Below are 119,992 nucleotides of genomic sequence, written 5' to 3' on the forward strand. Positions count from 1 at the left end.
CGTGTTGTCTGATTCAATTATTGGCGTATTGTTGTCTGAGGTGAGATGCCTTCTAAGTTGCCAGAATGGTAGAAATGTTAAGTTTGTTGTCAGAACCCAATTCAGAAACATTTAGAATGCAATTTTAGAAAAGGGTGGAGAGTAGAAGTACTTACAAGTAAAGGGAGCTAAGATGGAGGAGATGGGAGTCAGGGGAAAGGAAGAGAAGGGAGAAGGTCAGGGGGTATGAAAAGGGGCAGGCCCTTTCGGGTGGAGAGGAGAAGAGCAGGGGTCTCTATTGGGTTCGGGCAGCTGCCCAGCTGGAGTACCCCTACTCGTGCTCTTCCACTGCTCCATGTCTTCACTGCGAATTTCATGGTTCTATGTTGTTTGGCCAAAGATAAAAGGAGTCGGAAAGAATGAGAAAGAGAGAGAGAATAGCGGTAGAGCGGTTTAGGCAGGGTTTTGATTGGGTTACTTTCTATGGTCTCCCCGAAAAGAAACAAAAAAAAATGAAAAAAAATTACTATAATACTACTTTATTTGGGTGTGTTAATAACAATTTACAAAAAAATGAAGATTGATGTTCGAGTGTTATTAATAATAATTTTTAAAAAACCGGTATCTTGAGATTGAATTTTACTACGGATGCGATTGTGGAAGTCGGTCACCCATTGCAAGCTGGTAGAGTTTGGGATAATGGATTACCATTAACGACTCTACCGGCGTATAATTTCGATTTGTTTGCTTTTAGATGCCCAAGAGGCTTTTATTTTTGGTTTTGTAATAGTCTTTTCTTCTAAAAAAAAATGATAATCTTATATATTTTTTGGTTTGTTACTTGCTAGATTTGTTTTGTAGATAAAGAGTTCGGTTTCAAAATGATGAAAGACTTTTGTAGGACCAACAACAATTTAGAATTTAATTAAATCATCGGTTCTTGCACAGGTTAGTTATAAGTTCATAACCAAAGTTAGATATGAAAAAAATAAAAAAATAATTGTATTGATATAATAACGTCTCGTTTGATTCACGGAAAGGAAATCAATTCTTTAAGAAATCCTATGGCAAAGGAAAATAAACTTCCCACTAACTTTCTTTTCCGCGGTTTGGAAAAGTTGGGAAAGTAAGGAAATCAATTCCTTAAGCACTATATGCATAGATTGATTTTTCTATGAATTGCTAACCTAAATGCGAGTTATTTTGAACCAACAATGAATCAAGTATGTCTAATTATGTGAACAACTTACTTCATTAATTGTCAATAGCATGAAGATTCTCTAAATTTCTATTACTTTACAATAGATTTTATTTTGTTACATGGTCCATAATAGAAGTATATATAGATTACTGTAACTAAGAACTTGTTGTCACAAATTTTTATCAGCCAACAAGAAATTCTAAAGATTGGAAGTTCAAAATCAGGTAATTTGACACGCTTGAGCTTGTAAGACCTAGCCACAAGTTTGCACATCAGCTAGGGTTGGGAAAAACTAAGGTTTCTCTAGTCCTCTTTCGAAATTTTCTATCTACCATCGATGGCTGCAAGATTGTCTACATCGCTGGCTCTAACAAATGAGGCCATCGTGGATCTGGAAGAGATGGGTTCGGCGGCCATTACTGCATCCTCATTTTACTTGGTGGGAAGGGTTTTGACCTGAAAGGCTGGAGATGATAAGGGGCATCCTTGAACGCTAGTGGCGGTTTGGGGGTTGAATGATTAATCATCGTCCATGAAGATGGACATTTTTTGTTCAAGTTCAAACTGAGGAAGGAGTGCAACCGTATTCTTCATGATAGACCTAGGTATTACAATGGTCGAATATTGTTGTTGGGAGAGTTGATGGATTTGGGGAGATGGCGATGATACTGCTGCAGTTCATGGAAACCTAGGTGGTGGTAAGGAGGTTGCTCGCGCGATTGAGGACGGAGGGATCCTTGATGATGTTGGGAGCCTCGATGGGTCGCTATCTATGAGTGGACCAGTTTGCTTTACCGAGAGGGGAGGCTGAGCAGCGGTTTCGGGTCATGGTGGACGTTCGACGGCGGTTGTACGTGGACCACATGGTCTTTCTGCTTTGCCTTTACGATGACGATGGAGGTCGAGTTGCACTGTGAGAAAGTCAAAGGACGATGCAGGGCTTGAGGATGATTCAACCATGGCTCTGATGGTTGTGGTTAATTTCTGATGAAGCAAGCTGCGGTAGTGCAGCATTTAGTAATTCAGCGCTAGTGTTGAGAGCGGGAAATTGTGTGGGACCGGTTAATGGTAAAAATGCTGCAATCTAGTCGTGGATGACAGCTAGGGTTTCTACCTGTAGAGAGGCTAGGTCGGCAGTGATCTATGGAGAGGTGGTGGCAGAGTTGTTTCGGCAACCCAAAACGACTTTGGTATAGACGAGTTTTTCTGTGGCACTACAGTGGGACCAATGTAGGCGGAGGAAACGGTTCTAACAAAAATATGTCTTCTTATTTACAATCACACAACTGTATTAACTAGAATATTTTATCTAAAATTAAAACATAATAATCAAATTTTGAAAAGTGAAGTGTGAGGATAACTCATACAACAGAGAAAATAAAATGATGTTGTCTAATGAGTCTTTCATACAACAGCCCAAAAACGACTTTTGTTGTGTGAATGATGTCAATGTCATGTGCAGCATGACTGCACGGCAGCTGTGCCTGGCATCTGCCGAGGGAAGGCACAACACTGATAACAAAATAACTGTGGACTGTTTGTGTTTCATACAACGGGTTTTCACTGTTGTGCTAGTTTTCATCACACAACGCTCCAATACACAACGGAGATCATCCAAATCACACAACATTTTTTTCCCGTTGTCTGTTAGCTTTTTTGGCCTAATGTACGAGAATTATTGATGAATGCACTATGGCTAAAGACATTAACAATAAGATTGTGCACTATACCTGAAGTTGAATGTGACAATGAAAGTGTGGATAAAGGTGGTGAAGATGAGGGTGGTGAAGAAGATGGCGGTGAAGATGAAAAAAGAGATCAGGATCATTGCCTCAAAGTTAGAAACCCTAGTGTAGATATTCTTTCACGTTTTAAACTCAAATATGAACACTGTGTAGTCAAAGCCAATGTCGGTCTCTATGATCATACTGCAAGTGAGCATCCTAAATTTGTTAACCGTGCATCAGGACTTCTCTGACTCTATGTCCACATTTTTCATCCGGACAAGGTCATAATAATGAATCTTTTATTGATTTTCCTGCACTCGAAGAATTGGTTATAGATGGAACCACAGGACATGAGGTACGAGGATTATTAATGAATGCGCTATGGCTGAAGACATTAGCAATAAGATTGTGCACTATATCTAAAGTTGAAGTGACAAAGAAAGTGTGGATGAAAGTGGTAAGGATGAGGGTGGTGAAGAAGATGGCGGTGAAGATGACAAAAAGAGATCAGGAAAATGATTTCTATATCATTGCCTTAAAGCTGGAAACCCTAGTGTAGATATCCTTTCACGTTTTAAACTCAAATTTGAACACTGTGTAGTCAAAGCCAATATCAGTCTTTATGATCATACTGCAAGTGAGCACCCTAAATTTTCTAACCGTGCATCAAGTCTTCTCAAATCAATTTCATATATGAAGTATCTGTCTCTTTTAGCTCATTATTTGGAAGTTAGTATTACTTGACTTAATCCTTAACTTGTTAGTTCTCTTAATCATTCTTTGTTTGTCACATTTATAATTTTTAATAATGTGAATGTTGAATTTGAGCACTAGTTTTTGTTTGATCATTCAATGTAGTCTTCTTGTTTGCCTTCTTTTAATAAATTGAAAGAATTGAAGCTGGTTTCCCAAGGTTGTTATCGATTGGAATCACTGTTACTAGAGATTCTCTAGATATCACCGAATCTGGAATGGTTTGCCCTAGATCGTGAGGTAATATGAATTTCCAGTTATACACGCTACTAGATTATATACACATTAAGAAATCTATGTTCATTGTTTAAATGACCATCAGGTTGACAGTTGTGGCTGTAATGCGAAATGATGCTTGAACAATCCTCTGAAATCTCCACAAGCTGTGCCTCCTTGTTTGATGTCAAAGCTGAAGATATCTCCATAATGAGTTTTACAGGACCTCCGGAAGAGATGGAAGTCATTAAGTAGTTGTTGAAGACGAGTCAAGTACTGAAGAACATGATCATCTCTATGTCGATGACTAATTGTGGAGATGTAAAGGGATTTGCTCATGTTTCCAAGAGGTTCGAAGGCTTGTGAGGTTAAGTTGATGTAAGTTGCAGTCCTAATATAAAACTTACTGAGACCAAACACTCGTCTCACAATAATTTTACTTTGAATAGTCCAGTTTCTGTTTTCAGAGGGATAATACCCAGGACACCCAAGTGCTGCATAACACTGGAATTTGTTTCTCTTGTCTATTACAGTGTACTTTACCTTGCCAAACCAAAATTCGTACAACTATTGTGCGTTATTGTCAAACAATATGTAAATTAGTTGTTGATTATTTCTATACATGAGTTGTTGCACCATTTATCCCTTTTTGAGTCTTGGACAATAACCCTCACTCTTGTACCGATTTGTTGGGTTTTCTCTCAATTCAGTTACACTAGGTAACGTATCGGTGCAATGTTGCGGGCAAAGAGGTTTTTTTTTATGTAGTTTTTTTTGTTTTTTACAATTCTACTGATGAACCCTAAAATACAAAGACATCATTCCTAGAAAAATAAGGTGGCAAAATACACGAAAAGATGACGAAGAACAAACAATAGTTTATGAAAACTGATGTGTAAAAGAGTATCAGACATTATTTCTGAAATAATAATCCATGCAAATGTCCACTTAGATACTCTTCAACATATACTTTATCAAGCATAAAATTCCAAAATATGAAGAATTGAATATTGTTAACATACAAACATTATCGTAATTATAACAATTTTACATCAATTTTGTGATGCTGTTTGTTATTTGGAACATTGGTGTCTGACCAATGTCTGGTCTTTCCTGATCTTTCTCTACACTTACTAAGACATCGGTCGATTTTTAGTTTTAAATCAGTTCTGGATTGATGTTTGGTGATATAATTCTAGTAGTGCTACAGTTTTTCAGTTTTCAGTTTTCAGTATATTCTGATCCAAGTGCCTTTCTTTCAACACTAGTACTAAACCACTGAGAATTTCGAATCAGTTCCCTCTAGACAAAGTTAGTAGACACAAAAATAAACAGTTCAGAATTAAAATCACCCCAAAAGCATTTTTCTAGAATTAGATATGGATTTTTGAAATTTGTGTACAAAAACTAGTATTTCTAGCACTTTGTTATATTTTAACCTTCAAGTCCTCTATTCTTTCAATGACTTAAACTTGAAATGCATTAACCATTTTAATCTCATTTAATTAGTTATTAAACCATCATTCTTTCTGTTGTAGAGAAACTGAAATTGAGAAGAAATTGTTGTGTGTTCTCATTGATAATAAGAGCTTCTATATATAGAGGATTACAATGCATAGAGTCTGAATCATACAAGGAAAGATAATCTCTAGAATCTTCTAATTAAACCCTATTACCACTAGGTCAAGTAACCTAGAGTTTGGGCCAAACACAAACTAGGGTTTTACTTGAACACTACACTCCCCATTGTGTTGCCCAAACGCGGTGCTTCTCTCGTTGCCTCGCTAAAAACTTTGCCGAGTAACAAAAACTCAGTGGGACAAAAATAACCTCGGTCGAAGGGGAAAAAGAGCACAACACACCATTCACGCTTCGAGACGAACATGTAGACATCTCCCCCTGATGTCTGCACCTCCCCTGATGACTACGATCATGGGAGTTCAGATAATTTCCGCAAGCCAATCCTTGCCACATGTTTCTCGAACGTGGATTTGGGCAATGACTTAGTAAACAAGTCTGCCACATTGTCCTCAGATCGAACCTGGTTCACTTTGATCATGAGGAGCTTCTGTTGTTGCTGATTGTAGAAGAATTTGGGCGATATATGCTTGGTGTTGTCGCCTTTGATGCAGCCTTGCTTCATTTGTTCAATGCAAGCAGCATTATCCTCATAAATGCTTGTTGGCTCATATGTGGTAGACTTCAAACCACAATTGCTTCGAACTGCTTCGTGAAGAGCGATAATCTCTGCATGATTCGAAGAGGTAGCGACTAAGGTCTGCTTTGTAGACCTCCAAGATATCGCGGTCTTTCCCATGGTGAAAACATAACCAGTTTGGGAGCGACCTTTGTGTGGGTCAGAAAGGTACCCAGCATCAGCAAAACCTTCTAAAACACTTATATCGTTTTGGGATGGGGAGAGGGAACGCAGTCCACCATGTGTGGCGTCCCTGACACTTGATGGGTCAAAATCCATCTTCTCTCTGTAGGAATAGAACAAGCCCATATCGATCGTACTACTTAGGTATCGAAAGATATCTTTAACACCAGTCCAATGGCGTCGTGTAGGTGCAGAGCTATATCTAGCTAGCAAGTTCACAGCGAATGAGATGTCCGGTCTTGTGCATTGTGCTAAGTACAATAATGCGCCTATTGCACTTAGGTAGGGCACTTCTGCCTCTAGCACTTCTTCATCGTCATCTTTTGGACGAAATTGATCCTTATTTGGATCAAGACTACGGACGACCATTGGGGTGCTTGAAGGCTTAATCTTGTCAATGTTGAAGCGCCTAAGCATCTTTTGGGTATAAGCTGATTGATGAATCAGGATACCATCTCTACGGTGCTCAAGTTCCAAACCGAGGCAAAACCGTGTTTTCCCAAGATCTTTCATCTCAAATTCGGATTCCAAGTGTTCAGCGGTTTCCCTTAACTCTTTAAGGGTGCCAATTATATTCATGTCATCGACATAAACTGCTATTATTGCAAATCCGGAACTTGTCCTCTTTATGAACACACATGGGCATAGTTCATTATTGACATATCTCTTGCCAATCAAGTAGTCACTTAGACGGTTATACCACATCCGTCTGGGTTGTTTCAATCCATATAGTGAGCGTTTCAATCTAATCGCAAACGCGCTCCGTGGTTTAGAGCCACTTGATTTGGGTAACTGAAGTCCATCTGGGACCTTCATGTATATTTCTGTATCTAGATCCCCATATAGATACGCAGTAACCACATTCATAAGCTGCATGTTCAGTTTTTCGGAAACTACCAAACTGACAAGGTAGCGGAACGTTATGATGTCCATTACGGGAGAATAGGTCTCCTCGTAGTCGATTCTAGGGCGTTGTGAGAAGCCTTGCGCCACAAGGCGAGCTTTGTACCTTACAATCTCGTTTCTCTCATTACGCTTTCTAACGAATACTCATTTGTGACCAACTGGTTTGGTGTTAGGCGGTATTGGTACAACTTTGCCAAATACCTTTCTTTTCGCTAGAGAATCAAGTTCTGCCTGGATCGCATCTTTCCACTTTGGCCAATCAGCTATACGTTGGCATTCATCAACGGAGCGTGGTTCGATGTCATCGGTCTCAATAATCTCACGCGCCACTGAATACGCGAATACATCATCAATGATGATGGAGTTTCTTTCCCACGTCTCATGTACACTAGTGTAATTTACAGAGATCTCTACGTTCTCAGGGATAGGTTCTGACATTGAGGCATCCCCCAATGATGTCTCTTGGACATAACCATAATCCGGAACATTCTCATGGGACGGATTTTGAGTATCGATGATCAAAGGATTTTTTTGTGCCTCATTCGCTTTCTTTCTAGGGCAAGAATCCTTCGAACCAATCGGTCTACCGCGCTTCCTTGTGGGACCTGCGGCCATAGATGCCACATCATTGCCATGCTGGGCAATGGCGCCATCTCCTGGTGTCACAGGAGTGGCGTGATGTCCAGTATTCGGGACATCGATCCTTGCAGACACGTTTGCAGCAGGTATGTGTGATCTCGTCACTTTGGCAACATCAGAAAACGCATCAGGCAGAGTGTCTGCTACGTTCTGGAGCTCAATTATTCGTCGCACTTCAAGTTCGGACTGTGCGGTAGGGGATCGATGTCCAGTATTCGGGACATCGATCCTTGCAGGCACGTTTGCAGCAGGTATGTGTGATCTCGTCACTTTGGCAACATCAGAAAACGCATCAGGCAGAGTGTCTGCTACGTTCTGGAGCTCAATTATTCGTCGCACTTCAAGTTCGGACTGTGCGGTAGGGGATCGAGATGAGACATAGTGGGGACAGACCACGACAATTCATGTCGTTCCTGTTGAACATTTGTGTTCTTATCTCCCCCTAACGATGGGAAGACTGTCTCATCAAAGTGACAATCCGCAAATCTAGCGGTAAAGAGATCGCCTGTCAAGGGTTCAAGGTAGCAGACGATAGTTGGAGATTCATATCCAACATAAATGCCCATTCGTCGTTGTGGACCCATCTTAGTACGTTGTGGCGGCGTAATAGGCACATAAATGACACACCCAAAAATGCGTAAGTGCGAGATATCAGGCTCGTACCCAGTCACTAGCTGTAACGCAGAGTAAGATTGGGTTGCAGTGGGTCTTAGATGAATTAGCGTCGCTGCATGTAATATTGCATATCCCCAAGCAGAAACAGGGAGATTGGTACGCATAACCAATGTCTGAGCTATCATATGTAGTCGTTTGATAACGGCTTCTGCGAGACCATTTTGGGTATGAACATGGGGAACTGGATGCTCTACATCAATCCCCAGTGACATGCAATAGTCATCGAACGTTTTCGATGTAAACTCCCCAGCATTATCAAGTCGAATCGACTTAATTGGATGGTCAGGGTAGTGAGCCCGTAGACGTATAATCTGGGCAATGAGTTTAGCATAAGCAGCATTTCGAGTGGACAACATCGCGACATGTGACCAGCGTGTCAACGCATCAACCAATACCATAAAATCTTTAAACGATCCGCATGATGGTTGAATTGGTCCACAGATATCCCCTTGGATTCTCTGTAAGAACGGAATGAGTATTTTGGGATCCTTTGCGTAGGACGGTCTTGGTCCTAATTTCCCGAATGAACAGGCTTTGCAAAATGAGCGAGGGGCCTTAGAAGCAACCAATGAGGATTTTGGTTGGGCCTGCGCGTCTGTGGCGCTATTAGAAGCAAAATGTGCGACTACATCTCCCATTATGGCGGTGGAGCCATGGGAATTGTGGTTTATGGCGTCATGGCCATTGGGAGGAACAACCATGGCGTCATGCTCATGGTTGGCGTCATCACATGGGACTTGGGCGGCCCTATGGCGCCCCAAGACAGCTGTAGCGCCAGAGGCTGCAATTGTTGCGGTCTTACTAAGTCCAAGAATTAATTTTCGATTCTTGCTTCTTCTCACTCTGAAGAATGGATGTCCGTGTGAAGTCTTTAGTATACGGAGCATCATATCACGACCAGGATGTCCTAGTCGGTCATGCCAAAGCCAATATGTGTCGAAATCCAAGAGATCTTCTCTTATCACATTATTGGATTCAATTGGTCGAATGGTAGTGACATAAAGTCCACTGACACATAAGCTTTTCTAAGATGCGCTTTCGTGCGCAATCATTAGAGGTAATGCAAATGAACTCTTTTCCGTTCTCAGTATGCATTTCCGCATGGAATCCGTTGGCTCTTAGGGTTTCAGGGTTAGGGCTTCGTGCTGATAACGTGTTGTAGAGAAACTGAAATTGAGAGGAAATTGCTGTGTGTTCTCATTGATAATAGGGGCCTCTATATATAGAGGATTACAATGCATAGAGTTTGAATCATACAAGGAAAGATAATCTCTAGATTCTTCTAATTAAACCCTATTACCACTAGGTCAAGTAACTTAGAGTTTGGGCCAAACACAAACTAGAGTTTTACTTGAACACTTTCAAAATTTTCTGAAGACTTTACATATAGTATTTTAAACAATTTGACTAGACATTCTACAGTTCCTTTTATACTCTGTTATAAGTTTTTAGCAACTTGATTTTTTAAAGTGTTCTTACCACTTTTTCTAACAACAAACTCTATTTTTGAACCCAAATAATGGTCTGTTATTAGTTAGTATAATAGAGGAGAGACTCTTCTTCGGAGAGTATTGTAAACAATTTGTTAACCTTGTCTATCGTTGTTTGTGTTGCTTAATTGATTTGGCTTGATGTCTTGATCGAATTTTGAGAGGTTGGTGGTTGCTACAAGGTTGCATATAACAATAATTTCTTCCAGTGCTGCAATAATGATGCTAGCAGAGATGGAATATTACAGCACAAGAAGGTATTCAACTCTATGAATTTTAGTATTGTCAACATATTAGGTTGAAAAACTTAAGTAGATTTAGTATCATCATGATAGGTATACTTGTGCATATAGGATGTTGATTTTGGATATCTATTAATTTGTTTAGGACATGAGAACCACAAAATTTATGCTTTTGCATATGGTGGAAAGCTGTGGTTTCTTGATGCAAAAGAAAGTATGAAGGATCTCATTCACTAAACTTCCTTAGTTTCTCTATAGACAATGTAGATGTTGATTTCTACTCGATGACATATGTCCAATATAATGAATTTTATTAAGAGTTGGGTTACCATAAAAGTAAGAATATCCACCTCTCGTGATGTTACTTGACACTTCGGTTTGTACATTGTTGTAGTTATTTTATAAAGCTTCTTTTGGAGAAACAGTATGCTTTGCCAAATCCTGTAATCAAAGCTCTTGTTGCACATTTTATGAGATTTGTGGAGGAACCAAGGCTAAATCATGTGATATGGCACCAATCCGTTCTATTTTAGCTTAATTATGTCCTCATCTGGTCATCTTCATCTCCTCCTAGTGTTCTCTTTTTTAGAAAATAATATGAATGCCAAGATTAAGCCACTCATGTTAACGGGATTCCAAACCCCAACTTTAAAACATAATTATCAATTCAGTCAAAAATTTGTAACTGAATAAAGAACTTTTAAGTCGTGCATATGTAAGAAACTTATAAATGTTAAACTAACATGGATGACTACAAAAAATTTATAAATAGTTGACATTCTCGAGTATGATACAAACTTCTTTTGGAATGAATTTATTATTAGAAGTAAGACATTATTATACAAAAAGTGTCAATTTTGGTCTATTTATGATTCTAGATGAAATTACTTTGTTTATTTTTATTCAATATTACTTTGTTTTACAGATCCATAATTGTTTCGGAAAAGTTGAATTTTGCATAGAAGAGTAGGATTAGATTGTTTAGTTTTCTGACATCCTTATGACTGGGCAGTGTGAAACACCATTAGAGTATCTACTTAAGTCCAGTGTTTTTGGCTGGTCGGTGTGACTATGGCTGCAAAAAGTATGGGTGACTGCTTAGTTAATGGCCACAGCCTCAGCGTGGGCGCCTCTATGTTGCTGTAAGGTTCATGGTGAAAGATATAGTGGTGCGATGTCGTCTGTGTTGCTATCTAGGCTTTGTCGCACGGTTGCGTTAGTGTTGGTTTAGGTTTTTCTCAGCCATAATGAGCATTTGCAAACCCGCGGGTTATGGCTTGATGCAAAATGATGATGTTGCCGATGATGCAAATCATTCATTATAGTCGACATTGGGTGCCTCAATCTATTTAGGTGCCTAAATCAGTTTGGTTGGCCAACCTTTTGGGTGGTTTTTGGGTCTAGGTCAAAGCTCATATATTGAGTTTTAGTTATTGAAGGATCTATATTTAAGATTTTGGTCAATTTATGGGTGTGTTGCTTTTATTATCTGGTAAATTTTTGGCTGCTATACTGTAAAACGAGTCTCTGTATAAGTGCACTGGTAGTACCAAAATACGTATTTAGGTGAGCATTTTGTGTTAAGGCGAGGCTAGTTTTGATTGGTTTGCCAAATTCTCACATGCCTGTATGTTTGATCCACAAATCTGAAGATTGGGTTGTTGGTATTTATCTTAGGGATCGGAAGCTGAGATGAGTGCCTTGTACTCTGCTTTAGCACTAGACATGGAAAGAGTCGGTTGCTTTTTGGAAACCCCAATCAGTAGGTTTTTTTACCTTTTGTTTCTACTAGTTTTTAAATAGTTGCTTCAGAGCAATGTTCTATTATATTGAGATAAATTATTGGTGTAATACACTAATACACCTTCTAGTTTGTTATCTTTTAGCTCTAGTTGATTTTGACTATTGCATGCTCCCACTTTTAACCGAAATGTCCTCTTAAGTGAATTCTATCGTTGCTGCTATTTCAATGAATTATTTCCCTAATAGAAATGCAAAAAATTAGACAATGTTCAAGTAAATCTAGAATGTGTCTGGCCCAAATTCTAGGTTACTTGACCTAGTTGTAATAGAGTTTTGAATTAGAGATATTCTCGAAGATATTCATAGATATCTGATTAATTATACGATTATCGAAATGTACAACTCTGATTCTATGTCTTGTAATCCTCTATATAAAGAGGCCCCTATTATCAATGAAAGTACGACTCAATTCTCTCCCAATTAAGTTTTCCTTAAACACGTTATCAGCACGAAGCCCTAACCCCGAAACAAATAGCCAAACCCTGATTCAAGAAGCTAAAACCCTAAATTCGAATACAAAACCTTGAAGCCTTTTCTGCCACCACCTGATAGGAGCATTTTAAAGTGGTATTTTAATAGTTAATTCCTCACATTTTGCTTAGTTAATTCCTTAACGAATCGATTTTTAACTCAATTTCTATTTTCTTAGGTACATTGGAGTAAATGATGGTGAAATGAGCATTAGGTCCACACTTACCTATAAATGGTGGAGAAAAATGGAAATGTACTAAAATGTCAATTTTACACATTTTCCTACTCCGGCTAGGAGAAACCAAACCAAGCAAGGAAGAAGGAGCGGCCGCCGGACCAAATGAACTTCAAATGAGCTGAAACTTTCCAGATCCATTCTACACATCCTAAGGATCATTTCTTATGAAGAGTGCTAGAGCTATAATTGAGTGGAAGGCCTTCAAACAGTCAGCCCAATTTCCTGCAGAAGCAAAACTGGAAAACTGGACCTGTAAGAGGTCCAGCAGCATTTCCAGCCCAAAGGCATGGAAATAAATTCTGAAATTTTACCAAAATGATCTACACTCATGGTAGATCATTTCATATGAAGAAGTCACGAGCCAAAACTGAATTCCTGTTGGAGAAATAATTGAAGGAATAAAAGGGCAGAAACTGACCTAAAACAGCTCAACACCACATGTTCAAGTTTCCTACCCACATGAAGAAAGCTAGATGCTTTTCTCTTTTTCCTTGGATATATTTTTCTGCTCCAATAGATCATCATCACTTCCATACTTCTGCACCTTCATGCCTTGCTTTCATTTCATCATTACTCCATCTTTTCCATATTTTACAAACCACTTTCATTATTTTTCTTCCATTTATCATTTCACTCTTCTTTTTCTTCCCTATATAAACACCTTCTCCTCTCACTCTAACCAGATTCCTTCATCCATTCCATCTTCTTTGTCTCTCCATTTCCTTTCCATTTTCCTTTCCAACATCCTCTAGGGCAAACCACGAAGTTCAAGCAAGGCCAAGGAAGAGAAGAACCAAGCCGTGAGCATCATCATCCATCCTCCACCTTTGAAGCTTGCTTTCGAGTCTCAAAGGATTCAACGTTATTCACCCATCTTCATCTTCCATCCACGGTGTAATTCGACCTCTACTTTGTAACCTTTGCTTTGTATTTCGTTGGTTTTGCCTTAGTTGACATATATGTTTGAACAATTGTTAATTTCTGGAATTTTATGATTAATTGAGAATTTTCAGATTCATATATTGTGATTCAAGAGTTGCTTATGTGGGTTTGTTTAATTAAATTTGCATTATGGATAACTTTTGTATTTTAATCTTATGTGGTTGCAAACACTTAGGGTTTCGATATAATTGGTGCTAGGTTTAAGAACATGAAATCGACTTTTCGTTTTGTGTAAACTTGAATCAAAGTAGTAAAGGTTTTGTACAAAGATCGAATTTAATTAAAGAGAATTGCAATTAGGTGGACTTTTCCATACTAAGTTGTACACTTGAGTTGATAGCCTTTCTCTATGTGTAATGCGTTAAACATGACATGATTGACTAGCTTTCTAGGGTTTGATTGCATGTTTGATAGGATTAATCTAGGTGCTTTCGCTTAGGTTAATTAGCATTGAAAAGTAAAAAATGGGAATTCATTTGCTTTCGAATGTTTCACATGATCAACTCCTTTCTCATGACTTAGATGAACAATATTAGGGTTTGAATCAATTTTAATCATAAGTTTCGGTTTTGATCTTTGTTCCTTCATTCCATTCGTATTTTTATGTTTTTGCATTTTTATTTGTTTTCTTAACTTAGTTTATTTTCGAATCCAAAATCCAAAATTCCCCCTTTTTCGTAAATATGTTTATACTTGTGAATATCTTTGTGTTTATATTACTTTGTTTTAATTTTAATTGTTTAATTGTTTGACAATGACAGGTGTAGCCTCAATCCCCGGAATAGAACGATCCCTACTTGCTTATACTACTAATGATATTTATAGGGTTAAATTATGCGCTTGCTTTGAGCGTATCAATTTTTGGCGCCGTTGCCGGGGAATTGAAAAATCACTTGTTTTTGTTTATAATTATTGTATATAAACTGTTTGAAACTTAGTTAATTAATTACTTAGGTTGTTTTTTTTATATTGTTGAACACGAGTTTTAATTGTAAGTTGTAAATTGAATGGAATAGGTGAAGTCGTGTTTATTAATATTGACCTAAACCCCTTATTGGTACCTAGTTCAGGTCCCTTAAGGTTGAGGGCGGCCTTTATTAACATTCATTGAACTGTCTAACACACTTAGGACCTTTTACATCCTAGTAAGAATATCCTATGTGAGATGGTGTCTAGGAAGGGGACAACGTTCATGACTGGTTTTTGAATCCAGAAGTGCTTATAAATGGGCCTAGCTCATGCCAAAATGGATTTTTCCTCTTGTGTTCGCCCTCCCCTATCTGGCCATTTCAGTAAGGTTGCCCAACGGATGTAGGAGGGACTTTGTGTCTAGACGACTATACTTGGGCCGCACGTCCACTTGATTTACCGCTTGGAATTAGATTTGATATCAATAATGTTTATAACAAAAGAAATACTTGTGCATACTCTTTACGTGTAAATTATTTTGTTGTTTCACACTTTATACTTGTAAAAATACTTTTTACGTTTTATACTCACTTGTGTACTTAACTTGTGTCTTATGTACAAAATACTTGTTAATTATACTTGTAGTTTGTAATTCATAGTTACTTGTTTATTTTTTTTTTGTATTTCTTTGTTAATATTAAGTTACTAACTTTATTTAATGTAGGTACCGTCTGGCTGCAAGACGTAAAATACAAGCGCTGCTTGGGAGGCAACCCAATTCAGAATATACTCAGATTTGCTTTCTCTTCCCCTTTTACTCCTCCATTTTCTTTTTGTTTTAGTAGTTATTTTCGTAAATTTCATCCCTATATGCTTACTTATTTCATTGCATGCTTTTAATTGATTACATTGAGGATAATGCAATATTTAAGTGTGGGGGAAGGGATTTATATTTTTGTGTTTCATTTTGAATCCTATAAATATTTTTGTCTTTCATTTTGAGTCCTATAAATATTTTTGAGTCCTATATTTTAAAATAATAATAATAATAATAATAATAAAAAAATAATAATAATAATAATAAAAAAATAATAATAATAATAAATAAAAAATAATAATAAAATAAAATAAAAAAATAATAATAATAAATAAATAAAAAAATGCATTCATTCAGTCTTATTAAATTCAGCTATTTACAAAAAAAAAAAATAATAATAATAATAATAAATAATAATAATAATAATAATAATAATAATAATAATAATACTCTATACTAAGCCATGTCTGCATCTCTGTAGGAGTTGAGGCTGAGCTCAAGGGAAATGTGAGAGCCACCGCCATAACCGCTACCTCTCTCGGAAGTAGTCTTCATGATGCCCAAGATGTCCTCACCATGCATGGGGAATAGTGGAAGGGTTTCAATCTCCTGGTGATCTCCTCCTCGTTGTTGCAGGGATGTTTGTCCTCCTGTTGTGCCAAAAGAGTTGTACTGGTATTAGTGTTGAAGTGTGAGGAAGAATATGAAACAAAATTTAAATCAAGAAATCCTTCATTACCAGTAGAATCGGTGGAACCAAAGTTGAGATTAATGGATCTACCATCATCAGTAGAACTAGTGGACCCAAAATTGATGTCAATGGATCCACCAGCTGGCCCAAAATTGATGTCGATGGATCCACCAGCACCAGTAGAACCAGTGGACCCAAAATTGAGATCAATGGATCCACCTGTAATAACCCGAAAATTAGTGTCAACTATAGAACACTATATTATTAGTTATATTCGAAAAGTCTTACTTTGTTTTGAGTATTTTTCTTTTTAGAAATCAATATCATCACATACCGCACTGAGAAGATATGTAATTTTTTAATACTAGACTTCTAGTAAACTTATCAAAATTCCTTAGTTCGTATTTCTTGTGTACACTCGATATTTATCATTGAGCTCAATACTATTATCTATATTATTTTTGTGATGCATGTCATTTTAGTACTAATTATTGCTATTTTTACCTTAAGAAAGCACTAAAGTTCTTTACTTATTAATTGGGTAAATGTGCATATGGATGTGTGTGTACATATATATATAGATATATATATATATATATATATATAGATATATATATATATATATATCTATATATATATATATATATATATATATCTATATATATATATATATCTATATATATATATATATAATTAGCAAGCTGATTTATGCTTTCTTTCTTTTATTACTTTTTTTTCTTTTACTTTTCCTTTTAATCATTTAACCTATCTAGTGGATTAGCCACTTACCTTATATTATTAGTCACTCATTTTATTTTATTTTTCTTTAAGCCTAATTCTAGCCTATATAAACACATGATCTCTATCATATTTTCCTACAAGCTTAACAATCAAATGCAAAATTTGATCAAAAACTCCCTTAGTTGAAGAGAAAACCCAACTAAAAGTTCCTCACACAAATCCTTCATCCTATTTCCCTTAAGAAGTTTCCTTTTGTGAAAGAAGTCCAAGCTTGATTTCAAGACCAAAATCTTCACCTCACCTTCTGAGTTCCTTAAGTAAGTACATGAATACCTTCCTATATTCTTTTGTCTTTAAGATTTATCAAATTGCATAATCAATGATAAAATGGAAAAGGATCTGCTTTGCTGCAAACTCGTATTTTCGTATATAACAAATTCTGTTTTGTCAAAACTAATTACAGTATTAAATTCCTCATCAAAAGTTCTTCAATTTAGGCTTTTGAATCACTCAAAAAGGTTAAGAAATGAAGAAGTTATGGCTAATCAAAGTTTTCAACTTTTAAACTCGCTGGAAATCTCATACAGCCATCACAACTTCAAAAATTCATATCTCCCTCATTTCTTATCCGTTTTCTACAAACTTTATATCAATTTGAAGCTTAGGACCTCTACTTGTGATTTGGAAAGTTTGAGAATTAATGGTAAAATACACCGTACGTAAAGACTTAAACATCAAAGGTCAGTATCAAAAATATCGGTTTCTGTACTGTTATGGTTCTTCACCCTTTCTGGACTATATCCCTCTGATCTGGACTACATGACTTATTCCATTGAATTCCTTGTGAAAAATCCTTTGAAATGTTGTACTCATTTGACTAATTCGGACTTGTGATGGACAATATAACACATTTTGAAGTTTGATGACTCTAATCGGAGAATCATGAACATGGTTGATGAACTTCAATGGATTTGGACATAAGAACTGAAATACTAACTATAATATAATTTTGTTAAATTGTGTATACTTATTTAATGCTTGCACTTTATTATTTTACTTTATTTCAGTTATTTACAAGCTTATTAATTGTGTATAGTTACTCATTTAATGTTTGTGCTTTATTATTTTACTTGATTTCAATTATGTATAAGCTTATTTATTTTATTATGTTGCTTGCAAGTGAATTTACTTATTTGTGTTATACAATTATGTTACATATGTTTTCATATGAGATTATTGCTAAATATATGTATCTATATGTGTGCGTACATATACATATATATTACGATATATAATTCATAAAGATTGTATTTTGTGAATTTGATTATGTTTGAGAAGTACAATTGTGAAGCCGGGTGATTAGTACTACCCCGTGCTTAAGTGAATTACTGGTAAACGTGTTTTGGTGTTATGTGGAAGTTAGCCTTGGGCCCTAGTCCCTACAGATAGTGCACTATTATACTCTTAGGAAGGGTGCTTACTTTGAGTATACATGCCTTGGTTGTGTCCTTGGTATGCTGCGGCTTACCCGTACTTTGGGAATAGTACGTCGGTCCCTAGTACGTGGATTTATGATTTGATACCAGTCAACCTGGTTTTCCCGTGTTTTGGGTATAGTACGTCGGACCCTAACACGTGGATTTGTGTTTTGTTACCAGTTAATCCGAAAATTCACTAAGAAGAGAAGTGTACTTATATTATTTTGATCAAATATCTATTTGCGATATATTATCAATATGTTATGGTGCTAAGTGAAAAGAGAATCGAGCATGCATTGCTTTGAGGTTATTTCATATTAATGCTGCAATAATTGTTGGTTCAATAACGAGATGTGACTATGTGATTTATTTCTAGTCTCATAAACCATTCACACGGATGAATATATTTGTATATATGTGTGTGTGTATTGTGTGTATACATATACATATTTAAGAATTCGTATGAACATATAAATGGTTCTTGGTACATTTTGAATTGGTTGTCCATATTTGATTTCTTATTAGACACATTAATATAAGAATGTAAGTCGTGTACTTACTGGGCTTGTGTTGCTCATGATGCTACACCTTCTTGTTTTCAGGTATTGAGTAGATGCTTGGGGAAACAGGATGAACCTACTAGATAAAAGAATGTTTTTCTATTACTATCTCAAGAGAAATATTTTGTTCAACTTCAGTATTGTAAAAATAATAATTTCAATTCCTAATAAAAGTACTATTCAGACATGTATATAATTTCTTTTACTTTCTATTGACTTATTCAAGAAGAAAATTTTATTCGTTTTGACTCACGTCACAAATTCACGAGCCATATTTCAGTACAATATTGGCCTTGGATTTGGGGGCGTGACAGATTGGTATCAGAGCTAAAGCTCCTTTTAAGTTTTGGTTTCTACAAATGAAAATATATAAATGGGGTGGGTACTATATATGTAAGCATATACATGCATTTTAGGCTATCGAAAGCTTTGATGAGTATTATGCATCCCTATTCTTTGATTGCAGTTATATTTTATATGCTAACTTTATCAAGTTAGATGATGATATAGTGATTTGTTTGGGTTTTGTTTCATTGAAAAGAAGAGAGTAATTATCAAGAATTATTTGTCTAATGTTCTTCTATTAATCAAACTATTATAGTCTATATGGCTAGTAGCTTTGATCGATCCTTTGTTTGAATTTCTTCTTCTCCCAAACCATTCCCTCAAATTTTTTTGTATTGATCAAGCAGTGATAATGACATGTATACGCTTTAGTCAATATGGTAATTGGCATAAAATTTTGTGGCGCAAGTTTTTGAGACTAAGTTGTTTTGGATAACATTAGGTATACAGTGAGTGGAAGTTATATGCTTTAGTATGAGTAGAGTAAAATGATTCGTTTAGATGTACTCGTGATTATTATGGAAGTATGAGTACTAAAGTCTTAGAAGAATTGTTAAGCGTTCGCAAGACACCCAAATTTCTCTTCCACTAAAAGAGCTTAGCATATAAGGTAGTTGTTGAATTGCTTAACCAGGATCTAGAAACAGTTTAGGGCTAGCTAGATATCCTTATGGTAAATTGATATTGAAGAGATCCTTTTATTTGGAAGTTAAACTTATTTTAGGAAAAATTCGGATCTTTAGAGTAGTCTGGTGAGAGAAAGAAAATGGGGTTCATTATTATAGTAGATTAAGTGGTTCCTAGAATGCTCTAGAATTATTGGTTGAAATAATTGCTGAGTAGGCTACAGATAGAAGAAATTTTGAGGAATATTTAGTGAAAATATTGGTGAATAAGATTAGTTTATAGCAATATTGGTCCTAGTGCATTTGGGAAGATCTTTAAACATTAGTCGATTATGGAAAAAGACTATTACTCAAACAATTGGACGCGCAAGATTTCCTTCCACTCAAATTTATTCTGTGTTGAAGGATATTGATATGAAAGGTGAAAGGTACGACTTGAAACTCTAGCTCTTGTTGAAAGTTTAGAATCATGATTTTATTTGGATTATTAAGAATAGGTTTAACAATAATTGTTCCCTTTCGAAGTTCAAAAATTCTAGCTCTAGCAGTATGTGAGCTATTATTGTCACGCCCCGAATTTTGAATAATAAATTCAAATCCGAAACATGAATAATTACAATTACAAAATCCAAATCTCGAAACTTCGAGTTCATTATTACAATTCACTCTCACAAGCAATATTGTAAAGCTCAAATGAGCATAACACACCTCACAACGTACAATTGCTGTAAAACTCTAACAATTGCTCTAACCGCACGATCACCGTCCTGGTTCTCCTGTCCTGTAGGATTACCCGCTACACAATTTGAATAGTGTACCGGGAGTTGCAACAACACAAAACCCGGTAAGCTTTTTACAGCCAGTATGAGTAAACAAGAAGAACTGTTGATTTAATAAAATACATTTCCTTTAACTCAAGTATAGAAATGTAGAAACATCACAATTACAATGGTCACCACAAAACCACTTCACTTTCTCACTCTCATATATATATAAATATATATATATATATAAATATTATACACTTATGAGTCACTCCCCGTTACCCTCATAAGGTCACTCAACATTTGGCAGACAGACTAGAGCTCTAACTGATCGTTTCCACCTACCCGGCGCGAGGGCGTGGTTCACGATTTAATGCTATTAGTTTCCACCTACCCGGTACAAGGGCGTGGTTCACTAATAGATGCCATGGTCACCCCCGTGACCTATTGATCTCCACAGATCAATATATCTCAACAAATCAACAATTTATTGTTTCTCAACAATAAATTTAATACCTCTCACAATATTGTTGCTTTTCAACAATAAACTCAACACAACCATAACAGTACATAATATCTCACAATTTCAACAATACATATTATTTCACATAAATAATATATATATAGATAGACATTCACACAGGAATGCCCATTAATACCAACTATAGCTCACACAATGACGACAAAAAATAAATTAATTAAAAGTACTCGGTTCGTAATATGAACCACGTGAGGTTTACTCACCTCGATAATCCCGCTGCGTCTTCAATTCCGCTCAAAATACGATCCACAATCGTCCACTAACTCAAACCGTCAATCACCTAGTCAGATACGATCTTAACTTAGCAATCATTCATAAACCACACATATACGGAAATCCAACGGTCGGATTCTAATTTAATGATGATCCAACGGCCAGATCGAATTTATATGATGATCCAACGGTCGGATCCTCACGGATCGCCCTTAGGATCATCCTCCAAAATTATCACGAAGATCCAACGGTCAGATCTTCTTGAATCACTCTAACAAACATCTCCTCAAAATTATACGAAAATCCGACGGTTAGATTCTCACGAATCGCCTTCCGAATCACTATTTCACAATTATACGAAGATCCAACGGTCGGATCTTCGCCCATGACCACACAAAGCCACTGGGTCAGTCATAAGATCAACATAACAAAACTACAAGTCCATCGAACGGTCTGATCTTCACAGATCACAAATCGAACGATCGAAATCGATCGAAACTTAAAAATTCATAACTTAATCATACGATATCCAAAAATTATGAATTATATATGCAAACGATCGTATCGACACGTAGAACACAAAAATGGACAGAAACTGTCCTTGGGGTGGCCGGAGGTCGCCGGAAACCACCATCACAGTGGCGGCACCGCCACCCATCCAAAGTCAAAATTAGACAAAACTCCCAACACGAAAGTTCTTCATCTTAACTCGAATTGAAACTTTCATAACTACACCAAAGTCAGATTATAAGCCAAAAAGTAGAATTTTACCTTATAAGGTTTGAAACCCGAAGAACCCTAGTTTTGAATTCGTTCCAATTCGATCTCCACAGATGAAATCGATGCAATCCACCTTAGGGGAAATGATCTACATCCTCAGAAGTGCAGAATCCTCTCAATAATCACGGCAAAAGGTGGCCGGAGGAGGGAGAACGACGGTGGGGAAAGGAGGTGATTTCCAGCTCGACTGCACCGTGTTCTTCGACTTGTAGCGGCTACCACGTTGGTTATTTCCCCTCGATGTCTTCTACAAAGTTGTAATATAGCTCAGGCCCAGCAAAATCCCTTTTGGAATCAACTCGATTCGAGGTTGGATGAGAGAGATATCGGCCGGTGAAGGAAGAGCAGCATCGGGCGAATTCCAGCTCGAGCTGTGCAGCTTCTCGGCCTCCTAGCACCTTCCATGGTTCTTTTCTCACTTTGATGTCTTCTAGGAAGTTTTAACTGACTTCAAGGCGAATGAAAATACTTTTGGAATCAAGTCGATCGGAGGTCTGTGGAGGGAGATATGGCCGGTGGAAGAGAGAGGAACAAATCTGGGCTCGGGAGAGAATTGGGGAGAAAATATAGGTTTCTGAATTTTCTGTCCTCCAATGCAATTTCCGGAACTTTTTTTTGTATTTATAGAATTTTCCCGATTTTCAATCGCTTATAACTTTCTCATACGAACTCCGATTTTCGCATTCCATATGTCCACGAACTCGTATCGACGCGCTCTACAACTTTCATGAATGAAGTTTTCCCAAATTCCCAATGTATAAAAAGTCACTTTTTGAGACCTCCTAAATAACGTTCGTTTTCGAAAATTAATCGTTCGAACTAATTCCATAACTTCTCCAAGCCTCGTACTCGCTCCCACTATCGTGAAATCATTTCTAAAAATCCACGGAAATTAATTTGGATTTTTCGGGGTATTACAATCTACCCTCCTTAAAGAAATTTCGTCCCGAAATTTGAGCGTAAGTCAATTCCTCTCGATTAAGGTTGACCTAACCATAGAATCTCCATCTTTTCCAAATCTGTAGTAATCTACAGAGCCTCAGCTCTTTGTATAAAAATACATTCCTATGGCCACTAAATCCTTTCATCACAAACGTAAACTCACACAACAACTGCTCAACAACACTCCACATCACATACACAAAATCGTCACATGGATCATCTCATAGATCCTCACATAGATCATCACATAGATCTTCACTTAGATCATCACTCTGTACTGGCATACAAGCACAGTAAACACTCCCACAAAGTGTTTCGCTACTCAATTAGCATCACGGTAAATCTCTATAGTAAAACTCAAGCATGCACCATTCTTCACAACAATAGTGATGCATCACTCAAAACAAATCATCCCCAAAAGCACGCCAATAAAATATGTCACCCAGTGACGATGACTTGGGCTTGCTCAATCCTTGGGCTAAGCATTAGGGCTGGCCAATTGGGCCGAAGAAATCGGACCATCCACATTTCGAACCGGCCCGAACCAAATTGGGTTTAACATTTGGGCCTACCATTCGGGCCGAACAATTGGGCTTACCATTTGGGCCTACCAATCGGGCCGAACAATTGGGCTCACTATTTGGGCTTACTATTTGGGCCTACCAATCGGCCCACCAACTTCCAGCTCGGCTACGGTATGAAATTGTACATACCGTATATACGTATGCATACCGTACAGACCGTATATACGTATGCATAACGTACAACTATATATACGTATGCATACCGTACAGACCGTATATACGTATGTATACCGTACATACCGTATATACGTCCGTATATCAAGCATATACGAGATCCAAAAATATTTGTAAGAGGTAAGGTTCGAACTCCCGACCCTCGAACACGAAGGTTTTGCTCCCAACCACTGAAGCAAGAGCTGCCTTCATTAATATATGCTCACGTGTTAAATTTATTATGTCATAAGCGACATAAATAAAATAACAGGGGAGGCAAGGTTCGAAACCTTAACCTGCTGCACGAAACCTTTGTCCCCAACCACTGGAGCACAAGCTGTGCTTAATATAATGTGTACAAATGTTATACTTATTATGTCATAAGCGAACATAATAAAAATAAACGAGAGGCAAGGTTCGAACCTCTGACCTCTTGTACAAGAGCCTTGCTCTTCAACCACTAGAGCACCAGCTGCTCTCGTTACTATCCATGCAACTTCTTTTATTTATTCTATCATAAGCGATAGAATAACAACAAACTGTCGGTACACTCCACGTGCCACGACACGTCTCTTCCGTGATTTACGGAAAGCAAATCACTTTCGGCTAAAGCTGTCTGCCACAGCGTCTCGAGGTTCGGCCTGTCCCCTTACACGCTCAACACGCGCCAACAGCTTTTCCGGGTTTCGGGGCGACTTTAATCCAACGCGTGGATTCAAATTCTGAGATCGTTCATCCAACGGTGGAGATCTGCTCACCTTGTTCTATAAATAGGTGCATTCTGGAGAAAAACTGTTCACTCCAAAAGAAAAGAAATTTTCTTCCGAGCTCAAGTCTTTCTCTCTCAACTCTTCAGCCTTTCTCTTCTCAAATCCTTTCTTCATCAATTTCGATCCTTCTCTTCTGATCTTCTCTCCCATCTAGTTGATTCAATCCCATCTTTCCTCTGAACTTTCAGATCTTCAATCTTTTCCTCCAAATCTTCAATCCTTCTTTCTCAGATCTTTTCTTCCATTTGAAGATTCGATCTCATCTTTCCTCTGAGAATCTCAGATCTCCAATCACCAGTTCAACAACTCCAATCCTTCTAACAAAATCTCCCTCAAACACTAAACCATGTATTCCTCGATTTTCACATCCTCTCACTCCATGACCCAAGAGCCACGAACTCTGCAACTAATGGAGCTCCAAACCCCGCAACAAATGGAACCACAACAACAGCAACCAACAGAGGAGGGAGGAAACACCCAAGCAGCTGGAAGTAGTGCCAACATGGATTTCTGGCGAAGCCGTACCAGGTGGATTCCTACTCCAGAACAAATAAGAATCCTCAAGGATCTTTACTACGTCAAGGGATTTAAGTGCCCAACTACAGAGCACATTCACGAGATCTGCCTCCAGCTGAACCAGTATGGACATGTTGAGGGTAAGAACATTTACTTTTGGTTCCAGAACGTCAGGGCTCGAGAGAAGCAGATGAATGGGTGTAAACAGGCTGCTCCAGTGCCCATGGAAACTAGTTCTCTTGGTACTGGTGGATCCATTGATCTCAATTTTGGGTCCACTGGTTCTACTGGTGCTGGTGGATCCATCGACATCAATTTTGGGCCAGCTGGTGGATCCATTGACATCAATTTTGGGTCCACTAGTTCTACTGATGATGGTAGATCCATTGATCTCAACTTTGGTTCCACCTATTCTACTGGTAATGAAGGATTTCTTGATTTAAATTTTGTTTCATATTCTTCCTCACACTTCAACACTAATACCAGTACAACTCTTTTGGCACAACAGGAGGACAAACATCCCTGCAACAACGAGGAGGAGATCACCAGGAGGTTCAAACTCTTCCTCTGTTCCCCGTGCACGGCGAGGACGTCTTTGGTAACCTGAAGGCTACTTCCGAGGAAGGTAGCGCTTTTGGTTACTATTCTGGTGGCTCAGGCGGTTACCACAGTGGCTCAAACGTTTCTCTTGAGCTCAGCCTCAATCCATCCGGAGCTGCTGACTAGGCTTAGTATAGCATGGTCCTCGTTTTCCTTTTTTTTTTTTTTTTTTTTTTTTTTTTTTTTTTGTAATGTAAAATCAATAAGATGGTGTGCATGTTTTCTTTTCTTTTTGTTTAACCAACAACAACACCAAGGATCGAACCTTGGTCACCCAATACTATTTTCAAAACCATAAACAACTCTACTGCACACATCTTTCATAATGATGCAATAAAAACAATCACTCAAAAAGAATCCAACAATCAATTAAGTCGCATCGAGGTCTAGCTAGTATCCTCTGAGTCAAACCAAACACAACAATTTCATCGATAGGATTAGGGATTTATAAAGCTAAACACATCCTGAGTTAGCTAGGAAAAACCCACGTCTTTAGAGTTACTCTTACAACTCTTATAGAATCTCGATAATTCCATCTATCAATTGCTTCAACAAAAACTCACCACAATTCAATCCCTAACATTTAGCGATTCAGAATTCGAATCAAACTCCATATCACATAGTAATTCACTTGAACCACCATGGATACCTAACAAAGTCACTAAAATCAATATCCGAAATTGCGTTTAACTATATCACCTAAAATCAATCACCAAAGGCACACACTCTCATCCAACATCATTCACAAGAACTAATTCTAACTCTCCCAATTGATTACACCAAAATCAACTCCCTTGCAAAACTTTAAGTGTCCCGCCTACTTAAACTTAAAACACACAACAACTTCAAATTCACTGCAGTCCATCTCCATACTATGATCCAAAACTTAAGAAAACTAGTTCACCACACAAAGGCCACAAAATTCAATTTCATTCACTTGAACAAAACTATATTCACAAGTCACGGTCAGGTCATCAACCCATGGTGTTCAAATGAATAAATTTCAAATCCAGTTTTCCTTTTGAATCGTAACGTATCGTTCCAAAATGATGCAAGCAACATCAACCACGTATATAAGACACGTCTCGCAAACTCAATTCAAATTCCGAATCATCAAAACTACTACTAATTCCAATTCTACCAACAATCCTGATTCTGAAGGAATTATAGTACTCACGACAACCCAAAACAATGGTCTCTCATCTCTAACCATCGAGCACAAAATAAAAAAAATTCTTGTCTCGCACCTTAAACCCTGCTTAACAACTTACAAGCACAAGGAAGAAGTAACCACAATAATTTCTTTCCTAACCTCAACCCTACTAACAAACTCCACAAGGACATCTCATTACAAAACAAGATATTTAATCCTTGATACGTACATCCCATCCAAACGTCTGTACGTCCAACTTAAGAAGACAAAATTTATAACAATTCATACTCGTATCCACACTAGGTACGTGCATAGGTCAACATCATGCCTTCAACCAACACTTCAACATCCAAAAGGACCTCACTTCCATAAAACAAATCTCACCGACTCATCAGAGTTAAATCTAGAGGTCTCTATTCCTCGAAGATTACAACCTGCGGAAACTAAATTTATTCTAATACGAACTTAGAAGACAACTCTACCGTCCTACAGACATACACGCTGTCTAGACCCCATACTAAGACATACCCAATGATTATACCAGTACCGAAGAGTATATGATGGGGATCCGCTGCAGACGGGCCATCACTCGGGGAGTACTGATTATCACCAAATATGTACCTTACGCTCTGATACCAAACTGTCACGCCCCGAATTTTGAATAATAAATTCAAATCCGAAACATGAATAATTACAATTACAAAATCCAAATCTCGAAACTTCGAGTTCATTATTACAATTCACTCTCACAAGCAATATTGTAAAGCTCAAATGAGCATAACACACCTCACAACGTACAATTGCTGTAAAACTCTAACAATTGCTCTAACCGCACGATCACCGTCCTGGTTCTCCTGTCCTGTAGGATTACCCGCTACACAATTTGAATAGTGTACCGGGAGTTGCAACAACACAAAACCCGGTAAGCTTTTTACAGCCAGTATGAGTAAACAAGAAGAACTGTTGATTTAATAAAATACATTTCCTTTAACTCAAGTATAGAAATGTAGAAACATCACAATTACAATGGTCACCACAAAACCACTTCACTTTCTCACTCTCATATATATATAAATATATATATATATATAAATATTATACACTTATGAGTCACTCCCCGTTACCCTCATAAGGTCACTCAACATTTGGCAGACAGACTAGAGCTCTAACTGATCGTTTCCACCTACCCGGCGCGAGGGCGTGGTTCACGATTTAATGCTATTAGTTTCCACCTACCCGGTACAAGGGCGTGGTTCACTAATAGATGCCATGGTCACCCCCGTGACCTATTGATCTCCACAGATCAATATATCTCAACAAATCAACAATTTATTGTTTCTCAACAATAAATTTAATACCTCTCACAATATTGTTGCTTTTCAACAATAAACTCAACACAACCATAACAGTACATAATATCTCACAATTTCAACAATACATATTATTTCACATAAATAATATATATATAGATAGACATTCACACAGGAATGCCCATTAATACCAACTATAGCTCACACAATGACGACAAAAAATAAATTAATTAAAAGTACTCGGTTCGTAATATGAACCACGTGAGGTTTACTCACCTCGATAATCCCGCTGCGTCTTCAATTCCGCTCAAAATACGATCCACAATCGTCCACTAACTCAAACCGTCAATCACCTAGTCAGATACGATCTTAACTTAGCAATCATTCATAAACCACACATATACGGAAATCCAACGGTCGGATTCTAATTTAATGATGATCCAACGGCCAGATCGAATTTATATGATGATCCAACGGTCGGATCCTCACGGATCGCCCTTAGGATCATCCTCCAAAATTATCACGAAGATCCAACGGTCAGATCTTCTTGAATCACTCTAACAAACATCTCCTCAAAATTATACGAAAATCCGACGGTTAGATTCTCACGAATCGCCTTCCGAATCACTATTTCACAATTATACGAAGATCCAACGGTCGGATCTTCGCCCATGACCACACAAAGCCACTGGGTCAGTCATAAGATCAACATAACAAAACTACAAGTCCATCGAACGGTCTGATCTTCACAGATCACAAATCGAACGATCGAAATCGATCGAAACTTAAAAATTCATAACTTAATCATACGATATCCAAAAATTATGAATTATATATGCAAACGATCGTATCGACACGTAGAACACAAAAATGGACAGAAACTGTCCTTGGGGTGGCCGGAGGTCGCCGGAAACCACCATCACAGTGGCGGCACCGCCACCCATCCAAAGTCAAAATTAGACAAAACTCCCAACACGAAAGTTCTTCATCTTAACTCGAATTGAAACTTTCATAACTACACCAAAGTCAGATTATAAGCCAAAAAGTAGAATTTTACCTTATAAGGTTTGAAACCCGAAGAACCCTAGTTTTGAATTCGTTCCAATTCGATCTCCACAGATGAAATCGATGCAATCCACCTTAGGGGAAATGATCTACATTCTCAGAAGTGCAGAATCCTCTCAAGAATCACGGCAAAAGGTGGCCGGAGGAGGGAGAACGACGGTGGGGAAAGGAGGTGATTTCCAGCTCGACTGCACCGTGTTCTTCGACTTGTAGCGGCTACCACGTTGGTTATTTCCCCTCGATGTCTTCTACAAAGTTGTAATATAGCTCAGGCCCAGCAAAATCCCTTTTGGAATCAACTCGATTCGAGGTTGGATGAGAGAGATATCGGCCGGTGAAGGAAGAGCAGCATCGGGCGAATTCCAGCTCGAGCTGTGCAGCTTCTCGGCCTCCTAGCACCTTCCATGGTTCTTTTCTCACTTTGATGTCTTCTAGGAAGTTTTAACTGACTTCAAGGCGAATGAAAATACTTTTGGAATCAAGTCGATCGGAGGTCTGTGGAGGGAGATATGGCCGGTGGAAGAGAGAGGAACAAATCTGGGCTCGGGAGAGAATTGGGGAGAAAATATAGGTTTCTGAATTTTCTGTCCTCCAATGCAATTTCCGGAACTTTTTTTTGTATTTATAGAATTTTCTCGATTTTCAATCGCTTATAACTTTCTCATACGAACTCCGATTTTCGCATTCCATATGTCCACGAACTCGTATCGACGCGCTCTACAACTTTCATGAATGAAGTTTTCCCAAATTCCCAATGTATAAAAAGTCACTTTTTGAGACCTCCTAAATAACGTTCGTTTTCGAAAATTAATCGTTCGAACTAATTCCATAACTTCTCCAAGCCTCGTACTCGCTCCCACTATCGTGAAATCATTTCTAAAAATCCACGGAAATTAATTTGGATTTTTCGGGGTATTACAATTATCCATAAACTTGTTTGAGGTGTAACTTTTCGTAGCCTTTATAAGTTTAGTGTGACCTAATAAGATATAATCTAAGCTAGGAATGATTTGGAAATTCATGATCCTGTTGTTCTAGGCTACCCTAAGTTTCCTTGAATTAGAATGCTTGATGTACAATTTTGGAAGAATCCTTAGTTTCAAAGTTTCCTACACAGTTGAGAGTAAGAGAGTTAGAGCCATAAATAAGTTAAGCGTCAACATGCTTGTCACTAGAATTTTTGCAATGCCTTACATGCGGTTAATTACCTTGTCCAGATTATTGATGAATATATTTTAGGTCTCAACCATTCCAATAATGTGGTCCTGAAAGTTCAGTATTTGTAGTACTCTCGAACTTGTATACTACCACTATGAAGATAAGCTTAGTATCTACCCATTGCTTAAAGGTCGATTAGTATTCTCTACAACCTAAAGAAATATCGAACCGAGGGATATAATAGGCCTGGTGAAAAGTTCTTAGATATAAGATTTGTTCAGTTGAGTGTTTTTAGTTGGGAACTACTTGATGAAACTTTTATTTGAGATAGATTTGAACAACATTGATAAAGAGAGATAAACCCACTTATGGTGTTGCCACAATATTAGCAAGGAGGAGAGAACTTGCTTGGTTGATATGCAGAATCCAAAACCTAGCTAGCTACATTGCAACATCGTGACCTAATGCTTTAGGAAACTCCCAACCTCTTAGAATATTAAAAAGATGGAAGTTTAGCTTCTTGACTACTATAGGTAGATCATTCAAGATTTAAGTATATAGCCTAACCAATAATTTGAGCTTAAGATGAGAACTCACAAACCATGTATCCTTGAAAGATAGATACCTTGGTAATGACACTTGACTTCTATTTAGAGAAAGAGTTTGCACACCAAACAATATTGGTTTAAGGGGAAGTTTTGCTCACCAGGTGGACTTCACTTTTCATTCGAGGGGAATGAAAATATACAAATACTTTTGGTGATTTCTTTTGTTTGAGAAACCTATGTAAAATTCGAGGACGAATTTTCTTTTAAGGTTGGTAGACTGTAATAACCCGAAAATTAGTGTCAACTATAGAACACTATATTATTAGTTATATTCGAAAAGTCTTACTTTGTTTTGAGTATTTTTCTTTTTAGAAATCAATATCATCACATACCGCACTGAGAAGATATGTAATTTTTTAATACTAGACTTCTAGTAAACTTATCAAAATACCTTAGTTCGTATTTCTTGTGTACACTCGATATTTATCATTGAGCTCAATACTATTATCTATATTATTTTTGTGATGCATGTCATTTTAGTACTAATTATTGCTATTTTTACCTTAAGAAAGCACTAAAGTTCTTTACTTATTAATTGGGTAAATGTGGATATGGAATAATATAAGGTAAGTGGCTAATCCACTAGATAGGTTAAATGATTAAAAGGAAAAGTAAAAGAAAAAAAAGTAATAAAAGAAAGAAAGCATAAATCAGCTTGCTAATTATATATATATATATATAGATATATATATATATATCTATATATATATATATATAGATATATATATATATATCTATATATATATATATATATAATTAGCAAGCTGATTTATGCTTTCTTTCTTTTATTACTTTTTTTTCTTTTACTTTTCCTTTTAATCATTTAACCTATCTAGTGGATTAGCCACTTACCTTATATTATTAGTCACTCATTTTATTTTATTTTTCTTTAAGCCTAATTCTAGCCTATATAAACACATGATCTCTATCATATTTTCCTACAAGCTTAACAATCAAATGCAAAATTTGATCAAAAACTCCCTTAGTTGAAGAGAAAACCCAACTAAAAGTTCCTCACACAAATCCTTCATCCTATTTCCCTTAAGAAGTTTCCTTTTGTGAAAGAAGTCCAAGCTTGATTTCAAGACCAAAATCTTCACCTCACCTTCTGAGTTCCTTAAGTAAGTACATGAATACCTTCCTATATTCTTTTGTCTTTAAGATTTATCAAATTGCATAATCAATGATAAAATGGAAAAGGATCTGCTTTGCTGCAAACTCGTATTTTCGTATATAACAAATTCTGTTTTGTCAAAACTAATTACAGTATTAAATTCCTCATCAAAAGTTCTTCAATTTAGGCTTTTGAATCACTCAAAAAGGTTAAGAAATGAAGAAGTTATGGCTAATCAAAGTTTTCAACTTTTAAACTCGCTGGAAATCTCATACAGCCATCACAACTTCAAAAATTCATATCTCCCTCATTTCTTATCCGTTTTCTACAAACTTTATATCAATTTGAAGCTTAGGACCTCTACTTGTGATTTGGAAAGTTTGAGAATTAATGGTAAAATACACCGTACGTAAAGACTTAAACATCAAAGGTCAGTATCAAAAATATCGGTTTCTGTACTGTTATGGTTCTTCACCCTTTCTGGACTATATCCCTCTGATCTGGACTACATGACTTATTCCATTGAATTCCTTGTGAAAAATCCTTTGAAATGTTGTACTCATTTGACTAATTCGGACTTGTGATGGACAATATAACACATTTTGAAGTTTGATGACTCTAATCGGAGAATCATGAACATGGTTGATGAACTTCAATGGATTTGGACATAAGAACTGAAATACTAACTATAATATAATTTTGTTAAATTGTGTATACTTATTTAATGCTTGCACTTTATTATTTTACTTTATTTCAGTTATTTACAAGCTTATTAATTGTGTATAGTTACTCATTTAATGTTTGTGCTTTATTATTTTACTTGATTTCAATTATGTATAAGCTTATTTATTTTATTATGTTGCTTGCAAGTGAATTTACTTATTTGTGTTATACAATTATGTTACATATGTTTTCATATGAGATTATTGCTAAATATATGTATCTATATGTGTGCGTACATATACATATATATTACGATATATAATTCATAAAGATTGTATTTTGTGAATTTGATTATGTTTGAGAAGTACAATTGTGAAGCCGGGTGATTAGTACTACCCCGTGCTTAAGTGAATTACTGGTAAACGTGTTTTGGTGTTATGTGGAAGTTAGCCTTGGGCCCTAGTCCCTACAGATAGTGCACTATTATACTCTTAGGAAGGGTGCTTACTTTGAGTATACATGCCTTGGTTGTGTCCTTGGTATGCTGCGGCTTACCCGTACTTTGGGAATAGTACGTCGGTCCCTAGTACGTGGATTTATGATTTGATACCAGTCAACCTGGTTTTCCCGTGTTTTGGGTATAGTACGTCGGACCCTAACACGTGGATTTGTGTTTTGTTACCAGTTAATCCGAAAATTCACTAAGAAGAGAAGTGTACTTATATTATTTTGATCAAATATCTATTTGCGATATATTATCAATATGTTATGGTGCTAAGTGAAAAGAGAATCGAGCATGCATTGCTTTGAGGTTATTTCATATTAATGCTGCAATAATTGTTGGTTCAATAACGAGATGTGACTATGTGATTTATTTCTAGTCTCATAAACCATTCACACGGATGAATATATTTGTATATATGTGTGTGTGTATTGTGTGTATACATATACATATTTAAGAATTCGTATGAACATATAAATGGTTCTTGGTACATTTTGAATTGGTTGTCCATATTTGATTTCTTATTAGACACATTAATATAAGAATGTAAGTCGTGTACTTACTGGGCTTGTGTTGCTCATGATGCTACACCTTCTTGTTTTCAGGTATTGAGTAGATGCTTGGGGAAACAGGATGAACCTACTAGATAAAAGAATGTTTTTCTATTACTATCTCAAGAGAAATATTTTGTTCAACTTCAGTATTGTAAAAATAATAATTTCAATTCCTAATAAAAGTACTATTCAGACATGTATATAATTTCTTTTACTTTCTATTGACTTATTCAAGAAGAAAATTTTATTCGTTTTGACTCACGTCACAAATTCACGAGCCATATTTCAGTACAATATTGGCCTTGGATTTGGGGGCGTGACACCACCAGTACCAGGAGAACTAGTTCCCATGGGCACTTGAGCAGCCTGATTGCACCTCTTCATCTGCTTCTCTCGAGCCCTGACATTCTGGAACCAAAAATAAATGTTCTTGCCCTCAACATGTCCATACTGGTTCAGCTGGAGACAGATCTCGTGAATGTGCTCTGTAGTTGGGCACTTAACTCCCTTGTCGTAGTAAAGATCCTTGAGGATCCTTATTTGATCTGGAGTAGGAACCCACCTGGCACGGCTTCGCCAGAAATCTATGTTGGCACTACTCCCGGCTGCTTGGTTGTTTCCTCCATCCTCGATTTGTTGCTGGGTTTGTAGCTCCATCAGTTGCAGAGTTCGTGGTTCCATGATAATGGGTTGAGGGGATGTGAAGATCGAAGAGTAAAGTTGTCGAGTGTTTGAAGGAGTTGTTGTTAAAGGGATTAAGGATGATGATGGTGTGTTGGAGATCTGAAAGTTCAGAGGAAAGATGGGATTGAATCAACTAGATGGGAGAGAAGATCAGAAGAGAAGGATTGAATCGAAGAAGAAATATTTTGAGTTTTGAAAGAAGAGGAAAGCTGAAGAGTTGGGAGAGAGGGGCTGGAACTCAGGAGAGATTTTCGTTCCTTTGGAGTGAACAGTTGCGCCCTCAGAATGCACCTATTTATAGAGCGAGGTGAGCAGATCTCCACCGTTGGATGGACGATTCCTGTGATTCATTCTACGCGTTGGATTAAAGTCGCCCTGAAACCCGGAAAAGTTGTTGGCGCGTGGAGAGCGTGTAAGGGGACCGAGGGAATCTCGAGGCGCTGTGGCAGACAGCTGTAGCCGAAAGCAGATTTGACTGCCGTAAATCACGGAAGGGATAAGCCGTGACACAAGTGGGCCGTACTTGGGCCTGTCTCGGATCAAGGCATCACTGTAGCTGTGGGTGGAGGCCTGATGGGCCGAGTTTCAGAAACAGTTTTGGACCTGATGGGCTGAGTTTCTGAAACAGTTTTGGATGAGTTGGGCCGGATTTCTGTAACAGTTTTGGATACGTTGGGCTGGGTTTCTGCAACAGTCTTGGATGTTTTGTGCCGAATTGTTGAAACAGTTGAAACAGTTGGTTTAAATAAAAGGATTGGTATGGATAATAACGTGAGCAGCCGTGCTCGAGTGGTTGAGTGTAAAGTTCGTGTACAAGAGGTCTGAGGTTCGAACCTCGCCTCTCGTTTATTTTTATTATGTTCGTTTATGACATAATAAGTATAAAATTTGTACACATTATATTAAGCACAGCTTGTGCTCCAGTGGTTGGGGACAAAGGTTTCGTGCAGCAGGTTAAGGTTTCGAACCTTGCCTCCCCCGTTTTTTTTTATTTATGTCACTCCATCAGAACCCTCCTCCGAAGGCTGAAACCAGCAAGAAGGCTGCCACTCGCCCGCATACCGCTCCTCCAAAGGAGTAAATGGAGGTACAAGTCTAGGCTGAAAGACTTTAAACATTAAGCGCTGCATGGGAGGCAACCCATTTCAACCGTAGCTGTGGAGGAGCCATCAACGCAGATTTGCTCTCTTAAACTCTATCTCCTCTATTACTATTTTCTGATTGTATCTTTGTTATTTGCGTTTTTAGTTTTTGTTTTTAGGTTTTTTTGAGTTAATCATTCCATTCACATGATAATTGTTCATTGCATGCTCTAACTTGTTTAACATTGAGGACAATGTATGATTTAAGTGTGGGGGGAAGGATTAATGCTTGTAGTTAGTTTTTTGTCATAAAAAGAAAACAAAATAAAAAATCAGAAAAATCAGAAAATTAAAAAAATTAAATTTGATTCAAAAAAAAAAAAAAAAAAAAAAAAAAATCGTTAACTTTGTTTTAGGTTTTATATTCATGTTTTGGTTTTTGTTTATCTTTGTTCTTTAGTTTGTTTGTTTTGTTTGTTTGTTGTTAGAGTCAAAATGAATTTTGGGTAAATATCTTCTTCATCGTAGGCGCATCCAATGGGATGTGATGTCTAAAGGTCTAGTTTGGATATGAGAAGTGCTGACAAAGGGTCTCGTCCCCTGTAAATCAAGTGAGCTGAGCTCCGCCAAAATCGTTCCTCTCTTCACCTGGTCATGTTCCAAAGGAGTTACCGAAAGGAGAAGAGAAATATCCCTAAGTCCAAAACGTTTTTTTTCTTGTATGTTGCATCACTTTATGTGTTGTTCTTGTTTTTGTTTTGTTTTGAGTCTTAGGATGCCTTTCAACTGTCTGGGATGATTCTATATCTCTGAAATCATGACTAAAAGAGGATCACAACATTGAGATGATTTTAACATGGTATTCTTTGGTTAATTGAGATATATGAAAAATGTATGCACTTGTAGTGGATATGGATTGCATGACCTTGGTACAGAATATGAGCATGTTAAGATGAGTTGTGATTCATAAAATCCATGTGAGATAATTGAACCATGTCCCTTTTTCTTGGAGTGAAATGAAAAATATATTCTTAATTTCTTGGCGATGTTTTGATGATCTCATTATTCTTTCATCTTGATTGACTGCTTGCCATAGATTAAGTTTAATTGACTAGAGAATGCTAGAATTCGCTCTTGTGCTTGTTGAGACGTGATATCAATACATGGCCCTGATTCTGGAAAGGATAGAGGTTCTCTAGGAATTACCACCATTGCTAAATAAACTTGTGTCCCCATTTGTGACCGTCGTGGGACCCCCCTAGATAAACCCCTTTGAGCCTACATTAAGCCTTTTCTTTCATCACCCTAAAAATCCTTAACCCCTGAACCTTAGTATAGTGATAATCCTACCATTTGTTCTAAAAACTTAGTGGAGCTATCTTTTGAGACATACTACATGGGTTTGGTGCTAAGGATGAAGATTGAGAAGAGGTGAAAGTTCAAGTGTGGGGATAGACTTGTCCATAAAGAAAAAGATATGTTGAAGCCGTGAAAAAATGAAAAGAAAAGAGAAAAATTGTGTACGGCTAAAAACAAAAAGAAAGAAAAAAAAATATATATGTTTATGGACTTTCATCCCCCATACTTAGTGATTTTGGAGTTTGCTTTGAATTGAAGGCCCACTACAGAAAAATTTGACCTTTGTCCATTTCACTAGAGTTCAAAGGAAGTTTAGAAGGAAAGTTGGGCCCAACATGAAGACATTAGCCCTTTTATTTTACCTCTATGGGTGTGGCGTTTTGAGTTGGTGGATTTCTAGAAGTCTCTCTACATCTGCATGAGCTCTGCTAGGTTTTTAGGATACTTTGACATTCCATACCTTTCATTTCTGAAAACTTTGAGCCTTAGCCCCATTACAACCCTTTGAGAAGACCTTCTTGATCCTTAAGATGGGACAGCCTTTGATGTGGAGATGAGTTAAAAGAGTTGAACCTATGGCTTGGGTCCATTTGTGCAAGTAGTTGATATCCTTCATGAGATCTTTTGAAAAAAAAATTATATTCACAAAGTGCTTTTCGTTTCTTATATATGTGAGCTATTTGACTGCCTTAAAATATGTTCTCTCACATATAAATGAGTGATTATAAGCTTTTAAGCATTGCCTTGATCTGAGAGAAGAAAGAGTGGATATACCTTGTGAGGATATGAATCATACTTGTCTGAAGCATGCTAAGCTAAACCCCATCACCATTGTTACAACCAAGTCCTACTTGTGTATGTGTGGATCATATGTTTTAATTAACTCTCGAATGCTTAACATTGATTCTTGGTTGAGTGCTAATCTTGGTGTTGTGAAAGTAAGAGATTTCTGAGACAATATGTTAAAGGGCAATAGAGGTCTTTGTGATGTCAACATCTTGGTCTTTGTCTTTGAATTTACTCTTTTATGTGTGACATTTTTTTTCTTTGTGTTTTGCTTTGTGTTTTACGTTTTTGGTTTCTTCGAGTCTTTGTGTTTTTGTTTCCATACTTAGTCATTTTTTTTCGTTGGTTTCTTTGTTTTGTGTCATAGTCTTTTTGGTTTGTTAGTTTTTGATTTTGCTAAGGGACTAGCAAAAGCTAAGTATGGGGGAATTTGATAGGAGCATTTTAAAGTGGTATTTTAATAGTTAATTCCTCACATTTTGCTTAGTTAATTCCTTAACGAATCGATTTTTAACTCAATTTCTATTTTCTTAGGTACATTGGAGTAAATGATGGTGAAATGAGCATTAGGTCCACACTTACCTATAAATGGTGGAGAAAAATGGAAATGTACTAAAATGTCAATTTTACACATTTTCCTACTCCGGCTAGGAGAAACCAAACCAAGCAAGGAAGAAGGAGCGGCCGCCGGACCAAATGAACTTCAAATGAGCTGAAACTTTCCAGATCCATTCTACACATCCTAAGGATCATTTCTTATGAAGAGTGCTAGAGCTATAATTGAGTGGAAGGCCTTCAAACAGTCAGCCCAATTTCCTGCAGAAGCAAAACTGGAAAACTGGACCTGTAAGAGGTCCAGCAGCATTTCCAGCCCAAAGGCATGGAAATAAATTCTGAAATTTTACCAAAATGATCTACACTCATGGTAGATCATTTCATATGAAGAAGTCACGAGCCAAAACTGAATTCCTGTTGGAGAAATAATTGAAGGAATAAAAGGGCAGAAACTGACCTAAAACAGCTCAACACCACATGTTCAAGTTTCCTACCCACATGAAGAAAGCTAGATGCTTTTCTCTTTTTCCTTGGATATATTTTTCTGCTCCAATAGATCATCATCACTTCCATACTTCTGCACCTTCATGCCTTGCTTTCATTTCATCATTACTCCATCTTTTCCATATTTTACAAACCACTTTCATTATTTTTCTTCCATTTATCATTTCACTCTTCTTTTTCTTCCCTATATAAACACCTTCTCCTCTCACTCTAACCAGATTCCTTCATCCATTCCATCTTCTTTGTCTCTCCATTTCCTTTCCATTTTCCTTTCCAACATCCTCTAGGGCAAGCCACGAAGTTCAAGCAAGGCCAAGGAAGAGAAGAACCAAGCCGTGAGCATCATCATCCATCCTCCACCTTTGAAGCTTGCTTTCGAGTCTCAAAGGATTCAACGTTATTCACCCATCTTCATCTTCCATCCACGGTGTAATTCGACCTCTACTTTGTAACCTTTGCTTTGTATTTCGTTGGTTTTGCCTTAGTTGACATATATGTTTGAACAATTGTTAATTTCTGGAATTTTATGATTAATTGAGAATTTTCAGATTCATATATTGTGATTCAAGAGTTGCTTATGTGGGTTTGTTTAATTAAATTTGCATTATGGATAACTTTTGTATTTTAATCTTATGTGGTTGCAAACACTTAGGGTTTCGATATAATTGGTGCTAGGTTTAAGAACATGAAATCGACTTTTCGTTTTGTGTAAACTTGAATCAAAGTAGTAAAGGTTTTGTACAAAGATCGAATTTAATTAAAGAGAATTGCAATTAGGAGGACTTTTCCATACTAAGTTGTACACTTGAGTTGATAGCCTTTCTCTATGTGTAATGCGTTAAACATGACATGATTGACTAGCTTTCTAGGGTTTGATTGCATGTTTGATAGGATTAATCTAGGTGCTTTCGCTTAGGTTAATTAGCATTGAAAAGTAAAAAATGGGAATTCATTTGCTTTCGAATGTTTCACATGATCAACTCCTTTCTCATGACTTAGATGAACAATATTAGGGTTTGAATCAATTTTAATCATAAGTTTCGGTTTTGATCTTTGTTCCTTCATTCCATTCGTATTTTTATGTTTTTGCATTTTTATTTGTTTTCTTAACTTAGTTTATTTTCGAATCCAAAATCCAAAATTCCCCCTTTTTCGTAAATATGTTTATACTTGTGAATATCTTTGTGTTTATATTACTTTGTTTTAATTTTAATTGTTTAATTGTTTGACAATGACAGGTGTACCCTCAATCCCCGGAATAGAACGATCCCTACTTGCTTATACTACTAATGATATTTATAGGGTTAAATTATGCGCTTGCTTTGAGCGTATCACCACCTCACACCTTGAAGCCCTCCACACCAGGAGTCCAAAACCGGCCGGAAACCTATCGAACCGGCCACCGGAAGCTCCAAACTATCCGCAACAAATACTCAACCGGTTCACCATCTTCCGGACCTCCAATTGCTATAAAATTTTTCCAGTGGCAGCGCCTTGATCTCAGGATCTAGGAACCATATTTTTTTTTTCCAGAACCGGCCTTAAAGATTCCGAACCGGCCACTAAAAGCAGCTGCATCGTTGAACCGCCAGAGAGAAGAAAAAAAAGAAAAAAAAAAAGGGAAAGGAAAAGAAGGCAGCCCAGAGGCCCACTGCCCGCTAGGCCCACCTCGGCAGCCACGTCAGCTCCGGCCACCTCCGACGACTTTTCTGGCCACTTTCTGGCCAAATTTTCCAGCGACCTATTTTGAGGTAATTTTTACTAAAAGTTCCCGTTTTTATTCTTTTTCTCGGGGACTTGCAAACTCCCTTCTTCCATCCCCCTTTCTTCATCATAGGGGAGACCTAATTAAGCCAAACTATGGGGGTTTGTGCTCACTCCAAGCTTGGAGCTTGTAGAGTCCTCCAAACTTAGAGTTTGTTGAGAAGTTATGATCGACCACAAAAATCATTATTTCGATCTAATCCAATACCTCTTGGAATCGAATTTCTTAGAAGCGACTACGCTCAGAAATTTCATATATTTTTCATGGTAGCCTCTTAAGCTCCGAAACTAACCCTAATTTCTTGTTCTCTTTCATGATGAGTAACCTGAACAGACTGGACTTAACTCCATTGGGAACAACTGGCTCTGGATATCACAAGTGGGTTCGTGATGTCCGCCAGCATCTCAAGGCCGATGGAATCCTGGGTACGATTCTCGAGCCTAGCCAGGACGTGCTAACTGTTGAGCAAGCTCAAGCTTTGGAAGCAAATAGAGCAGCCTTAGAGGCAAATAAGGTGAAAGCCATCATCCTAATGACTCGTCATATGGATGATTCGCTCCAGTACGAGTAGATGAATGAAGAAGACCCCAGAAGACCCCAAAAAGCTGTGGGTCTCACTCGAAGAAAGATTTGGCAACGTCCGTGACTCCTTGCTTCCTGAACTAGAAGTGAGATGGCATAGCCTCCGCTTATGTGATTTCAAGTCAGTTATTGACTACAACTCGGAAGCACTTCACATTAAATTCTTAATGGAATTCTGTGGAATAGATATCACAGATGCGCTGTTGATTGAGAGGTCTCTCTCTACCTTCCCCGTCTCTGCTTTGATGGTTGCAATGAACTATCAAATCGATGTTACTGCAGGACAGATCACAAGGTTTCATGAGCTAATTGGAGCTATGAATGTCGCTGAAAAGCATGACAACATCCTTGTGAAGAACTATAATTTGAGACCCGTGGACACCGAGCATATTCCGTAGTCCAATTATAGTCGCGCCCCTAAGGGAAGGCACCAAGAGCAAAAGTGCGAAACCCTAAATCTAGGGACAATTCTGGATGTTATGGTCCATATTCTCGCTTTAATGAGGAAGGTAACCGCCAAAATAGGCGAACATTGATAGGAGCATTTTTATGCGACGTTTTAATAGTTAACTCCTCATATTTTGCTTAGTTATTTCCTTAAATAAATCAGTTTTAATGTAGTTTCTATTTTTAGGTGCACTGGAGAAAATGGAGAAGAAATGAGCTGAAAGGAAGACACGTGGCGAAAAGAGAGGAGTCCTGATGGCACTAGGAGACCTTATGGCTTGAAGATGACACATGGAGGCCCAAGAATCTTATGGATTAATTTGGATTTTCGGCAAATGGAGAAGGCCCATTGGATTTAGGGTTTTGTGGACGTCAAAGTGAGATTCTTGGAGAATAAATCTTTAATTGCCGTGAATTATCAAGAGAAGATTATGGAGACAACGTGAAAATCAAGGGAGAGTCATAAGAAGATTACGTTGGAGATATTATTGGGGAATTAAATCTGATTTTGCCATGGGAAATTATGGAGTTAATGTCAAAAATCAAGAGAGGATCAAGGATAATGATGCCATGAAGAGATTTAAGGGAGAAAATGTCCAAAACAAGTCCAGATTCATTCCTACTTTCTCTCAAGAGTATTTTGGCCGAAAATTAAGAGAAAAATCAGATAAAATCTTGGGAAAATTAGCAATAATATATTTGGAAAGATTATGGATTTATTTTGGAGCTTTTTGATTGGTTGAGTGACATCGCAGAGCTGACGTGACATTATTTGATTGGTTAGTGCTGTGTGGATCAATCTTGAAGACTTGGAGACTAAATTGCCATCCTCCTATAAATAGGAGCATCCACCAGACACCACAACACAACAACACCACCACACCACAACACACCTCTCTCACTCAAAATAAACATCAGAAAAATTCTGTCCATTCTCTCGTCTTCAGAAGCTCTGCGTCTCAACCAAGGAGGAGAAGAAGTCATGCAATACATCAAGATCCTAACCGCCATCCACCCTTGTGTCGTCCCTAGAAGATTGCTTGCTTTCAAGGATCTTCAAGTTCTTCGTCTCAAGGCTTGTCATCCATTTTTCACAGTGTATTTCATACTTTCTTTTCTTTTCCTTTGTTTGATTCGTAAAGTTATGAATTCTAGTTAACATGACGTTAATGACAAAGTTTAAAGCCTGTTTATTTGTTTTGAAATAAAGTTGTGATTTCTTTATGTTGATTTATATGTTGCTTATGTGAGATTGCTTGATTGATTTTGGATTATAGAAAACTTTTGCATGTTTATGTTCTTTGGTGGTCAACTTAGGATATATGCATGTAATTGGAGCTAGATTTAAGTAGTGAAGGCTTTGGACAAAAGTCAAAATCAATTAAGGAGGATTGCAAATAGAAGAACTTTTTCATACTATATATGTTGTGCACTTTGGTTGACATCCTTTCTTTGTTCTTCATGCATTGAATGTGTTCTTGAGTAGCTAGCTTTCTAGACTATGATTGCATGTTCAATAGGTTGAATTTAGGTGCTTTCACTTAGAATAAATATTGAAGGAAAGTAAAAAATGGGAAATCGTTTGCTTATTAACGTTTCACATGGTCAACTTATTTCTCATGACATAGAAAATCAACTATAGGAATTGTAATTGGATTTTATTCATATGGATATGGTTTTGATCTTTATTCTTTGCGTTCCACCCTTGTATATATGTTTTTACATTTTCTTTATTTTATTTATTAATTTTATATTCCTAAGTCCCCCTTATTTGTGTTTACTTGTATATATTTCTTTTCTTTGTTTTATTTTTGTAAATAATACTTTTTACTTTTACTAATTAATTAATTGTTTTTGCAATTACAGGTGTACCCTCAATCTCCGGTTAGAACGATCCATATTTATCATATACTAACGATGACATTTTTCAGGGTTAAATTGCGCGCTTGCTTTAAGCGTTATCAAACACGGAGCCGAAGAGGTCAACGTAGAAAGAGAAAGGGAGGCAACGCCTCTGGCCATGTTGGTGGGGCCACCAACACTAAGAGCCATCCTAATGACGCTTTCAAAGCGCCTCAATTAATGGAGTCTGAGCACAGAGATGTATGTTCTCGATGTGAATTATCCAGTCATTGGGCACACATTAGTAGAGCTCATGAAGAAATTGTCACCGCCTACAAAACATATTGTGAAGCAAGAGAAGCTCACTATATGGAACAAGAAGATCAAGAAGATGATCTAGAGTGAAGGGTTGAAGACTTCAAATCTGGCTGGGATCAATAGATCGCCAATTCTGTTTAAGTCTTTATTTTTCCAAGAGATGTAATACGCAATTGCCATATAATTTGTAGTAAATGCCATTGATTTAGTTTTTCTTCACATAGGCTCATCCAAAATGAGCATGATGTCTAAGAAGGTTTTGAAATAAGTGGTACTTAAGCGAGCTTTGCTCCACCGACATCTCTCTACTCACCTGGTCATATTTATTTTGGAATTACCGAAAGAAGTCAAACCATCACCTTTGTTTTGCATTAGCTAGCATTTGGATTAGATTCTCTTAATGGTTAAGAGACAATGATGTACTCCGTTGGCATATAAATAAAATTTCGAGTTCTTTTCATGACTCCATTTTGATTCTGAGCATATGACTTTGTGACTACAATGGCTGGGCCATCAGTATTAATTCAAGAACATGGAATAGCCTAAGTTCCCCTTGCCAAATGTCACCTTGATTATTGTCATAGAAACTCTCTACGCTCCTAAGGTAAATCGCACCTATGAATAGCCAACGGATTCCATGCGAAAACGCATGTAGAGAACGGAAATGAGTTCCTTTGCAATACCTCTAACGATTGCGAACAAAGGCGCATCTTAGAGAAGTTTATGTGTCTCTCTAGTGGACTCTATGTCACTATTCGAGCTATTAAATCCAATAAAGTCATGAGAAAAGATCTCTTGGATTTAGACACATATTGGCTTTGTCACGACATGATAGGTCATCTTGGTCATGATATGATGATCCGTCTACTAAAGACTTCACATCCATTCTCTCGAGTGAAACGAAGCATGAATCAAAAGTTGATTCCTGGACTAAGTGTGACCGTCGCCGCTGCCTCTGGAGCCGTCGCCGTCCACCACCAGCCTAGGGCTGGCATAGTCCCTATCCATGATGTCATGGATGGCGTCCATCATGGTGATGGCGCCCTAGGTGATGTTGCAATCACCAACTTTGCTTCAAATAGCGTTTCAGACACTCAGTCCCAACCAAAATCCTCATTGGTTGCTTTTAAAGCCTCTCGCTTGTTTTACAAAGCCTGTTCCTTAGGGAAATTAGGACTGAGACCGTCCTATGCAAAGGATATGAAAATACTCATTCTGTTCTAGAGTTCGTGGAGATTCTGTAGACTAGTTCAACTAACTTGCGGACGTTTAAATATCTCATGATGTTGGTTAACAAGCAAACCCGCTGGTCACGTGTTGTGCCATTGTCCACTTGTAATGCTGCTTATGCTACACTCCTAGCACATATCATATGACAACGGGCTCCATTCCCGGTTAATCATATTCAGTCAATTGGATTTGACAATGCTAGAGAGTTTACATCGAATACTTTCGATGGTTATTGTAATGGGACTGATGTTTGACATCATATTCCTATGAACACACCCAAATGGTCTCGCGGAAACAACTACGATGGTAGCCCAGATATTGGTAATACGCACCAATCTCTTTATATCCGCTTGAGATGATGCAATATCGCATGCAGCTATGCTAATTCGTCTACGACCCACCCCTACTAAATCTATCTCTGCATTACTACTAGTGACTAGGTACAAGTATTTCGTACTTACGCACATTGGAGTGAGCCATTTATGTGCTAATTGCGCCGCCACAGCGCACTATGATAATTTCTTGCAGACAAATGGGCAACTCAGTTGGATTTGAGACTCCAACAATCGTCCGCCACTTAATGCCCTTGCAAGGCGATCTCTTTACAGCTAGATTTGCGGGTTGTCACTTTGATGAGATAGTCTTCCTGTCGTTCGGGGGAGATAAGATCACGAATGTTCAGCAGGAACGACAGGAATTGTCATGGTTTGTCCCCACTATATCTGTAGAACCCCAGAAATTCGTTATTAATTCCTAAATGCTTCGGGAATTATTAAAGGGTTCGTTGATACGATTTCGTGGTTTGTGGATGGAGCTGAAGTATTTCGGACGATTATTTATTCGAAAAGTATGGGTTTAGGAGGGGTACGAAGGTTGACTTTTTATATGTTAGGATTCTATGAAAACTTCCTTCATGAAAGTCGTAGAGAGCGTCGATACGAGTTCGTGGATATGCGGAACGTGAAAATCGGAGTTCGTATGAAGAAGTTATGACCATCAGAAAAAGTTTCCATTTTGGGATATATAGGAAAAATCCAAAAAAAAAATCAGATTTCCAAAAAGGGAACACCCCTTTCTCTCTCCTCAAACCCGATCGGGTTTCCGCCAGCCATTTTCGCCGGTCCGTTTCTCCCTCCTCCGGCCACCAATCGGAGCGTCGTTTTCCCCTTTCTCTTCGCCTCAGTCCCAACTCCATCTCTGTGAAGTTTCACGGTGTGGGTCGACCCGTGCACGGCGCTGCAAGGCCGAGAAGAGGTGGTGGCACTGCCACAATTCGCCTCGTCAGAACTCTCAACTCCGGCCACCATAGGCGACGATCTTGAGGGATTTTGGAGCCCAGAGGATGTAGATGCTTCCCTCCAAGCGGCTTGCAACGAATCGAAGTGTGGAGATCGAATTTTGGAATTGAAATTCTAGGGTTTCAATCGGTCCTCTTCTTTTTGAGGTAAATTCCGGCCAAATGGCTTTGATTCAGACTTTGTGCTAGTTATGAAAGTTGTAATTGGAGTTAAGATGAAGATCTTTTGTGTTGGAAGTTTTGTCAAATTCCGACTTTGGGCAGGCGGTGGCGCCGCCACTGTGGTGGTGTTTTCCGGCGGCTTCTGGCCACCTCTGGGGCAGTTTCTGCCCCTCATTGTGATCTACTCGTCGAGACGAGCATTTCGATATATAGTTTGTAATTTTTGGAAATCGTATGAGCAAGTTATGAATTTTCAAAGTTTTAGGATTTTCGGTTCAATCAGTTTTCGATCCGTGAGGATTCAGCTGTCCGATCGACTTGTAATTTTGATATAATGATTGTATGAGTATTCCAGAGACCTCGAGTGGTCTCGATTGAAGTTTCGACTCAATTGGCATTACCTTCAAGGTTTTAGAGCAAATGCGAGTTTGAAATATAATAGTTTTCGATTCGTGTACTAAGTTAAGATCGTATTGTACTTAGGTGATTGACGGAGCGTATTCGATCCCTTATCTGCGGTAAGAGAAGACGCAGCAGGAGTTAGAGGTGAGTAAATCTCACGTGGTTCATTTACGAACCGAGTTATTTAATTGTCAGAATTGATAGATAATTGTAAATCGTTTTCGAAAATAAAGATTTGTTTGAAATAATATGAACTCGATCGACTACGGTTCATAGGGCTACGGCTCACAGGTAAAAAAATGAATTTAAGTATAAAATGCATTTCTTAGTTTTAATACGTATGAACTATAGTTGGTATTAGTGGTCATTTCTGCGTGAATGACTACGTATATATATATATATATATATATATATATATATATATATATATATATATATATATATATATATATATATATATATATATATTGGATGGTGTGACATTGGTGGAGTAATGATTGAGAGTTTATTGAATTGTTATTTCGAGCATTTCTCTTACGAGCATACAATTATCATGATGTGTTGATTATTGTGTAAAAGTGTGTTTTGCTTGAGGAAAGTATTTGAGTCAAGTGGACTTTCAAATGTTTGGTTGAGTATTGTTTATCACATTGGTGATCGAGGCAAGTATTATCGTAGGTTTGAACCTCGGCCGAGGTGACAGGCTACGATTCAGTTATAGCTCTAGTCTGTCTGCCAATGAACTTCTTGGGGAATAACTTTGAGTTATTGTGTGCCCTTGAGTATATTTGTTTAAAAGAGAGTGTCGGTGTCTTTGTTTTGTCGTCCATGTGGGACTTGATTTGAATGAATTGTGAAGGTGACGTTGGTTGCTTTAATTTGATTTTGGGTTGAAAATGATTAAACTGAGATTGTTGATTTTAAATGTAATCTGCTGAACTAAACTATACGCAGGGATTACTATGGTTTTGGTTTGAATACTTTTGGTGATTTCCTGAACTAAAATTCTATGCAGGATTACCGGTTTTCATTTAGAATGATTTGAATTGTCACTGTTGTGACATGTGTGTTCCTTAAAAAGAAAATGATTTTGATGTTAGAATTAATCATTGTGTGGATTTGTTGTCCTTGGGTCGGAAGGGTGTTTTTGTGGTTATTTAGGTTTACTCATACGAGCTTGCAAAAGCTTACCGGGTTTGTTGTTTCAACCCGGTGTACTATTCCATGGTGTAGGGGTTATTGTGCAGGTTAGAATATCGAGTGATAGTCATCGAAGCTGAGCTCTACGTTCGGTAGCGTGGACGTCGAAGGGTACTCTTAGTTTTAAGTCTTCGCTGTATATTGAGTTGTGGTGGGTGTATTTACTTATTGAATTGTCATTCAGTTTAATTTGTAAACTATCTGTAATGTAAATATGTGACTCTAAAGAAACGAGTTGATGTTGACATTGTGAGCTCAGTTTGTTTAGTTGCTTAATTTAAATGAAAAATTTTCTATGTGTTTTTTTTGTGCTTGTTAAGTTATCGCGTTTCGGATTTGAATTTATTTATTCAAAATTCGGGGCATGACAATATCTCATCTCGATCCCTATTAAAGTGACGAGATCACACATCTGCTGCAAATATGCCTGCAGGGAGGACGTCCTACGAGAGGACGTAGCGCCACCCTACACGGAGGTAGGCATGGCGCCAACGCCAAAGAGAGTGACACTCTGGCGTTATAGGCCATGACCCCAGCTAGGATGCATGAGAGACCCGTGGGTTCGAAGGATACTTTGGCACAAACCAATCCTTGGATCATCGACACTCAAAATCCGTCTCATGAGAATCTTCCGGATTATGGTTATCGTTGGGGGACGCCTCAACATCATAACCTATTCCTAAGAATATAAAGCTCTTTGAAAATTACACTAGTGTACATGAGACGTGGGATAGAAACTCCATCATAATTGATGATGTAGTCGCGCATGAGTTTGTTGAGTCTGATGATATCGAACCACGCTCCGTTAATGAATGAATGCCAACGAAGAGAAATTTGGCCTAAATGGAAAGATGCGATCCAAGTTAAATTGGATTCTCTAACGAAGAGGAAGGTTTTTTGAGCCAGTGATGCCAACACCTCCTAACATAAAACCTGTTGACTAATGGGTCTTCGTTAGAAAGCGTGTTGAGAAAAAGAGATGGTAATCTCGCCTTATGGCGCAAGGCTTCTCACAAAACGCCCTGAAATCGACTACGATGAGACATATTCTCTCGTAATGGATGTCATTGCACTCCACTACCCTGTCAGTTTGGTAGTTTCCGAATAACTGAACATGCAGCTTACAAATGTGGTCACTACGTATCTCTATGGGATCTAGATACGAAATATACATGCAGGTTCATGGTGAAACTTTATTTACCCAAGTCAAGTGGCTTTACACCACGGAGCACGTTTTACAAAGAGGTTGAAACACTCACTAAAATGACTACTTGATTGGGAAGTGATATGCCCACGCGTTTCCATAACAAGTTTCGGATTTCATCGCGGTTTATGTTGGACATGATCTTCATTGGAAGCCCTTAAAGAGCTAAGGGAAACCGCTGAACACTTGAAATCGGATTTTGAGATGAAGGATTTTGGGAGAACACGATTATGTCTCAGTTTGGAACTTGAGCATCGTGTTGATAGATGCTTAGGCATTTTGACAAGGTCAAACCTTCAAGCAACCCCATGATCGTCCGTAGTCTTGATCCTGAAAAGGATCCTCTTCGTCCAAAGGATGATGATGAAGACGTGCTAAAGGAAAAAGTGTCATGCTTAAGTACAATAGGCGCATTATTGTACTTAGCTCAATGCACAAGACCAGACATCTCATTTGCAACGAACTTATTAGTTAGATATAACTTTGAGCCAATGCGACGCCATTGGATTGATGTAAAAGATATCTTTCGGTACTTGAGGTGTACGATTGATATGGACTTGTTCTATCTCTACAGAGAGATGATGGATTCGGACCTATCACACACTAGAAACGCTGCCAACACTGGCGGACTGGCCTGCGTCCTCTATCCCCATCCCAAAACAACGTGTGTTTTGGAAGGTTTTGCTGATATTGGGTATCTCTCTGACCCACACAAAAGTTTTCCCAAACTAGTTAAGTGTTCACTATGGGTAAAGACTGTGATATCTTGGAGGTCTACAGAACAGACCCTAGTCGCTATATCTTCGAACAATGTAGAGATTATTGTTCTTCACGATGTGGTTCGTGAATGTATATGGATTGGATCCATAATTATGCATGTTCGAACAATTGTGGTTTGAAGTCTATCACAGATGAGCCTACAAGCATTTAGGATAATGTTGCTTGTTTTGAACAAATGAAGTAAGACTACATCAAAAGTGACAACACCAAACATAATCAGCAACAACAGACTCTCCTCAAGATCAAAGTGAATTAGGTTCGATCTGAGGACAGTGTGGCAGACTTGCTCATTAAGTCATTGCCTAAATTCCACTTTCGAGAAACATGTTGGTAGCATCGTTTGCGGAAGTTATCCGAACTCCCATGACCGTTGTCATCAGGGGGAGATGCAGACATCAGGGGGAGATGTCTACATGTGTGGTCTCGAAATGTGAATGGTGTGTTGTGCTCTTTTTCCCCTTTGACCGAGGTTATTTTTGTCCCATTGAGTTTTTATTACTCGGCAAGGTTTTTAATGAGGTAATGAGAGGAGCACCACGTTTGGCGCGACACAAGGGGGGAGTGTTCAAGTAAATCTAGAATATGTGTCTGACATAAACTCTAAGTTACTTGACCTAGTTGTAGTATGATTTTGAATTAGAGATATTCTCGAAAATATTCATAGATATCCAATTAATTGTACGATTATCTTTCCTTATATAATTCTGATTCTATGTCTTGTAATTCTTTATATAAAGAGACCTCTATTATCAATGAAAGTATGACTCAATTATCTCCCAATTAAATTTTCCTTAAACAGAAAAAGAATTTTCAGGATCTTTTGTGTTTTTTTGGGTGTGTGAATGGGAAAACAATCTTGGTTGAAGAAGAATTACCACAAGAAAAAAGGAAAGAATTTAGACTGAAGAATTTACCAATTGGGCCTAATTTGCGCAATTGAGAGGTAGAGAAAGCCCAAGAAATGCAAAAAGGATTTAAAAGTAATAAAAAAAGAAAGCAAATCTGCAATCTGCCATTCGCCCATTTGGTGAGAGAAAAATTAAAAATTGAAGATGCGTTCGGAAGTCGCGACTCTCTCTTTCTGAAGAAGACTTTGTTTTGAGCTTTGAGCGATTGAGAGTAGCAGTGGCCGATCACACCTTCCCTTCAGATCCCCACCCTCGCCGGCGTCCGCCATGTTCCCCACCGTTGGATCTCTCTCACTCTTCGCCTTCGCCTTCGCTTGTCTTCTCCTCTCCCCCGTAGCCTTCGCCTCCGAGGCAGATCACAAGGTAAACCCTAGCCTTCCACACTCCTCCTAGATCTCTCTCTTCTTTTGATTCCCCCGTTCAGATCTGTCAATTCATGATGCGATTGTTTTTCTTAGGGCTAGATCTCAACTCTGTTTTCTGCATTAGTCATGTGCAGCGGCTTCTTTCGCATTTGCTTGTGTTTGGTAATACGCGTGCATTTGAGTAGGTTTAATCATATATGGCGATGCTAGTTCTTGTGTTGTAATCGCGTAATTTAGCTCACTGTTAAAGGAGCTGAAGCTGGATCTGATTCCGACGGGAGTTTTGAAATTGTTGATGAGTTGTGATATGAGCAACTTGTGTCATTGTTGACGGCACCCTCCGTTGATTATTCATGCATTCTGTGTTAAAAAGAAAGGCTAATAATATGTTTTTCGGCGCTGTGCCGGCTAATCATCACTGCTACAATCAAAACTGAGCTGCAGATTGATCTGATTAGCTCCACTGCATACGGCTGGTTCTCTTGTTTATAGATGGAAATGATACTCGGCTAAATTTATTTTCTATCTTCATTATTCACCTCCGATTTGACATTGACTGTGTTGAATTTAATTTGACACCGTTGTGTTGAATAGATCTAAGTTCGCTCCATTTCCTGCACTTATTTGACAATTGGTTTTGGATTGATTGATGCTCTGTTTATAGTGAAATACACACAAGCTCGTTGTAATGGAGTGTCTAAGCCATGTCTGAGGTCAAATTGGACTAAACCATTGTTTTCTTCTTTTTCTTTCCCCGTATATTGTGATTCTGTCTCTTACCTTGCTAACTCTTTGGTGAAAGTCTGACTTACAATATTCCCTTGTTTCTTCTGCAGTATCAAACAGAAGAATCAGTTACCCTTTGGGTAAACAAAGTTGGCCCTTATAACAATCCACAAGAAACATACAATTACTACAGTCTCCCTTTCTGTCATCCATCTGATCATGCTGCTCACAAATGGGGTGGTCTTGGTGAAGTCCTGGGTGGAAATGAACTTATTGATAGCCAGATTGACATAAAGTTCGGAAGTATGTGTACTTCCTTTTTACACCTATATCTTTGTTTATGCCATTAGATTGTGGGTAAGTAATTACAACTGGATTTATTTAATTTTTCTCTGTGCAGAAAATGTGGATAGGGCTACCATTTGTCAACTTGAACTTGATGATCATAAGGTTAAACAATTCAAGGATGCAATTGAGAATAGCTACTGGTTTGAGTTTTTCATGGGTACGTTCTGCATATTCTCTTAAATTATCACAAGTACCGATTCAAATTAGATTTACTCAAAGTAGGGTACTTCTGGAAGCATATGAAACATCTGTTGCAGTTCCTGAATCCACATTCTGAAACATTAATAATATAATATCTAAAAAGTTTACAGTCACTGGCTTGCTTTCCCTATTGGTATCATCGCATTGTATTTTTTTATATCAATTGGTATGGGAGGTCTTGAAAATATTGAAAGATGAAGCTGAATGTAATGCATGGGAGAGATGGAAGTGGGTTGCTAGTAGCGCAGAAGTAGTCCAGAAGGAAAGCAGAATTTTGAATCAATATTATGACAATGCGACATTTACCGGTCTCTGTTTGTCACAGGATAATTCATGCAACAATAATAGATAATTAGGTTTCTCCATAGTCAGAATTAAGCATTTGTATTTCTGTGCCTTGGGTGGAGATCTCTGCCCATGATTTAATGGCATAAACATTTTCGTATCCATTATCTCATTGTTCTCAACATAGAGTGCGCTGTAACACACTGGAAACGTGAGGAACCTAGTTGTTTAAGTCAATTACAATCAATTCATATTGTTAATTATATTTCATGATTGGTATAATGTTAGCATAGACGTAGTAAATGCTAAAAATGTATCTGAAATGATAATAAGTTAAAAAAAAAAAATTCAAAATTATCTGTCTTTCAGGCTTTAGGCTTCTTTCTCTCTTTTCCAGACTTTGACAATAATCATGCATAAGATGAGGATGTAAATATAACTTTGATGATGACTGAGCTTGTAAATTTTAGTTTCAATAATCATTTTACATGTACGTATAAAATTTGTTACAAGTTTTTCTTCCTTTTTTTTTTTTTCCTTAAACAATAAAAAAATTCCAAGTTGCTGTATGTGTGTTCACTGTCAATATAATGGCAAAAGGTCAAATAGTGTATGAATGTGGATCTCTGTCTGGTGGTGCTGTGATTGTTTATTATCTTTGTGTTTTTCAGTAATTTTGTTTCTATCTTGGGGCATTTACTTACCCTAGCTTGCATGTTTTGCATGGTATCTCCTTGGACTTTTTGGTGCTGGATACAAGTTCAGATGATCTGCCTTTATGGGGTATGCAGTAAACTCCTCTCTTTAAATTTAAGTTGTGTATAATTTATCTTCTGATTAAATTGATCTTCTCATTATGTTTTAGGCTTTGTTGGTGAGTTGCACCAGGATAAGAACAGTGAAAATGGCAAACATGTTCTTTACACGCATAAAAGTATTATTATTAAGTACAATAAAGATCAGGTTTGTGGTTCTTTAATTTGATATGGATTCTATAGATAATTCATGTCAGTTTGATTTATCATTTTTGTTAATGTCTTAATTTTTAATTTTTGTAGATAATTCATGTCAATCTCACTCAAGATAGTCCAAAGCCTCTGGAAGCGGGAAAAAAATTGGATCTGACTTACTCTGTCAAATGGATTCCAACCACTATCACCTTTGCACGTCGCTTTGATGTTTATTTGGACTACCCATTTTTCGAGCACCAAGTAAGATTTTATCATGTGTTTATCTAAATTGCTCCGCAACCATGCAAGTACCAGTGTACCTTTTTTTGGATTTTTTTTTTTTTGAGATCTATGTCCATCTTATAATGTGCAGATCCATTGGTTCTCCATTTTCAATTCGTTCATGATGGTTATATTCCTCACTGGTCTGGTGTCAATGATACTGATGCGCACTCTTAGGAATGACTATGCAAAATATGCTCGGGAAGACGATGACCTAGAGACACTGGTGATGATCTTTGACTTCTATCTGTATCATCACTTTTCCTTGTTTGACATAAATAGAATAGATTCCAACTATTGACATGTGGTGACACTTTTGTCAATATCTTTTATAGGAAAGAGATGTTAGTGAAGAGTCTGGCTGGAAACTTGTGCATGGGGATGTTTTTCGACCTCCTCGGAGTTTGGTTATTCTTTCAGCTGTAGTTGGCACGGGAGCACAGTTGGCGTTGCTCGTTCTCCTTGTCATTTTACTGGCAATTGTTGGGATGTTGTATGTCGGGTATGTTGACAGCTTGCTGAAAGATGCTTGCTTTCTTATTTTCTGTTATTGTTTTTATTATTATGAATCAGTATGAACATTCATGTTTTTGTTTGTATACATGTCTGTAATTGGCGGAAGCCCAATCTATCACAATCAGATAATAATTAGTTTTATGTCTTGATATCATCTCATAGTGTTCATCTTAATTACTCAGTGGTTAGAATTAGGAGGAATTGCTAAAATTTTTGTGAATATGTTATATCTTACATTATTTTTTTCTGGTGGCTCAGGAGAGGTGCAATTGTTACAACTTTCATAGTGTGTTATGCTCTTACATCTTTCATTTCTGGTTATGTAAGTGGTGGGATGTATTCACGGCATGGGGGTACGTATCTGCCTATTGGTTGTTTTTGTTTATTTTCAGATTCTTAACCGTCTTCCTTTCTTTCTTTAATCACGGTGTTATGAACTTTAGTACATTCTGAAAGCTTTTTTTGGGTATATCTGAAGTGTGATGCTGTTTTTCTCAGGTAAAAACTGGATAAAGTCGATGATTCTCACAGCATCTCTATTTCCATTTATGTGCTTCGGAATTGGGTTTGTCTTGAATACAATTGCTATATTCTACGGGTCTCTAGCAGCTATACCATTCGGCACTATGGTGGTTGTCTTTGTCATTTGGGCTTTCATCTCGTTTCCTCTAGCACTTCTTGGTACAGTTGTTGGAAGAAACTGGAGTGGTGCTCCTAATAATCCATGTCGTGTTAAAACTATTCCTCGTCCGATTCCTGAGAAAAAATGGTATTTGACGCCATCTGTGGTGTCGATGATGGGAGGACTTTTACCTTTTGGAAGCATATTCATCGAAATGTACTTTGTCTTCACGTCCTTCTGGAATTACAAGGTAAACTTGGACACCTGCATATGTTTGTTGCTGATGGAATACATTGCGTATATAATGGTTAAGGTGCATATATAGGACATTCTTTAAAGTAAATTTACAAAAGTTGGAGTTACTATGACATTTCTCGATCATTGAACTTTATGTAACAATGTTAACATGAGTTTCAACGGCTTACTTTGTGTCTGTAAAACAATGAGACCTGATGGGCTTCAGTGCCTGAAGCATGCTGGGAATCATTTGTTTGTCAATACTGGATTAAATTTAAAATAGGATACTTTTCTTTACATGTTAAAGCTGAAATCTTAAACATGGAATAGACCACTTGGCAGGATTTAGTAATTATCAAGTTCTATGCTACATGTGAGAATTTTCATTGTTAGAAAGCTTTTAATGCATAATGGAGTTCTTATCGACCCACTGCTCAACATTAAAACAATGTTTCTCTTGCTCTTTGTGGTTCTGAACAGGTGTACTATGTCTATGGTTTTATGCTTCTTGTGTTTCTGATTCTCATCATTGTTACTGTATGCGTGACGATTGTGGGAACCTACTTCTTGCTTAATGCTGAGAATTACCACTGGCAATGGACGTCTTTCTTTTCTGCTGCATCAACAGCTGTCTACGTGTACTTGTATTCAATATATTACTACTATGCAAAGACGAAGATGTCAGGTTTCTTCCAGACGAGCTTCTATTTTGGATACACTCTGATGTTTTGCCTCGGCTTAGGAATCCTCTGTGGTAAAATTTTCTTGTTTTCATTGATTTTTGCTATAATGCAACACCTCTGATTGAAGTTCCAATAGAGACCTATTGAAAATAGTGAATAATATTCAGGTTTCATATCTTTTCCCTTTTGAATGTTTTGTAGGAGCTGTTGGATATTTGGGTTCAAATTTGTTTGTGAGGAGGATCTACAGAAACATCAAATGCGACTAGAATTTCTGTAATGGGACCAGATGGAGCTTCCCTGTGTAGAATGGTCTGTTGTTGAGGCAAAACATTCATGTAGGACAACATGTGGTGAGGAATGGGGACTTGATAATGTCAATGGGTGGAAATCACAGGGTGCGAGGATGGGGATGTATTTTTTCTCTGGACTAGGGGAAAGCCCTGAGATTTTCCTTTTTGTTTTCCCCGGCTGTAAGTGAAAGCCTTAATTTAGATTCGCAGAGATTGTTTTATAATCTAAGAAAGTTAAGTTAGCAGATGTCATTGAACTCCTGTTATTTTATTATTTTCTTTTTCCTACCTTTTACAAAATAGGTTGCCCCATTACTCTTTCTATCTCCACGTCTTTGGGATGAACGAAAGGAGGGGAAATGAACTTTGTGCTTCTGAGTTATGTAACGACTTGTGAATTTTGATTCTATCTCTTATATACCTTGCATATATGTATCTCTGTCTGAATTCACAATTGTGATATCGTGTTTCTTTTCATTGTGGTATCTGAAATATGTGTGGCTGATAAGAGAATGAACACATGATGTGTTGCCCAAGAGTTCTGATCACTGGGTACTTGACAAGAATCTATATTGTGCTCTATTTAAATTGCTTCTTGTGCAAAATCGACTGGATCCATCCAAAACTTGATACATGCTGGATTTGTAACCATAAATACATACGACGGGAAGCTTGTTGGTCAAGTGTTCAATAAATTCCTCCCTCCCAGATATAAACAAACCTGTACAAGGTCTGGCCAAGTGATGTATATCATGACAAGTGAGAGGAGGAGGAGGAGAAGGAGGGAGGCTATGTCAGCTACTCAATCATGTTATGACATGTCACCTATCCATGTTTAATCGAGGAGCCCAAAATGCTATCCGTTCTTAGCATAACTTATTTATTTATTAAAATAAAAAATATATATATAAAAAGTTTCTAATGTGACATATATAACCTACTAATTAAAATGAAGTCATTCTAATGAGGACTAGTTGATGATTTTCTAATTAACGGTTTGGAAGCCCACTTTTCGATTACATTACGGTAAATCAATCGTTGAATGTTTATGTATGCATGAGTAGATCACTTCTGAATTTTTTTTTCCAAATTGCTAATTGTTAAGGTACCGAACTAGATCAAATCAATGGACGAACCAAATTTGTCAGACATGAACCGTTCATGTTCATAGCTAATAAATCATGATTATGAATGTCTTAACGATTTTAAATTTGGTTGAAAAATTGCATAAATAATCTACACGTAAATATCAAAACATCTAACGGTTGATTTGTGAAAATGTGATCGAAAAATAGGTCTCACACAAAAGTCCTCAACTAGTTGTCATTTTAATGGTCCTCATTAAAAGGACTCCCCTAGTTAAGATATCTATTTGTTAGATACTTATAAGAGTCTCTAAGTGTGGAACCCTCACACCTGGGTTTGAATCCCGCCAAAGTTGATTGGAGTTGAAATCTCAATCTATTCTTGGTGTCAAGGAGAGGAAGCGTTTTAACATGACCTTAGCACAGATTAGTTGATGGGCCTAAAAAAGTACGTATCTATTTTGATGAAATAAAGAAAATAAATCACGTCAACCCATTGCTAGCAAACGAAAGCATGGAACGATGTTCCTCTTTAGTATGAGTTTGTGCAATAGGACTGCTAGCTCATTGATCTATCAAACGAAAGCATGGAATGATGCTCCTCCTTAGCTGAGCTTGTGCAATAGGATTTGAGTACCCACGTTCCCCAACTTAAATTGTTTAAGCTATTTCTGTAAGAAATAATGAGATGATTTTCGCACTATCTCTCTTTTGATTCTAGCTGACTTTTGTATTTTGAGTTGTGAGAGCAACATTTTGGTTCATGTGGGTGTCTAGGGTTTGGGGTTTAGCTTTTTTTTCTTCTTTTGAAATGTTTGATTTGATGGAGATAGTGCAAATTGACAATTTATGCCAAGTAAATAGTGTCAATTTGAGGGGAAGTTACAACACCATCTAAAAAACCACTAGTTAGAACGCGCCGACACGCGCTAGGTTTCTTCAGATTAATTTTCTTGCCTCAGTCCGACGGCGCGTCCATTGACGCTGTCGTCGGACGGGCTATGTCGACGAGTGTGCGTGGCTTCCTCGATCTAGGTGATTCCTTTCTGGATCGATGGAATCGATGGAAGGGAGCAAGAGAGATTGGGGTCGTTGGGATGTTGCGGCTCAGTCCTTGCAGGTCGGATGGGTGTCGGAGTACGTCGCTGGTTTGGGGGTGAAGCGGGAGGGGGCGGATGTGGTGGAGGCGGGATCCGTGGCGGCAGTAGGTTTCTTGCTTCGAAATCTGATGCGACATGGTTTCCGATCGTCTGGTGGAGGTAGATTGGCGGAGGCAAGGCTCATATTGGGTGATCTCCTAGTCGCTGTCATGCTTGACTTGCTTTGGTGCAGATCTGGTGGTCAACCGAGTTTGGATCTTGGTGGGTTCATGGTCGTGATGTGAGAGGCCTCTCGCTGGTGCAAGGGAGGTGGTGGCATGATGGTGGGGGTGGTCCGACGGAGATGGTGGTGCGGCATAGGGGGTAGTGTGTTGGTGGTGACTATGCAAGAAGTGGGCTGTGCTTGTCCAGTGGGCCAGCGTGGTCTTCTTTTTCCCTTGAGTAGTGCTTGGGCCTGGGCTCACGTGTTGGGTCATTCCTGGGCGTTTGTTGGTCTTAGTGTCTTGTTTTATTTTATTTTTTCAGTTTTCATTGTTGGAATAAGTCCTAGCTAATGTTTTATTTTACTGCAATTATGCTTTTAGTTCGCGCCTTTGGCGTGAAATAAGAGTCTACACTTATTGTGTAGAACTAGTAGGGCCTTGTGCCAGTTTATGCACTCAATGTGCCTTAGTTGCTCTAGGTTGGCAGCGAGCTTTTGGCTTCGTCAAATGGTCGTTACCGCCTAGTGGCAGGATGAAGCTAAGTGTCGTCGGATTTATCATCTGGCGGCAACATAGGAGGAAAGCTGTGCTAAAGCGGGTACTTATGCTACGTTGTAATCGAGTTACATATCGAGTTATCTTTCCGTTATGTCACTGCTATGTGAAAGCAAATGGAGTAGCCTTTAGAGCACTCTTTGCTAGTTGGTGCTTGTTAGAATACAAGTATTTTGTAGAGATTCCTGATACTATTTCGGGACATACTCTAGTTGTTTATTGTAATCAGGGGTTTAGGCTCAATGTCCCCCCCTTGTATTCACCAGCTTCATTAATCAAGGCTTGAGGGCAGCTGCACCAGCCCTTCATTCAAAAAAAAAAATAGTGTCAATTTGAGAGAGTCTCGTGCTCCAGTGGTTGGGAGCAAGGCTTTCGTGTAAGAGGTCAGGGGTTCAAACCTCGCCTCTTACCCAATATGTTTTATTCAAAAAAAAAAAAATAGTGTCAATTTTCGTAATTATCAATTTGGAGTGCAAATCCATAATTATAACCAAATTTAGAGGGTCTCCTTAAGATTTGGATTAACTGATTTAGTCCAATATTCTATTTTTACAGAAAATGTCATAGATAATAGCTACCATTGTCTATAAGTTTTATTATTAATTTGGGTCCAGGGGCTATAAGTAGGTAAATAGGTATCCTTCTTGATAGTGGTCTTCATCATACCCTTCTTGAGTTGATCATTATCTTATAATCTTTGTATGAGTGCATCTAACAAAATGAAGTCTGCTTGAAAAAAAAAAAAATTTCAAGATTGTGTGTTGTGAATATTTCATTTAAGAGCATTTTTAATCGACTCTCTATTTTAGCTCCTTAGTTATTTTGGAGAGTATGTTTAGCTTTTTATCTATTTTAGCAGCTGCACCAGATTTCTAAGTGGCTCTCCAATCATGTCTCCAATTTTCATGGATCCGATTTGGGTTCCTAAAATTGCCATCGGAAATTCTCGATTGGATTGTTACTTAATTGACCAAGTCTGATGTGAGGTTTGTGTCTCAATTTCCAATGTAAGAATTTGATTTGTTAAGTGATTCACCAAGTCTCCAATGTAGGACTTATTCCCCAATTTCCAATGTGAGAATTGGACTTGTTAATTGATTGCATGTGTAGACTGAGAACTTCGTTGTAGGTGAGGGGCATGTTAAAGATCTCACATTAGAAAAGTGATGAAAGAAAATATAACTTATAAGTGGGTGACTCTCAACAGAGCCGGCTTAGAGCAAGTGCAACATGAGCGACAGAACAGGGCCCCCAAAATTTGGGGCCCTACTTCAAGTTCTAAGAAGCTTTAACATATATAGAGAAGGGCCTCAACGCATAATCTAGTTGTTGTTCAGGTGGCACTGAACCTTTGTTTTTCCTCCTCTTTAGGAGTTCGATCCCCCCCCCCCCCATTGCATGTCTCTTGCTTCAATTTTTTTTTTCTTTCCTTCTCCCCCTTACCCTTTTTTTTTTCCTTCTCCCCCTTCCCTTGCCATACTTTCCTGGATTTATTTTTTGGTGGATACTGCAGGGCCCATACTGTATTTATTCAAAAATTCAATTGTAATGTTGCTTCTTTTAATGAAATTTTTGTAACAAGCTTTAGTCTGAATTTTTCTTTTCAAGAAGTGAAAAGGTAATATAAGATAAAAGATTTTTTTAATCTAAAAAATAATTTTGTATAATATTTTCTCTATATAACAAAAATTTTCAATGGCATATTCATACAGGACTGCAAAAATAGGGCCTCACTTTTTAATTTTGCACAGGGCCTCGAAAACTTTTGAGACGGCTCTGACTCTCAATTGTACCGAGACATTTTGTGTTTAAACCAAACGCCTAACGAGTTGTTAATATCGGTACATAATGGTAGGCTACGGACCACACTTATCGCTGTTTAAAAAGTTTCTCCACTAATCACTCAAGGAGTTGTCATCTTAACTATATGCTTAGCTTCAATGATGTCTTTAATTGTCGTCTCTCGATCAACAAATTACCTTAACTATTATGTGCAACAGTCTATGCATTGTTGACGCTAAATATCGTCGGGTATTGTCTTAATTAATCATAACCATTTAGTCCATTAGCTGGTTAATTAAGCCAACAAGCCTGCATGTACGTAGTTTATTTAAAAGAATATCAACGTTATTAGTGATGAAGTATCCATTTATCATTTTGGATGTACGAAATTTCTTTTAACACATTCGTGACTTCTTTCTTGGCACGCAACTCCAACGATAACAGACTCCCTCAATAAGTACATGTTTTGCAACTCTGACCTCAAGTGGGTATCATGACCTCATTGAGCAACCTTTTGTTCAGGCCACCTAATTTTCTTTCTCTTTTTTCTTCTTTTAGAAACCAAATCATTTGCACTCAATAAGTCCATGCCCACAAGAAGCAGTACGTACGTACGAACAAAATACAAGTACAGAATCAAGCAGAAAGTAAAACATGAAATAAGCGCTCGAGGGCGGGTGACACACACACACACATCGATCAAGATACATTAGTTAGTACCCCCAAGAAGACGCTTGAGTTTCTGAATCTGAACGGTGTCAAGTAAAGTAGACTTGGCTATGATTTCAGTAGGTAAATTGTTTTGAAACAGAGCAGTTTCCAGAGTCTGCACACCTGGGTTTGCACTACTGAAGCTGGCATATGCAAGTGCTGGAGTATCACCCACATTCACTAGGAAGTGAAACAAACCTTGAGGAAAAACCATGGTGTCACCCTTGTTCAGAGTCTTTACATAAGGCTTATTATTCGAGGCAATGAAACCGGCAACTACTGTTCCTTCCACAAGGATTACGAGTTCTGTAGCGTCACGGTGTGAGTGAATCGGGACAACTCCACCAACAGCAAAGTCTGCACGAACCAGTGCAACGCCTAGACCATTGAGACCAGGAAAGTTAACAGCAAATGCAGCCGATAGCCCGATTTTGTTGATACTTGAGATGTTACCAGCAACTCTTAGGCCAGAGAACACGAAGTCATCTACCGTAACCTTTGCGGGATCTTTGCAAGCGTACCCTGCAGGGCTTTGAGGAGCTGCATAGTCTGCAACACAAAAGTCCTGCATAGCAGCAAAGGAACCGGAGAGAATGAGAGAAAACGCGAAGAAGACACGGGAAATCATCTTGATCGATATACATAAAATTAAGCTGATGAACTTATTTATCTTCTTTCTTTGGTCGAGTTATGTGTCTTGGTCACCTAATATACATACCTAAGAATACGACTTTAAATAGTAAAGTTTGGCTGCCTAAAATATTACTCAATGATGCGCTTTTTGCAAGCGCATAATTTAACCCTGAAATGTCATTAGTAGTATAAAGTAAATAGGGATCGTTCTATTCCGGGGATTGAGGGTACACCTGTCATTGTCAAACAATTAAACAATTAAAATTAAAACAAAGTATAATATTCACACATATACACATTATTTACGAATTCAAAGGGGGGTTTTTAGTTTTGGTTTTCGAAAAATAAACTAAGTTAAGAAAACAAATAAAACTAAGTTAACTAAATAATTAAAATGCAAAAACATAAAAACATCAATGGGATGTGAGAACAAGGATTAAAGTCGAAACTCATGATTAAAATTAATTCAAGTTCATCATTGTTCATCATAGTCATGCAAGAGGAGTTGATCATGTGAAATGTTAAAAGCAAACAATTCCCCATATTTTACTTTCAATGCTAATTAACCTAAGTGAAAGCACATAGACTAATCCTATCAAACATGCATTCAAGCCCTAGAAAGCTAGTCAATCATACATGTTTAACGCAAAAAGCACCTAGAAAGGCTATCAACTCAAATGTGCAACTTAGTATGAAAAAGTCCACCTAATTGCAATCTTCTTTGATTAAATTCGGTTTTTGTACAAAACCTTTACTACTTATTGATTCAAGAACACAAAACCAAAAAGTTGACCCATGTTCTTAAATTCGTAGCAACATTCACATAAAAACCCTAAATGTTTCGAACCATTCAAGATTATCATACAAAAGATTTCTATCATGCAAATTTAATCAAACACTCACACAAAAGCAACCATAAATCGCAATATATGAATCTGAAAATTAACAATTAATCATAAAATTTCAGAAACCAACACTTGTTCAAACATGTGTGTCAACTAAGGCAAAACCAACGAAAATACAAAGCAAAGTTACAAGGAGAATCGGATTACACCGTGATGAAGGTGAGATGAATGGAGTGATGATGTGGTCTCTTGAATTTCGAAAGCAATCTTCAAGGTGGAGGATGGATGGTGTTCACGGCTTGTCTTCTTCTTCCTTGGCCTTGCTTGCACTTCGTGGTTGCCCTAGAGGATGGAGAGGAGCACAGCTAGGCTAGAGAGTTTTCTGATTTTTTTTCTAAGTTGTGAATTGTATGGAGAGAGGACCCTTTGACGTTGAGAGGAAGAGAGATTATATAGGGGACGGCAACTTGGTCTCCAAGCCGTGTAAGTCTCTAGGGTTTCTCACGGCAAAGGTTTGATAACTCCACATAATTTCCTCCAATGAAATCTTGCCAAGTAAGCCCTATGATGTGTCTCAACCAATCACATAATTTTCTAGAATATCTTCCTAAATAAACTTGCCGAAATTCCTTAAGATATTTGCACTTCCAATTCGGCCAAACTTCCTTTAGGGTTTCAAGGAATGTATCTAGACTTCTTTTGAGAGATTTTCGAGTTCAACATATATTCTCCTTCCTTTTATTTCTCCCTCAAAAATCTCCACCGAATTTCTCTTTAATATTCTGATTTTCTACGCCTCTTCCTTGTTTCTCTCAATGCTTTGGACGGCAAACATCTTCTAGGGTTTCTTCCATGCGTCACAAACCCTAGTTGCTTGGGCCTTGATCCATTTTGCCGAAAATTCAAAGTGTTCTTGGGCTTTGTTGCTTCATCTTCAAGCCTTCTTATTTTCCAACGCAAAACACTTCATTTCGTTCATTTCTTTTCATAGTTGCGTTGGAAACTTCATTGGTAAGCTCTCCTCCATTTCGCAGGGTTTCCTGGTTGCACTAGGAAAGCTTGTTTCTTCATTTCTGCTCAAATGTGTGGACCGTTTTCTCTCATATTCGTTCGTCTTGATGTTCGCAAGCTCCTCTTTCCATTTGTGCGTTCATTTCCACTTTTTAGCTCGGAGGTCCTGAAAATAGAAACTAGTATGAAAAATAGAAACTTACCTAATTTGAAAAATAGAAACTTACTAAAAATGAAAAATAGAAAGTTACTAAAAAATGAAAAATAGAAACTTGCCAGAAATGAGAAATGAAAACTACAAAAATAGAAACTTTCTAAAAATGGAAAATAGAAACTAAGAAAAATGGAAACTTTCTACAAATAGGAACTTTCCCAATCAAAGAATGGAAACTTTCCTAAACAGAGTTTTACTAAGGAAATGACGCAAGAAATGTAAGGAAATGCAGTTAAAACGTCGCATTAAAATGCTCCTATCACTCAACAGTACGTATTGCTTGTCTTATCACCATGCTATTAGCTAGCTTACAGGTAACAGTGATTTTAGGAACTTGTACAATCATATATAGGACGTCTACCTAGTCACACATAAGCATTTGCGTAAATATGAAGACATATGTATAGAGTTAAGGACAATTTTTAGGTTCATCCTTGAGTGATTCACCCTCTCTTGCGATTAAAAAAAAAAAACAGTGGAGGGTTAATGCACTATATAACTTTTTCTTTTTACCCCCACTGATTTCTCGTGTGGTTGTAAAATGGATCATTAAAGCATAGTTTGACTAGATAATAAGTTGGGAATATCGATTCAGAGTGATGACCAGAACCAGAAGTTCGACTTCATCCGTTACTTAAAGCTTGCTGACTGCAACTGATGGTTCAATATGACTGCTTCAAAACACAGACAACACAAGACGAGTGTAGTTGACGAGGAGTTACAAATTTGGTCTTAGTGACTTAAATATTTTCTTGTCAATTATTATAATATTCTTCAATTATTAAAATGTATATATATAGGTGAAAAGGGCCTGACCGGAATGTTTGGTAAATGTTCTCTTAGATAATTCTATAATAGTATAGACATGTATGAGCTTCTATATATATGAGGCTTGTAAGTTGTAACTGATGAGTTGAAAAATACGTACATTATAGTTAATTAAGAATACCCCTTGCAACCTGTGCTTGTTAATTAGCATAGTTCCTCATCGCCAAAATACAAAAATATGAGCTTTAACTCTCTATATTTACCAATCGATCAATTTTAGATTGGATGCTCTGATTGTGGCGTTTACATGAATAATAATAAGATACACCACATGCAAAAATTTAAGGTTTTTGAGGATAAATGTACTACAATTACTTAACTCTTATTAACAATATATTGTTTACGTATATTTTCATATATACATCCAAGTCTGATAACGTACATAATATTGTTAAAACAGACGACATGATGTTAACCGATTAACATCACCCGCGTGCTCCAAACTTAGAAATTAGTAATGCAAAGATGATCTGTATGTTCAATCCTTTCTTCCAACGTTGTACACTTTGCCATATTAGATATCCTGACTCAAATTTGTTCTCTTGGAGTTTGGACTCGTTTGGAAAACCATTTGACTGAGTTGAGAATAAAACGTAGATTGTGCTTTTCTTCGAATCGGGAAATTGAGCTTTTACTAATTGAAACTGACTCATAATTAATTACTTATACTTCAAATCTTGTCAGGAGGCCAGATTTACCAAAAGGAGGATTGCGTGTCCATGATCGATCACTTTGTCCTTCTTCTAGTTCAGATCGAAGGCTTGATTTCAACCATTGATTTTGCAACCATGAAACTCTATAAATTAATAGTCGGCTAGCTACTTCCTTAATTTTAATCAGAACTACATATAGACCTTAAGTACTGAAAATCTGAGTGCAGTATCTAGCTACTAGAAGTCTAGAAGTGGTCTTCCTGCAAGTTCTCTGAGATCATGTTCTTTTGTTATGTAGTTGAATTGGTCTGTTCCAAGTGTTGATTTTCAAAAGTATCTTTGATGAAAAAAGTGACAAACTTTATTCTGTAACATATATTCTCCCTGTCGTTGATATATGTAAGAGTGCATAATTTTCTTGGTCCTTTTTTTGCAGGTCACTATGATCCTAATCACAAGGCCTCGCTATGTTTTACTATTCCTTACATTACTGAGTTTGACATCCATTTCACCATCATCATCAAAAGTGGAAGATATCAGCAACGGAACAAGATGGGCAGTTCTGATTGCTGGGTCAAGAGGATATGATAACTATAGGCATCAGGTTAGATTTGCTAGATCATATATCGCTTCAGTACCAAAAGTATTATTTTCAATTTTTCACATAATTCTCTTAGTAATGTACACATGTAGATCGCTGAACTCCGGAATAACTGTGACCGGCCTTTCTTCTGGTAAAATGGCGATCGATCAGTGAATGTCGTAATTAGTGTAGTGATTAGCACATACATATACTCGATCGATCTTTTGTTAGTAAGTAATTGAAGTTAACACAGTTGTTGTGCTACCTATGTATGTAGGCTGATGTATGCCATGCATACCAGATACTGAAGAAAGGTGGACTCAAAGATGAGAATATCATTGTGTTCATGTATGACGATATTGCATTCAACCCAAAAAATCCTAGACTTGGTGTCATTATCAACAAGCCAGATGGAAATGATGTTTATCAAGGAGTTCCCAAGGTCAGTAATTTCTATATATTATCCAGTTCATTATTACCACCTAGCTAGCTATCATTTTATCAATTACCACTGTCATTTATTTAACTATTTTTAATATTTTTTTTTCCTTGCAGGACTATACAGGAAAGGATATTAATACTCACAACTTCTATGCTGTTCTTCTTGGCAACATAAGTGCCCTCACTGGTGGTAGCGGCAAGGTTCTAAATAGCGGTCCAAACGACCGCGTTTTCATTTATTACGCTGACCATGGCAGCCCTGGGATGGTTGGTACGTAACTTGTCATAATCTTCATTATATTTAGTCATCCCAAATAACTTTAATGGGGATAAATTAACGCGCATAAGCTAGTAATGAAATTTAATATCCGGAGACTATACTTTGTATTTTAGGCATGCCAATTGAAGGTGATTACGTATATGCTAAAGATCTCATAGATGTGCTGAAGAAGAAGCACGATGCAAAAGGTTACAAAAGCATGGTAATTAGGCTTAGCAGCCTTATAAATTTCTCATATGTTTAATTTTTTCAGTTTTGGGTACGTAAAAAGTTTTGTTAAAATCCATTAATTGATTTTGTTAATTATTTATGCAAATTGCAAAATCTTTAGGTGTTTTACATGGAAGCTTGCGAGTCTGGGAGCCTGTTTGAGGGCCTCCTTCCCAACAATATAAGCATATACGCAACTACAGCAGCAAATTCAAAAGAGAGCAGTTGGGGATTCTATTGTCCTGGAGACTTCCCTAGTCCTCCTCCAGGATATGACGTTTGCTTGGGAGACTTGTATAGTATTTCTTGGCTTGAGGATTGGTATATATGCAACAGTTCTTGTTGTCATATACATTCATCATTAATATTTATCTTCTAGTAATCCTTCTTTAAACAGGTCTTATACTTGAGGATAATATTGTTGCTATCTTGTCGCAAATAGTATTTTATATGTTATATACGTTGCTTGCAGACTAGCAATAAGCTTGAACTGAACAAAAACCAAATTTAGCATCGGCCCTAATGGATCTACGTTTGAAGTCGATGTACATATTAGACTGTGTTAAATACTTATATCCATAATTTTAACTTTTTTTCTTTCTCTTTTTATTCATGTGAACAGTGACAAGCATGACTTGAGCAAAGAAACTTTGGCGAAGCAATATGAAGTGGTATTTAAGTACCCTTTAATTCTAAGTGACTAATTTTCAGGCACACAAACATATACATTGTCACGATCGTTTAGTACTTTTACAGGTCCGAAGGAGAACAGCAAATGGCTACTTAGATTCAAGCCATGTCATGCAATTTGGGAATAAGAGACAAAGCGAGGATTTCATCTTCACTTACATGGGTACAAATCCTGAAAATGATAACTATACTTACTTCAAGTACACGGCATCACCAACGACCTCAAGGCCAAGGGTTGTCAGCCAACGCAACGCAGACCTCCTCCATCTTCGGTACAAGGTTGGTTATAAGCTGCATTCAAGCTATCAATTTGAATAATTGATTAATTAAATTTTCCAGAATATGAATATTCTCAAATTTGGATGCTATTACATTTACTAGTTCGACAATGCCCCTAATGGCTCCGATGTGAAGCTTGAAGCTCAAAAACAGCTCATTGATGAAATTTCTCGGAGGAAAAAGGTGGATTATAACATAAAGCAGATAGGGAAGCTTTTGTTTGGGTATGACAAGAGTTCAGAAGTGATGAAGAATGTTAGGACTCCGGGGGAACCTCTAGTAGATGATTGGGACTGCTTTAAGATGCTTGTAAGACCTAAGCACCATAGTTATATATTACTCGCAAAAGAAATGCAGCCTTAGTGAACTGCATATACGTGTATATTTAGTAGTGTTTTGACTGATTGACAATCGTTGATTGATGTGAGGTTTATAATGAGTCTCACACCAATTAAAAATTCAACTCGTCCATTCATTGATGCTAGAAAACACTAATTGAAAACATAATTCAGTGATTTTATCACATTACTGCTGGCTAATTATTTTTAAATCTTTCATGCAGGTGAAAACTTATGAGAAACACTGTGGATTTTTATCAAGTTATGGAAGGAAACACACGAGAGCTATTGCCAACATGTGCAATACTGGAGTTACGCCGGAACAAATGGCTGCTGCATGTGTTCAAACCTGTCATATGAATCCCCTCTCTCTTAATTCCCTTGCTATACCATAAAGTGATTAATGAATAAATTGAGATCACATGGGATATTAACCTGTCATGTGTTCCCATATGATTCGATCGTTACTGTCGTATGTGAATGCAGCAGTGTTTACATAATTTCATGCATGTGCACTAGTGTTGGCTGCCTTTTAACAAGAAAAAAAAAGACATTTGAGATTATATTAAGCTCTATTCTTGGATTTTCTCAGTATAACAATGCGGTCTAATTGTGTTTTGCATATCCTAAAAGGTCTATTTTATATAGTGAATTACAATTTATCTGTTGGATGCCATTTTACATTGTAATTAACCTTCTAATTTTCACGAGAAGGTACGTGTTATGTTACACTTTCTTCTTCATCAATCATTCTACGTATCAACTCTACATTACCACGTGGTCAGGCATTTGACTAGACGATGACAAAATGACGATAAATTTAACCAAATTCAAGAAAGATTGCCAGAATAAAGTCTTGACATGTGACATCGAGACTTGCATGAAATATCCATTTATAATGTTTGAAATTCATTTTTAATGTTTGAAATTCCTCCCAAGTGATAAAGTAATTTGAGGTTTACAACTAAAACTAATTTGTAATGGTTGGATTCACAAGGTAAAGTTTTTGGATATTGTTTGAATATCATTCATAGTTTCATACAAGATAGGGAATCAATACCAAGTGCCTCACCCTTGTCCCTTTCATATGATGGGTTCTTGGGTAATTAAGGTGGAGTCTGAGAGTTAATGTGGGGTTTGGGAAGAAGGATGGGGTTCTGGGTGGGTTTAGGGATGAGGATAAGTTGATAGTTAAGGTGAGGGTTTTGTGGGGATTGAGAGGAATTTGGGGGAGGACATAATTGGAGAGGAGATATCACACTCAATACATTGAGAAAGATGGAGTCTTTCTTAAACCCTAAAATGTGTGAATGGGAGGATATGGTGTTAAACCCTGAGAACTCAAACCAAATCAACCTTTAATTTTGTGGATCCTATTCTGTGTTATACGGAAACGGGAAGTACGGTTTGGAGGTTTGTGACCTCACTCACCGAGCTAGGTTCAGTAAATTTGACGGGAAAATGAAAAAATTGGAGATGCAGGGGATCGAACCCTGTGCCTCTCGCATGCAAAGCGAGCGCTCTACCATTTGAGCTACATCCCCAAGTTCAGACCTTTTCCTGTTTTGTACTTACTTGAAAATGAGTAAATAAGACTAGGAGCGTGGCCACCACAAAAGTGACCACTAAAGTTGTGAAACTCCACATGTGGTTGGTACTTGGTCCTATGGTGATAGATAAAAGTAGCCACAATGTGTTGCCACGTGGCAGATAAGGGTTGATTGCCACTTCATTTGCAGCCACATTATTTGCACAAGCCATCCATCCCCTTATCAATACTACCTACTAAAAGCCTTTCCCACTCTCTCTTAGCTTCCTTCATTTCTTCATTCATTCCTAGTAGCAAGTAGCAACCAAGCCAAGCAGCAATAATGGCGGCTCTCTCCGGCACCATGGTCAGCACCTCCTTCATCCGTGGGCAGCCCATGAGCAGCCTCAGGTCTGCCCCCAACGTGGGTCAGGCCCTTTTCGGGTTGAAGGCCAACCGTGGCGGCCGTGTTGCCATGGCTGCATTCAAGGTCACCCTCAAGACCCCTGAAGGCGTATCCGAGTTCGAGTGCCCTGATGATGTCTACATTCTCGACGCCGCCGAGGAGGCCGGTCTTGACCTCCCGTACTCTTGCCGCGCCGGTTCTTGCTCTTCCTGCGCCGGAAAGGTTGTTGCTGGCAGCGTCGATCAGTCTGACCAGAGTTTCCTTGATGATGACCAGATAGACGGTGGATTTGTCCTCACCTGTGTCGCCTATCCTTCCTCTGATGTCACACTCGAAACCCACAAGGAAGAGGAGCTCACTGGTTAATCACTTCACCATCATCAACTCGATCCATCGAATCACAGTGCTAATTCATTTCAGTCTTTTTCCATTACTATGTTTTGATGTGGCTTAGAGTTGCTTAATGTTTTTCCACTCTCATTTTCTAGTATGATAAATTATTGTACCCTTGTATGAATTTGCTGTCTCTTGTAATCTCTCTATATCTTTCACTCTCTCACTCACACTGTCTCGCACACATAGCTACCTCAAGTCAAGGATATTTCAATCACTTTGTACATTACTTGTCAGAACTTACGTTCAGCTCTTGAGCCATTATTCTAAACATAAACACCTACATGGTACATTCAACTCACCACCGCTGTTGTAGTAGTTTATCTGAATTTTCGAGATAACTCCATCCCAAAAAATTATATGAAACCAAACTTGGCCAAGCTGTAGTGACAAGTCGAGAAACTATATTATCTGAAACAACCCTAAAAGGAGTATCAACTTTTTGTTCCGGTTGATTGCCTTCACCATCTTCTCCACCGGTGATGCACTAATGCTTAGGTTCTAAAAAACGTAAGTTGTTGAGTTACAAGTCAAGAACTTATGTTTTCTGAAACAACTCTAATAAAGTATCCACTTTTTCTTCTACTCCATTAATGCTGTCATCATCTTCTTCGCTGGTGGTAGGACGTTGTGATGCACTGATGCTTACCGAGTCAGCTAAATACTCTGCCACCCGGAACGAGTATTCATGTTGAGGCGGGTCTGTAGTCTCAAGAGCAGCGTGAGGCTGTTCCATTGGTGCTACAGTTACTTGATGTAGGGAGTCCAAGGAAGAGCTCCGAGATAAAGTGCCAGATGCAACTGTTATCTCATCCCTCTCATCAATTGTTGTGTCAAGTGAACAAACTGATCTTGCAGCATGCGAGTGTTTAGACCTCTCCTTTACTCTCTTGCACCAACTATGGAGTGATTCTCTGACACTCTCAGCAACCAGAGCTTTCTTACACCGGGATCCCATCTGAAATCATCAAACGCCAAAAACTGAATTATCAAACTACTCAGATCAATTCATGCGAGTTAAATTACTTCTAATCTTCATTCACATCCTGACATCCCTACGTTCCTTTAAATTAGAAATCCCAAGGGTCATTTGACTAAAGGGAATTTGTCCGGTCATGTGCATTGGGCACATAGAGTTCACTCGTTGCGCTGGATACTATTTATACTTCTTTTCTTATTCAATGATGAGTTTATGACATTGCACTTGTGTTTAATTATTGAAGAGTTCAATCAAACCTGTGTAACAATGACATTTAGAGGCACCGTGCTGTGACTACACCAGAACTGAACAAGAACACTGCAACCAGAAAAAAAAAAAATGTAACACTGATATTTATGGTCCAACAATTCAGTCACTTTATGACAAAGTAAGGGTCCGACAAATTCAGCAACCTATTACAATGGTTAACAAAATAACACCAAACTATGGCATTATGATCATGTTCATATGTATAAGCAAGAAAAGTAATGCAACTGGAAACTACTGCATCTCAAAGTAGATAAATAAGAAAGGAACATACCCAGAAGCCAACCGAATAACTATCAATACGTGGTTTTTCATGAAGCATGATCTCTCCTTAAGTCCCCACTGCATTTACAAAGAGCAAGACTGGAATAAATCCAAATTTACATTACTGAAAAGGAAGCTCGCAACTAAAGAACTATCAAGAAAACCTACTCCTAATTAATGAGCAAAGACAAACAGAATCTTGATAAAACTTCCAATTGCTTGATTGTGAGGAACTTCAACAACTTACATTATACAACTGCAATCCTTCAGAAGTTTAAATACCAACACTGGGGAGGCAATGTATAACAGTTTCTTTACATTATTCTGACCAGGTTCCATTTAATAGCAGAAACAAATGAGCCAAACCGCATTAAACTGAAGACAATTAGCTAATAATCTTCTGTTCTGGAATTGGTTCAAAGAAGGACATTAATTACTTATGTTTTCTTTTTTCTTAAAAGAATATCAGGGACTTATGATGTGATTTGTAATAAATGTATCTCTGTAAAGGTAGGTAAAGTACAATACTATAGGCATAGGTATTGTATATAATACTTTTTAAGTTGGTAGTTCTGGTAAACTCTCCTTCAGAGTTTTTTCTTTTGCTTTCATATTTACGAATAAGAAAACATCTCAGAAATTGTCTCTAGTTCCATGAAACTAGTTTCTTACCAAGGACCAGAGAAATGTTGCCATCTCAAAGGCATTCTGCATGCACACAAAAAATAGTGAGGATCAATGTCATTGAAAAAGTAATCTAGTTATGAATGATAAATAAGAGTATAAGACACTGGATATATAATAACCTGAAATATGATGAATTGTATCAACCGCAGTAGTATTACTGGTTTTCCAAACCAAAACAAATCGTCACGTGGCTTTACTTCAGTCCCAACAGCCGGCCCTGTTTGTTCTACAATTTCAAGTGCTAAGGAAGAGACAACATGCTGGAGCTTTGTTCCGACCAGCATGACAAGCTTTGGCATGAAAATTATTGAAATAATCCATTAGCAGAATAATGAGCAAGGGAAGTTGTTGCAGGTTTCAACTAGATTTGAGTTTGATATAATGATAACAAGTATATCTATATAAACTTACAATGGCAGGGATGAAGGAAAGCCAAAAATAAATATTCAGACCTGCAGCAAATAGACATCACATAGAAAATAAACCTCCAATGTTTATATATTAAATGTGTTTATTTGTTCATCAAAATATGGGCATGAGGGCCTAGTCTCCCAGCTTCATTGGTTCCAGCCTCCTTTCAAAAGGGCAAAAAAAAAAAAAAAACGAAAAAAAATATTTATTTGCATCTGAACATACCATGAACATTTACGAAAATGCACACTATGGCATAACCCCAAAGTGGCCAGCTGCAAAACAAAAAACTAACTCAGATACCTCCCAAATAATAAGAAATCTTTGAAAAACCAAATATGCTTTAGACGATAGTTATAGGATGAATTATGAATAGGAGTAGATCATCCACTCACTATTAGGTTGTTGCTCATTGTTTATATAAGTGTATATATATTTTCGGCAATAACTCAATCTATTAAGTTTTGGAAGAATGCAGAATTACATTTACAGAATTTACAGAAGACATCTTTCCCTCTCTCTTTTTATTTTTTCCTCTTTTTTTTTTTTTTTGGGTGAAGGTTAGGAAATAGAATAGAACTGCAGTCTTCAAGCACATGAGAAGCACAAAACTAAGCTACTCAAGAAATCAAAATAAGATGTCAAGTAAAATGGAACCAAATCCTGCTTTCCATAAAACTGCGTACCTGATACCAAGAATCCCTTGAAATTCATCTTCCATACTCCGGACCATATATTTATGGAAGTTATAAGAATGGGGAAGTCTGTGCTTCTGCACATTATTTACACACAAGTAAATTGCAACAGAAATCAGTTGAATAATAGCATGATCACAAATCATCAGAAGGGTTTTGAATGAACAAGGGGAGTAAGCCAAAATGCATGGATTAAGTTATGTTAATATCTGCAACTTTATCTAGATTTCAAATAGTTTAGGTTTCTAGTGCACCTCGAAAGTAAGAAATCGTATCAAGAAACTGTATCCTCTTTATTTATATGCATGTTATCTGAACTGCAAAAGAAATGATGCTCCATCTAGAAAAAATTACCATATCTGAACCTTTTTTCTTTTACTAGCATGTACTTGTATGGATTATAGAAATAAGACCTTATTCAAATCATTCTTCAGTTCTTCACTCATTAGGGTATAAGGACCTTATTCACAAAGTCCGTTAGATGGATGCCCACTTTATGTATGTAACTGACAAGTTCGACGAACCAGGGTTAGAATTAAAGTACTAGCGTATGATTCAACTACCTCCATCATCAAGGAGGAATCATTCCTAGACCAGACCCAACCATTGTCTCCCTCCCCCAAAACTACAGGATTTTGCTATCCCATCAAATTACCTTAAGGCTCGTTTGTTTTGCAGATCAGAGGGTTGGGAAATGCGGGTATCAACATGATTGGCAAATGCAGGATTGGGCAAGTTCTTCAATTTGAATAGATATCGAACAACTAAAGTAATATAACTTTATGTAGCAAACTTAAAACAAAGGCTAAAATCTACTCATTTATCAAAGAAAAAAGATAGTCAAATCATAGTAAATCAGCAGTTGGAACATTCATACTTTATCAAGTATTAGTATTATTGATGTATTGTAACTTAGTGGCACACTACATAATGCAACTTTAGGATTTTCTTTTGAACTTAATTTCTGCGGTCCATTTACAATACATAGACATGCAAGTGCATGACATCCAGTTGCCTCTTTCTTGCAAGTCTAAATTTAGGCACAAGGTTCCTACATATGTCCAGATATATTGAGTAGAATATCAAAAAATAATGATGCATTTAATCATATGTGTGACTGTATGAGGATAATGAAAGTATGGCTTTGGAAAATAACAGGATAGTAACATGCAGAAGCAAGGGCATCTATAATCAAATACCCACAGTGATGAAGCCCAAACGCAGAGCCAAGTAATCCGATCTCTGTATGGAACTCTTAAATTGTCGTAGAAAGCAAAGCTGCACCATTAGGACACAAATCAATCTTTCCTTGTAAACATTTGAAAACCGAACACAACAAAGAGTTGGTAAAAATTGGATGTGTGGGGAACAATAGGCTTGCCTTCACAGTTAAAAAAAGACATGCTGCTGATTTCTTTAACAGTTCTTGTTCAAAACAAGACTAGGAATTTTAATATCAAGTGTTTGTGATGATGTAAAACCATAAGAGCAAAACTTTGTGGAGAGAAATACAGGACCAATAGGCAATAGCTAGTTGGTTCATAAGAGCAGAACTCATGCAAGGTCCATTAGTTTAGAAAAATCATGAAATGATAGCAGGTTTCTCTGCCCGCAAGTTGCATCACCTTAATTTGAAATTTAGAAGTCGAAGAGGCATAAAAAGCTTTACGACTTCTAAAAACTTAATGAGATATCTGTGATGATCTTTTGTATTTGACGTGCATTAAATCAAGTAAACTTAACTGGAATGGTAGAGTAACTGTTGTAGGATTCGGCATTAGAGTAATAGTTAAACAATCTTCTTCATTTTCTATCTTGTTTTAGCTTGTTTTAGTAGGTAAAGAAAAGGAAACATATATATTGGTTTTTATAATGAGCACCTCAATCGATACAGAAACGCCCTAATACTAAGGAAGAGGTTACCATCCAAATGAGAATCCGGTGCCTGCTCCACGGATGAGATGTGTGCTGGAAAACAAAGGTAGATTGTCGTCTCATCACCTTGTTTTTCTTTGCTACAGAACAAAACCAAGCTTAGAAGGCGGACTGAGCCAAGATAAATCAATGTATTTTTAAAGAGATGCAAAGATAGGATATGATTCATATGAAGACACAGCAATAGAATATTTAAGAATCAAAGTAACAAAGTGCACAAAACGACTATTGCTCATCTTCTACACGGATACAGCAGAAGATGGATGTTTAACAGTTATATGTGTGAGCCCAAGTAGTGTATTTTCTTGCACAACATTTTGTGTCTCTTGGACTCCATGGAAAGTGAACTAATTTCCCTTCCCATTCAAAACACTGAAGTAAGGTTTTTTTTTTTTTTGGTAAATAAACTAGTATAATAAACCAAAGAGGGGAGGGCAAAGCCCAGTACAACCAAAGCCAGAGGCAAAAAACTTACAAAAGCAAGGGAAACAAGCCATCCAAATTTTTTGTTGTGCTGCATACCTTGCAAATTCGCATCAGCCAGTAAGCCAGCTTGATTTTCCCATTTCCTCCAACTGTATATCTGTAAAAGTGTGCACAAACTCAGGAGGCAGTGGACAAAGAAAGGAGTTGCTTCAGTGAGAATGAGGGATATAAAGATTGCACCTTGCTCATAGCTAAACCAACCGCCACACAACTATACAAGACATGGGTGATCCCAAGAACAAACAAGAACCGGTGCAGCTGCTCCAGTCCCTCATATGAAACAAATGGTTCATGGCCCTGCAATTAACCATTAGAACTGGCAAGGTAAATAAACACATGCATATAAAATTTTAGAATCCACACTGGCAAAGCATTTTACCTCACCACATTGATGAGAAGAAAGATTGATTAATCCTGCTGGAATATCAGTCGCATTGGGAGAAGAAAAAGAACTCTCAAGCTTGACCTTCTCATTGGTGTTGCTGTAATCTTTCTCAGAACAGATATAAAATTTGCTGGTGAAAAGAGAAGAGTTTACACATATCTCAGAAATCCACCTTGCGGATTGCGCCAGCAACAAAGATATAAGGCCAAGTAGCATGAGCTCTGCCAGGAAGACCAAAATTTCAATAAAGTGTGAAAAGAAAAGTCCCCAACTCCCCAAGAACATTACACAAAAGCCTAGTCAGGAGTTAAATCCTCAGCTCAATTCACCTTCCTTGATCTTCTCCAACGAAACAAACAGCGCTTTCCTCCTAGTCTTCTTTAACCACTGTACACAAAGATTAATATCAAGAAAAGAGTTGAAAATCATATACAGAAGAAGGCGATGATAAGCTCAACAAAATAAGCCCAACAACATCCCAGCGAACAATAAATGGTATTCACGTTCCCTTTCCATTATTTTCTTAACAATCAACCAGTTTGGTAAGAAGAAGCCAGAGCCAGCATTGGTATGAAATGCCTGGTTACCTTTCCAAATCCGTAGATTGACCTTTGTACCAGAAGGCAGACAAAGACCATAACTGTAACAACTGAAGCAACTGAATAAGTTGGTGTCTTGGCCAATGACCTTTGTTGCTGTATCACCTCCTCCATTTTTCTCTCCAACACCAAAACTTAAACCACCCAATTCAGTCCAAGAAGAACAAGAAGAAGAAAGTGAAAGCTAGGCCTAGGACCAGGAAATACATACATAGATACATATGGAGTAGTGTAATATATTAATGTTAAAGTGCAGGTGTATGCATGTGCTTCCATCTTCTTCCCAACATAGGGGGTCTTCGTTTATTGGTTATTATTATTATTATTATTTTGTTGAAATTGCTTGCTTGTGAGTTGTTATTTTCAAACAGACTCGCCTCCCGTTGCTTTGGAGTTTGGAGTTTGATGCTCTTTTCTCTCTCTCTCGATGGTGACTGTGCCAAGTGCAACCCAATCACATGGAGTTGCCCAAAGAAAAGACACCACTCACGTGAAGAAGCTGGTCTCTGTTGTGGAGTTGAAAGTCTAGGAGAACTTGCCGACCTAAAGGCCCTGTTTGGTTGGTGGAAAGGAAAGGAATCATTTTCCTTTTCATTGGGAAACATGATACTATGTCAAAAAATGCTTCATACCATACCCCTGACAGAAGACGTTTTTTCTGTTGTCTGATTTTTTTGAACGTCTTCAGACAACAGATTTAACTATTTATGTCGTCTAAATGGTATCAAAATCAACACCAATTCAACTTTTTCAAGTTTGTTATAATTTAGAAAATTCAGACAACAGATTCTGTTGTCTGAGTAAATGGAAAAGTTTATCCGGACAAAATTTAGGAAATACATACATACATATGGAGTAGTGTAATGGGAGCGGATTCAGTGCACCGTCAGTGTTAAAGCCACGTGTGCGCCGTTAGTTCAAGACGGACGTTAGCCTGTCCTTGCAATGAAATGGCCCTTGATCCAGACCCCGACCCGATCTCTCAATCATCCATTTCCGGCCGCCGAGATGTTCCTCGACAACAAGCCAATATCGCAGAGCCCGAGCCAGAGGAGCAGCAGCGATGGATCCCCTTTCATCCCGGTGATTGTGCTCCGAGCAGGGCTGGGCCTTCGGCCGCTGCCGTCTAGCATGGCGGAATTCTTGATTGGCTCGGGTTTAGACTGGTTGCTCCACCAATTGACCAATTGTGTGGTAAGATCGGAATATAAGATCCTCAAAAAACCATCCAAAACCCAGATTTGAATCACTTTGAACGAGGTCGAAGAATGAGCGAAGGTCACCGAACTCAGGTAAAATTCGCATATTTGTATATTTTCTGGAGCTGAAGTGACTGTCATATTCTACATTGGTTGGTACAGTGGTAAAGGCACAATTAAACTAGCTAGGGTGGCAAGGTTTTGATTTCTATACTTTTATTTTTCTACATCAGCCACCTAAATTAAATTATTGATAAAAAAAAAGGCTTATTTTCCCTTTCAAAAAAAAATAAGGCATATTTTCAACTACACGGACGTTGGCTATTAGCGTTAATATTTTTCCGCTAAATAGTTCTCTAAGAATAACGCAATGATTTTCTCTCTAATTTTTGTAAATAAGTACCTAAAAATAATTTAATTCTCACATCCAAAATAATGTAGTTTTTACATCTAATGGTCGGTGTCCTAAGCCTAGTATCCGTCGACGGTCTTGCTCTTTGAAGGGTAGAATTGATAAAAATTAGGTTATAAACCCATATTCGGTTGACCTAGAGGATCAGGGTGGAAACATAGACCAAATTGGATCAATTTTGGACTGAAAGCCTGAACTAATGTAATTCTCACATCTAGCGGTCATTTTCCCAATCCTTGTATCCGTTAACGGTCTTGCTCTTTAAAGATTGGAGTTGGTTATAAAGTCTTATTCGGTTGACCTAGAGCATTAGGGTTGAAAAATATATCGAATTGGATCAATTTTGGACAGAACTCCTAAAATAATGTAATTCTCACATCCAAAGGCCGTCTTCCCAAACCTTATATCTATTGATGGTCTTGCCCTTTGAAGGGTGGAGTTGATAGAAATAGGGTTATAAAGACTTGTTCGGTTAACCTAAAGGATTAGGGTCAAAACATGGACCAATTTGGATTAATTTTGGACCTGGCCGTAATCTAAACTAATGTAACTCTCACATTCAATGGTCAATGTCCCAAGCCTTGTTTGTGTTGACGGTATTGCCCTTTGAAGGGTGTTGTTAATAAAATTAGGGTTATGTTTGTAATTGCCTTAAATATAGGTTAACTGCCATCGAGGGATGCCACAAGGACAACAAATCATGCCAATTTTTCACATATAGTATATAACTGCGTAGTGGATATATGTGTAGGATCAAAAACACAATTTTTCACTTTCAATTTAGATGATTGCATGAAATACTTTTGTGTCTACTAATGTTGTATAACTTGTATGTTGCTTATGAAGTGATGTGTACGTTTTAAAAGCGATAGGGCAGAGGTAAATGAATTTGAAGAAATCGACCGTTGGATGAGCTTATTGAAATATTTTTATGCCTCTTGTAAAAACTTCAGAAATTTTATTTTCGTTTTGACATCGATCTATTGGTCAATTGAATATACCTTTATGACCTTATGTAATTAAATTCCTTAAGGGCAATTGAATCAAGACATACATATATGAGAAAATCGACCATCGAATGAGGGAATTGGAATAATTTATGCTTATAATCAAAATATTGTTTGTTTTTGACCATTTTGTGTAGGGGTCTATCTCTATCTTTTGAGCACGTACCAGAACTCAATGGACATGATTATTGCGGTTAGGTATTCAAACACTAAGCTAATAAATTATTAAAGTAATTATGAACAAGTTAAAATCTACTTGAAAATTTAATTTAATAATATATCGTGTAGACCACACTACTCATCAGTAGAATAGAAGTTTTAGTTGTTTAAAAATAGTTCAACAACTTACATATTACAGAGTAGTATTGAGCTAGTCTTTATTTATCTATTTATTCAAATTTGTGAAGCGAAATATCATTGAACAAGTTCAGTTTTGATATAGATATTTTAAGTTTTGATATGGATATTTTAAATTTGACTCAAACATATAAAAAAATTATTAGTTCACAATGCATCCTCTCCATTATATTCTAGGGAGTTATTTTTTCACAGTCTTTGAATTCCACTTCTTCTCACCTGGCCACAGACAGACAGCTCCCATTACTACCTTGTTTCATTTATTTTATAAAATTATTATTAAAATTATTTTATCGTGATCTGTATAAACCCAAATTCTTGAATATATATATATATATAAACCAATTCATTTTGGAGAAAAAACCGTAGCTCAGATGCAAATCATACAATGAAGGGGAGAGGGTAAAAGCCCTATTTTTTCGAAGGAGACAAGACTCAGGAGTCTGTATAGCGGGAAAAAAAATAAAGGAAAAAATAACAAGGAAGAAGATTTGTTTTTAACTGTTAACGTTGACCGTCAATACAAATTTATGAACAATTGACGGTGGGATCAACTGAATGGCCGAGATTGTAGGTTTTTATTATTTTAATGGGCGCGTGTAGTGCACTCGCGTCAGTGTGCATACACTGACAGTGCATGGAATCCGTTTCCGTAGTGTAATATATTAATGTTAAAGTGCAGGTGTATGCATGTGCTTCCTTCTTCTTCCCAACATAGGGGGTCTTCGTTTATTGGTTTTTATTATTATTATTATTATTATTATTTTGTTTAAATTGCTTGCTTGTGAGTTGTTATTTAAAATATAACTTATTTTCAAACAGACTCACCTCCCGTTGCTTTGGAGTTTGATGCTCTTTTCTCTCTCTCGATGGTGACTGTGCCAAGTGCAACCCAATCACATGGAGTTGCCCAAAGAAAAGACACCGGAGAACCCAGTTTGCTTGCCTTTATACAAGGAGAAGAGAAAACCCAAACCCAAACCCAAAAAGGTCGGGTCGGGTCGGGGCAGAACCGTTTTCTCTCACCTTTTCGGATCCCTAAACCCTTGCACTCAAATCAGAAAACGTACACTTTCATTTTCACTGGCTCTGTCTCTCTCTCTCTTTTCTCTCTTTCATAGACTAAAAATGAGGTCTTTGAAGCCTCTGCAACTCCGGCGACTCCTACTCCGCTCTCTTTCCACCTCTTCTTCTCCAACCATCCAAACCCTCATCCCATTTCCCTCAACCAAACCCACCCACCATATCCCCAGCTCAATCACCACCACCTCTCACTTTCTCTCTCTACCCCATTTCTCTCTCCCCAAATCCTTCTCTTCTTCCTCATCCCCACCACCCCCCGACGAATCCCAACTGGCCCAATCCATCTCCTCCCACCTTCTCCAACACCAACCCGACCCCTTTTCCGTCGCCCAAGCCCTCCAATCCACCTTCCCTCACGTCACCCCCACCCCTTCTCTGCTTCTCTCCGTCCTCAACCTCTCCGCCGAAGCCGGCCGCACCGTCCTAGGCTTCAACCACTGGCTCATCCAGAACCCTGATTTCCACCACACCGACGACACCCTCTCCTACTTTGTCGACTACTTCGGCAGGAGGAAGGATTTCAAGGCCGCCCATGACGTCATTCTCACTGCGCCGCGTGACGTTGCCGGGCCCAAGACCTTGGCTGCCTCCATTGACAGGCTGGTGAGAGCTGGGAGGCCGGCGCAGGCGGTCTCTTTCTTTGAGAAGATGGAGGAGGACTATGGGCTCAAGAGGGATAAGGCCGCGCTCCGATTGGTTGTGGAGAAGCTCTGCGAGAATGGGTTTGCCAGCAATGCTGAGAAGATGGTGAAAGGTTTGGTGAATGAGTTTTTCCCTGATGAGTATATTTGCGATTTGCTTATTAAGGGGTGGTGTGTGGATGGGAAGCTTGACGAGGCTAGGAGATTGGCTGGGGAGATGTATAGGGGAGGGTTTGAGATTGGGACTAGTGCTTTCAATGCCATTCTTGATTGCGTGTGTAAGCTTTGCAGGAAAAAGGACCCCTTTCGGCTGCATTCCGAGGCTGAGCAGATTTTGGTGGAGATGGACTTCCATGGGGTGCCGAGAAATGTGGAGACTTTCAACGTGCTGATTACTAATTTGTGTAAGATTAGGAAGACCGAGGACGCGTTGAATTTGTTTCATAGAATGGGGGAGTGGGGGTGTTCTCCAAACGAGACTACGTTTCTTGAATTGATCAGGAGCTTGTATCAGGCAGCTAGGGTTGGGGAGGGAGATGAAATGATCGATAGGATGAAATCAGCGGGGTTCGGGGAGGCTCTGGATAAGAAGGCCTATTTTGGGTTTCTGAAGATTTTGTGCGGCATTGAGAGGATTGATCATGCTTTGTCTGTTTTCAAGAAAATGAAGGAGGATGGATGTGAACCCGGGATCAAGAGTTATGATCTGCTGACGGGAAAATTATATGCTCACAACAGAGCCACTGCCCTGTTTAATGAGGCCCAAAAGAAAGGGGTGCCTGTGACACACAAGACATACCAGGTGGATCCAAAATACTTGAAGAAGCCAAAGGCTAAGAAGGAGAATACAAGGGAAACACTTCCTGAGAAGATGGCAAGGAAGAGGAGACGTCTTAAGCAAATTCGATTGAGCTTCGTTAAGAAGCCCAAAAAGGGAATGCGCCGAGCCTACTGATGTACTAGAAGTTGGAATGAACACATTGTCAAGAGGAATGATAGTTTGTCATTTCCTATTTTTTCTGATGTTTCATGTTGTTGACTTTGCTATTTTTTGTTTTGATAGTTTTCTTTGTGAGTTTTTGACATTAGAAATAAACCCTTTCCATCTAAACTTGTGCCACACCATATTGTACTGCTTATGTATCTCTAACTAGGTATTCCACAGAACTGACTGTTCACCATGGTCTGAATACTTTGGTGAACAACCAGAGAGTTCACCATTAACCCCCACAAGGGCCTTTGTGGCTGATCATTTGTTATCCCCTTTATAACTAATTATATGCCTACAATAGCTTAATAAGGATATTAATGAAGGTGTGTTCTGGCTATAATGAAGCCAATATGTTGATTAGTCGAAGCAGTATGTTTTCTGTTATGGTCTAGACCCTAGTTCATAAATATCTGCATATCTAATGCAAAATAATGTAGGTGCTTTCAGGATGACAGCTAAGGAGCAAGTATACACTGCTTTCAGGTACAGACAACACCGATTAGTGCTAATGATCTTCCAGGAATTATAGGCCATCTGGTCATTGAGTAAGTGGCTTCCTACTGTTGAACCTTGATTAATTTTCATTTTTCTACAGCTAGAGGTAGAATGTTTTAGAGGCATGACCAAAGAAAAAAAAAAAAAAAAAAACAAACAAACTAAACAATTAAATGGATTCTCTGTTACATCTGTTGCCACTAGAGCATGTTTGTTCGTGTCTGATTGTTTCTTCATACATGGGAAGTCTTATTGTTAAAAGAGGAAATGGCAAAATTTTTACTTCTTTTGTGTTGTGACATGAAACAACAATAGTTTATATAATCTATTGAATCATTGTTGTTCTGTATTTTGCTAGATCATACGTTCCCATTCTGAATACCAGACAGTCCTTGAAAGCTATCATTTTTTTTAAATAGAATTTGTTCTACCTTCAGGCTGTTGTGCTAGATTGTTAGAATTTTGAATCATATGATTTGATAAATTTGTATTGCAGATAGTCCAAGACTTTTGCGGCTGCGGACTGTTTGTGCCCCATGGGCATGACTGCATTCTAATTCTTATGGGAACATATCGTGGATAGAGAGCAGTTTGAGGTGTGTGCATCTGAAGCTTCTTTTTCTTTTCTTTTCTTTTCTTTTCTTTTCTTTGCTCCTGATTCTCTTAAATATAGGGCTTCAGTATTAGAGATGGAAAAAAAAAAAGTTTTAAGAGTTGGTTTAGTGTTGTGAAGAATCTAAGACAGTTGTTTCAGTGCACCAATTTCATTGATAGGTTGGGCTAGAGTTTGTATCTGTGTTCTCTCTCTTGAAAACAAGATTTTGTTCTTTTGCTTGTTTTATTTAATCATACCCTTAATTTTTGGGTACCAAGTTTTGCTTTTTTAGGTGCCTTTGCACTCAGGACACTTTGATTAAGACGCATGTGACAACTGTAAGGAAAAATTGGAAGAGTGTGTAAGCTTTGAAGGCAGCCCTGCGTCTTCCCTTCTGATAATACCAGGGCTGCTGTTTGTTAGTCGTACAAGCATCTTCCCAAATGAAGTAACTATTTTGAGTAGTAAATTTTGACACGTACAACTCAAATTTGACATGAAAGTTGCAGGTTTTCAGGTTGATCATGGTCGATCAAACTGAAATGTAACCATCTGTTAATAGAAACCACAAAGTACTCTTGAGTTAGAGTCATGCATGCATACGCAATTAAGTTTGTATTGATTACTATTATGAATACAATGTTGGATTAAGTGTTTATATATCAACACTATTATGGTCTAAACTGAGAAGTATCTTGTGATTTAGGACTCTAGGAATGAGAGCTATAACTGTCGTATTAAGCTCCTGGAAACATACAATTCCCAGAAAGAATTCCAAGGCTGTACTAGGTGACCTTGCCATTAAAAATTTCCCGGAACCTGAAACCATCTGGACCTGGTGATTTAAGGGACCACATTTGAAAAGCTTCTTCCTTGATCTCTGAACAGAAATGTTAGATCCCTGTTCATCTCTTCAGTTCCCATTTGGAATAATACCACTAATAGTAAGTATACCACTTATAGTAAGAACTAAGAAAATTTCTTGTATTGGCTATCAAATTCCAGTAGGATCAATCTTCACCGCAAACCCAGTTGCCATTGTCACCTGCAATATTGAAAATTCTATTTCTATATGCAGTGAATAATGGTGAGGTGGGAAGGTATGACCAGCATTGAGCCAGCGGTCTCAGATCTCTGGTGCCAAAAAATTTCCTCCAGGCTCCTGTAGAACAATTTGGCCATGAAAAGTTCTGTCCTTTAGACCTGGGATTGGAAAGCTTGTTGAAGGACTATGACATCAATGGTGATTAGTATATTTAGCATCTACTTCTTTCTAACTGTCAAAGAAGTTCATGAAAGTCCCCAATACATAACCAAGAAATACCATCACTCCAATTACTTCCAAAAAAAAAACTCTAACCGTTGGTAACCCAATACATCAACTTCGTGTAATAGCAGAGGCAGCAATTTTTCTATATCATTGACAATCTCCACTTTTACATCTGGACACCACCAAAGGCAAGCCAGCCTCTAGACACAATGGTTCAATGTTGAACCGATTGTAATAGCTGAACTGCATCAACTAAATTTTAGGCAGCTTTTGTTGGTTTGAGGATTGGGAGAGTATGTGCATGACTGTGTGGCCAAGTCCTTTGTCTTACTCCTAGGATGTTGAAAATTTGAACTACATTGGGTAAACTCATTTTTAAGTGGGGCTGTTTTTTTGTGTGGTGAGTACTGGGTTACGGATAAATGCAAAGCCGGAAAACAATGGTGCTCTTCTATGGTTCTAGGAAGTTGGAACTTATTTGAATCATTTCATATCATTGGATGCTATTTAGTTATATACTTGTATAGTAGGACAATGTTATTGTGTTGAGTGAAAAAGAAACAGGAAAAAGAAGGATGTGATGGAGATTGTTGGTTATAGTTGAAAATGGTGGGAGTGGTCATGGGATTCTGGATTGTATGAGAGAAAAATAAAGATGAATGTCATAAACTCATGGTTCACTGTGTTTAGAGATTGGGTATTATTGAAACTGGAGTTTGCAAGTGGTTCAATGTGTTTAGAGATTGTTGTCACGGTGGTCGTGGAAGTGATGACACTGGTGTCGATGGTGAGACTGCTTGTACCACAGTGTGTTTAAGTATGAACTATAGGAGTTTCATGTGGCTTGTAGTTGTTCCAGATGTGCTAATTGATGAGAGTGAGTGACACTGAGTTGAGCTTCAAGTTTGTGCACTCAGGTTCTCATAGTCTTGGACCTGGATGGGATAATTGGCTATGCCAGTCTGGCGAGACAGAAAGCTACGCGTAGCCAGGGCTTATGTGATTTTGCTTGCATTTGTCAAGGTTGCTTTTCTTCACCAGCTAATGCAACCACATATTTCTCCTCATATAATCTTCCATGCTATTTCTGTTTTTGGATACACTTTGATGTGCAACGTCATGCGATGCCTTTATGTTTATTTTGCAACTAGTCAAACACAGCATTTAATAAATTCACTGAACTATGATGTCAATTGCGATTTATAATATCAGAGTGGAAAACAATTTATAATTTTTCTGTACTGTCATTAAACAGCACATCCAAGAAGAAGGCTCCTAATGCCATGAAGGGAGATTAAAAAGTTCTCCCAGATAGCCACGGGGACGGACGGCATTAGTGGATGTGAAGCTGAACAAGCAACATCTGGAGAACAATGATGAAGCTATACTCTTTTGTTCCGAGTGTTGTGAGAACAAAAGACTTTGTATTGTTGTTTTGGTATTTTGGTGTATTTTGTTTGCCTAAAGATTCAGCATCAGTAATGTACTTATGGTTTTAAATGATGTGGTCTTTTGGCCTCGTAATTGCCCTCCCTTTTCAATGAATTATGTTGAATGGGTGATTCCAGAAATGAGTTAACTGATCAGAAAGCCATGTTGGTAGGAGGATTGTGTTCCTTAAGCTGTTTTCAAGTTTTGAAAACGTGAAATGACAGCCATAATCAATTTTCTGTCACATGGTCACCTCCTTCCTGGAGACCAACTCAGGTTAGCTTTTCGTTCAGCTTTACCCAAAAAAAAAGGTTATTTGAAAATCATTTCCTGCCTTGTTTCGTTGGTGTTGTTTTGGAAGAGAGATTTGAAAAGGCTGTCAAAGTCTGTAAGAATCCTATACAATTCCCAATCCTCTATTACCATCTCCCTCAGCCAACTCTCTTTTATGTCCAAAACAGACTAGTGGTGCCCTTGTTAGACCGGTACATCCCATGGTTTTGACGCAAACTATTATACCAAGGTATGGAATCTTGACTTGAAATGGGAGCAAAGTTTTTTTTTTCTTCTCAATGCAGTTATTTCACAAAGACTTGCCATGCATGCCCTCGCAAGACCAAGCGATCAGCCTTGCTACCCCAAGTCATAGGAGCACTGAGACACAAAAATGAGAGCGAATCCCATATCAATAAGGCATACGGGTTGGGACTGACCCTCGGTTTCAACATCAAGACCCTCACTTACTAAAAGTAACTATATGCCTTTCTTCTTTCTTTAATGCAACACTAGCAATCTTTATAATCAGCTCTCATCTGGTTTCTGCTATCTTAGTTCCATCAGCTGTCTCCGGAAAAAATAAAATGAAAATGCCTTGATGCTGTTTCTTCATCTTTTAGTTCTATAGTGAAGAAGTTCACATGAACTAGTCTAACAATGACTCCAGACTCAAATTGTTATTGCGTTTTCTAGTGTTGTGGGCTCAAAAGATGAAATGTAGTTTTGTTGGTTATTCAGTTATTCTTTTAGATGTAGGTTGCAAACCCCGATCAGTCTATGATCTAGCAGGGAACTATAGGAGCTGCACTCCGACCTGCAGAACAACTGCTGCGTCTTGAGTAAGAAAATTGGGAGCTTATTTTAGATTATTCGTTTCTGACTTGCTATGGCAGGAATCAAAGTATAATATGCTCTTACCCTTGCAATTTCATGGAGCTGTTATATAGTGGTGCATTGTTTCATCTCCCAGACCGTATCAAATTATGTTCAAATGTGGTTTCCAGGTCTCATACTTTCTGTTGATTGAATTTCTAATTTTCTATTTATATGATTTAGGTATACACTCAATATATGGGATGTGGGGGTCGGTCAAAAAACAATACGATCTTATTGGAGAAACTATTTTGAGCAAACTGATGGTCTAGTATGGGTAGTTGACAGTTCAGATCTTAGAGGATTAGATGACTGCAAAATGGAGCTCGATAATCTTTTAAAGGAAGAGGTAACTGCAAAGTGGATTTTTGCTCATTAGTTAACTGTGCACCGTAATGTTTCCAACTGCTATATCTAGTATACAATACGACCTGTGTGGTGCTTTTCATATTCTTATAATGTTTTTTAGTAGTTCATCTGTGTCTCATATTTGTGTATGTTGTGAGGGCTTTCTACGAAAGTATTTATTTGTTGGAGCAAATTCCGTGATACCTCTCAACTTATGGATTCATGTTGAATATCCTGAAAACTTAGTTTATCTCAAGTATACCTATCAATTTGTTTGGCTATTAACCGATTACTTATATTGAGATGCACATTTTGATCTCCTTGCCAGTTCAGTTAACCTATGATAATTCATAATGTTGCTGGTCTAAAATCCTGATACTAGTGTTGTGTTTTCCTTGTTTCTGACTTGTCATTTGTAACCACTATTTTAGTGAATTGTTCTAAGACGTGGACTTTTTGCTCATATGACAGAGGCTATCAGCATTGTCCTTATTGATACTAGCCAATAAGCAGGACATAAAAGGTTCCCTTACTCTAGAAGAAATTTCCAAGGTAAGGCTCTAGGCCAGCTTGTATTGATTGGTGAATGTAGCTTTTGTTAGAATGCATGCTGGCTTTTGTATGCCTTGACCTAGAAACAGTTTCATTCGTTTTCTGCCTATGTTTGTGTCCACTGTTATGAAATTAAAATGTGCCAGTATGGTCACTCATCATTTCTATGTAGTTTATATGCAGCCATACTGTGTGAAATCTTTTGATATTTTTTCTTCATCTGGTTGAAACCAATTTGTATGTAGATATCGATATTGTTTAAGTATATTGGTATTCGAGAGAGAATTGTAGAGAGAGATGTATATTATTATTGAGAATAGGAGCCCTATATATAGGGATTACAAAGTACTAGTTCTAATGTTACAAGGAATACCAATCCGTGTAGGATTGGGAAATCTAGAACCTTCTCTCCTATTGCTACTCCTAGTTTGATAAGGCACACTAAATCGATATTCCTTCAACACTCCCCCTTGTGCCGCTTCAAACTTGGTGGTGACGCTTCATCCGTTGCCTCGTTAAAAACCTTGCCAGGTAACAAAAACCCTGTGGGATAAAAATAACCCTGGTCGAAGGACAAAAAGAGCACAACACGTCCTTCACTCTTCGAGATCGAACATGCAGACGTCATAACTCCCCATGATGTCGATGTCTCCCCCTGATTGCTACAATCGTGGGAGTTCGGATAACTTTCTCAATCCGATGCTCTTCACATGTTTCTCGAAGGTGGATTTAGGTAACGACTTAGTGAATAAGTCCCGCTACATTATCCTCTGATCGGATTTGATTCACTTCAATCTTTAGAAGTGATTGTTGTTGCTGACTATAAAAGAACTTAGGCGATATATGCTTGGTGTTGTCGCCTTTGATGAAACCTAACTTCATTTGTTCAATACAAGCTGCATTATCCTCATAAATGCATGTAGGTTCATCTGTGGTAGACTTCAAACCACAACTTCCTTGAATATGTCGAATCACAGATCTTAGCCATATACATTCACGAACGGCTTCATGTAGAGCAATAATCTTTGCATGATTCGAGGAAGTAGCAACAAGGGTCTGTTTTGTAGACCTCCAAGATATCGCAGTGCTTCCCATGGTAAAGACATAACCAGTTTGGGAGCGACCTTTGTGAGGGTCAGAGAGGTACCCTGCATCAGCAAATCCCATCAAAACATCATTGTCGTTTTGATGGAGGGGAGTAGGGTGAGGCCGGCCACCCTTGGTGTTGGTGGCGGAGTCGGCGGCAATATGGCCGGCCACTTTGTCATGGTGGGCCACTTTGTCATGGTGGACGGTGGCTCCATGCCTAATGGGGTCCGATCCCATTCTTCCGTCATTCCTCTTCTCTCTGTAGGGATAAAATAGGCCCATATCAATCGTACCTCTTAGGTATCGAAAGATGGTCTTTACACCAATCCAATGGCGGCGTGTTGGCGCAGAGCTGTGTCGAGCTAACAAGTTCACTGCGAATGAGATATCCGGTCTTGTGCATTGAGCTAAGTACAATAATGCGCCTATTGCACTTAAATAGGGCACTTCGGCCTCTAAGGGTTCTTCGTCCTCATCCCTTGGACGAAACGGATCTTTTCCGGGCTCAAGACTACGGCCGATCATGGGAGTACTCGCAGGCTTCGCTTTATCTTCATTAAAGCGCCTTAGAATTTTCTGAGTATATGCAGACTGATGGATCAAAATCCCATCACTACGGTGCTTGAGTTCTAAACCGAGACAAAACCGTGTTTTCCCAAGATCTTTCATCTCAAATTCGGATTTCAAGTAATTAGCAGTTTCCTTTAACTCATCTAGAGTTCCAATTAGGTTCATGTCATCGACATAAACTGCTACGATTGCAAATCCGGAACTTGTTCTTTTAATGAACACGCATGGGCATATTTCATTGTTAATATATCCCTTCCCAATCAAGTAGTCACTTAGACGGTTATACCACATCCGTCCGGATTGTTTTAATCCATATAGTGAGCATTTTAACCTTATTGAAAACGCGCTCGGTGGTTTAGAGCCACTTGATTTGGGTAATTGAAGTCCATCTGGAACCTTCATATATATCTCTGAATCTAGATCCCCATAGAGATATGCTGTAACCACATCCATAAGCTGCATGTCAAGTTTTTCGGAAACTACCAAACTGACAAGGTAGCGGAACGTTATAACGTCCATTACAGGAGAATATGTCTCCTCGTAGTCGATTCCAGGGTGTTTGTGAGAAACCTTGCGCCACAAGGCGGGCTTTATATCTTACCACCTCATTTTTCTCATTACGCTTTCTAACAAAGACCCATTTATGGCCAACAGGCTTTACACTTGGGGGTGTCTGCGTTACAGGCCCAAATACCTGTCTCTTTGTTAGTGAATCCAATTCAACCTGGATCGCATCTTTCCATTTAGGCCAATCTGCTCTTCGTTGACATTCTTCAACAGAGCGAGGTTCGATATCATCATATTCTATAATTTCTTTTGCAATATGATATGCAAATGCATCATCAATCACCATAGAATTTCTATCCATCATCTCATGTACACTAGTGTAATTTATGGAGATCTCTCTATTCTCTGGAGTTGGTTCTGACATTGGAGCGTCCCCCAATGATGTCTCTTGGACATAACCATAATCCGGAATATTCTCATGAGATGGATTATTCACATCGATGATTAATGGATTATTTTGTGCCAAACTTGCTTTCTTTCTTGGGCGAGAATCCATCGAAGCTATGGGCCTCCCGCGCTTCCTGGCAGGAGCCATGGGCCTAGCCAAAACGTCACCATCACTGTGAGAGGGGACGTTGGCGCCATGCTCAAATCCTCTTGAGTTAGCGTAATGTCCTCTAGTTTTAGGGACATCAATCCTTGCAGGCACGTTTGCAGCAGGTATGTGTGATCTCGTCACTTTAGCGATATCAGAAAACGTATCAGGCATCGATTCTGCTACGTTCTGAAGATCGAGAATTCTCCGCACTTCAGTTTCGGACTGTGCGGTTCGGGGATCAAGATGAGACAGAGTGGGGACAGACCACGACAATTCCTGTCGTTCCTGTTGAACATTTATGTTCTTATCTCCCCCTAACGACGGGAAGACTGTCTCATCGAAGTGACAATCCGCAAATCTAGCGGTAAAGAGATCGCCTGTCAAGGGTTCTATATAGCGGATAATCGTTGGAGAATCATATCCAACATAAATGCCTAATCGTCGTTGAGGACCCATTTTGGTGCGCTGTGGCGGCGCAATAGGCACATATACTGCACACCCAAATATGCGTAAGTGTGAGACATTAGGCTCATACCCAGTTACCATCTGGGACGCAGAAAATGGTGGAGTGGCAGTGGGCCTCAGACGAATAAGCACAGCTGCATGCAATATTGCATAGCCCCAAGCAGAAATAGGGAGATTGGTGCGCATTACCAATGCCCTAGCGACCATTTGTAGTCGTTTAATGGCGGCTTCTGCGAGACCATTTTGGGTGTGAACATGAGGAACAGGATGTTCAACATCAATCCCAATGGGTATGCAATAATCATCAAAAGTCTTTGATGTAAACTCTCCAGCATTGTCTAATCTTATAGACTTAATAGGATGAGCAGGGTGGTGAGCCCTTAACTTAATGATTTGTGCTAGGAGTTTAGCAAATGCAGCGTTCCTTGTGGACAATAGCATGACATGTGACCAGCGTGTCGATGCATCAACCAACACCATAAAATATCGAAATGGTCCGCATAGTGGTTGGATAGGTCCACAAATATCACCTTGGATTCTTTGCAAGAATGGTATATTTTCTTTAGTGTCCTTTGCATAGGATGGTCTCGATCCTAACTTTGCTAAAGAGCAGGCTTTGCAGAACGAATAATGGGCTTTAGGAATAACCAATGAGGATTTTGGTTGAGCCATGAAGTCACAATTGACTTTAGAAGTAGAAATTGGAGTCAGGGGAGCAGAGGTGGCGTCAAAGCCACCCTTGAGCCGCAGGGGGATGGCGGCGCCGGCTAGTGGTGGCCGGTCTTGAAAGGGGAAGGCGCCGTGAGGCGCAGGTGCTCCTCCTTGATCCAAATTTCGAGTTTTACTTCCTTTCGTTCTGAAAAAGGGATGTCCGTGTGAAGTCTTTAATATACGGATCATCATGTCACGACCTGGGTGTCCCAAACGGTCGTGCCAAAGCCTATATGTGTCGGAATCCCATAAATCATCTCTCATGACATGGTTGGAGTCAATGACTCGAATAGTGGTTGCATACAACCCACTAGAGCGACACATAAGTTTCTCTAAGACTCGTTTTATGTCCGTAGTCATTAGAGGTGATGCAAAGGAACTCTTGTCCATTCTCACAATGTGTTTCCACATGAAAACCATTGGCTCTTACATCTTTGAAGCTAATAAAGTCGAAAAAGATATCCAAGACATGAGATAAAAGAAATCGACACTTTATTAATAATAGCCAATGATTACATCAAAGTTTCTTGACCAAAATCTAATCCAACATAAAAATCAAACCGTAGACAAATCGTAGTCACTCAATCCGTTCGGTATTTCAATTTAGTTGTGACCAGGTAAGGTAAGGCGAGATTTTGGTGGAGCGTTGCTCACTTTTAAAACCGTTCTCTCAGATCAAACCTTGCCTAGACATCACAAGTACTCTTGAGTACGCCTAGAGGGAAAAAGTTAATACAATAAGTCATTTTATTGATTTAAGGCATAATAGCCATTACATAATTCTTGGAAAAATAAGGGACTATACTAATCAAAATCTGCAGCATCCTTGCAATTCCTTGTCAGATTTGAAGTCCGCTATGGTGAGATTGACGTTGGCATCATCACCATCTCCTTCTTCTTCTTCGGCAACATGTGCTTCAGACTCTCTGAAGTCTCTATATGCCTTGTAATGTGCAGCTAATTGTTTGCTTGCATTGCATTGCTTGAACCAATGTTCAATAGATCCACATCTGTGGCATGCATCATTACGATTTCCTCCCTTGAATTGAGATGCATCACGTGCATGAGGACGAGATTGACGTCCTTGTTGGACAATGGCGCCACCTCTATGGCCGGCGGCCTTGTGTCCCCCTCTCCCACGTTTGCCTTTGTTGTTACGTGTTCCCGCGACATTTTGGCGGTTTCCTTCCTTTGTAGGGCGGTTATATGGACCAAAACGGCCGTTGTGTCCCTTAATTTTAGGGTTCCGCTCCTTGCGCCCTCCTTTGGGTGCATTATTATAATTTGCCTCATGAACGCTCTTAGTTCCGATGGGCCTCGAATTATAATTCTTCACGAGGATATTATCATGCTTTTCAGCTACAGACATAATATTAATTAGCTGATGAAACCTCGTGAGCCGTCCAGTATTGAATTCAGTTCGGTATTGCTTTGATAGCAAAATAGCTGAGACGGGGAAGGTGGAGAGAGTTTTCTCAATTAGTTCTTGCTCTGTGACAGGTTGTCCACAGAACCCCAACATGGTTTTGAGGCGAAGAACTTCTGAATTATATTCAGCTACAGATTTGAAGTCAGCAAATCGTAGATTGTTCCATTGAACTTTCAAGTCAGGGAGGAGGGTATCCTTTACATTACCAAAACGCTCCTCAAGCGCAACCCATAATTCTCTAGCATCCTTGATTGCCATATACTCCAATCGGAGTGATTTATCCATGTGGCGTCTCATTAAGATGAGAGCGGTGGCATTATTTGTAGCCGTACGCTCAAATATGAGGTCGGGATTTGGTGCTTGAATTACGGGTAGGATCCCTTTTGAAGTGAGATGATTCTCAACATCCGTGACCCAACTATGATATTCCGAGCCAGTTGAGTCAAGGATAGGAAAGTCAAGTTTTGACATCCTGAAATAAGAAGAAGAAATATATTAGTTTCGGAGTTAAAACTTCCACGACAACTAAATATTTAGATTTCCGAGCTATGCTACCAAGAAATCGATTTCCAAGAAAATTGGATTAGACCGAAACAATGATGTTTATAAGGTCGTTAATCGATGCTTGCGGACGCTCTTAGTCCGAAGTCTTACGAACGCTCTTAGTTCGTTTATAGCGCGAATCCCCACGATTCCGCTTTCTCAAAATCGAACCCACGTTATAAGAAAGGTGGGATGAAGAAGAAGGGAGGTTTTGAAGTCCCCGAGAAAAGAAGAAGTATTTAAATTTATGAACTTCAAAACTTACTCTTGAATACTTACTTGTATTTGGATCACGCGCGTGTCGATGCAGGCGTGATGGAGCGAAGCAATCCGAGTAGAGGAGTGCAGTGAATGCGGGGCAGCAGGGGCTGCGGTGGTAGTAGTGGTGCAGGAGCAGCGGAGGCAAACTGCAGGGGTAGCAGATACACGGCAGAGTTGGCCGAGGTGAATGGGAGGTGTGACCGAGTGTGCAGTCGGCTATGGGCTGCAGTTTGCAGCTGCTGCCAGTTGGTAGCGTAGGGCAGAAACGCTAGCCAAGCTAGCTGGAGGACACGGACGCTGCAGGGGCAGCAGACTTGCGGTAAGGCTGCAGGGGCAGCGCGCAAGGCAGCAGGGGCTGCTGTGAGGCTGCAAGGGCAGCGATACAGCGCTGCAAGCGTACGGGCGCGCAAGCTGCAGCGAAGGAGCGCAGGGGCGTGTAGCGCGGGGCGCGCGAAGGCAGGCTGCAGCGAAGGCTTGGCTAGCTCGGGCTAGGGGCTGCTGGGGCAGTAGGCACGCAGGAAAGCAGAATAGTTGGTTTCGGTTTTTGTGTTTTAGCTTTTGTGGTTTAGGGCTCGTGCTGATAACGTGTTTAAGTATATTGGTATTCGAGAGAGAATTGTAGAGAGAGATGTATATTATTATTGAGAATAGGAGCCCTATATATAGGGATTACAAAGTACTAGTTCTAATGTTACAAGGAATACCAATCCGTGTAGGATTGGGAAATCTAGAACCTTCTCTCCTATTGCTACTCCTAGTTTGATAAGGCACACTAAATCGATATTCCTTCAACAGATATGAATTTTCATTTTTTAAATCAGGAGTATCTATTATAGTTTCTATTATACTTGTCTAGGTTTTGAACTTGGAGGCTATGGATAAAACTCGACACTGGAATATTGTTGGCTGCAGTGCATACACGGGTGAGGGACTGCTTGAGGGATTTGATTGTTGGTCCAAGACATTGCCTCTCAGATCTATGTGCTTGACTAATGCCTGGTCTCAGTAATTCTGATTTTGGTAGTGTGTTGAGTGACTTGGGTCATCTTTTCAGTGAACACTAGGCAATCATCCACTAGCATATATGGCAGTGAACTTTCCATTTTGTGTTACAATAGCATGGGTGTGTGTATGTGTCTCTGTCTTTACACAAAATGAGTCATTGTTTCAGGAACGGGCTCAACTGTGAGACTCATTATTGACTGCAAATTGCAACTCTGTACCATTCTGAAGTTCAAAATTTGAGTAGTAATCAGGATTTATTCTTTTTCTCAGAGTTCGATCTTATTCAGATAGGATGAGGTAATGTTTGTTAAATAAGATTGTGAGTACTACTTTTGGCAACAAGCAAACTTGTCTTAACTTGAAAAAGGAAAAATTTGGTGTTGAACCTTCCACTATAATGATGCTTGAATCACAGTCCAATGTAACAACTCACAGCATAACACTCCACAATCCTTTAGGTTCTTTTTTACCCTCCCTCTCTCTTGCTCTCTCTCTCTCCGCCTCAACCTTTTTTAATCTCTCATTTCTCTATTTACAGTACATTTTCTTGATTTTCATCTTATGGCTTGGTTAAGGGTTGTGCTTTTGTTAATCGCTTGATCTGCTAAGAGCCTAGAAGTAATTAACGTATCGAGTGAACCAAGGGCAAACAATATACCCTTGCTCGAAGTTCTATTAATGGTGAAGAATCTGATACAAAAGTGGTCTGTCGAAAATATATCAATTTTCTCTTTATGGCCTTACGAGGAAGAAAGTTACACCCAGGAATTAGTGAGTTGGATCCCAACTGTAAAATAGTGCAAAACTAAAAATAAAAAGTTACATTAGAAGAGAGAAACCAATGGGAACAACTTGTGCCTGCAAATTTCTTCTTGTTCAATGGAACCCCAAATGCTGACCACTTTGAAAACGTCAGCTACAATGATCAGTTTGTAGACTCCACTAGCACTAAATCTAGAAACCAATAATCCAATATGACTGTAGTAAACAAACAATTGTATCAACTTATGTGAAAAACTACAGGGAAGAACTACATAAATATCCTGAACCAGCAAAGGAGATGTAACTCATTGGCTACCAGGCTCGCCTGAGCATTTCTTGCTCCAAACATCTGAACCAGCCAGTTCTTCGCTCCCCTCTTTTTCTCTTGTTTCTTGGAAAATTTACATCTAATCCTAAACATGATTCAACAGTTGATGAAAGAGTTGCCCAAGGACCTTCTTGTTTGCCTTCCTCTGGTTGCTGCTGATGATTCTCTTTGGGTGCGTCACTCATCCTTTGGAAAGTGCGCTTCTCTCCTTCTGCCGCATTATGTATCAAGACATTATCCACAATCTGTAAATTATAAAATAACACACCCAAGATTTTCAAATTAGGTAAATAACGGAGTGTCATTAAGATTTTGGGGCTAAGGTTGGGAAATATATCTGGTCCTAGGTTTCAAATCTTGTCAAGCAAAGAAACAAGATGTAATTACTGGGTTCGTATGTTACTGATAGCAGTATTCTCACCGCTATTTGTGCAATTACCGTGTTAAGGAAATTATTGTGAAATTGCCACAAGGGAACTGATCAATGGGGATATGAACAAAACAGCATAATTCATCTATATTCCCAGAAGTAGCTACATATGCAAACAACAATTTGCAGTTTCTATTTTTTCCCAAGGAAGAGATTCTGACATCGCCTCAAGGGAACTGATCAGTCAGAAACGAAAAAGGAATGCAGATTTAAATATAAGTATCTTAATCTGGTTCAAGAAAGGTCGGCATGTGGGGATTGTTGAAGACATGGCATCCAGTATGTCAATCCTACCATATTTCATACTAGAAAACTAACAGATTTGATCACCTATGTACCATGATGGAAATTACATGGGTTTTTTTTTTTTTAAATTATAAAAAATAAAACTGAATTCATTGAAACTTTTAACGATTACAATCGTTTAGAACGGCATCCCGAAAAACCTTGAGAGCAGACACAAGCCACAAACGGCTTGAAGCTAGAGCTAAATTAGAACAAACCAGAAGGTGTACTACACCAACCGGTAGTTCATGTACAATAAAATACTGCTCTGAATCACTTGTAGAGAAACTAACAGAAAACTGAAGATAAATTCCCAACCTTCTCAAGATTAATGAGACCATTTCCATGACCTTCAGATTTGGAGACCAAACCATCATAATCTGCAATTCGGGCATGCAAGAGATCAGTAGATGACTCAAAACTATGTTCGTCCCAGCACAATTAACACTGCTCGCCAGACGTACTCACAGTGTGATTATATAGAGATCTTTTATAGAATTTAGCAATGAGCAATATGCCTGCACGTAAGCACAACACACCCAAAATAATAATAAGAACACATTTGAGCAAACAAGTACCCAAAACACCTCTCGGGTCCCAAATCCAAATTTGTGGAGAACTCAAGCCCAAACACTGGGCTCTGTTTTGGGCCCAAAGCTAGCCCATCCCCCAAGCCCACGACCTTATACTGGGCACCCAAAAATCTGATATGGGCACCCAGTCAAGGCAGGACCTGGCGCCATTGCTGCACCTCTGATCGCCACACGCCTAGAATCAGCACACCCTGCAGTGCCTCCATCCCAGATTGCGCCGTCACCGACAAACCATCCAGGTGATGACATCCTCGGCCATACAATATGACCGTCCCCATCACCGCCAGCAAGCTCGCCGTGCCGACATCTGGTGGTCTACCCCATTGCCACAATAGCCGATCAGACAACAAAACCATCAATTCCTGTCTGTTAGACCAGATGCAGCACCGATCTGAGGTCGAAGACGAACATCGACGCAGGTCTTCTCCACACCGGCCAATGCTGAAGAGAAACACGAGCAAAGAAATTGCCAGTGCCCTCATCACCAGAATCCCACGATGAATTGCCTTGCCCCTGCTAAGTGATCGGAGGATCCTCGGAAGAATCCACCGTCACTCTCCGCTCAAACCCTAGGGTTTGCTCTCTAAAAATACCACTTGGGTTCTTCAACAATCAGTTTTAGGGGATTGGTAGGCAATGTATAGATAGTAAATATTTACCCAGTTACTTGTGATAATCTATTAGAGCTCTATACTTTGCCTTTGTCGTTAAACTACATAAATCACGGGTCAAATGTCATATGTGAAAAGAAAACTTAATAGGTGGAAATTTTAATCATCTCCTCTTCTTTTTATAAGAAGTTTTATCTTTTTCATGGAATATTATTCAGTTATTAATCTATTTTAGGCTTGCAAGGTGGTCGTCTTGTGTGGAAAAGAGGCAGATATGGAGCGAGTAGAACACTTCCATAAATTTTCAGCCAATATCGCCTCTCTCTCTCTCTCTGTTTCGTCAAAGCTTTGGCTACTCTCATGATCCAAACCGAAGGAAAAAAATTCTTATGCTCAGGTGAATTAAACTTGGCTTCTCCTCTTGTTGAAACAGAATTATATCATCTCAATTTTGTTATATATATTTATCATCAGCATTACGCTTATTATTCGTTGAATCTAATTTATATTTTTGTTTTGTTTGGTTTTGTTGTTCTTGAAGTGCTTATAAATCTTTTGATGAATTTTTCATATTTTGAGGGCTATTGCTCTATGAATTTTTGGTTGGCTAATCTTCACTTTTTTGTAAGCATTTGAGGATTGAGTCCCTGGCTTTAAGTTTGTTTGTCTCCATGTTTTTTCTTTTTTGTTTTCCAACTTATTTAGTTTCTTCTATTTTCATAAAACAATCACTCTCATGTTGTATAAGATTCTGAGACAAAACTTATAAATTATTGGCTTAGAAGCAGTATATGCTTTTATAAAATTATTGAAATGGTTCATTTTCATTAAATTTCACATGTTTTGCTACATAATTTTTTGTTTGATCAACTGCTATCTATTTCAATTATAGTTTTGCAAAAAGAGAAATTTGCCTCATTATTCATCCATTTTGTATAATAACATACTTGTGAATTTTGAGCTATGGCTTATATAGCAAAAACTTCAATAGGAATGTATCTAACATTCCTTACGAACTTAGAATACCTACTTATTGTGTCTAAACTAATGAAACTTTGACACAATGAGACTAAGTACTAATACCATATTGGAAGGTTTTGGATAAAGACATATTATAAGTATGAGACAATTAACTTATATATATATACAGTCCTTCTTGGCTAAGGACGTCCTTACTTTAGCCTTAGGAATTGATTTCCAGTTTTTGACCACTTTTCGATCACATATTCACATTTTAACAGTTTAGTTCTTAGGTCCTAATGTATAGATCATCTTTGCAAAATTTCAGCCAAATTGATGATCGTTAAGGCATTCAAAACTGCAATTTACAGTAATGAACACGAACGGTTCCGGTTCGACAAATTCGGTTCGTTCATTAGTTTAATCGAGTTTGATACCTTAACGATCATCAATTTGGTTGAAAATTTGCAGAAGTGATCTAAACATTAGGACCTAAAAACGGTTAAGATGTGAATTTGTGATCGAAAAGTGGTCAAAAACTGGAAATCCGTTCCTAAGCTAAGGTAAGGACGTCCTTAGCTAAGAAGGACTGTATGTATATATATATATATATATATATATATATATATATATATATATATATATATATATAGATTTGCAATACTTCATGTTTTGCAGACAGGGCCATCCTTGGTGGTTCGGGCGGTGCAGCCGCACCGTGCCTCTAATTTTTCAAGACCTCTGATCTTTTAGTTAGCTTGAAATGGTTATTTAGTAAAAGAAGTTGATAAAAACTAAATAGCGTTACTAATTTAGTTGGCAAAATCGCTTCTTAATTGGCGATGCTATCTTATGTTAGATCTGCTCTGTCACTTTCCTTCTATTTTTCTTTTTACAAGTTTTATAGCTTTTTTATTTTCTTCTTTTTTTATTATTTTCCTTGAATTTTATTTTCTTATATTTTTGTCTCTTGCCAGTTTTTTTTTCTCTCTCCTTCTTAGTTTCTCATTATTTTTTTGCTAAATCTTGACGGTGCTAGAGAAAGAAAAAAGAAAACACCTACTGGGGGAGATAGTTCTTATATCAAACAATAAAAACTTGAATTTAGAATAAAACTCAGTATTTCACTGTCGTTTATTTACTTTTGGAACTTAGTGTAATATATATATTTTTTGCACCACCAAATATCCCTAGTCAACCACGTGGTGTGGTGTGTTGGTCGAATGGTCTAGTCTGGAACCCCCAGGTCTAGCGTTCGAATCCCAGCTCCATCCCGTGGCCAGCAGATTTGAGGGACCCTTTGGGTTCGTGCGTCTGCGATGCAGTGGATTAGTCTGGCTTTGCCAGGCTTTCGCCGCAATGTCGGTGCAGGTGTCCTGGCGCTGGGATACCACTGCATGGGTGTGTGAGTTACTAACAACTAACCCGATCAAAAAAAAAAAATATCCCTAGTCGTTTTAATGTAGATCATAATTAGTAGGCCTCAAAATCTCAGAATTGACCTTGCTTTAATAGATATTTTTTTGAACGTCTAATGGTTACAAATTGGAGATGTTTGCTTAATTAATTGCCTTGAGTTATTTTTTAGATTAAATTAGTCATGTACTAATTGCTTACATATGTCGTTAAAAAATTATTTCTTTGTAGTTATCAAAATGTTCACACACACATGCATGTGTTAAGTATATTTTTCAAATTTGATCTGATATAGTTTATATTTATGATATGTTTAGCAGAAATCATTCATTCTTAAATCAATTCAGCAAACATGTTGTTTTCAAGTTATGATGTCCAATGGATATAGAGCAAGTCACACTTCAGGCTTATCAATAGTTGGTTATTAATACGAAGATAATGAGTTTCTCACTTATGAGTTGTACAGTTCATGTGTTAATGGACTGAATATAATCATATTCAGTTGAGTTAAGCATCAGAGGAAGATTCTTTATTATAACAAGCATTCGTGCCATGAGCCTGAATTTTGATTGATGACGGACCTATATTTGCAATTGTGAGATGTGTCCAAATCTGTTATTTGCTTCATAAAAATTGCAAAAGCATTTATTGTTTCAAGTTCACCTATGAAAATGGGGAATGAGGATCACCATGAATCTCCAACCCCAACAAATGAAGGTGAGAGTTCTAAAGAACATATTATCCTGCATGGTGAGCTAGATTTATGGATTATAGAAGCTAAATCTCTTCCAAATATGGATTTACCTTCAGAAAGAATGAGAAAGTGTTTTACCATGTTTGGAACTTGCTCTGCTCCTTTTGGAAATCGGTCTACTACTAAAGCTCTTTCTGGAAAACGGCCTGCAACTATTACAAGTGACCCTTATGTTTCTGTTTGCCTAGCAGGAGCTACTGTAGCTCAGACTAGAGTAATTTCAAATAGTGAAAATCCTTCATGGGAAGAACATTTTTGTGTGCCTGTTGCTCACCCTATTATGAAGGTGGAGTTTCATGTTAAGGATAATGATGTTCTCGGAGCTGAACTTATTGGAGTAGTTGAGATATCTGTTGATAAAATCATTTCGGGAAATACAATTAATGATTGGTTTCCCATCATTGGTAATCCTGGAAATTGCTTGAAACCTTTTCCTGAATTGCATGTTTCTGTTCAGTTTAAGCCAGTTGAAAACAACCCTCTATATAAGAATGGTGTTGGTGTCGGGCCAGAATATAAAGGAGTTCCTAATACATATTTTCCACTTCGCAAAGGAGGGAGTGTCACTTTATATCAAGATGCTCATGTACCTAATGATATGTTACCTGAAATTTTACTAGATGGTGGTACAGTTTTTCAGCAAAGAAAATGTTGGGAAGAAATATGTCACGCTATTTTGGAAGCTCAACATCTTATATATATTATAGGGTGGTCTGTATACCATCGTGTCAAGCTTGTAAGGGAACCAACAAAGCCACTACCCTCTGGAGGAGAAATGGAACTCGGAGAGTTGCTAAAATATAAGTCGCAAGAAGGGATCCGCGTTGTTTTGTTAATTTGGGATGATAAAACTTCGCACGACAAGTTTCTATTAAAAACAGTAATTTCTTAACACTCTACTTCAAAGTTTTAGATAATTTATTAGAGTATTTATTATATGCATTTCTATTAATCTATACAATTTTATATAAAAATTTAGAAAAAGTAAATTCTATCTTGCTTACTACAGTAATGGATACAACAAAACTTTTCTTAACTATGTGATGACATTTTTTTTTATTCAAAGCAAATTAATTTCTCTATAGACATGAAGTGGGTGTAGTCTAAGCGTTTAAATGAAAAAAAATAGTCATCTAGTTAACAAACTCCTTTGAGATTTTCTACAGCTTATTTAAAGGATATTGAAAATCTTTATCTTCACAAATTATGATAAATTCACAAGACAATTTGACAATATTTTTTTTTTCCATATATATAGTGATTTCTATCCAGCTTGTGTTTTGAGATAAGCCGACAAAATAGTACACATATACATTTATTACAATTGTTGTTGTTGTTTTATTTGATAAAATGATAACTAGCTTAATTGCAGGAAGGTGTCATGGCAACACATGATGAGGAAACAAAAAAGTTTTTCAAACATTCTAGTGTTCATTGTGTGCTTTCTCCTCGTTATGCAAGCAATAAGCTTAGCATTTTCAAGCAACAGGTGAGGAACATCTATATTTGTAGATATAAACCAGTTTTGATACTAGAATTAATGAAACATTTGTCACTCTTATAGTTTATACAAATTCTTTTGGATTTAGATTCAGACACTGATTTAATTGGATTATTCCTCTAGTTCAGGTTGTGGGAACTCTTTTTACGCATCATCAGAAGTGTGTGATTCTTGACACAGCTTCTGGGAGTAACAGGAAAATAACTGCTTTCATTGGTGGTCTTGATTTATGTGATGGCCGATATGATACTCCTGAGCATAGACTATTTCGTGAACTTGACACAGTCTTTGAAAATGATATTCATAACCCTACATTTCCTGTAAGTAGTTATAATCGAATTTATATGTCCGTTTATGCTTATTTCATGTACTAAGTCTTCATAATCAACATCATTATTAAATTGAGTTTATTCTAACCAAACTTTTTGTATCTTTTTTGTTTTTCTAGTTTCTCTAAATTATAATGTGTAGTGTTTAATAATTGTATTTGTTGTAACATTACAGACGAACACTTATGGCCCAAGAGAACCTTGGCACGATTTACACTGTAAAGTTGAGGGTCCTGCTGCATATGATATATTAACAAATTTTGAGCAAAGATGGAGAAAAGCGAAAAAGCGTGACTTCAAACTGAAAAAAGTCACTAATAAGCATGATGATGCGTTGATAAGGTTAGATCGCGTCTCATGGATAGTCACTCCAACTTCTGATCATAATGGTGATGAAAAAGTGCGTGTTAGCAATGAAGAAGATCGTGAAAACTGGCATGTACAGGTAAAAAGAAAAAAGTTGCAATGGTTAACTTGATCTAATGGTATACTTATCTACTCTTTTGTGAAAAAATATACAAAAATTGTGGTCAGTTTTGACTCTTATATGATAGGTATTCAGGTCAATAGATTCAGGCTCTGTGAAGGGGTTTCCAAAAGGTGTCCAAGATGCTGAGGTTCAGGTTAGAACGAGTTAGGTTTATGTAATTCTTTCATTCATATTAGCAATTATCTACATGATTATTAGTTCATTTCTATCAGATTTTTGTTGTTTAATAATAATTTGACATGCTAACTTTTATGTTATAAAATGGTATCAAATAACATATAATAATCAACTAATCATTCACTAACTCATGAAAATGACACTTGTAGTCTAATATTCTCTTCTTGCAGAATCTTATTTGCGGAAAGAATTTAAAAATTGACAAGAGTATCCATGTTGCATATATCAAGGCCATAAGATCAGCTCAACACTTTATATACATTGAAAATCAGTATTTTGTTGGATCTTCGTATTATTGGCCTACATACAAAAATGCAGGTAAATTGCAATCTATTTTCTATTGTTGTCATGGATATGATTTCAACTGCTAATTTATACATTGAAGTTAGATTTCATGGCATAATCAACATTCATTCAGTCTATTGATAATCTCATAGTTTTTCTGTTCAAAAGATTCACACACACAAAGACACATATTGTTACAGTAATTAATCAAATTTAGTTGGATAGAGATATATTTTATTTATTTTTAGGGCTAAATACTGATTACTACTCTGTAGTTTGGGTCCAAAATCAATTCAGTCCCTAAACTTCTAATTTCATCAAGAACACCCCTGCACTTTCAATTTTGATCTAATAGGTCCAATTTATTAGTCTTCCGACAATTGAGTCATTTAACTTGTTGACGTGACTCATATATGGCCTATGTTTTATGATGTGGTGTTGAGGTGGTCTGCATAGTCAATTTAGGAGTGAATCCCACTATTAGAAATCTATCAAATAAATAGTTTTTCAACAAATAATTCAACTATAACTTGAACCCATAACAGAATATTAACGAATTAGACCTATTAAATCAAAATTGAAAGTACATGGGTGTTTTTGATGAAATTAGAAGTCCATGGACTAAATTGATTTTGGACCTAAACCACAGGGTAGTAACCAGTATTTAGCCCTTATTTTTATATTTTAGTGATGGAGTGATAATAAAGATCGATAAAAACACCATAATCCATGTTCATCATCAACTAGAAATACAATTTTTTTTTGATCAAATAAGAACCTCATTAATAAACGAAGATTACAATAAAAATGAGAATAAGAACTTCCAACAAAACTCTGTCCACTTTAGACTTCACACTCGAAGTCCATACTGACACACTGATGGATCTAACTAGGCCCTGACTCCAAACACAAAATAGGTTGACTCAACTTCAAAGCTTCCTTTGCAAGTACTACAACTAATAAAAGACTGAAATAACTGTTTAACTTCATCTAAAATATGACCCTCCGAACTAAGATCATTACTATTATCATGTAAACTATTTAAAACTGTCAAAGCATCACCCTCCACTTCCAATTTATTGAAACCAACATGCAAGGCAAACCTGAGTCCATGAAGCAAAGCTAACGACTCAACCTCCCATGGAGAGATGTTACCAACCTGAGGGATTGTTAAAGCACCTCTAAGCTTGCCCTGTTGATCCTGAAACACTGCACCTATTCCACTAACTCCATTTTTCCATCGAAGTTCAATTTTAGATATCCCAGACCTAGTGGTCTCCACCAGCATCCTCCGACTGTACTGCACCTCTAACCAAAGTTGGTTATGCTCTCTTGGCATTTGTGGCAAAAAAAGTCATTTGCCATTCCTCGACAGCAATAACCAGCTCTTCCGATTTTAGAATCTTCTTTCCATGGCGGTGTAGATTCCTGTTTATCCAAAGCCACTAGATAAGAAAGCCAAATAGCTCTAGATAGTTCCCAACAGCAAAAGAACGCCGACGCTAACTGGTGAACCATTGCAATTTTTTTTGGTAGTGTTTATATCAACACAAGATTAAGTTTGATTGGTCCCTACAATTTTTTACTCTTATCAAGACATGATAAAATCTCAATTTAAGTTTATTGATGTTGAATATGCAAAATCCGAGTTTTTATACTTTCATTGCATATCTTTTTTTGAGTTGAAGGAGGTCAGACGTTTTTATTCAATATGGAAGAAGCAATATTACACAGTGACCCGCCCTTGTGGGGCCGTCAGAAAGAGACACCGCTAAACGCAATATCACTCCACCTATTGAGTGAAGCTCAGGGGTGAGTAAACTAATAAGAGGCTGACAATTAAATTTTTCCGCAGAATCCATCAGTAGACTCGCTGACAACCTCAGACCAATAATTACAGTTCCTCGCAAGTATTGATCTCAAGCAAAATAACAATTTAGGTACCAAAACAGAAGCCTTCTTGGATCCCAAGTTTTTATAGAAAAACCGCCAGGATCCCAAATCTGGATCCAAGCCTTAGAGAGCCCAAATCTCACTGCCATAGACCACCCAAACAGGCCCAAGCCCAAATCTGAAAAATAGATCCAAACCCAAGCCCAAGCAGAATGAACCCTAGTAGCCAAATCAGCAAAATCTTTGTGCTTTCCGTCACCCTCGCACCAACACCACATCGGTGCATCAGCCGCCACCTCACGGACATCACCTCGACACTCCAGCCAAGTAACAACGGCCCATATGCGAGAAGACCCATAACCCTCGAGTGAAAATGCCTCAGGAGGATTAGCTTCCTCCCCACGAGATCTCTCCGTTGCCATCTCATAGACGCGACTCCACCAGTCCGTCCATCTTCGCAGATTAGGCAGAGAGCACCGCCACCCCTACTGCCAACCTTTGAAAAAGGGTACCAACATAACACGATCCGAACGCAGCCGAACCGGAGACGTAGCAGGTACTCCACCACTAGGCTTAGGGCTGAGACCAAACCACCTTGACGCCTGCAGAAGCCCTGGATCCCAAACCCTCCAGTCACCCGCAACCACCATTCCAATAGAGCAGTGGACCGAGGACAAGCTCAATCCCCTGCGCGTGGCAATCAGAGGAAGAGAGAGGGCGACCAGCTCAACCCGGATGGTTGATATCGACGTCTTGGAGATAAAAGGAAAAAAGGAGGGTATGGCCTCGACCATACACGCCAACTGCGACACTATGGCCGGAGATTTGCTCTATCGGAGATGGAGGGAGGTATAGAAACGCCAACCCATGGGCGGCCTCTCACAAACCCTAGCAGAGCTCTGCTAGGTCATTTGTTTACGACACTATTGTTGAGTTTAATAGTTTTTCATTGCACATCTTATTTACACTGAAAGAACTTTTTGAAACTTTTCTTCTCTCTCTCTGTTTTTTTTTTTTTGGCAATTTGCACGACAATTTGAAGATATGTGTTTGATATCTCAATGATATTATAGGTGCAGATAACTTGGTCCCAATGGAATTAGCTCTGAAAATAGCTAGCAAAATCAAGGCAAATGAACGTTTCTCAGTGTATATAGTAATACCTATGTGGCCAGAAGGTGTTCCAACTACCTCATCTGTTCAAGAAATTTTATACTGGCAGGTGAGATGATGATAAACGTTTGTGACATCTTGGTCTCTGGCCTATTTATTGAAAAATTAAATGTCTTATTATCATCAAAGAAATTTTTAAGTCTAAGTTCACTTCATACAATGATGCTAAAGAAACTATAAAATACTTATTTCGCATTTTGTTAGTTCAAACATGATTTTTGTGTAACATTTATAGGCTTATCCATTTATATAACGAAGAAGAAATATTCAAAACTCATCACCTTTAACAAGTAATCATTTTAGGTTTATAAGTGTGTTTTTTTTTTTCAATATGCTAAAAACTTAAGCTTTTAAAGTAAGTTTAGTGGTTGTATAACATCATATCTAATCTCTACTTGCAACGGTCATGACCTCTGAAATTTTTGTTCACTACTTCCTTATTCATTTTCAAGGTGTAAGGTTAGGTTGCACATATACGTTTCTCTTTCTCCACATTAGTTTGTATGTATGGTGCAAGATGAGATTGTATGTGTGGCTAAGGGTGCAACACGTTATGCAAACTTTGGTTATTTATTTATTCCTTAAAGCTTAAATATTTGAAGGTGAAATAGATTTTATAAGTTATGATCTTCTCGAGACAAGAATCAAACCAATTATGCGTTTATTTTATAAGCAGTTGCAAATAAGAAGTTGAAAGCTCGGTGATTGTATTAATACAAAATGATAAACTTTATTGCATTATAGCCTATGCTAGTATTAAAGAGTTAATTCCTAGTTTCACCCTTTGCATGAACGAGAATATTCGCTCTCTATTATGATTCATATAATTTCATATTATTACCTTTTAAAGATCATGTCTATAAAGATTTAATTGAATCGGAGATCACTTTATGATCGAACTGAATCAAATATATAGACAATTTGACAATAATTACTACTATTATGATGGACCATCTATGCTTTTCATATAAATGAATCACTAACAGGTCTCAGTTTGATTGATTTTTTACATAATCTTTACATTATGTTATGAAACATCAACAATTAGATCATGAAATTATAATCTGAAAATGAGTTATTTGCAACAGGAGTGAATATGATCGAACCTTAAAATTATATGTACTAAAGTGTTACGTTTTAATAATAGGAAAATAGCATAATACAACAAAGGGTAAAATAAGAAGCTATGAATTTCATTAACTTTGATATTTAATGTGAAATCTAATTTTTATCTTTCCAATATTGGCTTAAAGGATATCATATTACCACAGGCACAAACAATGGGTATGATGTACAAGATTGTTACAAATGCCCTTAAAGAGGCAGGCCTTTCTGATCAGTATCATCCACAGGATTATTTGAACTTTTACTGTCTTGGTAAGCGTGAACCTCCATCTTCGAAAGGTACATCTGAAGCTAATCAGTCATTTGACAATCGTACCTTGGTAAGTTTTTTTATCTCATTTGATTTTTTTTTCTTTAACACAAAGCAACAAATCAGCTGAAGAATACAAATTTTGTTGTCTCTTCTTAATAGGCATCAGCCCAAAAGTTCCGTCGGTTTATGATCTATGTTCATGCCAAAGGAATGATTGTTGATGATGAGTTTGTAATCATGGGTTCTGCAAATATTAACCAAAGATCAATGGATGGTTCAAGGGACACAGAAATTGCTATGGGTGCTTACCAACCACACCATACATGGGCAACTCTAAAAAATCTTCATCCACATGGCCAGGTTTGAAACCCTTCCACTTTAACAACTTTGTTTATTGAAGATAAGAAAGACATTAGAAAATTGAAAAAAAAATATATATATTCGAAAGACACTTGTTGTTGGAGCCTACAATGGGAAGGTTCTCTAAAGAGCAATTTGGACAAAGATGTAGCCAATTGGGATTGACTATAGTCTTATCCAACCTCTCATAGATCAAAGTGTGGTCTTTGTGTTTATTGGTCCAGGTGAAAGGTATACCTTCAGCCTTGAGAGAAGTCATTTGAATATCATTTAGAAAGCTAACAAAATTTTGCATATACATATTAAAAAGGGAATTTCCACCACTTTTTTCGTCATCCGAGCAAACATTATTAAAATCACTAATAAGAATCCAAGGATCATTATTTGGGGATTCATGTAATTTTAGTTCATTCCACAAACTGTTATGGACAGGTTTGTAAGGGTAAACATAAACAAAAGAGGCAAACCACTTAACATTTAATAAGGGGTCAAAAACTTCACAATGCAGAAATCTATCATGATGCTTAATAATATTCAGATTAACAGTGCAAGAATTTCAAAGCAATATTAAATCACCACATTGTCCATCAAAGCATATAAAAGTAAACTTATCAAAATAAAAAGCAAATTGGGAAGCAATTTTAGTGGCCTGACTCTCATTAGGGATCCTAGTATCTAGGATGAACAAAATATCTAGCCTCAAGACAGTTTCATAGAACTGAATTTGAGCTAAAGCCTAGCCAGGAACTACCTTGGCTATTCTAAATTAGAACTCTCATGAGACAACATTAAGATTTGAAGCTTCCTTGTTCCAGGTCCTCACTAGTAAGGTTATTGGTTGCATTCATAACAATGATCATATTTTTGTTTCTCTTTTGAGAGATAGAAATAGTAAAGAAAATTTGGCAACAATAGTTGTTAAATATTCATGTTCATTAATCAAGTAATTTCCAGAAATTAATCTACAAAAGTCAGCTTTACTATTCTTGATAGAATTCCAAGGTCTACTAATAATGTGTAGGTGTAGATACAAAGTCCCAATTTTTAAGTTAGAAATGAGAGAACTAATAACAAATTGTCCAATAAGCAAAACTATGATTAGGATAGAACTACCACAAATACTAGTAGTTTTAACTCCATTCAACAAACTCCAATAGCACGTAACCAATATCAAATGGAATAAGGTTGAATAAAGAAGAAAGCTGATGAACAAACATAAATTAAAAGAGCTAGGGCGGAGGACATACCATAAAATGAAACTAACTTCTAGAGGCCAAAAGACCAGAACGTTAATTGATTGAATTTGAAGGAATTACTTACCATAACTAGAGGAATACGGAATGTTGAAACTCAATACCATAGGTTAGCAGCCAGAGTTGACACCGCCATCTATTCCTAAGCCAATGGAAAAGAAACTCAAGGGAGAATGGATGCCAGGATCATGTCGCAGCACAATAAGGAGCCAAACAACCCATTGCAGATGATTAATCCGGCGAAATCAAGATCTTGAAAATTCTGTGTTCCCGCTTTTTCCCCAATCCACAATGCTATCGTGATTTTGTGGTAGCAATTTGGTAAATCGAATCCCAACCAAAGAGCACGTCACCTAACTACCTAAGCGATCCAAAGAATTGGATCAAAGAATTCTGAACAAGGCAGAAGTTGAAGAAATCCTAGATTCCCTATTTTCTTAGGTCTAGGGGGTGAGGCGCGTTCTATTCCTAGCTTTATTTATTATTATTATTTTTTTAATCGACCCAAAGGGGCATTAAAATAGGGGAAATGATCATTTACCCAATTTCAGCATGAAAATTGCCCACTTGCTCCACCAACTGTTTAAAAACCCCATTTACCCAAAACACTCTAAGGGATTATTTCCCTAATACCCAATTAATTCTTTTTTCATTCTTTTTATTTATTTTTGGGACTTTTTTGCCCTCTCATTCTTTCTCACTTAGAGGGAGAGGTCATCCTCCACCTTGCCGGACTTCGGTAGCCAGTGGGCGGCCGCCGACTCCGGTGACCGGAATCTGGCAACCGGTGACCGGAATCCGGAATCCGGCTACCGGACTGGTGACCGGATTCCGGAGTCTGAATTTATTGCCCCCTAATAATACCCAGTAACCATATTATTGCCCCCCAGTAATCATATTATTGCCTCCCAATAATCATATTATTGCTGCCCAGTGATCATATTATTTGCCGCCTAGTGAATTGTATAAACTCCCAAAACCAAAATGAATACACTACAGGCACAATTGATCAATTTATAATCATATTATTGTCTCCCAATAATCACATTATTGCCCCCCAGTAATATGATTATTACCCCCAGTAGAAACATTATTGCCCCTCAATAATGTTATTATTGCCAAGTCAATTTTGAAAAAGTTTGCTAGGCAAGTCAAAAAATTATCAAACCAAGCATATAACAAGTATTCATATAGTGAGAGAAGTCATATAGTGAGAGAAAACAACTCTTTTGACCGATCACCCTTGCCAACGAAATCATAATAAAAAGCAATCACTACTGGAGAAATAAAATTTGACCAGCAGGAAATGTAGTGGTAGCAAAAAAAAAAAAAAAAAACTAGAAACTTATTTGGGTACCCAGTAAAGCTCTGGGCACCCAATCACCATCTTCGGCGGCACCATGGCTTCGTCTCCGGCGTCTGAAGGCTATACGTCGGTCGACGTTCGGGTCTGGACGACTAGTCGGTCGTTTTATAAGTCGTCGACCGCTCTTGGAGGTTGAAGAAGCTCCAGCGCCGGCTCCGATCGCTGTAATTTCGGGTCAGCCACATCTGGCGTTCGGGTCGGTTGTGGAGAGAGATAGGGCCTGGAAAAGAACTCGTCGTCGAAGATGAAGGACTGGAAACGAACTAGGCGTCGAAGATAAGGGTCTGGAAACGAAATCGAGTCGAACTGGTGACTGGAGAGAATTGAACGTTGATGACTTCGAAGGTGGCCATAGAGAAACTGGCAGCTAGGTCGACGGAGGGCGGCGTCGTCGTCTTCAGGCCGAGAGAAGCAGGCGGCCTTGTCGACGGAGGGCATCGTCGCCATCGTTGCAGCCGGATATGGTGATCGGAGATCAGAGAGAGAGAGGATCAGATATCAGAGAGAGAGTGATCGGATCTGGTATGAGGAGAGAGATAAAGACTGGGATTTTGTAATTTCTTAATATGGGGGCAAAACTGTCACTATAGGTTAGATTGGGTAATTAGGGTTAAAAAAACTCTTGGTGGAGTAAGTGGGCAATGTTCATGCTGAAATTGGGTAAATGGTCGCGGCATCTCAAGCCAGAGTGACCGTAACATACCCTTTCGCTGTCATCTCAACATAGTGACAGACAAGAAGGTGTGGTAGTACTCTCGGTGGTACATAGACAATGGATCCACTCATTAGACATCATATTACATAGAAAAATAGCGTGAATCTCTTTTGGTACTACTCCAGAGGTGCTAGATAAATAGGCACATTTAACTGCATAGCTTTCTAAAAAAATAGGAGATTATTAGAAAGTAAAAGAACTAACTATTAAATAAAAAACCCAAGAGGGCAGCTTAAAAGAAAGTCACAACTCCAGCCCAGCAAGCATGGCAGACTCATGCCCAGTTCCAAACTCCACCACACCACAGTTGCAACTTCAGTATCTTCATCGCTTCCAATCCAGGCCGCCACGGTCATGCCTCCACGACCACGCTGCCACACCTGCGTCGCACGGTCTATACTGCCACTACCACGCCGAATGCTACGCGCCGTCAAGCCACGACTTGCGCTGCCAGACCCAATCCCCGTCGCCAATGAGTTTAGGATGCCATCAACATAGCTTTGTCATTATACACTACAACCACTGTGCAATCAGATGTTGCGCACTAGGAACTCGCAGCCTCTACCATCATGCCAAAGCATAGAGCAACAACCCTCACCAGAAAAACTTCTCCGAGCAATAGCTTCAAGAAACCCCATCCGGCAGCACACCACCCTAGACAAGGCAAGAAGCCTGCCATTGAGGGAGTCGCCGGACGAGACTCAGAGATGGAAAAAGGAAAAAAAAAAACCCTAGGTCTCTTTTCAGAAGGAGAAGAGATGCGGCCGTTCTCCAAAAGAACATATTATTCAATACACGTGGATGCTTTGTTTTATTAAGGGCTAAATATAGATTACTACCTTATAGTTTGGGTCCAAAATCAATTCAGTCCCTGAACTTCTAATTTCATCAAAAACACCCCTGCACTTTCAATTTTGATCTAATAGGTCAAATTTGTTAGTTTTCAGACAATTGAGTTATTTAACTTGTTAATGTGGCTCATACATGACCTATGTTTTATGATGTGGTGTCTGCAGGCCACCTCTAGTCAATTTAAGAGTGAGTCCTACTATTAAAAATTAATAGTTTTTCAAAAAATAATCCAACTATAACTTGAACCCATAACAAAATATTAACGAATTGGACCTATTAGATCAAAATTGAAAGTGCAGGGGTGTTTTTGATGAAATTAGAAGTCCAGGGACTGAATTGATTTTGGACCTAAATCATAGGGCAGTAACCAGTATTTAGCCCTTTTATTAATGAGGTACATATAATCCAAACAACTTTTGTTAACAATGACTAAGTCAAACAATAATTTTTTTAAACTACAGCTCTGTTATGGAATAATAATAATAATAATAATAATAATAATTAATTTTGGTTGGATGCTAACCTTATGAATATAGAGAAGTTTTTCTATTAAAGTTAAGTTAGTAAAAGGTTTATGATTCATCACACATTCAATATTATGCTTGTAATAAAAAAAAAATATTTAACTTCAAATTTAGTTCTAAATTTATGGATTGACTGCATTAGTTCCGTTTTAATAGAGGCAGGTTGGTTGAATCCAGGTATATGGTTACCGAATGTCTCTTTGGGCTGAGCACCTCGGTGGACTTGAGGATACTTTTAAAGACCCTCAAAGCCTTGAATGCACTAAGCGTGTTTGTGAGATTGCCAAACAAAACTGGAATCAATTTGTAGCCCAAGAGCATCGGGAGTTGAAGGGACACTTGATGCAATACCCAATTCAAATTGGTAGAGATGGAAATGTGTCTTCCATACCAGGAATTGAATCATTTCCTGATGTTGGTGGTAAAATTCTCGGGGCACCCACCAATCTTCCTGATGTTCTGACAACATAAATAGCTATAATTAATTCAAAACTGTTTTCCTGAAATGTGTATGAGTTCCACATAGTTCATATATGCATATCCAAAAATACTGTACAAAAAAGAGGTTAAATAGTATTCACCTCGTAGCTTAGGAATATCGATCTTCTGCTTAATCTGTAGATGAAGTTAGGTTTTCAATATAATCATTAACAGAAATTTAGAGCCTAGTATTCTGTGTGATTAGGCTTTGCCTTTCATAGACAAAATTTGTGTTTAATGTATTTTTCACCAAACAAGATTATTTTGTTTTATTTTTTCTTCTTCTTGCTTTTAAGTGTAAGCTGCTGTGTTAGAATACTCTCAGATAATATTCGTATCTTAGATAATAATTTTATCAAAGTAATAAACGATTTTTCATTTTATAGTAACAATAAAAGTAGAATCAGTTCATTGTTATATAAATGAAATCGGCCTACTCTTATTGTATACTAAAATATAATTATGCAATTAAATTGAAAATGGTTTTTTGTCTATTAGTGTGATACTTTTTGGAAAACTATTAGATTAAACTTATCTATGAACATGTTGGTGCCGACAAGGGAGTCAGGCCTCTAAGGGGGGTGGATTGTGAATCCCACAACGCCCGGGGGAGAGGAGGTGATGTGCCTTATATGTGCAGACTCACTTCCCCATCCGTGATGGCAGGGCCTAAAGCGGACAATATCTTGTTATGCGGACTAGCCTATGACAACATGTGTCATTTTATTATTTACTACATTGTATAAGAAAGCCACTAGCTAAGGAGAATTCACTTGAAATTCTTGGAGTTGGAAGTCTTACTCCATAATATCTTTTTATCAACCAATGATAAATAATGGGCTAAATACTGGTTACTACCTTGTAGTTTAGGTCCAAAATCAATTCAGTCCCTGGACTTCTAATTTCATCAAAAACACCCCTGCACTTTGAATTTGATTTAATAGATCCAATTCGTTAATATTATGTTATGGGTTCAAGTTATAGTTAGATTATTTGTTGAAAAACTATTTATTTGATAGATTTCTATAGTGGGACTCACTCCTAAATTGACTATGCAGGCCACCTCAATACCATATCATAAAACATAGGCCATATATGAGCCACGTCAACAAGTTAAATGACTCAATTGTCGGAAGACTAACAAATTGGACCTATTAGATCAAAATTGAAAGTGCAGGGGTGTTCTTGATGAAATTGAAAGTGCAGGGGTGTTCTTGATGAAATTAGAAGTTCAGGGACTGAATTGATTTTGGATCTAAAGTACAGGGTAGTAATCAGTATTTAGCCCATAAATAATAAATTGGTTTTCCTTCAGATAATTACTCAAGGCTCGCGTATGACCAAAGTTATCATATAACTCAAATTGGTAAATTATTATTTGACCCAATTTGGTATCTCAAGGAGTGATTACATTAAACACTTGCAATATGTTTAAAAAAAAAAAAAAAAAAAAAACCCCTTAGCCCACCCCACCCTTACGAATGTCAATGAGAATCAAATTCATAATCTTTACAATGTTCGCATTATAACTTACCAACATGTCACAACTCACCGACAACAATTGCACTATGTTTGATTTCAAATGTAACTTATAACATATGTAGATGATCAATAAGCATGTAACAACCCTCACCCAAAATAATTGAAAACAATCTGATATCATTAAATTACTCAAAACATATGTGGAAAGAAACAAAACTGATCTAATCATACCATCACGTAGACCTTGTTGTCAATTATTATAGTACTTATGTCGATCTCGACAGAAACCAACCATCAGAATCACCAACAACATCAGCAAACTTCACAATTCGGTATGAGACTTGATTTCATTAATCTGAGACATATCTATGGACACTAGAATGTTTGAAACCTATGGTTGAGTTATGTTGCTCTAAAAAATTTGTCACCACTACGACCACAAGAAAAGAGAGAGAAAGAGAAAGGGAGTGCTCAAGAGGGTTCTAGACAGATCGAGAGAGACGGGGGCGATGCTGTTCCCCTACCATCTGGTTTGGGTTCTTATATGCCTAAAATGACCTAAGATGGATGGTCCAGATCAAGTGGTGGCAAGATAAATGACCCAATATATATATAATAGTTATTTTCCTTACTTTTTAATCTTTTGAAAATTATAATACATACCTTGGGTATTCAAAAAATTATCTAAAAATGATGTAGATTTTCCGTAATGTAAACTTTCATCGCAGAGCCCTTAAAGATTGGTGTTTGATATGAAATAAATCATCTAAACAATTTTTAAGCATCTCAGTAATATATGTATTCATATTCATATTTTTAATTTTACAAATTCTTTGGGTTTTACAAATTCCAGCCTACCTAAAAAATTTGTGCTCGAAGTTTAGAGTAAACCTAAGTATAGGTATACATTTTTTTTGTACTTATCTTATGTCGCAACACTATTGGCTTATATACGCATTTTATCATGTTCAAATTGCCCAATTAGGCTTGTGTAGCAATATCAACTCATACAAATATGGGCTAAATACTAGTTACTATCCAGTGGTTTGGGTCCAAAATCAATTCAAATCCTGAACTTCCAATTTCATCAAGAACACCCATGCACTATGATTTCAGATTTCTCATACAATAGGTCGTTCCCACATGCGTCCGTGAAATGCAGCCATTAACCGCTGATGTGGTCTGCTGTATGCCAACTCAGCCCCCATTGGCCCCATATGGAAGGAAAAATATCGAAATCAACCTTGGCTCTCTTCAATCCCAGATTTTAATTTGATTCTCTATTATGCAATCTTTCTGCCCAACACAGTCCCAAATAAAAAAAACACGTGCATGAGCCCTCTCCCATAATTGCCTGATGTAACCTCTCTAGAATATAGAATTTGCAAATTTGTATACTATTCTATTCGGATCCTATAAAACTCAATCCAAACCCTATTATATTATTACATTTCCACACTCGTTTTCATTTTCAATCTCATTTTCAACTTTCAACCATGGATTCATAACCTCCGGTTGAAATGTACTTCTTCCGCTTTGTTAGTGGCAGCCACCAAATCCCAACAATCGATACCTCCTGAGTCCTTGCCAAGAATAGTGCCAAGTAGGGGTGGGCGTTTTCAACCGAGAGTTCGAGAAACCGGCTCGATCCGGACCGAAACCGACCATTCGGGTCGGTTTTCAAAGCTGAGATCCTCGGGTCGGGCTAAACCGAACCGATTAAAGTGTCATTCGGTTCGGTCTCGGTTTCAGTGTTTGCAGAACCGATCCGGACCGATATTTGGTACATGTTTGCATTTCTGCAATTCTACTTGTTCAGTTTCGATAGTTTTATCACTTTATGTTTAGTTTCTGCATTTCTGCATTTGTAGTTTGCAGTTTTGCTTAGCTTCTGCATTTCTGCATTTATACTTTACAGTTTTGCTTTCAATTCTGCATTTTCTGCATTTCTGCATTTTTATGTTTACAGTTTTGTTTAGTTTCTGCATTTCTGCATTTGTACTTTACAGCTTTGCTTTCAATTCTGCATTTCTGCCTTACAGCTTTGCTTTCAATTCTGCATTTCTGCTTTACTTGGATTGGATGGCTTTACTGCTTTACTGCTTTAGTTTGCAGTTTGCAGTTTTTGAATCTGCAATTCTGCAGTTTGCAGTCTTTGAATTTGCAATTCTGCAGTTTGCATAGTTCTGGAAAAACAGTTTTCTTGGCCCGAAAAACCGAAACACCGGACCGATTGTGTTTGGGTCGGTCTCTCATCGGTTTCAACCTGCTCAAAACACCGATCCGGACCGATCTGACAGTGTCGGTTTCGGACTCGGTTTTCAGCTTTTTCAGACCGAACCTATCCGAACCCAGCCCTAGTGCCAAGTCCATCATATTTATGGGCATTAGAATGTTTGAAACGTATGACCGAGCTGTATTAGTTGCTAGTGGTCTAAAAAAGTATCACCACTGGGACCACAAGAGAAGAGTGAGCAAGAGAAGAGTGAGAAAGAGAAAGAGAAGTGGAGTGATTAAGAGGGTTCTAGAGATATAGAGAGACATGATGGCGATGTTATTCCTCCCCCCATCTAGTTTGGGTCTATTTATATGCCTAAAATGATATAAGATGGATGGTCCAGATCAAGCGGTAGCAAGATAAACATTCCAAATTACACAATCTTAAATTTTAGTTAATGTCATGGCCGACTCAAGAAAATGAATTTTCCTGAGTTAAGATGTGAAATAAAAAGAGTGAAAAAAAAATTATAATAAGGAATAAAGTTTTCGACCTTTATAAATTCCTCATTTATTACACAGTTCAAAACGACCTTTTAGTACGGTTTAGAAGAAAAATAAAACGTTCGATGAAAACTTCAAGAAAATAAAAGTTCTCAAAGCAACCATTCGATTCAAACAAAACGGTACTTGCAGAGCTCCTACAAAATAAGGCTCATTATTACATAGAAAGTAAAAATAAGAGAAAAATATTGGCATG

The 119,992-nt window shown here is 37.9% G+C and overlaps 8 protein-coding genes, 1 long non-coding RNA gene, 1 other non-coding gene and 1 pseudogene across 16 annotated transcripts; 7 read left to right on the forward strand and 4 right to left on the reverse strand.

Annotated features, from left to right (window-relative positions):
• Nucleotides 1–15,816: 15,816 nt before the first annotated feature.
• LOC133706648 (WUSCHEL-related homeobox 1-like) lies at nt 15,817–35,758 on the reverse strand. The gene is made up of 2 exons (XM_062132188.1): nt 34,146–35,758; nt 15,817–16,298 (listed from the first exon to the last, which is right to left on the reverse strand). The coding sequence occupies exons 1-2, from the start codon at nt 34,498–34,500 to the stop codon at nt 15,940–15,942; spliced, it is 714 nt and encodes a 237-aa protein (XP_061988172.1). The 5' UTR covers nt 34,501–35,758; the 3' UTR covers nt 15,817–15,939.
• A 15,260-nt stretch (nt 35,759–51,018) lies between these two features.
• On the forward strand, nt 51,019–56,894 carry LOC133742946 (transmembrane 9 superfamily member 1). Its single transcript, XM_062170672.1, has 12 exons — nt 51,019–51,289; nt 52,128–52,320; nt 52,418–52,522; nt 53,617–53,634; nt 53,717–53,814; nt 53,910–54,062; nt 54,175–54,309; nt 54,419–54,585; nt 54,858–54,952; nt 55,098–55,471; nt 55,939–56,212; nt 56,343–56,894. Exons 1-12 carry the CDS (start codon nt 51,194–51,196, stop codon nt 56,408–56,410), a joined length of 1,776 nt encoding a protein of 591 aa, XP_062026656.1. The 5' UTR covers nt 51,019–51,193; the 3' UTR covers nt 56,411–56,894.
• A 4,579-nt stretch (nt 56,895–61,473) lies between these two features.
• On the reverse strand, nt 61,474–62,558 carry LOC133706577 (auxin-binding protein ABP19a-like). Its single transcript, XM_062132106.1, has one exon. It carries the CDS (start codon nt 62,496–62,498, stop codon nt 61,869–61,871), a length of 630 nt encoding a protein of 209 aa, XP_061988090.1. The 5' UTR covers nt 62,499–62,558; the 3' UTR covers nt 61,474–61,868.
• Nucleotides 62,559–64,866: 2,308 nt separating this feature from the next.
• On the forward strand, nt 64,867–69,270 carry LOC133744526 (vacuolar-processing enzyme-like). Its single transcript, XM_062172624.1, has 10 exons — nt 64,867–64,887; nt 66,491–66,658; nt 66,915–67,079; nt 67,193–67,349; nt 67,472–67,560; nt 67,690–67,889; nt 68,191–68,239; nt 68,325–68,537; nt 68,640–68,846; nt 69,100–69,270. The coding sequence occupies exons 1-10, from the start codon at nt 64,867–64,869 to the stop codon at nt 69,268–69,270; spliced, it is 1,440 nt and encodes a 479-aa protein (XP_062028608.1).
• A 1,076-nt stretch (nt 69,271–70,346) lies between these two features.
• On the reverse strand, nt 70,347–70,419 carry TRNAA-UGC (transfer RNA alanine (anticodon UGC)). Its single transcript has one exon. It is a non-coding gene; the product is annotated as a tRNA-Ala (tRNA).
• Nucleotides 70,420–70,661: 242 nt separating this feature from the next.
• LOC133742733 (ferredoxin-1-like) lies at nt 70,662–71,368 on the forward strand. The gene has a single exon (XM_062170406.1). It carries the CDS (start codon nt 70,747–70,749, stop codon nt 71,173–71,175), a length of 429 nt encoding a protein of 142 aa, XP_062026390.1. The 5' UTR covers nt 70,662–70,746; the 3' UTR covers nt 71,176–71,368.
• Nucleotides 71,369–71,388: 20 nt separating this feature from the next.
• On the reverse strand, nt 71,389–79,280 carry LOC133742732 (MLO-like protein 4). 2 transcript variants are annotated; one of them, XM_062170404.1, is made up of 16 exons: nt 78,759–79,280; nt 77,899–78,462; nt 77,641–77,698; nt 77,306–77,532; nt 77,107–77,223; nt 76,916–77,023; nt 76,429–76,515; nt 75,709–75,783; nt 74,497–74,582; nt 74,036–74,085; nt 73,811–73,851; nt 73,519–73,689; nt 73,385–73,420; nt 72,723–72,790; nt 72,439–72,499; nt 71,389–72,160 (listed from the first exon to the last, which is right to left on the reverse strand). In XM_062170404.1, exons 2-16 carry the CDS (start codon nt 78,022–78,024, stop codon nt 71,741–71,743), a joined length of 1,731 nt encoding a protein of 576 aa, XP_062026388.1. In that variant the 5' UTR covers nt 78,025–78,462; nt 78,759–79,280; the 3' UTR covers nt 71,389–71,740. The 2 variants fall into 2 exon arrangements, with proteins under 2 accessions (XP_062026388.1, XP_062026389.1); XM_062170405.1 differs by having other exon boundaries at nt 76,429–76,520; nt 76,963–77,023; nt 78,759–79,278.
• A 2,580-nt stretch (nt 79,281–81,860) lies between these two features.
• On the forward strand, nt 81,861–83,729 carry LOC133743747 (small ribosomal subunit protein mL104 (rPPR9)-like). The gene has a single exon (XM_062171779.1). It carries the CDS (start codon nt 82,014–82,016, stop codon nt 83,562–83,564), a length of 1,551 nt encoding a protein of 516 aa, XP_062027763.1. The 5' UTR covers nt 81,861–82,013; the 3' UTR covers nt 83,565–83,729.
• Nucleotides 83,730–84,697: 968 nt separating this feature from the next.
• Nucleotides 84,698–87,484, forward strand: LOC133743748 (uncharacterized). Its single transcript, XR_009863238.1, has 2 exons — nt 84,698–86,983; nt 87,216–87,484. It is a non-coding gene; the product is annotated as an uncharacterized LOC133743748 (long non-coding RNA).
• A 1,234-nt stretch (nt 87,485–88,718) lies between these two features.
• Nucleotides 88,719–96,880, forward strand: LOC133744527 (ADP-ribosylation factor-like protein 2; annotated as a pseudogene).
• Nucleotides 96,881–98,796: 1,916 nt separating this feature from the next.
• On the forward strand, nt 98,797–115,784 carry LOC133746379 (phospholipase D delta-like). 6 transcript variants are annotated; one of them, XM_062174551.1, is made up of 12 exons: nt 98,797–99,645; nt 99,863–100,024; nt 102,324–103,637; nt 104,130–104,246; nt 104,387–104,578; nt 104,763–105,032; nt 105,142–105,210; nt 105,425–105,572; nt 108,506–108,654; nt 109,859–110,050; nt 110,143–110,343; nt 115,231–115,784. In XM_062174551.1, exons 3-12 carry the CDS (start codon nt 102,669–102,671, stop codon nt 115,522–115,524), a joined length of 2,601 nt encoding a protein of 866 aa, XP_062030535.1. In that variant the 5' UTR covers nt 98,797–99,645; nt 99,863–100,024; nt 102,324–102,668; the 3' UTR covers nt 115,525–115,784. The 6 variants fall into 6 exon arrangements, with proteins under 6 accessions (XP_062030535.1, XP_062030538.1, XP_062030536.1 ...); XM_062174554.1 differs by having other exon boundaries at nt 99,872–100,024; XM_062174552.1 differs by lacking the exon at nt 98,797–99,645 and having other exon boundaries at nt 99,710–100,024; nt 102,321–103,637.
• The last annotated feature ends 4,208 nt before the right edge of the window (nt 115,785–119,992 follow it).

Source organism: Rosa rugosa, chromosome 4 (assembly GCF_958449725.1).
Source record: "Rosa rugosa chromosome 4, drRosRugo1.1, whole genome shotgun sequence".
In the NCBI taxonomy this organism is placed as follows: Eukaryota; Viridiplantae; Streptophyta; class Magnoliopsida; order Rosales; family Rosaceae; genus Rosa; species Rosa rugosa.

Coding starts and splice junctions, on each gene's coding strand:
- LOC133706648 (XM_062132188.1), bottom strand. CDS start 34,500: ATGGAACCACGAACTCTGCAACTGATGGAGCTACAAACCCAGCAACAA. Junction 16,299..34,145: donor AACTAGTTCTCCTGGTACTG/GTGGTGTCACGC, acceptor GGGTTATTACAG/GTGGATCCATTGATCTCAAT.
- LOC133742946 (XM_062170672.1), top strand. CDS start 51,194: ATGTTCCCCACCGTTGGATCTCTCTCACTCTTCGCCTTCGCCTTCGCT. Junction 52,321..52,417: donor GATTGACATAAAGTTCGGAA/GTATGTGTACTT, acceptor TTCTCTGTGCAG/AAAATGTGGATAGGGCTACC. Junction 54,953..55,097: donor GATGTATTCACGGCATGGGG/GTACGTATCTGC, acceptor TGTTTTTCTCAG/GTAAAAACTGGATAAAGTCG.
- LOC133706577 (XM_062132106.1), bottom strand. CDS start 62,498: ATGATTTCCCGTGTCTTCTTCGCGTTTTCTCTCATTCTCTCCGGTTCC.
- LOC133744526 (XM_062172624.1), top strand. CDS start 64,867: ATGCTATTAGCTAGCTTACAG. Junction 64,888..66,490: donor TGCTATTAGCTAGCTTACAG/GTAACAGTGATT, acceptor CTTTTTTTGCAG/GTCACTATGATCCTAATCAC. Junction 67,561..67,689: donor CAAAAGGTTACAAAAGCATG/GTAATTAGGCTT, acceptor CAAAATCTTTAG/GTGTTTTACATGGAAGCTTG.
- LOC133742733 (XM_062170406.1), top strand. CDS start 70,747: ATGGCGGCTCTCTCCGGCACCATGGTCAGCACCTCCTTCATCCGTGGG.
- LOC133742732 (XM_062170404.1), bottom strand. CDS start 78,024: ATGGAGGAGGTGATACAGCAACAAAGGTCATTGGCCAAGACACCAACT. Junction 73,690..73,810: donor TTTCCTTCATCCCTGCCATT/GTAAGTTTATAT, acceptor TTCATGCCAAAG/CTTGTCATGCTGGTCGGAAC. Junction 73,421..73,518: donor TACAATTCATCATATTTCAG/GTTATTATATAT, acceptor GTGTGCATGCAG/AATGCCTTTGAGATGGCAAC.
- LOC133743747 (XM_062171779.1), top strand. CDS start 82,014: ATGAGGTCTTTGAAGCCTCTGCAACTCCGGCGACTCCTACTCCGCTCT.
- LOC133746379 (XM_062174551.1), top strand. CDS start 102,669: ATGAAAATGGGGAATGAGGATCACCATGAATCTCCAACCCCAACAAAT. Junction 105,033..105,141: donor GTGAAAACTGGCATGTACAG/GTAAAAAGAAAA, acceptor CTTATATGATAG/GTATTCAGGTCAATAGATTC. Junction 105,573..108,505: donor GCCTACATACAAAAATGCAG/GTAAATTGCAAT, acceptor ATGATATTATAG/GTGCAGATAACTTGGTCCCA.